Source organism: Vicugna pacos, chromosome 8 (genome assembly GCF_048564905.1).
Source record: "Vicugna pacos chromosome 8, VicPac4, whole genome shotgun sequence".
Taxonomy (NCBI): Eukaryota; Metazoa; Chordata; class Mammalia; order Artiodactyla; family Camelidae; genus Vicugna; species Vicugna pacos.
The window spans coordinates 47,457,641-47,579,536 of NC_132994.1; the positions used below are offsets into that span (position 1 = coordinate 47,457,641).

The 121,896-nt window shown below is 37.0% G+C and overlaps 4 protein-coding genes and 1 long non-coding RNA gene across 15 annotated transcripts; 4 read left to right on the forward strand and 1 right to left on the reverse strand.

Moving 5' to 3' along the window:
• The first annotated feature begins 15,934 nt into the window (after positions 1-15,934).
• On the forward strand, positions 15,935-33,589 carry RNF146 (ring finger protein 146). Of its 7 annotated transcripts, XM_072965840.1 has the most exons (5): positions 15,949-16,049; positions 18,103-18,207; positions 24,417-24,521; positions 25,534-25,566; positions 31,823-33,589. In XM_072965840.1, the coding sequence occupies exon 5, from the start codon at positions 31,824-31,826 to the stop codon at positions 32,898-32,900; it is 1,077 nt and encodes a 358-aa protein (XP_072821941.1). In that variant the 5' UTR covers positions 15,949-16,049; positions 18,103-18,207; positions 24,417-24,521; positions 25,534-25,566; position 31,823; the 3' UTR covers positions 32,901-33,589. The 7 variants fall into 7 exon arrangements, with proteins under 7 accessions (XP_072821942.1, XP_072821936.1, XP_072821941.1 ...); XM_072965841.1 differs by lacking the exon at positions 18,103-18,207 and having other exon boundaries at positions 15,935-16,049; XM_072965836.1 differs by lacking the exon at positions 25,534-25,566.
• A 1,339-nt stretch (positions 33,590-34,928) lies between these two features.
• On the reverse strand, positions 34,929-88,385 carry ECHDC1 (ethylmalonyl-CoA decarboxylase 1). Of its 4 annotated transcripts, none has more exons than XM_015235774.3 (6): positions 88,234-88,385; positions 65,380-65,601; positions 62,461-62,603; positions 55,987-56,039; positions 53,548-53,628; positions 34,929-35,424 (listed from the first exon to the last, which is right to left on the reverse strand). In XM_015235774.3, exons 2-6 carry the CDS (start codon positions 65,597-65,599, stop codon positions 35,016-35,018), a joined length of 906 nt encoding a protein of 301 aa, XP_015091260.1. In that variant the 5' UTR covers positions 65,600-65,601; positions 88,234-88,385; the 3' UTR covers positions 34,929-35,015. The 4 variants fall into 4 exon arrangements, with proteins under 4 accessions (XP_015091260.1, XP_072821943.1, XP_006200094.1 ...); XM_072965842.1 differs by lacking the exon at positions 88,234-88,385 and adding an exon at positions 78,111-78,200; XM_006200032.4 differs by lacking the exon at positions 88,234-88,385 and adding an exon at positions 75,391-75,494.
• Positions 78,189-80,082, forward strand: LOC102532325 (sex comb on midleg-like protein 1). The gene is made up of 2 exons (XM_072965834.1): positions 78,189-78,318; positions 78,566-80,082. The coding sequence occupies exon 2, from the start codon at positions 78,700-78,702 to the stop codon at positions 79,510-79,512; it is 813 nt and encodes a 270-aa protein (XP_072821935.1). The 5' UTR covers positions 78,189-78,318; positions 78,566-78,699; the 3' UTR covers positions 79,513-80,082.
• On the forward strand, positions 83,992-86,172 carry LOC116281425 (endogenous retrovirus group PABLB member 1 Env polyprotein-like). The gene is given in 2 exon segments (XM_072965833.1): positions 83,992-85,522; positions 85,524-86,172. Coding segments are annotated over 2 exon segments (1,287 nt in total). The 5' UTR covers positions 83,992-84,344; the 3' UTR covers positions 85,633-86,172.
• LOC116281411 (uncharacterized) lies at positions 87,143-118,784 on the forward strand. 2 transcript variants are annotated; one of them, XR_012074987.1, is made up of 6 exons: positions 87,143-87,246; positions 107,654-107,698; positions 108,194-108,233; positions 111,231-111,332; positions 118,370-118,465; positions 118,593-118,784. It is a non-coding gene; the product is annotated as an uncharacterized lncRNA (long non-coding RNA). The 2 variants fall into 2 exon arrangements; XR_004190834.2 differs by lacking the exons at positions 107,654-107,698; positions 108,194-108,233.
• The last annotated feature ends 3,112 nt before the right edge of the window (positions 118,785-121,896 follow it).

The window sequence follows — 121,896 nt, forward strand, 5'->3', positions numbered from 1 at the left end:
TAAAATAATGACAAGAAAATAAAGGGTCAAATCCAAGAGGTTAGAAAAAAGACTATAGTAGACAAAAATAACAAAGACATAGATAAAAGAAATTAATAAACCTGAAAGTTGGAGTTTTTATCTTAGTTAAAAGAAATTAATGGCAGAATTGGAAAATGGCAGAAGAGCATGAGAAACATGGCAAACTGAGCTGGTATACATGGCTCCCCTCTGACTGTAAAGAAGATTCTGAATGAAATATTTTTCAAATGGCTTAGTACAACTATCAGCTTGAGAGGAAGGCAGGAAAACTCCAGCATAAACATAGAGATAAAGAAATAATAGAGAGGGAAGGTGAAACTGCATCTTGGCCCACACTTTTCAACCAGCTGTATCAGCAGGGGCTGGGATTCAAAGGCAAAGAGGAAGACTGAAGTGTGACAAAGTAGCTACACAGTGGAAAATTTTAATCCACTTCTCTCAGAAACTGACAGTTAATGCATACTTACTGATAGTTAACGTTAAAAAAAATTTTTTTTAATGGGAACAACAAAATTAGTAATTTAGAGAACAGTTAGGGAAAGCACATTCTTTTCAAGCTCAAATGAGACAGTTTCAAAAGTTGATTAGATTCTGGACAACAAAGTGTTCTCAACAAATGCCCAAAAATGAATAACAGGTACCACATTCTGTAACTTCGCTGCTACAAAATGAAAAACCAATAATGTATAGCCTAAAAAATAAACAAATAAATCAAAATCATAGTAACAAATATCTGGACACTTAAAGAGCACAGTTCTGGATAAGTCATAAGTGAAAGATGATATCACAATGGGTAGTGTTTATTATTATATATTAAGTTATAAATTACAAGCAGACTCCCAGATAGCAAAACTTGTGGATTGCAATCAACAAAGTTTTCAGAGGAAAAAGTATAGGCTTAAAATGCATATATTACAAAACAAGAAAAACTAAGAATTAATGAGTCAGTCATCCATCCAAGAACTTAGAAAAATAGTAACAGGGTAAATCCTAGAAATAGACAAGGAGAATCATAATACTAAGATCAAATATCTGTTAATATAAGAAACAAAGATACAAGCCAGAGAATCAAATAAACCAAAAAAGTCTTTTTTTGAAAAAAACTAATAAAGTAGGAAAACATATAACAAGATAGATGGAAGGGAGAGAAGATGAGAGGGAAAAAGGGAGAGAAGTGGGAAGGGATGAGAGAGAGAGAGGGAGTTAGGCTGGCAAATAGCTCTCTCTAGGGTGGAGGTAAGTCCCAGTTTGTAAGATTTCTGATTTCCGTAGTGTAAACATTCCCACTATTGCTGATTTTAATCTACCAACATGATGCTCTGCACACATATTGGGAAGAGATGCAGAGTTGGCTCTGGGCAGCTGGAACAAGCCAGCTCCAGCATATCACTAGAGAGAAGTCACAAACAATAATGTTAGAATTGAAAAACAGAGCACAATCACTAAAGATTTAAAACATTATAAGAGAATATCCTGAATAATTTGTCAACACAAGTGAAAACGTGGACTATTTCTTAGAGAGCTTTAACTTACCAAATCTACCCAACAGGAAGGTAGACTAGAACTAGGTCATTAAGGTAGTGAATTAATAGTTTCAAATTCACCCATTAAACAAACAACTCGGCCCATCAGATCTTACAAAGGAATTTTACAAAATGTTTAAAATAGTAGTTCTTAAGGTTGAGCCCTTCAAACAAAAGCATCAGCATCACCTGGAAACTTGTTGGAACTGCACATTCTCAAGTTCCACTTCATATTTACTAAATTAGAAATTCGGGGTGTGGGGCCAATGAATCTGTATATGATGCATGCTGGAGTTTGAGAATTTCCTTTCAAGGAAAAGATCAACCTAAAATTATACAAACTATTTTAGAGGATAGTGAAAACAGAAATTCCTCTCGAGTGATTTCATTTTATAAAGCCAATAAAGCCTTCACTCCAAAATCAGACATAAATACTACAGGAAAGAAAAATTATGAGCTAATGTCACATGAGACGAAAACCTTCTAAACAAAACATGAACAAATGGAATTCACCAAGGCTTGTGTGTGTTTGTCTCTGGGTGTGCCATGACGTAAGCTGGGACTACCAGGAAATCTGTTACTGTATTTACCACATTAACAAATTAAAAGGGAAAAGCCATATGATGATCTCTATAGGTACAAAAAGTATTTTTGAAAAGTGTAAATACCCATTCATGAAAATAATAATTAACCCTCAGTGAACTAGAAATAGAAAAATTTTAACTTGATCAGAATTATCTATTGAAAACCTTCAATAAACATAACAGTTTGATAAAATTATTGTTTTTTTACTTAGGAAAAGACTAAGATACCCGTTATTACCACTTCTATTCAACGTTGTATTGGAGATCCTATCTGTGCAGTAAAATAAGAAAAGAAATAAAAGGATATGCATTAGAAGGAGAGAACACTCATTCTTTTTAGTGATGTTATTCTAAATACAAAAATTCAAGCTGCTTTGTAGACAAAGTATTTAATCAAATTTAACAAGGCTGCTAAATATGAGGTCACTATACAAAAATTGATAGGATTCCTCTGCAATAACAGGTTTTCTCATTTACTTAAAAATTTTTAAGTCACTTAGGAATAAATCTAACAAAATCAGCAAGATATGCAACCTAATGATTTTATGATATAAACACTAAATGGATGGAGAGGATAGAGAGTTTGTGAATAGAATGACAATATTTTAAACATGTCATTTCTTCCAAATTAGATTGCCAGAATTATTGAATAAAAACAGAAAATACTCAGTTAAACTTCAATTTTAAATAAATAATAAAACAACTTTTTTGTGTAACTATGTCCCAAATATTGTATGAGATACATTTATACTAAAAAATTATTGCATATATATATATATATATATATATGTTGTTTATTTGAAATTCAAATTTAAGTTGGATTTTATTGGGTAACCCTATGCTAAATTTATCTATTGATCCAGCAGAATCCAAAATAATCCCAACAGGAATTATGGAATTTAGAAATAATCCTAAAAATCATGTGTAAGAGTAAAACATGCAATATCTAAATATGAAAATGGCTTTTCCAAAAATGGGCAGTGTAAGGAAAACCTATACTAGTCCTATGTTTTTCCTTTCCTCTCTCACTACTGCCTCTCAATACTTCTGACACCAGATATGTGGGGGTTTTCCACACACCAAGCAATTCTGTGACACCAGCTGGATGTACTACAATTTTAACTCAATTCGGACACTATTGACTAGGAGATAGCATCATATCCCATGGATTAAGGGCTGAGTCTCACAAGACTGCCCCTCATCCTCGAATGCCAGTAGCAAATCCAGGGTCCAGGTTGTTAACTATCAGCTACAAATCAGAGTTCCTATAACCTCCTCCTGGTTTCAGTTAATTTTCTAGAACAGCTCATGGAACTTAGGAAAACAATTTACTTACTGTTTACCAGTTTATTATAAAAGAATATGACAAAGAATACAGATGAACAACCAGATGGAGGAGATGCATAAGGAGAGGTATGTGGGCAGGAGAGTGGAGCCTCCAAGCTCTCTCCAGGCACACGACTTTCCCAGTACCTCCACTTTGTCCAGCAACCCAGAAGCTCCCTGAAACTGGTACAGTTAGGATTTTACAGAAGCTTCCGTGTAGGCATGATCATCACTGACTCGATTCCAGCACCTCTCCCCTTCCTGGAAGATAGGGGACGGGACTGAAAGTTCCAAGCTGCTGGTCATGTCTTAATCTTTCCAGTGACCAGCCCCTTTCCAGGAGCCCACCAAGAGTCACCGCATTAGAATAAAAGACACTGCTATCACTTAGGAAATTCCAAAGGATTTAGGAACTCTGTGTCAGGAACAGGGGTCAAACACCAAATATCAGAACAAAAGATGCTCCCAGTGCTCTTATCACTTAGGACATTTCAAGGATTTTAGGAGCTTTGTGCCAGGAACCCACGGCAGAGACAAGTTTTTTTTTTTTTTCTTTTTTCTATTATCTGATTTTTGCTTTAGACCTGTGTTTAAAGAGATTTTTAAAATACTTAAAGATACACTTTTTAAGAAGTCTGACACAAAACAAGAGAGTGTCTTTCCCAAAGATAAACTCAGTTTTTCATCCAGAACTCATAAAGCTTAGCCCTGATTATACCTGCATTAGCCTATTCATTTCTGCCAGGTAGCAATGACAACGAAAAGGAGATCCTCCACATCACTGGTTATTACTTTTATTCATTTTCTTCCCTTTCCATCAGAGACTCAAAGAGTTATTTTGATTTGAGGCAATAAAAAGCAAAAATCAAAGTTCTGAGACAAGACGGAAGGGGGCAGGGCACAGCCACTCAAGGAATGAAAGCAATTTAACACCAAAATGGTAGAAGATTCAACTCCCATGTGGCCTTGAGGATTAAGTTGGTGGGAGGTTTGACTTCTAGTAGACCTTGAGCTTCATTATATGCTCATTGTAACAGCGTGATAAATAACATGCCCGCAGGCACCATGACAGCCCCAAGGCTAACAGCGAAAGGCCAAAGAATGGGCGGTGGGGAATCCCAGCCGCTTCCCCAGGGCAGTTGGAATGGTCCCACTTGTAGGCGTGGGAAGCTACTGAGCCCACAAAAACTGGCAACACCACACCTAGCAGCCTTTTTTGCTCCCTCCTCTTTGGAGACGGCCAGCACTGTCTATGCAGTGTGTACCTACTTTTACTTTAACCTGAGCAAGCAATTCCCATACCTCTTTCCTTGTCTTTCTCTTGCCTTACCCTCTATGCAGTGTGTATCTCTCTAAATTAAACTACCTTTACTCAATTGTGGCTTGAACTTGAATTTTTTTCCTGCACAAAGCCAAGGACCCACACTTGGCGGGGCGCATCCCAGGGGCTCAGCAGAGACCTGGAACACAGCCCTCCTCATGCCCCACATCTGTTCTCCTGCATCAGTACTATAATTCGACAATGAGTCATGATAGTCGTTTTACCTTAATAACCACATTCCAGTAGTGATCTGATCTTAGCCTCAGCCTGTGGAAACATTCAGCATCTCAACAGAAAAGTAGACCAGATGGGCAAAGGATATTGATAAGATCAATGTAGAATTCTATCCTGGTAGATAAATGCAACTAAGTAACAGGAAACTTAAAGGGAAAAAAAAAAAAGCTACTTACATAAAAACACAACCATGAGTAGAATTTGTATCACTTACAATTCTTTGGGTACAAGAAACAAAAATCAACCCAGCCTAACAAACAAAGAGGAGCATATTGGAGGATTGAAGAATATGGGACATCTTTATACAATCTCAGAATCAGTCTTGGAAAAGTCAAAAGCCAGAGTTTCTATGGGGAAAATAAAAAGGAATGGATAGTCACAGCCAGGTGGAAATGATCCACTCCAACTGCTTTTTCCACCTTTTACCACATTCCACATGAGTTTCAAATTCCAAGGAGAGGAAAGGATCAGATCGGTATAGCTTGGGTCACATGTCCATCTCTTGGCCAGGGGAAATGAGGACATCTTCACTGATAGTTCCATGGTTGCATCCAATAGTGAAGGAGTAGTTTTCCCAATATAAATTCAGGGCACCATTTCAGAGGAAGGGGAAATGGATTTTTGGCAGCCTTATATAACAGATGTCCAGTGCATTACTGAATAGCCCAGGTTTTGGGAATTGTACCAACGTAAAACAACATTGTGATTGCAAGTTGAACCTTGGTGCAAAACCATGATTTTTTTTTTTAATAACAGAAAGGATATTCTCAAGATCAGACATTCTGGGAAGTGGTTAATACTAGAGTAGGAAATGAGATAAGCCTCCCTAGGAGAGGAAGGGTCTTTCTTCTCTGCTTGGAGTTGGAGGCATTATGCTTACACCAAGATGTCATCCTAGAACGATTCCTGCTTATGGTGGGGTGGCTGCTAGAAATTTCTGTTTGCTGTGTGACGTGCAACAGCAACAACAATGAGAAAAGATAAGCTCCTTTCTGGAGCTTCTTGTGTCCATGACAGAGGTTGTGGAATCCTTCCGTGCCACGGAAAGTACCTCTGAGTGAGTAGTGGGAAATCTGGTGCATGGCGAAAAAAATAAACCAAACCAAACCAAACACAAGACAACCCCCGCCCCTAACAGCCCCCTCCAACAACAAAACAAAATAAATCAAAACATACCAGTCATTTGAACTGTAGGAGTTTTTTATTTGCTTAAGATCAGGATGAGGTTTCCTCAGTGGTGACCAAGTAGACGGTCTGTGGCCAGCATAGTAACACTCGAGAGGATCAGCAGCAGTGAAATAGCATAGAAGCCAGATGAGAATGCTGGAGTGAAAGAAATTGCTTAGTCCAAAGCAAGTATTTAGTGGAAAATCCATGTAACCATTCTTGTAAATGAGATACATTCAAAAAGACAAAGGGAAAAATAGAAACACACACACATATATAGGTACAATCCATAAATGTGTACACTTATGTATATGTATATATAATAAACAGAACACATATTTCACTTAGGAAGTAATTGCTACTAATATTTTTAACAGTTTTCCAATCCCTTTTTAATTTAAGGTATTTTTGATATACAAAAGTTTGCCATTTTTATGCCACCAGACATTGTCCTTCTCTTCTTCTTCTTCTTTTTTTTTCTGTCCTTCTCTTCTGTAATTTCTTCCATTTCTTTTATGCTTGGAAAGTGCTTCCCTGCAAAAGACCAGGGTTGTGGTGTCTATAACTCACTGTAAAGAACCTGAGTATAGACGGTGTACTATTATGTATGTGTTACTTGGCTAGAGCTACTAGTTATGTGTACCTATTTGCCCTAGTTAGAATTTCCCATCCAAATACTGACCAGATAGCACTCAGAAAGGCCACGCTCCAAAGACTCAAAGTGCTTCAGCTAGCTTGTCTCTGATCACCACCAGAACTTTTGCTGATTACTGTATAAATGGTAGAAAAGGGTTCTGTTGGTAAGATGGGTTCTTACTGGTGAAATTAATGGCATTTGAGATATGCACATTGTATAAAAAGTTTCAGAGACATTCCTTCCCTTGCTTAAACAGTATATAGGAATTTAGGGAGCCCTATATCCTGTCCACTTAGGGATGACACCAAGACTTAATCCCTAATGAGATGTTTGCCTGCTTTCTGATAGAAAACAGATAAATGGTTGCTTATAGGGAAGAATTTGGTCTGAGAACTGCTTTCTCTATAATCTGATAGAGAGTTTGTGAGGAAGTAGTTAATCTTCAACCACCTCTAACCCTTGGAGGCTACAATTCATTAACAAAAATAACCTAAGAGCTGGATCAATTCACAAGAACCAGTTAAATATCCACCTGTATTTTCTTCTAATTTATTTCATGGTTTTATCTTTCATGTCAAACTCTTGGTCCATCTGGATTTTTCAATCTTAAATGGCTACAGGACTGGAGCCCCACTCATAAATGCGTGAAGCAAGCTGGCATAAAACAGGAGGCAGGCAGAACTGTGCCAAACTACAGAGCACCAGGGGGCCGCCACTCCTCTGTTCATGCCAATTGCCACCATCTGGGAACGTGGGTCCAGTATTGCTGTATCTTCCGATTTGCTTTTTCTTTCCAAGCTTTTTTTTTTTTTGAACATTTCTATTTTGATGAGAAATTTTCTGATTTTTAAAAATACAATGCAACAAACAGTATATACATGTGGCCCATTTATGGCACAAATGTGGTCAGTTTGCTTTACAGAATAAGAGGTGGATATAAGATTTTTTTTCTCCTGGTAGGGAATTTTCCCTGAAACTGTTGGAAATACAGCCTTTCTTGTTAAAATCTTATTCTTTGTTAATCAAACATTACCCTCATTCACTAGTAGCTACCTATTATTTCCTGCAGCTTTGGGTCAATTTAAAAATAACTTGTCCATCTCCAACAACATCTTTTCAGATTTTAATTTGAAATATTAATTTCAAAGTAAATCCTTATTAATTTAAAAATTTAAAACTCACTAAAGTATTTAATAAACAATACTTACTTTACTATTTTAATAAAAATATTAAGGTTTTAAAATATTTCTTTTGTATCTAAATATTTGACTTGAGTTTTTTCAAGTTCTAAGAAATTTACAACTTATTCTTTTGGGTTTTCTAAACGTATACCTGAATGAGTGATCATCATTTTCTGGGCTGGCAGACATTTTATATAACGTGGAGAGGTTCTATTTGTTGAAAGCCTTAAAGGGCTCAACAGTAAAACTGTCATTCCTTGGAAATATTTTTTGAACTAATTCCATAATTATGGGGTATATGTTTGTGATTTTAGTCATTTTTATTTTCCTAAAAAATTATGTTATTTATTTAAGACTTTTATTGATACCAACTATATGCCTTTGGTCTGTAAGCTTTGAACAGTAAAGACATACATGGCTTCAAGTAACTTACATTCTCAGAAGCAAAATTAGATAATAAACCAAGAAATATATATATTTTTAAATATCAAATAATGCAAAATGCTTTGGTGTGATTAAGGATGTGATATGACAGGGATGACAGGCTGAGGGATGCTGGAGAATTATGAGTAGTCAGAAAAAAACTTCCCTGAGGAAGTGACATTTCAGGCTGAAACATCACTGACAAGAAGGAACCACCAAAGATCCAGGGAAAGAAATTTGTCTTAGTGTATTTGGGCTGCTGTACCAAAATGCCACAAACTGCGCAGCTTACAAACAATGGAAACTTATTACTCACAGTTCTAGAGGCTGTTAAGTCCAAGGTCAAGGCCAACATGGTTGGGTGAGAGCCCTCTTCCAGGTTGTAGCCTTGTGATATGGAAGGGCTAGGGAGCTCTGAGGATATCTTTTATAAGAGCACTAATCCCATTCATAAGGGCTTCACCCTCATCACCTAATCTCCTCCCAAAAGCCCCACCTACTAATATTATCACCTTTGTGAATTTAGGATTTCAACAAGAATTTTGGGGGGATATAAACATTCAGAGCACAGCAAGATTTTATGCAACAGGCAAAGTTAACACAAGAAGAAGGGAAAATTTCTGTGTGTACAAATAAGATAGATACATTCCAAGTTACTTATGTCACTAGAATTTTCAAATTTATTAGTATAGTGTTATCTAGTAATGTTAACTTCCTCCATTATATATAGCCTTTTTTCTTTCTTATTCTTAGTAACAATGCTTATTAGTATTTTACATCTTAGTAAAATTTGCCCAAGATTTATCTATTATATTGTGCATTTATTTTTAAATCAAACAAAACTTTTAGATTACTGATTCTACTTTGATTTTTATATTTAGGGTTTTGTTCCTGTATTCTTATGTCCTTTTAAAAATTATTGCCTTTGTTCTCTGTTTTTAGTAATAAAAAATTATATGACTCTAGAATTTTCTGAGGCTAGTTTTGCCTGTGTCCAAAAAAACGCTAATACATGTGTTCTTGTTATTCTTGTTTTAAAACTGTCTCAAATTATAATATTTATTTTATTGTTGGTCCAAGATTTAGAGGCTTCACCTCAAACTTTGAAATGATACAGAATTTTTTCCCATTTAATACTTTATTATTAATAGCCAGGTCAATTACCTTGTCATCAGAAAAATATGACATGATGAATTTTTGATTTGAGAAATTCATTGAAATATTCTTTGTAGTCTAAGGATGTGAGTTTCCTTTTTCTCCTCTCCTCTTTCCCTGTTTGGTAATTATTACATGGACATTTAAATGTAAGTTATATATTCTCTTGTAGCTACAAAGTGTATTGTGCATCCATAGATTCAGCCTTAAAATGTCATTCAATTTCTCCTTGTCGTTATCTTTTTTTAATCTATGTACTCTATGGAAGGTTGAGCAATGTATCAGTTGCACAGAACAGTTGTTTTTTTTTCACATTTGCCTTATACTTCTTACAGTTTAGAAGGACTGTGAAAGTGTGAAAGCAAAAAAGAAGAAAGTTTGTAGCTAGAGTATGAGACTCATATAATGTATCAGGTTGTTTCTTGCTTCAAATACTACAGGAAAAGCAAACTCAAACTGACAAACAACATAAGGGCTATATATGAGCTCATACAGTTGTGAAGTTCAGAGAAAAGACAGCCTTTCAACGTGCTTCAATGAGGTGAGGCCTCTGCCATCCTCTCAGTCGGGCTGTCCTTCATCTATCAGTGTCATCTTCAGGCTGGATTTCCTCATGGTAATGATATGGAGGAGGCAGTTCGAGGGGTGACATCTGCAGCTGATGCCATCCAAAGGGGGAGAGGATCTGTCTGGATCCCAAACTTTCTGTAAAAATCCCAGAATTTCACATGATAGCACTGTCTGGCGTCAAGTGATCACATCTTACAGTCATTAGGTTGGGGTTGGTATGTACTCATTAACTTCATCCAGTTTCCATGCTCTTCTTACAGGCTAGAGTAGCATCTCCCCGAACCTCATGGAGCCCCTCTGGGTATCAGGGACTGTGGGGAGGGACAAAAGGGGAAACTCATCTCTAGTCAGCAGCAAATTCCTTGTCTGCTGATGCTCGGCCTCACACTGGCACTTCTATACTCTGCTTTATATCTAAGGGAGCTGGAAAGGCCATTTTCCAGAACCCACTGACTACCAGTTTCCTGTGTTGTTCTACCAACAGAAGGCACTTGTATGCAAATAGAAAGAGGGAGGGAGAACGTGATTCTTTTCCCGTTCCTGCCTTTGGCAGCTGTGGAGTATGTGACTGCTGGTGGCCATGAGTTTTCTTGGTTCCTGCAGGCTCAGGGAGCATATGGGGTCCTGCCTTCCTACTGCAGTCCATACAGAAGTGCTCCAGCAGCCTTGCAGAGCAGGTGAATATGCTCCTGAGAACATCAATAAACCCTCTGCTCCTCCATCCTTAGGAGAGTTAGGGAGTTTCTGTAGTTACTGATTTCAGGGTATCCTGATCTTTTTTGGGTCCTCCAGTTTTATAATACCTTTGCAGCCAATTCACTGCATTAAATTCCCTTTGTTTGAAATGCCTAAGCTGGTTTTTATTTTCCAAAATCGACCCTAACTGATATACCACTGTGAAAAATATCTCAAGTTTTTAGGTTATAATTGTATTAAACTGATCACTGATATGCACATAAATCCGTAAATAAATAAATAAAGATTGAAATATGCATGATTATAAAACCATTTAATGTTGATTTCCTGAATCCTAACCATTTTGAGGAAAATGTGGCATTGCAAAACATATTTGCTGCCCGTATGACTGTAAGCTATTTCCTTTCCATAATAGGGCACACTGCGTGTCAGTTTTACTAAAACAATAATCTAGCTTTAAAATAATAAACGATTCTGTCAATAAATAAAATAGAACATTTCTTCTTATCTTTCAATACTATGCTCAATGAGGTCATGTCTAATGAAACAAGCATGGTCTTTGGCCATACTATAATAGCTAATATTGTCAATTGAAGACATCTAAAAATCAATACTCACATCATATACACGCACAATCAGGGCTAGGAAAGGCATGCTTGCCTTTATAGTCCAACTATAAAATCCTACTCAGTGACTATTTTGTATTAGGCCATTTCCCAGGCATATAACTTTCATAATTCAGTTGCAACTTCTGGGGCTGCAGGAGAAATACTAAGAACCAGTCACAGAGAACATTATCACATTAGGTAAAGGAAAAACTTAAACAAAACTGTCTACTCTACTATTATTTACAACGGAATCCTGCTAGAAAAGTATATATTATTTGATTACTGTAAGTAGAACAACAGCAAATGGTAGGACAAAGACCAAGCTATGTATCAGCAACTGCAGCGAAATCTTCAACTGAAATGGAAAAGTTGAAGTTCTAAAACTTTCCCTTGGCTTTGTTTCTATTCATCTGCTAGCTATAATGTCGGGTGCATTTCTGAATCTGGTTTGTTCTGCTTCCAGACACATGAGAAAGTTGTGTGCACAGTTATCAGATGATTGCTGGCATGTGGGAAGAAATCTAGCTTAGGGCTGGTGCACGAAACACTCCCAGACTATTCTAGACTAAGCTGGAAATAATGTTCTCAAACTTTTTGGCCTCGGGATCCCTTTATACTCTTAAAAACTATAGCAGGCTCAAAAGAACTGTTGTTTATATATGTTAATCTATCAATACTTACCAAACTAAAACTGAGAACTGTTTAAAATATTTATTAATTCATTAAATTCACTAAAACAAATTCATTAATTAAAATTAATTTATTAAAAACAATAAGCCCATTAATGTTAACCTAGGTACATAATTATTTTCTGAAAAATAACTATATACTCCAAAACAAAGTTAACTTAGTGCAAAGAGCAGTATTATTTTATGTTTCACAAGTCTAATGCTTGGCCTAATTAATACAGCCAAATGCTAATATCTGCTTCTACATTCAATCTGTTGGTACATTATACATCATATAGCCTCTGGAAAACTCCACTGTACAAAAGAGAAAAAGGGAGAAAAAAGTGCTAGAGAACGAGAAAGAGAGAGAAACAAGGCAGCTAGATTCTTTGTATGTATTATTGTCCAAATAACTTTCATCACTGGGATCCTCTGAAAGGATGTCAAGGACCCCCAGAGAACCCTAGAAAACACTTTGAAAACCACTGCCCTAGACTGGCTACATCCATGATTTTCAGCACATTTTTCACTATAACACGTGATTTTTCTCAAGCAGGTTTTCGTGGACATCTTCAGATATTAACTAAACAGAAAGAATATTCTGACCAGCAAATAACACCAAACATTTTTATGTGTTGGGAGGGCAGTATGGGGAGGAGGGGGTGCCTGGAGGAGATGTGGGGTATTCATGAACACATTTTATATACTGTGGGAAATAGAAGGATATGAAGAATGAGCAACCCCTAGCAGTCTTTTGCAACTCTCTTATCTTTGATTCAATGAAGCAAAATAGAATACCAATGATAATAACATTATTATAGAGATACCTTGAATCTGTTACGCTTTGGTTTATTTCTTTAAGTAAACCATTGGAAAGTTTAGGCATTTTAACAATGACTGGAAACCAATTATGTTTCAAACAATTCTGACAATATTGAGAGGTGCTGTCCTGTATTACTTAGAGATAGAAACTCATATTATCTTTTAGGTGGCTGGTGGAGGTGACTGCATACTATTCCATACATTCAATTTTCTTCTCTATATACTATTGCTGACAAATAACAAGTTTTTATTCATTTCTATTTTATTTAGTACATAAATGTGTGCACACATATTCGCTCAATCATTCAACATATATTTACAGAGAGCCTCTCTGAATGTGTCAGGTACTATTCTTGGAAGTTGGAATACAAAATAGAACACCAATTCTTGACCTTGAGAGATGCATGTTCCAGTGTGGAGAAACACAATAAATATAAATAAGCAAACTAAGTCATCCCTTACATTGTGGGAAGTATCAGAGAGAAACGGGGAGAGGAATAATAAATATTGGGAGTGGGAGAATGTCACAATTTAAAATGGGGTGGCAAGTAGAGGCCTGACTGAAAAGACGACATCTGAGCCCAGACAGAGGGAGGAAGCCACTTGGGGGAAGAGCATTCCAAGGAGAGGAGACAGCAACTGCAGAGACTGAGGATGAGAGATCGCATAGAGGTTTTTTGGACCACAAAGCTAAGCAAGCAGTTTGTGAGGTCAGGGAGTTAATGAGGGGAGAGTCTTAGTGCCATTGTTAAGGACTTTGGTTTTTACTTTGTTTTGGGAAGCCATGGGAGACTCTGAACGGAGATGTGGTATGATCTGACTTCCTTTTTAATAAGTTAACTTTTGTTTCTGTGTTGAAAATAGACTCAAAGGAAAGCAAGGACAGAAGCAAGAAAATCAGTTCCTGGGCTACTGCAATAATCCAAACTGGAGACAGTAGGAGCAGTGAGTAGTTGGATTCTGAATGTGCTTCCTAGGAAGAGCCAACAGATTATTTGCAAATGGATATGGGACATAAGAGAAAGAGAGAAATCAAAGTTAGGTTTGACCAAGGAAAGATGGAACTATTCACTGAATGACTAACATTATGGGTGTGGGTGAGAGACAGAGTCTGAGGCCTGGAAGGGCATTTAAGTGGGATTCCTGTTAACTGATTCTTGTTTTGCAGACAGATGGATAGATAGACAGATGTAAATTCTAATATTCATTCTAAGTATATGCCTAGAACAACCGAAGAGCTGTAAATTACTTTTCCTAAATTAAAAACATTGATGGATCAGGAAACACCTGTGTTCCGATTCCCGGCTTTATCTGGAACAAGAAAGTCCCTTAGCAAGTCATTTAACCTTGTTACGTCTATTTCTTAATTGATAAAATGAAGAACTGTACTAGGTGAACTCTTACAGTTCCTGCCTGTTTCTGTAAAATGGGAATAACAATAGTACCTACCTCATAGTTTATTATAAGCTAATAAACGCACAGCACTTAGAACAATGTCTTGCACAATGTAGTTAATGTTAGTATATCTTCAAGTTGGAATGAAGTATATACACATTTTTGCTATTATCTGTTCTTAGACTATATAGGATTGAGGGGTAAAACTGGAAGGCTATGAGAGCATAAAGATAGGGGATTAAATTTAAATCTGTAGACCATACATCTCAGTATCACTACTTTTACAAAAGTTAGAAACAATTATATTGTTTTTGCTTATAGGAGTAAGCATCGTTGAGCTAGATGGCACTGTTCAGGATTGGTTACATATCCATATCTATGAATAAGGACATTAAAATAAATTGGCTACAGAGGAATAAAAGAAAATGCACATATTTCTATACATATAAAAACACTTAAAAATTTCCAACCTTGAATAAACAGTTTATGCCAGTTCAAAATGCCAGAGCATCGCAAGTAAGATAATACTGGCAAGACAGAAACAGACTCAGACATAGGATACAAACTTGTGGTGGCCAAGGCGAGGGGGGTTGGGGGGGGTGGGAAGGGACAGACTGGGAGTTCAAAATTTGTAGATATTGACAGGCATATGTAGAATAGATAAACAAGATTATACGGTATAGCAAAGGGAAATATATACAAAATCCTGTGGTAACTCACAGAGGAAAAAAAGTGTGACAATGAATATATGTATGTTCATGTATAACTGAAAAATTGTGCTCTACACTGGAATTTGACACAACATTGTAAAATGACTATAACTGAATAAAAAATGTTTAAAAAAAAGAAAATACCGGCAAGGAATGTTAAAATATATACTCTTTTAAAGACAAAAAGCATGCTCTTCCACTTCTTTGTTTTACTACAAAATATGAAAATATAATCAGTTCCAAAAAGTACAACGCAAGCACTAAAATGAAATGGAGGATATTGCCAGAATTTTGATGTTTAAAACCACACGCATTTAACCAAATCAAGCCATATCTTTAGTTTCAGATTGTTATGCTGATTAATCTCTTCCTCTAGCTTCCTACGCCCTGGTTAAAGTCTAAGAAAAATGGGCCCAAAAGGGAAGTAAGCAGCATTTTTTCCCGATTAAATTGCTCAATCATTCAGAAAGTGAATAAACTGGAACTGCCTAGTGGACTTTCTTTTCTATTCTCTTCTTTTTGAAAAAGAACAAGCAGTTTTGCCAAGGGCTCTTCTCTCCAAAATCCAGCTAGGCACCCAAGGGCTTCCCCTGGGTCTCGAAGCTGGGTTTCTGAGCAGCACCACCTACTGGTCTTACATGCGTCTTACTTCTTCGGCCCCAAAACTCTCTCTGATGGACCTGCATTCTTTCAGAATTCTTCGGCACATAATTATAAGTAAGGCAAAATGTAAAGCAGTTAGAAGGACCCAAACAGCGAAACTGCACGTCCGCAAAGGTAGGAGAAGGAGGGTATCCAGCGGCCGGCTTCAGGGGCGGGGCCTGAGGAAGGAGGGCGGGCCAGCGCCGGACCAAGCTCCTGAGTGCGCGGCGCTGCTTCCGCCCCGCGCGGCCCCGCCCCCCGCGACGCGACCGGCGGTCACGTGACGGCCGCGCGCGTCCTCGGCCGCTGCGGGCTCCGAGGCCGAAGAGAAAAGACTGCGAGGCGGCCGAGACTGTGGCCGGAGAGGTGGGAGTCGGGGCGAAGCCCTGGCGGGGGGGCAGGGTGAAAGGCAGCCACTCTGGGGCTCCAAGTCGGGGAGACGAGTGATGGCCCGCGGTGTCACCTCCAGCCGCGACGCGCTCCGGGTCGGCCCTGGGCTCCGGGCCTGAGAGGGGCGGCGGCAGCGGCGGCGGCGGCGGGGTCAGGGGCCGGTACGTAGGTGGACGCCCTTGGGCCGGCGCGGCCGCGGCTTTGCGCCCGGGCGGAATGGGATGGCTCAGCCCTTCCCGCCACCCCCAGCTTGGCTGCTGTCACGGGCAAGGAGACTGTGACGGGCTCTGCGTTGCCCGCGGCCGCCGCAGCCCCTGCCCTGGGCGACGGCCTGGAGCTGGTCACGGTCGGGGTGCGAGAGGCGGAGCAGCGGCCATTACTGCGCAGCCTCTTCCGCCGGGGTCCTCATCGCTGCTTTTGGTGGCAATCAGGTCCCTCTTTTCTCCTCTCAGCAGTGGTGCCAGGTCTCTACCCGGGGACTCTATGGCCCCAAGATTTAGGGGCGGCGATGGCTTGAGAGGTATCCCGCCCCGCATTTCCCGTGTGGAGGCCTCTAGGCGGACCTTGGGTCAGGGCGTACAGCTGCTGCATTTTCTTTTTCCGGAGTGTCTTTGGTTTCTTTCTCTTCCCTCTTTCCCTCTTCCTACTCCTGCTTAGTGTCTGGGTCTTGCCTGATAACGACGAGGAGCCCCTCGCCTTGTCCTCGTTAAGCCCAGCACTGTTATTAAAGCATCAGAACAATTAAGAGGTCTCTCCATACCCATTGAGCCTCCAAAACCTCAGTGCATCTTAGAAGCCGAGGCTGTTGCTTTGTTCTTCTGGGTGCGGAGTTCTCTCCCTAGCCCTCCATCCCGTCTGAAAGAGTACAGGTCTTCCATTGTCGCTGTTTTATTTACCGTGGTCGTCTAGAAGAAGACTGAAAAATTGTTTCAAGTTTACATACACATTTGTCAACTGGATCTCTTTTTCCTTGACATCTCTTTTAGTATATTTTTATTTCTTTTCCCTAAGTGCCATTTTAGTGAGCACTTATTTCTCAAGTTCTGAAGTATGTACATTTTGTTTGTTAAGTAGTATTTTTGTAATTTTTAAACTGTGGGGCTAAAGAGAGAAGAAAGCTAAGAAATGATAAAAAAAAAAAAAGAAACTCTTTATCTTTGTATGATTGACATTTCAGGTTCTGGGGCGCACTCCTCCCCCCCAAAGTGTGTATTTTAAAAATAAGATGTGAAAGTATGACCTTAGCATCGAAAGCAATGTATAGCCACAGAAACTGGAAGACTTACAGTTTTTTTAGTAACTGAATCTATATTTAGAGTTTTAGAAGACTGTTATATAGGATATAGGAAGAAAATGACCGGCACAAATAACAGGATTTATGATACTGACTTTGCTGTTTTTGTGACCAGCAAATACTGTTTGCGTTGAGTGTCTGGGTGCTCTAAAGACACATGAAAATAGGTCAAGTAAATCTAATTTTAAAGAGAAAACTGGAAGAGTGAAATCCACTTTAGAAATAGATTTTGGATGTGTTTGCTTTCTCTTGTGCATCTCAAATTGGAGCATTTTGTTAAGCCTGATATTTGATTTGGAACTTAAGTTTCAAATGGGCTAGTGGAAGTTGTGGGCAAAATGAAAATAATGGTTAACATTTGTAGGATTTTGTTATTTATTGATTCTTAAAAACCTGGTAGAATTATAGTCATCAGGAAAACTATTTTTCCAAATAGCTGGTCATTAGACAAGAGGAAGAAAAAAATGATGTTTTTTCTTTTAGAAGACATGTGTCAACTGGTAAAGTATTTTGTTTCATTTTCCATCAACTTTAAATGTCAGAAGGATGGGGCAGATTTTTTTTAAGAATCTAAAAATGATTTGCTGATTTAGTAGAAGAAAAATATAGTATATTAAATCTTCTTTTCACAATATTGATATGGTGAGAGAATATTATTTTATATATTAGCAGTTTACTAGTATGAAACGCCTGGCACACTGTTAATTGGGTGTTTGAATCCTTTTTTCCCCGCAGTGTTAGTAATAGAAGCTGCTGAAACTTTTCCATTCTCTTACCTGGTGCCTGTGCCTAAGGAACCTGAATTTGTGCAACTAGCTGGATTAGGAACAATCTTTGTGGGTATGGAATACATCTTATTTACATTCTCCTACAACCACCTTTACTTATTTATGGACTGCTTAGTGTTCATGGCTTATTACCTTTTGGGTTAATTAAAGCAAAACCTGTTGTTAAATGCCTGTTAAAAACTATTTGGAATTATGAAAGTGTAAGGGTGAAATAACTAAGACATGGGAGTTATGACTTGACCAAGGTCACACAGATAATTAGCAGTAGAGCCTTATTTACAAAATGGTTGCAGGATATGCAGTTCTTCTGTTTGATACAATTAAAAGACAGTATTTGTTCACATTCACATTTAATGTTTTGTTAAAATAAAATGCAAAGCCCTCATTTTAAGGAGGAAAATATAAAGGTTTAATGCTTGAGTATGAAGATTATGAAGCCCAGAGATTACCATACAGTAAAGTGTTTTATGGAAAGTATTAGGCAGTGGTGGAAATAAGCCTTTAAAATAGAGTAGTGTCAAGTATTGGACCCCATTTAGTTGAAATGAGTTCTGACTAAAGATTTTTATTTCCCAGTATGACCTGTGCTTTTTGTAAGCTGAGTTTTAACAGGAGATGAGAGGGAAAGCTAAAAATGGAAACATTAGGGCATTCAGTTAATCTCTCAGTTTAGGACTCTTTCTTAAGAAATATTAAGATCTAGCTGCTAAATTACACCCGATCTCTCTTTTCCTTCTTTTACTGGTCCTTTTTTTTTTTTCTCCCCTTTTTTGACTTTGTATACCAAAGTTGTAAAGTTTGTAGTATTTTTCCTTTCTGTCACTGGTATCTTTCATATAGAACATTTCCTGTTTTGTGTATCTTGAATAAAGGGTAAGAACTATTTTATTAAACATTTGATACCGGTAATTGGAAAAATACAAGAAATCTTTGAATCTTTATAATTTGATACTTTAACTGTTACATGCTTTATCTTTTTATTTAATTAGTTCTTATAAAATGGTAATCATTTATTTGAATCTATTATCTGAGAAAAAGAACTTTTTTTGACCCTGTGACTGACTTGAAAAGTGGAATTATAGTTAATCCTAGATATTTTCAGAGAAAATAACAGTAAAAGCAAATAATAGGGGTGTGAATTTGTTGAGTGGTCACAAGTTATAAATAGTACAATATTCATTTTCAGTTATACTTGCTGGTTGAATGGGTAAATGATTTAAATTCACTGATAATCTCTAAATTCTTTTATATATTTTTAAATTTATTCTGCCACTTTTTTTTGTTTGTTTAGAATTGTTAAGGGACAGAAATATCTAATTTAGTTTCAAATCTTTTCTCCTTTTATGTTACTTTCTTAATAGTTCATTTCTGTATAAATTCGTACCCTAAGAAGGAAGCTTATTTAACCCATTAACTAATTGCTATTTCCATGTCAAAATACTGTAAATTTTACTGTAATAATTCATAAATTGTATTGAATTCGGTGTATAATTTACAAATTTGTATAATTTGCAAATCATTCATTACAGCAAGAATTATGTATGTTTTAATTATTTATGTTTGCCAAATTAATTCTGGCCTGTAGTTTGAATTACACTAGTGTGTCTTTTATCTTTGGTTGAAAGTAAAAGCCTCCCCGTCCCTCCATTAAAAAAAAAAAATCTTTGGTTTCAAGTATAGACGTTTTCTGAGGGCTACTTCACATGACTCTTCTGCCCAATTGTTGTTACAATTCTCAGAGGCTATGGTTGATGGATCTGTTTGGTAGAATTAGGACTACCTAAACCAGTCAGTTTTGATCACAGTAGAATATGCAATTTTCTTGTTCACCTGTGCCAGCAAAGGTGTGAGTAAAGTAACATGGAGTTCATTGTCTTTATTTGATGATTCTTATAGTAAATTGCTGGGTTTGTGTTGAAAAAAAAAAACTGTTGGTATGCTAGACATTCTAAACCTGCATTGCCCAATATAGTCGCCACTAGCCACGTGGAGCTATTGAGCAAGCTTATGTGGCTAGTCTGAATTGAGTTGTACTATAAATAAAATACACCAAATTTCAAGAAGTGTACACACGAGTGTAAAATATCACATTAGTTACATTAAATATGTGTGGAAGTAGTAATGTTTTGAATATACTGGGTTAAGTAAAATATATTCTTTAAATTTACCTATTTCTTTTTATTGTCATTAATTTGGCTAATAGAAAATTTGACATTACATATGTGGCTTGCATCATATTTCTCTTAGATAATGCTATTCTAGACTTTTTTTTTGAGATACAGCATATTGAGGAAAATACTATTTTAAAGATATACTTGAGTTTGAATTTCATCTCCCAATATTGTTAGCTTTGTTAAATTCTTGAATTTCTTCACTTATAAAATGGGTATAGATGTATGTTGTAGGGTTCGTTTGAGGAGTCAGGGATATAATGGGTCTACTAGTGCTGTCTGAACTTTAATATGCATACCTGGAGAAATACGTGGAGATCTGATTCTGTTGGTAGGGAGTGGGACTTCAGATATTTTGTTTCTAAGGAACTCCCAGGTAATGGTGATACAGCTCCTATGTAACTCCCATATAACAGTGGTTTGGTACCACAGTTATCATAGATAGGATCTGGATTACTACATAGATTTTAGTTCATTTTCCTTTCCCCAACCATTATTATCCATTTAGAGTCAGCTTTGACATTTTCCATGGGATATAGGAATTGGAAAAGTTACCATAGCTTGCAAGGTTTACTGAAATTGGTTTTATTCTTGGATTTTTATCTGCATTGTGGAAACTCATTGCCAGTGACTAATAGCTGGCTAAATGATGTGCTTGTCAAAAGATACAAAGATGGCATGAGTCTTATGTTTGTGAATGTAGTAACTCCCTCTGTTAGATTTTAAGTTATATAAAAGAAAGGATTATAACTTAGATATCTTTATATCTTTTGTGGCTGGGTGCCTCTTCATAATTAGAAGTCAAATGTTTTGTTATGTGAGTAAATAAATTTAGTATTTCAGTATTTTATTTCTCTCTACAGTTATTTTAGGTTAGTTTTTCATTCATCCAAGAAATATCAGTTCAAGTCAGCAACAACAGAATGGCAGTTTACTAGCCACCTGAAGATACAAAGAGTCCTTATCTTCAGAGGTCTCATGGTTTACCAGAAGAGTCAGAAGCAAATAGATAATTGCAGTGCATATGATATATTCAGTATTAGAAGAATTACAAAATATAGCGAAGGGAACAATGTTTTGGAGGTAATCAGAGAAAGGTAGTAGCATTCATATGCTTTAAAAGAGAGAGACTGTACCAGGCAGGAGGAAATACAGAACTACAAAGGGAAGTTTGGAAAACTGAGTAATTTGATGTAACTAGAGTATTAATCTGTGAGAGTGGTTGTGGGAGATAAGCAAAGCTAGAGAATTACTTAGGTTTCAGGTCGTTAAGGCTTTTGAGTGTTGTCCTAAGGAGCTTTGCCTATATTGTATAGGCTGGAGAGCTTTGTTTATGGAAGGTTCATTTTGCTTTTTAAGTATATCACTCAGAGACTTAGTGAATAAATTTAAGGGGTGATACTGAAGCAAGATAATCAGACTGTGAACAGTAATCCAGGAGAGAGGATATAAATCTAAACTAGGGCACTAGCAATGGCGGGAGAGTGGAGGATAGATTTCTTAGGTGTTAGGGATAAAAGTTGGCAGAATTTGGTATTGTGGGTTGGGAGGGGAGTAAGAAAAATAATTTTGCTTTTCTCTGTAAGCACTCATTGTTTAAGGCATGGAAGCTGAGATGTCGCATTGTGAGATACATGCCGAGGTGAGGGTGTGTAGAGTGTATGTCGATGAGAGACAGAGATATGAAAGAGCCAGGCATTCTTTTAAGAACTTAAAATGGTTGGGCTCCAGATTGGGCAGGAAAGGAAATGAGATCAGTAATGGGATAAAGGAAAGGAGACGATCAGGAGACTGAAGCGCCCTATGAAATTAAAAGAGCGGGTATGGGAATGAATGAGGAAGTGAGCTGGAAGGACCAGAGCTTGTGATCTGAGACTGAGATTAAGATTTTAGAGGGCAGCAGTTTTAGGTGGCATCTAGTTCCAAATGTGACCATCATATTTTGTTGGGGGAGTGGTGATGTTCATTGAATTTAGGATTTTAGGAATTGAAAAATGAGGACAGTGTTTCTCAGATTGTATTTGATGGACTACCTGCATCAGCATCACTTGAGGTGAGATTCCTGGGCTAAAACCTGTGTCTACTGCCGTACAGTATCTCATGTTACGGCCTGAGAATGTGAATTTTTAACAAGCAACCTCTGTGGAGCAAGTTTGAGAACCTCTGAGTTAGGTATTGGATGGTTCATTCTCAAGGATTTTTAAATAGATTTATAGTGATGTGTTGAGAGTTAAGATGAATAGGATGACCAGTAGTGAGTAGATTAAGTCAATATCTTAAGGGTTAAGAGAACAGCTATAGGGGATTATAGCCAATGGTAGAGACTTAAAAGAGTAAGGGGGACAGTTTGTTTGTTCTTAAGAGTAATGATGTTAGAATAGTAGAGTATTTCCTACTGTCACGTGTGTGGAAAGGGACAGTCTCTGTTTTGAATAGGCTGCAGGAGGGAAGTGAATGATGGAGTCTTCTTTCGTGTTACTGAAGTTGTAGGCACTTAGACGGTAAAGTGAAACAGTTGTGGCGGAAAGTCAGGACAGTGGAGTCCTTACCATGCAAAGACTAAGTTCTAAAGTCAGAGTAAAGCAGTCAAGCTATATAGAAACCCTTTCTAGTCAGTTATTTTCGAAAATTCTCCAGTTTTGAAACAGATTTTTATTGTTTGGTCTATTAAACATTTGGTAGGATAGGCTGGTTTATATTTAAAGGCCATATATCATCTTAAAAAACCTTTAAACACTAAAATTCCAATTTTTTTAGGGAGATAGACTCCCACACTATGAGAGGCACATTGAACTGAAAAAATATTCAAGTCTGTTATCTTGTGGTTACTGTGAAGCCTGTCATCTCTTTAGTTTTCAAGTATGCTTTATTCTAAGTTCTGTATAGTAGTATGTGCCTTGTGCAGTGGGCCTCGTGAAGTGGAAGGAGGAAATACTAGATGAGAAGAGAGGATTAATGGTTGAGATGATGTTTTGGTTGGTGGCTCTGGATTTCCTGGACAGTGGGCATCTTGAGAGAAAGTTGGCTTAACGGTTATAAAATTAGACATAACGTATAAAACAGCAGTAGGTCCTAGTTAATGTGATGACATTGCCTTCCGACACACTACCTCCTTATGTGAATGCTGTGTTCCGTATGGGCTATTTTATCCATTTAGAACTTGTTTTACTTAAAAAAATTATTTTATTGTGGTAAAATATAATTAATTGGCCATAGATGTATGAGTTTATTTCTAGACTCACTTCTGTTGATCTATTTGTCTATCCTTATGCCAGTACCACATTGTCTTGATTACTGTAACTTTGTAGTAAGTTTTGAAATTGAGAATTTTGAGTTCACCAACTTTGTTCTTCTTTTTCAGGATTATTTGGGGCCTCTCACAATTCCTTATGAATTTAAGGATTGATTTCATTATTTCTGCAAAAAAGGCTGTTTGAGATTTTGATAAGAATTATGTTGAATCTGTAGATTAGTTTAGAGAGTACTGTCATCTTCATAGTCTTCCAGTCCATGAACACCAGTTGTCTTTCCATTATTTAGTTCTTCTTTAATTTTTTTCAGCAGTTTTTTATAATTTTCAGTGTACAAATTTTTCACCTCCTTGGTTAAATAGATTTTCAGGTATTTTATTTTTGTAGATGCTATTATTATAAATGGTATTGCTTCCTTGGTTTCCTGTTTGGGTTGTTGACTGCTAGATATAGAAAGAAAACTGACTTTTTTTTTTGGTGTATTGAACTTGTAACCTCCAACTTTGCTGAATTTATTAGCTTTAGTAGCTTTCTTGGGGATTCTTTGGTATTTTCTATATAAAGAATAGAGATATTTTTACTATCTCTGCAAATAGATCTGTTTTTACTTTACCAATTTGAATGCCTTTCATATCTTTTTCTAGACGAATTGCTTTGGCTGGAACTTTCAGTAAAGTGTTGAATAGCAGTGATGAAAGCAGGCATTTTGTCTTGAAAACTTTTTCCCATTTAAAATAAAACTTGCTACTGAGTTTTGTTAAATGAAAGAATCATACATAGTTTCCTAATTCTGTTAGTTAGTCTGTAGAGAAGTTAATGTTGAATTTTTTCTTTTGCAGCACAAGATGATCCAGCAATGGAAAAGAAAATACTGCAAACTGGCTGATTGCTGGTGAAGATGTTTTACTTTTGTGACAGACATCTGTAGGATCTGTAACAGAAATGTAAGTATGGCATCATGGTTTTTCCAAAGCATTAGTAAATTAAGTGGACTGATATAGATGTAATAAATCAAGTATCTGTCATATTTAGTTCTAATTGTATTGACTTTTAGCTCTAATTGAGTTAGCAGTTTTATTCACATTAAATTATTGTTAATGTAGATTTCCAAAAATCTCTTAATGGGGAGAGTCTCTATTAAAAGTGAAACTGAAGATAGAGGAAATTTGCTCATAGAAGTCTGGAAAACTGGAAGAGTCTCCTGGTCTAGGCTCTACTTTGTCTTTACATAGTAACTTACTTAAATAATTAAGCTAAGCAGACAGTATCAGCTTTTATAAATAAGAGAGACTTATGGGTTATAAAACACTAGTTATTAAAAAGTTGTTTTACTAAATTAAATTGATTTTTTTAATTACTTGATTTAAAATTTAGTACATTATTGAATTTTAATTCATACTGAATTCACTCTAGTCCCTACGTTTACTAGTACTGTTTTCCTGTCAGTTAGTCTTTGTGAAATAGGCTTTAAAATGTTAACAGTTCCTTGACTTGCCCATATTGAATTTCCTTCTGTGACTGATGAAACTTTTTTGCATTATAGACATCATATTTCCATCTTCCGAATTGATATGAACACTGCCCAGTTTGACATCATTCATGAAAAATGCAGTGAACATTTATTTTACGTTTACAGTCTTGGTGATACAGTGTTTAAAATACTTGACCAAAGATGACCCTTGTAGATGCTATTTCACATATTCTCCCATTTTGACACATGACTATTTGTTATCTACTGTTGCAATATGATGCTTTGATTATATACTCCCATTGAAAGTATGACTGTATCATTCTTAGTCAATGTTGAGAATTTGATAGAAGAGTGAAACTGGTAAGCACTTTTCTTTCAAATCAGGGCAAATATGTATTTAACTTAATCCTATTCATATGTTACCAGTCTGTCTATATTTATATTTTATCTATCTATACACATATATTTATTTTTTAATCCCAAAGGTGTTGGCCATCAAGGAACTAGACTATGATCTAGTAAGTAAGACACATATGTAATTAATAATTATATAGTGGAAGAAATACTATATGGAGGTAACAATAAAATGCTTTTGGAACTGAGAAGATTTATTCTATCTGAAGGGTTCAGAGTGAACAGGAGAACTTTTGGTTTAGTCTTAAAGAATGAATAGAATTTTAACCATCTGAGAAAATTAGTAATTATTTTTCAAGCCAAGAGAATGGGGAGGGGCACAGCTTCCTCAATATCAAAGCGTCTTAGAGAAATCAGGGAGCAGTCCTTCGTGGGAAAGCAGGTGGGATAAGGAGACTTCCAAGTTAGTAAAGAGAAAGAGTGTTTGTTTAGTGCCTGCTATGTTGCCATGTGCTTACTGGGTATTTCACTTGGATTAGTGAATTTAATCACTATAAAATTTATTCACAAGATAATAGTAGCCTTATTCACTGATGAAGAAACAAAATTAAAGAAATGAAGTCACTTCTCCTGGGTCAGTGTTAACCAAATTTCTTTGAGAATAATCTACTAGGGCACTTGTTAAAAACAGATTTTTAGACTCTAACTCAGATGTGTCCAGATTTCCAGGGGAAAGCACACCAGCTAATTCTTGTCTTTAGAGAAGTCTGGGAAACACTGTTCTAGGTCAACATAGAATAAATGTTGGAGCCAAGAGTTTAACTAAGTTAACTATGTCAGTGTACTTGAAAGCCAATGCTTAGGAATTTGGATGAGATTGTGTAGACAATAGAAAGCTTTTGAGTGGAGAGAAGACTAAATTAGACATGATTGAACTGAGAGAAGATGAGAAGAAGAAACTGCTCAAGTCAGAAGGGCCACTTGGGAGGTCAGTATTTTGTGTAAGAATGTGTCTAAGAGACCAGAATTAAGGTCCCAGGCTTTTGGAACCAAGGGTGCACATTCTAAAGAAGTTTCTGTTGCAGAAAAGCAAAGTGACCAAGAAATAGGGGAGCACTGAGGAAGTCTCCAAATTTTAGCCAAGATAGAGACCAGAGGAAGAGGTTGCAGGTTTAGGGGAGGAGATAATTTTGGTTTTAGTCATGTTTGATGTCAGGTGACTGGAGAATATTGAGGTAGACTTTTTGAATACAGAATTGGAAATACAGGTCTTACATATCCAGAACGGTCCTGGATATTAGATTTAGGAGTCATGGAGGGGTGTGTGTTTGTGTATTTGTTTGGAATATTCAGTAGGTTTTCTAGACATAGAATATAGTATGAAAATAGCCCTTATGAGGGATTCTGGTATTTAAGGGAAGCTAGAGAAGATAGAAAAAAGTGAAACAGAAAGGAGAATTGGGAGAGAGTACTCATGGAAATGAAGAACATAAAGGTGTAGAAAAAGAGTCAGTGGTTAATAATATCATTCAGTGCAATGGGATTGAATAATTAGACTGAAAGAGGTCATTAGGCTTCGCATGTTAGTTGATCTTGAAATGTAGGGATAGAGAATGTTGATCAAAATCTTGGAGGAATTGGGATGGTACTGGCACCAGAAATTGAGGGGTTAGCTTTGAAAAAACTAGCAGTACCCCATCCTGAGCCAAGAGGAATGATGAAAGGGTACAGATAAATTTTGAGTCATCATATGTTAATTTTTAATGATAAAGGAGTCTAGGATATCTCTTAACTAAGAGGTTGGAGAAGTTCTGTAATAGTCTTTGGGGGAATAGGGAAAGAAAGATGTTTTGGCTGAGTAAAAAGTAGTTGATAGTGGGCTTGATGGGTTGTGGGAAATCAAAACAACTAATCAGCGTATGGTGCTCACAACTTTTGCACCTTGTATTTCACTACAGATGTGGAAATTTTCATGAGTTGAAAAGTAACTATTACAAGTTTTCTCCTTACTGGATTCTTCTTTTTTGCAAGTATCTCTCCTTGTGGCTTTTTGAGAGGGTAGTCTAACTTTACTTCCCATTCCTCTCTGACCATTCCTCCCATCTTTGCAGGCTGTTTTGCCTCACTTAGAAATGTTGGAGTAATCCAGGGTTCTGTGGTTGGCCGTTTTGTATGCTCTCGCCCCAGGTTTAATTTGTAACCCACCAGTTACAAGACACTGTACAATATGAAAAGTTAAGAATTTTGTCTTAAAGACTTAGGAATTGTGTTAAAATTTAAATTTTAAAGTTATATTTTTAACTTATATTAAACTTCAAACTTTATATATTCCAACAGAACTAAAGTTTTGAAGAATTTTTTTCTTTTAAAATACAGTTTTGAGAAGGAAGATGACATTCTTTTTTGATAGGTCTGCACTTATCAAAAGATGATATGGTACCTTATTCTTTGTTCCCTTTTCTATGTTTGTAATTATATTCCAGACTCTTAAAAATCTGATTTTTAATATTTTAATTTTTGTTGCTGGCAAAAAAGTTCTTCACTACTGTGTAAGCAAAAGATCCTTTTCATTTTGGTAATTTCACCTTTCTTTTGACTAGATGTCTTTAAGAAGATTAAGCAAAACCTGAATACTTGGAAATTTCTGTTAAATCTGCCCATATCCTTCTATACTTTGTTTCTTGAAGAGAAGGCTTACTAGCATTAATAGGCATTTATTTGTCTTCCAGAAGTATTTTACATAGTTTATCTATGGGTAGAAGAATGGGATTTATGCTTAAAAGTTATAATATCACATTAAGAATTCAGTTAGTGAAAAAGTCTTTGAAAATGAGTGATATATTTATTACTTTCTTTTTATACAGTATTTTATAAAAAAAATTTGGGGGTATAATTAGGTTTATTTAATTACTTTTAGAGGAGGTACTGGGAATTGAACCTAGGACCTTGTGTATGCTAAGCATGTACTCTACCACATGAGCTATACCCTCCCCCCATTATGTTCTTCAGCAGAGTTGGACTAACTTCACTTCAAATTTCTACATACTAAATTATTCTTGATTTAGCAACCAGGGAATAAATTCTCCGTTTCATAACGATCTCTGGAGTTTCCTAAGACATTTATTAGGGAATACTTCTCCTTGATTAGCGTTGTCTTTATCCAATCTTTGCTCTACAAAAAGGGAAGAAAAAAAAAACATTTCTGATTTACATACTGACATGATCCTCTGCACACATTTAAGTCTCCAGCCTGGTTGAAGATCACTGAAACTATGGAAAAAGAACCTATTTTGTAGGGTAGATTAAAATGGTAATAAAAATAACTTTGAAGTGTGTCTTATAGGCAGACTAGTGGTTTGGGTTGCTTTGTCTTTATCTTGTTATATATCTTGGTGGTATCTATTCACTGTATATGCCTCATCCAGAATTATGTAAGAAGTATTTACTAAATTTTTCTCCCCGTATCTTAGTTGGTGATAGACTAAGAGTGTACATGGTGGATTAAACAGAATCAGAATTTGAAATTTGCTATGGCAAGTTGATTGTTGAAAGTGCTTCAGGTAAAATAACCAAGCTTTAACTATCTAGTGTCTTTTTTTGATGAAGTTTATTCAACTTTACTTCATTCTAATGAGTGATTAAATTCTAAATATTCTACATTTAAAATGGTAGAGTCAGCTAGTACAGAGAGGCTGCTACTCATTTTAAGCAGCAGTTAATTAATGGTTTCCAATCTCTGAGATCTTCACCTACATTTTTTAGTCTTTACTTATCACTGGTCTGCTTCCTCTATCATTTTCTCCTCCTTTAAAATATCTGTGGTTTCATATTACTATGGGGTAAAACCAAATCAGAATTTTCTTTAGCAGGGCACAATAAGGCTTTCATGATTTGGCATTTGGTTACCGTTTTCAGCTTTATCTCCTGCTGTTCCATTACTTATATGATTCAGCACTTTGCACATATCTCTACCTTGAATTTCCTCTACTCCCCAGCCTCCTCTGCACTGCAGATTTTCTAACTTATATCCAGATTCTCATCTCTTTTGTCATTGTTACTTTTAATAAGTATCCTAACACATTTCAATTATTGCAGGAATCAGGTCACATTGTGCTTATCTGCTTGCTTGTGTGTATGTTTCCTTATTTAACCAAGTAGGTACATATCTTACTCATCCTTACATCCATAAATACTCAGCATTGTATATGTAGTAGTAAGTTTAATGTTTATCTGAATCATAAGGCAGAAGATCCAAATTTATGCCAGGGTTTAAGCTCCATACGTCCAGTTTGACAAGTCTTGTCTTTTTTCCCTTTCTCCTTCCTCTTCAGGGCATCTTCAGCCAGTATTCATGTCATTTTCTCCCTTCTTCTTATATGATTGTAACATTTTTTGAGCTTTAGTGATTACAAAACTTTTTTGAGGAGGTGAGGGGAGAGGTTGGCTATTCCCACCTAAGTTTTATTAACTCTGATTTGCAGGTAAGGTAATTTAGACTAAAGGTTTAACTGAGTGCCTAAGACTGCATAAGTAAAAAGTGAGACTAAGACTCAGGTTTTTGGATCTCTTGTCTAGGACTGATTTCATTGTTAACAACTGTCTTAGTTCAGTTTGCTCTCCCTTGGCCATCTGCAGTTTGTCGTCAAGTAGTCTTCAGTATATGCTTCAGGGCTGATCGTTAGGTACACTGACAGAATTCTTAGGTACTCCCAAGGTATGTACAAGTAATTGCTCAAAAAAGTATTTATCAGGCTAGTTTAACTTGATATTACTTAAAATAAAGCCCAAAAAGTCTATTTTATAATGTGATGTATTCATATTCTTCTTTGAAAAATCATATTCATTTTCTTAGCAAACATGTGAGTGTTCTCTATTTGCCAGGTCCTGTATAGGAATATAGAGATGAGCCAAAAGTAACTTGTTCCTGCCCTTATAAAGCCTGTTTATGAGGAAGACTGATACTAACAAAATAATCACACAAATAAGTATAACTACGATTCTGATAAGTGCTTGGAATGAGAAGTGCATGGTAGTAAGACGATGGGGAGAAGAAAATGATGATTTAACCTAGTAATGGAGGCTTTCTCAAGAGATTTGAGATGGGTAGGAGTTTGCCCATGGGGTGCGTGGGAAGCAGCAAGTGAAGAAATGTTCCGTGTAGAGAAAGCCTGTTACTGGAGGGAGTAGTCAGTGTGGCTGGAAGCCTGATCAATGGGAAGTTTGGTGTGAGATGAGGCTGGCATGGGAGGTGAGGTCCAGACTATGCAGGGCATATAGATCCTGGTCTTTAACCTAAAATCAACTTTTTAAGCAAGGGTTAAGACTGGACCAATTAAAAGGTATGTACAGTAATTTAATAAACAGTGTTCAGTTGGTAACTAGGGAAGGGTAGAGATGGAGAGTAGATGGATTCAAGGGATATTTAGAAGATAAATTTTTAAGACTTACTTATGATTTGGTTGGGGAGGGTTTAGGAGAAGAAGTTTCAGTAATGGATTTCTGGCTTGAAAAAGATGAATGGTGGTGTCTCCAGGGGGGGCATTTAAGGAGTAAATAAGGAGGAAACAGATCGTGAATTCAGTTTTGTGCCTGCAAGACATTCAAGAAGAGATCTAAAATATGCAGTTAGATGTATAGGTTTAGGGCTGAGAGGAGAGACCTGGGCTAGTCTGTAGGTAACCACTGAAGCCGTAAGTATAGATGAAGTCATCTTGAAGAGTACAGCAAGAAGAGCATACATGTGGCTTAGGAAAAGGCAGCAGTAGCAACAAAAGAGGCTATTAGAAGAGAGTGTTTCAAAGAGGGGGAATGAAATGAGTAGTTTAACGAGTGTTTTTGGATTATACAGAAGGGAAAGGGAACTTCTAGGATTTCAACTTGAGTCTTGATTTTGTATGGTCTACTTGTCAAGTAATGTATCAAAAGAACATTCATACATGGCAGTATTTACAGAATTGCTCTTAGTAATATCCTAAAAGGCTACAAAATCTGTCACTTTCTGCAGTTGTAATCTGAATTACTTTTAGCCAGTTTCTGTTTCTCTACTTTCCAAACTGATTGTAAAAGTCAGTCTAGATAGACTGTACGTTTAAAAATTTTTGCATTTAGTTCAGTAAGTTCTGTGAATGAATAGAAATGGTATATTTATTTCAAATCAACACTTTGGTTGTATCTTTTTATTTTTGGATTAACATTTGTGTGCCTCACTGCCCCCCCCGAGTAAAAATTAATACAAATCAAAAATATTTTTCTACACAGGTTAGAGTTTTTTCTCTACTTTCAGTTTTGTATCCCCATTGTCTTGGATGTGGCTTGCATAGAATAGGTGCTTAGTAGGTGTTTTTTGAATTGTTGAATTAAAATAAGGAAAGAGTTAAAGCCAGATTTTAATATTATGTGTATTTTCTCTCATTTTCTCAGGATGGCTGGCTGTGGTGAAATTGATCACTCAATAAACATGCTTCCTACGAACAGGAAAGCAAATGAGTCCTGTTCTAATACTGCACCTTCTCTAACTGTCCCTGAATGTGCCATTTGTCTGCAAACGTGTGTTCACCCAGTCAGTCTGCCTTGTAAGCATGTTTTCTGCTATCTGTGTGTGAAGGGAGCGTCGTGGCTTGGAAAGCGATGTGCCCTCTGTCGACAAGAAATTCCCGAGGATTTCCTTGATAAGCCAACCTTATTGTCACCAGAAGAACTCAAGGCAGCAAGTAGAGGAAATGGTGAATATGCGTGGTATTATGAAGGAAGAAATGGGTGGTGGCAGTATGATGAGCGCACTAGTAGAGAGCTGGAAGATGCTTTTTCCAAAGGTAAAAAGAGCACTGAAATGTTAATTGCTGGGTTTCTGTATGTTGCCGATCTTGAAAATATGGTTCAATATAGGAGAAATGAACATGGACGTCGCAGGAAGATTAAGCGGGATATAATAGATATACCAAAGAAGGGAGTGGCCGGACTTAGGCTGGACTGTGATGCTAATACCGTAAACCTAGCAAGAGAGAGCTCTGCTGACGGAGCGGACAGTGTATCAGCACAGAGTGGAGCTTCTGTTCAGCCTCTAGTGTCTTCTGTAAGGCCCCTGACGTCAGTAGATGGTCAGTTAACAAGCCCTGCAACACCATCCCCTGATGCAAGCACTTCTCTGGAAGACTCTTTTGCTCATTTACAACTCAGTGGAGACAGCATAGCTGAAAGGAGTCATAGGGGGGAAGGAGAAGAAGATCATGAATCACCATCTTCAGGCAGGGTACCAGCACCAGACACTTCCATTGAGGAAACCGAGTCAGATGCGAGTAGTGATAGTGAGGATGTATCTGCGCTTGTTGCACAACACTCCTTGACTCAGCAGAGACTTTTGGTTCCTAATGCAAACCAGACAGTATCTGATCGATCTGATCGATCAGCTCCTGATCGATCAGTGGCAGGGGGTGGGACAATGAGTGTCAGTGTCAGATCTAGAAGGCCTGATGGACAGTGCACAGTAACTGAAGTTTAAATAAAACAGTCTTCAGATCCATGCTCAAGGTTAAAATGGTTATCTGTAAATTTCTGCCCACGTAACATTATACTCATCCCTAGTAGTGCATTTTGGGAGTTGGGGTGGGAAGGGGTTTGGGAAGAATAGACCTGTAATTAAAATGTCTAACATGTCTCTGTTGAGAAATTTATTTAATATAAGGAACTTGGGTGTTAATAGTTGAGAGCTGTTCAGTAATAACCCAGTTTTCTTGAGATCTGTTTATTTTATAGTTTTTTAAAACATCTTCAGTTCTTTTGGCCAGCCTGTGTGTATTATCTGTGCATTAACAGTCCTCATCCAACTCTTCTTTCATTGTGTCATATTTTTCTGCATGGATTGACATAAAACCATTACTAAAAATTGGCACCAAGGAGATGTCCAGTATCAGTATGAACAGGAAGCTTAATTAATGTGAGAATAGATGTGAATTTGGGATTTTTAAATAGATGAATAACAACTATTTAATAGTAAAGTTACTGAAATGGAAATGTAAAAAAAGAAAAACAGCTTATAACTTATGTTTGAGAATCTTGTCTGTAACACACTTCATGGCATTCCCATAGGCTTTGCTGTCTAGTCCTTGTAGTTTGAGATTTCTCTTGATCCACATTTTTCTTTTTGATTACAGACTTTATAATTTAATAAATACTAGAGTTTATCAAAAATAGTCTGTCTCTTGTTTGAGTCTGGAAGGGGATGGAAACATTTTGACGTCTGTGGCCAAAGGTCACTAAATAGGTGATTGTTTGAATTGGTGGTATATTCAGCTTAAGTAGTTACCTGCTTAGAAAACTTTGATTTCTTCATAGAGAATATTTAAACAAGAGTCTGCAGGCAATGTGCATGGAATAAATATGTATAGAAATAAGCCTAAAGCCAGTGAGACTTAAATTTCTTAAATAACTGATGGTAGAGACCATATATATTTTAGATTTTCCTTGCTAGTCTTCATTAATGGCCTAACACTAATCTGAATTAAATGTTAGGCTTATTTCTAAACAGCATTAGTAGGCACAAATTGACTTTACACAAAATGATGTAGAATCTATGACAAGGTAGGAAGTGTTGGGTTAACTTGGTAATACAGAATTAGGTTCTGAAGAAAAGTAATATGAGTCTGTCTTACTATATTTTCCCAAGTCAGGACAGGATCATGTTGATGAAGCATATGCAAATTATTTTTAATATGATTTTCAAATCTGAATTGTTACAATAGCAAAAACTTTCTACTTTAAAAATTATCTTTTACTTCTTGTGATACATTAGAAGTAGGACTTAATTCTTTGACTTACTTTTATAAAGCCTGTATTACTGAGGTGATCATAAAAGTTTCAGTTGTGTATTTTTATTAAATTTACTTTTAAAAGATAGCTAGTTACAAAAGAAGAAAAGGGTTAGCTAGTTTTCCAGAAACAAAAGTAGAAATTTGGTATAAAATGCAAAAGTATATTAGTTTGGGAATTCTGGAATACACAAAGGGACTGGCCAATTTTGTAGAGTTAGTAGACTTTCCATATGGTGGCTATCATTGTTTAGTAGATAATTTAAAGTAAGGTTGAAATTTGTAGGGGAGTGAGGTCAAGAGCATCTTTATTTAAAAGAAGAGCCAATTCCCCATGACTTCTTTACTCCAGGTGTTTGGAGCAGAAGAAAAGGATTGCTGATACCTTTGCATATCTTCCTGTCCCCTGACCTCTCCACTTTTGTTCTATAAGTTTCATTAAGTTATTTTTGTAAATTATCTCCTAAGACAAAAACAGAGACTTTATGATAAATACCACCAGAAGTAGTAGTTTTTCCTTTCAAAAATCGGTCTTTGGTTAGAGCCTAAGAGCTATTTTGGGAACCTGGGAATTGATTATAATTTTCAACCCAAAAGTGGTGTATATTTTAGCCACGTGTTCCAGATTACTTGATAAATACCCAGATATACTGAAAACTAGACCAGTGAGTGCAGGTACTCACTTATTAAAAAACAAACCCAAATACAAACAGCCTTCAAAGTACTTCTGACATTGATATTTAATATCATTTAACTTTTGTACATATTAATCTGAGAGTTTTACTTGTAGTACATCATTTTTTAAAAAACTATTTATTAAATTTTCCTTTCCTAGCAATAGCCTCTAAATTTGCAGGTCCACCCCAGACTGTTCCTAAGAGATCTCTTTCAGTCTGTAATGCCTCCTCGAAACAAAGCTCTTTGACTGAAGAAACAGATTTTTTCAAAGCTCTGATTACTTCTGGTGGCCCTTTGGTAAACTGCTGTAGCCATTCTCGTGCCTCTTTGAGACATTCAGTTTCATCTGAAGACTGCAAGATCTCTTCAACCATTCCTATGTGTAAAGCTTTTTTTGAATCCAGTTTAAGGGCCCCACTTAACACTTTGAGAGCCTGTCTACTGCCGATTATTTCAACCAGCCGGGTTGCACCGCCCCAGCTTGGTATTATACCCATCTCCTTGTGGACAAATCTGATCTCACTGTCCGCAGTCATTAACCTGCAAAAGAGAAAAGAAACTTCTGAAACAACATATGCTTTAGTCATAAAGTACTACCTATTCATAATCTGATCTGACATCTCTATTATAGATAGGTATATGTTCTATTAAAAACTGAACGTTCAAAAAATCTAAGTGTAGAATTCAGTTTACCACACAGTACTTAGCACCTCCCTTTGAAAACAAGGTTAACATTTTTGTTGTGCTTGCTTATCTTTTACTTTGCATATAAGAGTCTAGTCTGTATTTTATGTTTTTGTTTACTTCTAAAAGCCCAAAGTATATCTTTCTAAAATGAGTTGTAGCCTAATGAGAAAATCTGGATTAAAGTGAAATGTGAGAGCAGGAAATGTTAGGTGCATACCATGAAAAAAAAAATGCATAGTAAGTTAAGGTCAGTAGTCCTTAGCCGGGGGGGAGTGGCAGTTTTTTTTAACTCAGGATAGATTGGTCCAGTCTTCCAACAGACAGTTATTAAGCACTACCAATGCCAGGTGGTCTAGGTGTGGGACTACAGGAATGACCAAAATAAAATCCCTCTCTCAGTTTACATGCCGGTTAGGACAGAAAGACACTAAACACTATAATGTCAGTGGTGATAAATGCTATAAAGAAAATGGGGCAAGGGACTAGAGAATGAGGATATGTGTGTTGGGGGTGTGCTATTTTAGATGCAGAAGGCTTCTGTGTATTTGAGCAGCTACCCAAGTGAATGATGCAAAAAACTGAAGGAATTCCGGGAAGAGGGAATTACAAGTGCAAAAGCCTTGAAGTAGAACTGCGTAGTATGTCTGGGGAACAGGCTAATGTAGCTGGAATAGAGTCAGCAGAGAGTGATGGGAGATGAAATCAGAGAGGTCGGCTAACAGGTCCTTAGGAGGAGGATTTCATTTTTCAAGTGTGAAGCTTTTCAGGAGGAGTTTGATCAAAGCCCATGTTGCTGTGTTAAGACTTTAGCATTTAATAGCACACCAACTGTTCAACTGTGAACTTTACGTTAAATAATCATCAGAACAACTATATGAGGTGCAGTAACACGCTCATTTCACAGAGGGGGAATCCGAGGCAAAAGAGATTAAATAGCTCACCCAAAGGCCGTGCAGCTATAGCAGGGCCAGAATTTTAAACCCAGGTAAGTTAGCTTCATTATGTGTGCTCTTCACCTTACGGTAAACGTCAGCAGTCAGCTAGACACAGGGATACCATTAAGAAAGTTGATAATGGCTTGGGTTGGACTTGAAAGGATTAATTTCCTATAGCAGGGATTCATTTCCCCAAATCTTGGGACTTTTATGAGTAGGGTGATTAATAAGCAAAGGGGAACAATAAAAGGGAATAAACACAGATTAGTGGGCACAGCAATCACATCTGCCAATTAAATACGTGTATACTATTAACACACTGCATAAAGCTATACTGTTTAGGAAACACAACCTGAATTGTGTTTTGACTGCATGCTTCAAATGAAAAGCATTCACTATGTTAAAACCTCTCATTTAGACCAAAGTTCGTATCTGAATTTTAATTTTTAAGAGATGTTACTGCTTTGAAACTTATTACAAAAATGAAGACATTAAGTTCAGTATTCCAAAGTGTTCAATGCTCAGCTGCAGGTGGTTTGGTTGCTTTAGAACCAAGAACAACAGACTCTCAGTCTTTGACCCTTAAATCAAGAGAAGTATTCCAATAGAGAATTCTCACAAAAGCCTATTTATTAACCCACTGGGAAAGAGAACTTTCTCTTCACAGCTGTGAATTTTTGTAAGGGAAAAATCTGCCTCAATTATGGACAATTGCTTTTAAAAGCAAATAGCCATGAAAATAGTAGTTTTCAATAAATAATTTTTAAATGGTAGGGAAGAAAGAAGTGTTTTAAGAATCTGAATCTAGCCTCAAATTGGAGGAGTATTGCCTTGTTATAATAAACAGGGTCAGAAATTAGGAACGTAACAGAGATTACAGTAAACTCTAATAGATTAGAAACAGGAATATTTATATTGAACACAATCCTTTTCACAGAATAAATTAAATGTGCCACCGTTCCTACTTATATCCTGGAATTGACACTGATGTTGGCTATGCCTACAATACAGAAAAGAATTATGTCAGGAAAAAACTCATTTAAAATAAGCTGAACATGAAAACTGGTTAAAGTCCTAGATGCTGGGATAATGTAGATGAGCTTATGACACAAAAGTCATCTATGTAATAAGCACATTTTATTTGGAATTACTTTCTTCTAAAGAAGAATGTTTAATACCATCTTTATACCGTGTGTTTTTTTCCCCTTTGCCATATTTTATAAGGTGAGGTATGACTTCTTGAATCATATTTTACAACTTTTAAAAAATCCTGAGGTAATCTTTGTAAAAATATCTGTTGTGATCAAACTCTAACATCCAATCTTTATATGTCATATGCCCCGAGTGTCTTGTGTACTCATATACATATTACATCAGCAAATATGACCCCAAAAGTTAATAGTGACAAAAGAACACCAGGTAGTTCAAATGAGAGAAATATGAAACATTCAGATGGTACCCTTTCACAGGACTCTTTGTTAATCTAAAAGCTAAAGTTTAAATATAAAATTTTCAGTAGTGATAGCCAGAATTATGAAGAAAATAACGTATCAATAAGATATATCCAAAAATAGAAACTGCTTCCTGATAAGCCTTACAGGATTACACACTAATTACTGAGAGTTTAGATACAGTTAACTGTGATATAATTTATTGCAAGGTATAATCTATTAATCTATGTAGAAAACAAGATTCTTAATCCTTATATGCAGACTCATTTATAAAATCATATTAAATTCTCTTATTTTAACAAGTAAAAGAATTATAAGTATCTTCTGACTGTTAATTAGTGTAATTATTATTGGCAAGGTTTAAAATTTCCTGTGACACCTTGGGAGAGGGGAGATGAGGAAATTAATCAGATGTGGATACACTTATCATCATAGTACACATGCATCAATGTTACAGGAAAAACTACCCATACCTTGGGGAAGAGGATCACCTTTGACAGGTGATGCAAAGTCAATGTTGATACCTGAGAGGATTGTTCACTGTGCTACTGCTCTTTGGTGAGTTAGCTATAAGTTGCAGGACTTTGAACAAATGTACTCAAAAAAAATAATTTTAAGACAATTACCAAATTTCACTAAAATAGGAAGTTTAGTAAAAGGTATGAAAGAAAAAGTTTTTTTAAACATTTATTATTAGAAGTACTTTTAATGGACTCTGGTAAAGATAGAAACAAATAATTGCATAGGGAAGAGTGCAGCTTTGATGTCCAGTACACAGTCATATACCAGACTGCCTAGCTTGGCCATCAGACTGGTTGCATGTAGCACCTTGTAAAATATAGCAAAGAAAAAAGACACATGGTATAAAGAGGATGAAGAAGAGTAAATTATTTAACATCTCTGGGCCTCAGCATGCTTGTTTATAAAATAGATACAACAGTAGTACTTATGCCATAGAGTTACCACGAGTATTGAATGAGTTAATATATGAAACTCACTTAGAACATATATATATATATATATATATATATATATATATATGCACAATAATTCTTTTAAACAGAATCTTAGAGGAATTGTGTTTATGGAAAAAAATCAGTGTGAAATCTGCCTCAGCCACATCTACAGAGCACAGTATTATTTATACTTCTCTTTGGCATATAAAAGTTCTATGTATTTTGTAGCCTCACACTGCCTGGCATGTATTAAACTCTGTGTGTACTGGCTTCTATTATTACCAAGTTGGCTGCATTAGCAGGTAAGTCACTACAAATAACAGTAGTGTTTCTCCTAGAAAGGCATTATAAAGTTGTTCCCTGGGCTAAAGTCACTCAGTCCCTAAAACTGAATGTAAAAGAGCTACACTCACACTGAAAACCCAGCAAATAATAGTATACCATCCTTCCTCAATATCTCTTAATGGTGACTACAAAATATATACAATTTTAGGTTTCCACATAAAGGTAGAAATAATACTGTGTTCTGTTATTGACATGGCTGAAGAAGATTCCAAATTGATTGAAAAAAAAAAGACCACATATATCTAAGACTAACTTAAGGAATATTGTGCAATATAAGTAAAAGCATAAATATTTAAAAAAATTTTAAAGCAAGCATTCCTGTTACAAAATTAAATAACATGATGTGGTATATTTTAAGTCTGTAGCCATTGGTTAAGTAAACTTTAGGGCCAGAAATTGCTGGTCCTTTTGCATGGCATATTAAGAGCAAACCAAACACAATAAAGCAAACTATGGTGACATAGGGAAGCACATTATATAAAATTATATAATAGCAACAGCCATCTCTGACCACAAACAGTACTTTAAAATCATGCCTTGAACATAAGCACTTACTTGTTTGCACATGAGCCTTCCTGCTGCTCTCTATCTGCCGCCATCACAAGATGATTATGGAAAATGGAAGGAAAGAACCCAAAGATTCTCCCCATATTTCACCTTTCTCATTTCCTACTCTAAGATGATAACCCTCATGAGACTCCATGTATTTTATGCAAAGAGACTGCCTGAGTAAGAGAGTATGTGGCTGAATGAGTGTGTGTGTGTAGTAGTGGTGGTACAGTGAGGGAGAAACAGACAGGAAAACGTTTGGGGAATATCAAGTCTGATTATAACATTCAGTTAGTAATCCTAGCATGCTCAGAGGTGGATTTTCTTGATATCAAAGTAAGAATTTCCAGATAAAACAGTGATTACTACAAAACAGAGCAACATGGGCAATGTGACTGCTTCCTGAGGTGGACATATACTCAGAGTACAGGCACTGACACAGCAAAAATGGAATTTGTTTTTTAATGACTCTGGGATGTGTTGGTTGGGGGGGTGTGTGTGTGTGTGCACATGCGCACATGAGCACATATGTCTATTATGTCTATATATTTTGTGTTTTATTCATTAAGTTAGTATTTTAGAAAAGGGCTCCCCTCCGTGCTCCCTTGGAACAGCATGTCTCCAGCTCCCTTTCTTTGTAATATACTTTGCACTAACGGGTAGCAGCTGGAAATGCTAATACCTTTGGCTGGGGTTATTTATATTCATGAAAACAATGTCAGAAATTGGAGACAAATTAGATGGGCAGGCTCTAAATTGCATAGTTGAGAATTGTATTTCTCTAGAGAGAGAGGAATAAAATGTGTTTTTCATTCAGTGTATAAACAGCTAAAATCTTGATACTCCAAAGAAAAACAAAAACAAAATGTAGACAGTTCACACACACACATCAATGAATGTACGAAAATTTATGCCTCACTAAAAACCTTTAAAAATGCAAATTAAAATTTAATTTTTGATTATCAGAATTAGAAAAGATCTTTTTAAGAGTATAATCATTGTAAGAAAGGATGCTCTCAAACAGACACTCAGATGCTGCTAGTGGTAGTATAAATTGGCAGAATCTTTCCTGGAGGATAACTTGGCACTATATATCAAAAACCTTGAAAATTTTCATATCCTTTGATTAAGTACTGAATTATATAATTAGTACTAGGATTTATTCTAAGCTAATAATCCAAAAGGACAAAGCCTATGTATAAGGTAGTTATCACAGCATTAATCATAATAGAGAAAAATTAGAAAAAAAGGATATTTTAGTACATCCATACTGATAGAATATTTTAAGCTTACTAAATTCATGTTTTCCAAGTACACTTAATGATATGGAAACACTGTCATTATAAACTATATGATATATAATCCTAATTTTTTTTAAATAAAAAGTTATATATATGTCTTTTTATAAAGACATGAAGAAAGCACACCACAATGCTAATGCTAGCTATCTTTTGATGGTAGCAACTTTTTTACTCTATACCTAACTGTATTTTTTTTATTCTTTTTTTAATTGAAGTATAGTCAGTTTACAATGTTGTGTCAATTTCTGGTGTACAGTGTTACGTCTGAGTCACACATATACATACATATATTCCTTTTTATACTCTTTTCCATTATAGGTTACTACAAGATATTGAATATAGTTCTCTGTGCTATACAGTAGAAACTTGTTGTTTATCTATTTTATATACAGTCTAACTGTATATTTTAAAATTTTTGTTAATAAAAACAGATACCTAGACATAATTTATTATTCTTGGATCACCCAATAAGGGATTTAAAAATTTTTTTTAATATGCAGTAAGGTATATTGTACTTCCAAAATACTTAAAATATTTTTAAAATCAGTATTTTCAAAATAATCATTACTCAGTGTGTGGTCTGAGGACTAGCAACCTTGGCATTACCTCAGTCCTCACCCCACATCTATGAAATTAGAACTGTATTTTAATAAAATCCCCAGGTGATTCATATTCACCAGAATGAGCACATAGCCTTTTATAATCAGAAAGCATAATAAACATTTAAAAAATATTACGACCTGTATTATTTGCTATTGATTCTATAACCCAAATTTACTGGCTTAGAAAACATTCTCTCTCTCTGAACGTCAGAAGTCTGGGTACACCCTGGCTCAGCCAGGCCCTCTGCTTAGTCTCCCCAGGCTGAATCAGGGTGGCGGCAGTACTTCCTCTCTGGAGTCCCTGGAATGAATGCACTTCCACTCATTCTGGTTGTCAGCAGACCTGAGTTTCACGCAACTTGAGGACTGAGGTCCCTGTCTGTTTGCTGGCTTTCGGCTAGGGATTGTTTTTCTCTAGAGGCCAACTGCGGTCCTGGCTCGTGGTCCCCTTCTCCATCTTCAAGCCTTCCCATGCTTCTCATCTCTCAGACGTCCCATTCTGCCTCATGTCTTTATTTTTAAAGGTTCATGTGAATTGGGTCCATCTGGATAATCCAGGATAATCTCCCTGTTTTAAAATCCAGAACCTTAATTACACTGGCAATGTCCCGTCTACCAAATGTTAATAACAAGTTCTGGGGAGTAACAGTGTGGGCAGGCATCTTTGGGCGCCACTACTCTGTCTATGTGGTGGAAGCACTTAAGCCTGATTTCCCTTCCATTCTGTTGTGCTGTTAACTTTCCTGCCCTCACACATTCCTACCACAGCACCACCACAACTAGCGCCCACCACCACCATCACCCCTTCTCATCTGTCCCCTTCTGGAAAACTGTTAACTATTCAAGGATTCTTTTTGTTCCATTCCTTTAGTTGTTAGTGTAAAGACTCAGTGGGGAAAACAATCTCCATTAAAAAGAAAAAAAAAAAAAACAAGGATTTGCTGGACCTATAACATGTTACTTTTAGGTGAATGTTAAAAGCGCTGTAACACTCGTTGAGGAATGCAGATTTCCTAAGTGCGGACACCAGACCTGCGCAATTTCAGAAGCCCAAACAAGATTCTTTTTTTCCTCCAATATTAACTTAGTAAAATCAGAATATAAAAGCGTGATTGGTCCCCTGCTGGCACTTTAAAGAACACTGAGGGCTAGAAATCTAATTAAGGTCTGACTGAAGGTGGAAAAACGGGTATGTATCATACATAGTAGAATTAATGTATGCTATTAAGAACTTTTTCTAATTACAAAATATTTCAAAAATACAAAAATAATAACATACTCATGTACTCATCACTCAGATGTTACAGATACGAACTTTTTGCCACATTTATTTCTGAGCTCTGTTCTCATCTCTTTCCCTTCTTTTTCCGACTTCCTTCTCTCTCCACTGGCAACGAATATCCTGAAGTTGGTGAGAGTCATTTCCATGCATGTTTTAACTTTTACCAAATATTCTACTTACTAACCAAATGGTAAACGTCTGCATGAATTCTAGAAAAGAGATCGATAAGTAATAGTATTTCAGTGTTATGCCCAGCATCTCAAAAGACAGTGTACCCTGACCAGCCATCATTGGTCCTAAGTTGGTCAATATTAAATTAGCAGGTTATTTCTACATTGGAAGTGAATGCATCAGACTATCATCGTTTGATGACATGAGCCATTAAAATCATTCAACTAACTTTGTCTACTCTGATTTATCCCTCCCACTGTTGATGGACATTTAGGGTTGTTTCCAGTCTTTAGCTAATATGAATGGTGCTGCTATGAATATTGTAGGACGTATCTTTAGGTGACCATTTGTATGCATTTCTCCTGGATTTATACTGTCTTACTTTTCTACTGTCGCTGTAACAAATTACTGTAACTTTGGTGGCTTGAAACAACACAACTTTATTATCTTATAGATCTATAGGTTAAAAGTCCAACATGAGTCTCACTGGTTTAAAAATCAAGATTTTTGGTAGGGCTGCATTCTTTTCTACAGGTTCCAAGGGAGAGTCCATTTATTTTTGCCTTTTCTAGCTTCTAGAGGCTGTCCACATTTCTAACCGCATTCCTCCATCTTCAAAGCCTGCAGAGGTGGGTTGAGTTCTCACACTGCATTCCTCTTAGGAAATTACTTCCTCTTCTGACCCTAAACTCTTCAGCCTCCCTCCTCCACTTTAACAACACTTGTTATCACTCTAGGCCCACCCACCAGGAGAATCTCTCTACTTTAAATTCAGCAGATAAGCAACCTTCTTTCCAACTGCAACCTAATTGACCTTTGCTATATATCGTAACATAGTCATAGGCTCCAGGGTTAAGCTAAAGACATTTTTGGAAGACCATTATTCTACCCACTACATATACCAAGGAGTGAAATGACTGTGTCACGGGGCATATGGCATTATTCAACTTTAGTAGATACTGGCCTTTTCCAAAATTTTGTACCAGTTTACACTCCCATCAGTAGTTTGTGAGAGTTGCACTTGCTCCACACCCTGCTAACACTCGACCTATTCCATCTCTTTCATCTCAGTTAGTTCTTCTGGTGGGTACAGAGTAGAAAGGAACTGCACTTTAATTTGCATTTCCTCAATAACTAATGAGTACTTTTTAACCTACCTTTTGGCCATTCAGATATCCTCTGTGGAAAGTCACTTCAAGTTGTTTGCCCACTTGTTTTAATTGGGTTGCCTATCTTATAGCTTTGAAGGAGATCTTTATATATTCTAGGTATGTCTTTTGTGGATTCAAAATACTGAGATAACCGTCTCTTACTCTGTGGGTTGCATTTTTATCCTTCTAGTTTTGTTTCTGATAGAGAGAAATGATTAATCTTAACAGTCTAATTTATCAATGTTTTTCTTCATGGTTAGTGATTATTGTGTCCTATTTAAGAAATCTTTGACCACTTCAAGATCACGGAGATATTGTCCTGCTTTCTTTCAAAAAGTTTACTGTTTTACCTTTCACTTTTAGATTTGCAATTCATCTGGAATTGATTTTTACACATACACATGCACTTACTAAAGACACCATCCTTTCCCCACTGCACTACAGTGTCATGTCTGTCTTAAATGACCATACCATTTGGATCTGTTTCTGGATCTCTACTGGCCAGATTTTCTATCTTTGTGCAAAGAGCACACTGTTCTAAATTACTACAGTTTTACAATAGGCTTCCTATATGTAATACAGACCTTCCAATTCTGTTCTTCATAATTACCTTATTTTTTCTTGGTACCCTGCATTTCCATATGAATTTTAGAGACTCAGTTCACACACACACACACACACACACAGAAACTTGCTGGATTGTTACTGCGATTACATGAAATCTGGAGATTATTTTGGAGAAGTGAATTTTTGTAATATTGAGTCTTTTATTCCTCAGATGTGGTATATTTCATTATTAATTTGGGTCTTCCTTAATTTCTTTTAGTAATGTTTTCTAGTTTTCAGTGTAGAAGTCAGATGCTTCTTGTTAGATTTGTTTCTAGTTTTTTCTTTTTTAATGCTACTGTAAATGTTACTGTTTTTAAAATTTTTGTTGTCTGCTGCTGGCATACAGAATGCTACTGATTTTTATTGGCCTCACAGTCAACAAACTTATAAAATTAACTTATTCTAGTAGATTAGTTATATATTCTCTTGGGTATATATTCTTTTGGGTAATATATAGTTATATATTCTTTCTATATACACAATCATATCATCTGTGAATAATAAGGTTTTATTTTTTATAATCCAATCCTTATAACTTCTTTAATCTTGCCTCACTGAACTGTTTGGGATTTCTAGTACAATGATGACCAGAAGTGGTGACAGTACCCACTTTGTTCCTGATGCCAGAGGGAAAGCTTTCAATATTTTTATCATTATGAGATGTCTACTGTAAGATTTTTATAAATGTTCTTTATTAGACTAAGAAAGTTCTTTCCTAGTTTGCTAAGAGTTTTTATCATGAACAGATGTTGAACTTTGTCAAATGCTTTTTCTGCATCTATCAAGATTGTAATATGATTTTTCTCCGTTTTTTTGTTAATGTGGTATATTATACGAATTCATTTTGTAATGTTAAACCAACCTTGCATTTCTGGAATAAGACCCTCTTGGTCATGATGTATTATCCTTTTTATCATTAGATTAAATTTATTAATAGCTTGTTAAGGATCTTTACATTTATGTTCATGAGAGTGATTGGTCTATAGTTTTCTTTCTTATAATGTCATTTTTAGGTTTGGGAATAAATATTATACTCATTAAAAGAGCTGGGAAGTATGACTTCTTTTTCTATTCAATGAAAGGGTGTTACTGTAAGATTGCAGTGAATGTAAGGATGTAATGTAAGATTGGTGTTACTTTTTCTTAAATGTTTGGAAAATTTCACTGATAAATCTACTGTATTTGTAAAAAGTAAAATTTCAGGGGTTGGTCTCAAAATAATGACTCCTGATTAATTCCTAACATCCCCACACAACCTCCCCAAAGTTAAAAAATTAGCAAGGAGCAAAAGAAAGCCAGACATGATCCATACCCACAGGACTATGCAGAGGCAGAGAATACTACATCCTTAAAATGATCTGTAAGTAAAGAAATGAACACCAAATTAAAAAAAAAAGATTTCACTTTTGAAAATGAGTAAGGCTGAAAGTTACAGTTTTAAGTAAGCACCATTTCTGAAGCAGACCCAGGTAAGTAGAAAAGGGGTGGTTTTCTTGGAGAAATACAAGTAAAAAAAAGTAAGAGGGGGGAAAAATAAGGATTCTGTGGAAACAAAAGAGATACAAAAGTCATGCCAACTCCTCTCCCATTTCCACTGTTATCACCATCACCAGTGTCATCCATCCAAAAACTAAACTGTTAGATGATGGCATTCTCAACCAAGGAATCCTAGCCACAAAATACTTAGGAATAGAAAACATCAAGCCAGTTCTATTAAAAAAAAAAAAAACTACTGTAAGAATAAAGCAAAACATGTAAAATTCAAACATTTCATTTGATGAAAAGCGCCTCCCTTCCCAAGCAGAAAAACGTGAAATTAAAGAAAAAAACTGTAATGATCACTCCAAACTGAAAAATATCTTCAAATAGCATAGTTATATGGAAAAAGAAAATTCCTGAATTAGAATTTTTTAAATCAGGGATAGAAATGTACAAAAAAAAAAAAGTGTAGTGGGTGGAGACATAAAATGAGTAAGAGCTGACTGACTCAAGAAATAGAAGAAAAAAGACAAGAACAGGTTTGAATAAAACTTCAGGAAGGGTCACTGAAGACAAAGAGGGAAACAACCAAGAGAGTAAGAACTGGCTAAAAAAAGAAAACAGAGAAATAGACAAAGGACATGTAATATATGTTAATATATGTACAACTAAAACAACTGAAACAACAGTGGCAAGCTGGGCAAACACATAAAAATATACCATTGAGAATAACAAATGTCCCTAATATTTAAAGAATTTATAAAAACTAAGGGAAATAAGCCAAATATCCTATAGAGAAATAACCAAAACATGAATAGATAATTCACAAAAAAGATACAAAAATGGTTCTTAATCATATGAAAATGTGATCAATTTCACTTACTTAAAGAAAAATGCACATTAAAACTATGCTGAAATACTATTTCTCACTTATCAGATTGGCAAAAAAAAAAAAGTTTAAGTTAAGTAGCCTTTTTTGGCAAAGGAAAGTGAAACAGACTAGAGAAAATGGAAGAACGGTCTATTCCCTAGAGAATTTAGCAAAATCTAATAAAACTAAATATCCATTTAACCTGTGATTCAGCAATCTTATTTGTAGAATTTAACCTTAAGAGATAACATTAATACTATCAAAAAAGTCCACACACACACTGTTACTCACTGGAACAGTGTACATATTCAAAACATAAAATTCAATTAACAAGAATGGGAGGAAAGAAAAATTAAAACTGAATACAAAAACTAAGTGAACCAAAATATTTCAAATAAATAACTACACTGAAGACAGAAAAATTACCTTTGACTATTTACCCTTGGTCTGGGAGAAAAAAAACCTGCAAAACTTAAACTCTTTTTAATAGTTTCACTTTTCATAATGATATAGGGGCAATAATTTTAAAATTACCTTAAATGCTTTGTAAGATTAAGTAAATGAATAAATATGCTGGGGTCATGGCTGTTGCAGGAGATACAATAGGAAATGGGAAAAGACAAGAACAAACTTTGTAGGAACAGACTGGGCTTGGAGATATCAATATAAACTCATGACCTCTAATTAATTAATGCATGGTCTAGCTTTGTTTGCTCAGAGTCTAGAAACAAAGATGCCAGAAGCAATGAGAACACCCAGCATCTAGATCTTGGTTTTTAAATATTACCCACCTCCCCTCTGCCTTAAAGGAACTAGTGCTCCCATGAGAAATGCCAGAGACCAGGGCCAAGAAGAGGAAGACATAAGATGAGTCTGGACTATCTTATTATACTCAGAAAGTAAGTAAGTGCTCAAATGAATGAATGGATGAATGAATGGTGGAGCATTTCAAAAAAGACACAGGAGCCAGATTGAAAGGCTTCCCATTGGCCAAATCTGGGACAATTTATGCATCAAAATAATCAAGGACAGTAATGAACCATAAACCACTAAAAAATAAGAATCCATTAGTTCACACTGATGATAAATACACAGGTACATGCACACATACACACAGACACATACACACACAAGAAACAGGTAAAGGAGGGCTTGTCGTCAGAGCAGAATGATAACTGAAATACACACAGGAAGTGGTGAAGTTAGAGAAATAAAAATTTGCGAGCGTCTTAGCAAAGATGGTTTGGGCAATAATAATCAGGAATGCTCAACACAGTGGAGAAAGTTTGGCAAAAAGAAGAGTATTACTTACTAGTTGCAAGAAGGAAAAAAGCAATCACAGTGGAGAAACCAAACACTTTGACAGGGTGATCAAAGTTAGCATCACCAATGACAGGCAGAAAGACATTGTGTGTGTTCAGATGTGATACTCTGACAATACAATATCCCTTTTGTAGGGGTATTATCCAGAGATACATAACCTGAATCAAATCATCAGAAGACACCAAAGCAATGAACAATCTATTGAAAAACAAAAAACAAAACATGGCCTGTTTTCTTTAAAAATGTCAAGTCATGAAAGACAAGGGTTGGCCGAAGAATCCTTCCAGACTAAAAGAGAGAAAAGGGCTCTGACAACTAAGTGCAGTACACAGTCCTGCAGTGGAGGGAAACACTGCTATACTGGGGGTTAGTGCTGAGCTGACACACCTGGAATATGGACAGTATATTAGATAAAAGCACTGCATCAATGTAAAACTTCCTACATTCAACAATTGTGCTGGGACTATGTAAGAGAATATTCTAGTTCTTAAAAAAGAATATACATATTTGTGTGTGTGTGTGTGTGTGTGTGTGTGTGTGTATTTAAAGCAGTAAAAGAGCAAGATGTTTGCAACCTACTCCTAAATTTCTCAGGAAAAATTATTATATGTATTATACATAAAAAACAGACACACACACACACACACACACACGAAGTGAAAAACAAAACCAAAATAGCAAAATGTTAAAAACTAGTGAGTCTAAGTGAGTAGGGAAACTCTTTGTCCATTCCAAGATTGGTTCCAGACCCTCTGCAGATACCAAATTCTTGGATGCTCAATTCCCTTATGTAAAATGGTGCTGTATTTGTATATAACCCACGCACATCCTCCCATATACTTTAAATCATCTCTGGATCACTTGTAATACCTAATACAATATAGATGCTATGTACATAGTTGCCAGCACCTAGCAAATTCAAGTTCTGAATATTTAAATATTTTGAAACTTTCTGGAAAATTTTTTCCCAACTATTTTCCATCCTTGGTTGGTTGAATCCTCAGATGTGGAATCCACAGATACAGAGGGCCTATATTTCCAAACAAAAAATACAATTCCAATTTCTCTCTTATACCAAATTCAGTGGCAAAGAAAATTTAGACATGTAATTAAACTGTTTTTGTGCTTTTGATTGCCAAAAATTGATGCTGAAAAGTCAAGCAGGCTGAGTTTGTCATTTTCTATTTTCATGGGTAGTTTTGAGATATTTTTATCAGTGAACCTTTATAAATTTGGTGTATACAGGAACTTTGACTAATGTTTTCTAAAAGGTATCTAAACAAAAATTTAAAAAGATACAGTTTATGAGGGTAACAGAATAACAAAGTCACCAGTTTTCACTGGCGATCAGAAAGGAATATAAAAGTTAGCAAAAAATCTGGCAACTGTATTCTCTATGCCAAGCCCATATGTTGTAGGTAGAACGGCCGCACAAAGATGTCCATGCCCTAATTCCTGGAGCTGTGCGTATGTTACTTCACACAGCAAAAGGGACTGTACAGATGTAATTAAGGTTACATATAGCAAAATAGGGGGATTACCCTGGATTATCTGAGTGGGCCCACATGAGCTCTTAAAAGCAGGAAACTTTCTCCAGCTAGAGTCAGAGCTGCAGCAGAAGGGTAAATGAGAAAGGTTCAATATGTGAAAGGAACTTAACTGACCACTGCTGAAGGAGGCCCACATGGAAAACAGGAGCAGGAATGCAGGCATCCTCTAGGGGCAAAACTGGCCTCTGGCGGATAGTCAGCAAGAAAAATAGGGACCTCAGTCCTACTTGTGCAAGGGGCTCAATTCTGCCAGCTGTAACCTGGATGAGCCTGGAAGCAGATGCTCCCTCAGAGTCCTCAGAACCCAATCCAGCCAACATGCAGATGTGCCCTTATATGACCAAGTCTGCAGAAACCAGCTGGGCCCCATCAGACTTCAGTACCTACCTATCTGTGAGATAATTAAACTGATACTGTTTTAAGTCACCAAATTTGTGGTAATCTGTTATGGCTGCAGCAAGAAACTAATACTCAAATAAATATTTTCTTAATTTATATTTCATTCTAGATATTTTTAATTAATCAAGACAAATTTTAAAAATTAGAGGCAAATTATTTTATCACAGTTCTAGCTTTTTATTTCCTCATCCATTTTGTCACTAAAGGGAAACATAATGTTGGAGTGACTAGATTCTGAGCACTATGGAATGTCACTTTTCAATTCATAGGTTAATGTTTCGTTTTAGAAAATGTTTTTAAAAAGCCATTTTCTATAAGAATGTTTCACATGAAGTTTATGACTCAGTTGAAAGCAGTTTAGTATGAAGGTCTGTATATGCCAAGTAGTCCTGAGTGTTTCTAACATATTCATTCATTACATGTATAATCAGCTGGTGCTTAAAGGGTTTGGGAACAGGGAGAGGGGCAATGCCAGAATGTTGTATGAATTCACTTCTTTGGAATATTTGTGTTAAGAATATCTCTCATCTTCTGAAATAGTTTCCAGTAATAAAAGAACAGCAGGAATGAAAGTGTCGGTTGAGTGGATTCCAGGCATTCTCTAAGTTAGAAAGTCAAACAAGCTAAAAAGAACCAAAATATATGCCTAAGGAAAGAACTTACCTTTTTAGCAGAATGCTATGAAATCTTTTGGTGTTTTTTTTTTTGGAACAAGCAGATCTTTTTAGAATATAGCTAAAGCAGTTTGTCACAGAAGACAACTGACACGGTGTTGATAAAGTTGGGAGGGGGTGGAATCAGCTAGAGAACTTGTATTAATTTATTGCTTCCTTGCAGCTGTGACTAGGAATATAGTTTGGTATATAATCTTCTCTGTTAGCCTTTAAGTTTTAAGAACTTTTGCATTTAGTGTGTCAATTTAAAAGGGCCAAACAAGTCTAGGACTGCGCTTTTCACACTTTTGTTATGAAGGATCAGTTTCTATTTTTTTAGTTTCATGTCAGTGGACCAATAATTTTATAAGATGTAATAAAACTATATTACAAGAATAATTAAACAAAAACCAAGACATAAAAGTTTCTTGAATGGCAGTTCCTAGTATAAATGGGTGCTAAATACATGTTTAATGAATCTACTGAGCTCAATTTAATATGAGTGTCCTGTATATGCCAAATAGTTGGCCCACAAATGAATATGTCTTCATTGGAAAAATGAATGTATCTGGTATGTTACTGAATATGCCTGATGAGGGCAGTACCCTCAGACACCTCCTGACCAAAAAAAATAAATATTTCATGAGGTTCTAGGACACATGATACTTCCTTCATTTAGAGAACACAGCAAGGTAAATTAGCAGTGGCAAAGGAGTAAACAATCTCTGATTATTTTTCCCTGTGATTTTGCCTTTTGCCTTAAACCCTAACTACACCCAAACATAGATCAGGAATAAATATAAAGGTTGATGCAAAAGTCTAATAAATACTTAAAGATGAACACCAGACTCTATATTAGAGGGTACACTTTCTCCAAAGTACACCTGTAAAGTTTTAATTTGAACTTACTTTTATGTAGATGATTTTTAAGTGTAGTAATGTACTTTCACACATGGCTTAGAATTCTTTAAATATATTAAATTATGTATTTAACTATATACTTTATTATACTTTATATATTATATGTTATATAATTATACATTTATATTACATATTCTATAAGTATCTGTATTTCAGGGTGAAGTGACAAAAGTATTTAATCCTTTTTCACACAGAGCATTTTATATTTAGCCCCACATTGTCTCACAGAACGAAATGTAGCATCCTGATGCACTCTACGTTGATGACAGCAGAGGGCACTGTCATGAAATGGCCATTTTCATCATGTACAAGAATCCTTTCCAATTAGGAAGTATTAGTTTTCAAAGAAGCTGAAATCTTTGTAAATTGTCTTACATACCAAAACTATTTTAAAGTCTCTATTTATGTGAATACAAAGTGATATATTTCAACTTATAAATTGAAAACCGAGTCATAGATTTAAAAAAGAAGACAAATTAATATAAAATGTTACTACTCTGCACGAATTAGCTTACTGAATCTTTCCTCATAGTATTTCTATTAGTATATGTTGCCATTTATATAACGTTAGAAAAGAAAAAATAGACTCTATTGGTTACAGAATAGTTAGCATACAAACTATAAAAGAAAGTAAGAAAGTAACTATCATGAAACTCAAGGTAATAGTTTCCTGTAGATAGAAATGAGGGGGCTAAGACAGGAGGGGCATGTGGGGGTGGGGGGGTTGGAGTGCTGGTAATGTTCCAATTCTTGACCTACAACATGGTTACATAGGTTCCCACTTCGTAGCAAGTCATTAAAGTCTACATTTATGTTTTATACACACAAAACCAAAACAAAAAAGACCTTACCAAAATTGCATCATTCCTATAAAGTACTGCAATTTAATACTGAAAAGAATTCTAGAAATTGAAGGTTTGTTGGTCCCAAATAACTTTCTCTAAGTTTATTCCCTAATCAGCCCAAAATCACAAAGTTACTACAAATCACAGTAAAGATAGCAAATGGATCTCAGAAAACTTTTTATTAATAAGGAGACAACTACAGCAGACTTTTTCTCCATTCTTTTTTCCTTTAGATTTTTTTGGGGGGGTGGGGGAAGGGTTCTTTTCTTTGTATAATTCTTTTAAATCTTAAAGTTTCATATATTTCCTTGGTTTCCTTCTCCAGGGACTTTGCTAATACGGATTTGATTAATTCAGAATCATTTTGTTTTGTTAACTGCTTGAAATGCACAGTAACAAAGTAATGATGGAGTTATATTAGACTGACTAAAATTATCTACTCTAATGATTGGCAAAAAGGAAATATCTGCTAATTGATTATCCTGTGTAAGAATATATACACTATTTATATTCAGGCAAAAAAATAAATTTGAGCATGTGTTAGTTACGTTTATGCCAAGAGTAATACAATTTTTAATCCTACCTGAAATCACATGCTGTAGTAATTTCTGCTCCTCCGCCCAATGCCCGACCTTGAACAAGTGCAACACTTATTAAAGGAAGTCTGTATATTGGAGGAAAAAGGAAAAATGGATGTTACTATTTTAAATTTCAATATTAATTTATAAATGTTATTAAAAATTTTAAGATGCAGTAGAAACAAAATTACTGAACTACATTTATAATAACAAACACACCTCAAAGGACAGTAGAACCGCATGCTTGTATATCATAAGCAGCAAATCCAGTGTAATACTGAAGATACAACAATTCATACTACAGTGGTGCCTGCCAATGTAACTGACTGGCTACAATCTCATTATAAAACTTCAACAGATGAGGAGCTGTTTCTTATGGATGAACAAAGAAAATGGTTTCTTGAAATGGAATTTACTCCTGGTAACGATGCTGTGAATATTGTTAAAATAACAACAAAGGATTTAAAATATTCCATAAAGCTTATTCGATAAATCAGGCAAGGTGTGAGAGGATTGACTCCAATTTTGAATGACCTTCTACCGTGGGTAAAATGCTACTGCAGACAAATTGTTCGTGAAAGAAAGAGTCAGTCAATGCAGCAAACTTCATAGTCTTATTTTAAGAAATAGCCACAGCCACCCCAATGTTCAGCAACGACCACCCTGATCAGTCAGCAGCCTTCAACTTTGAGGTAAGATTCTCCACCAGCAAAAGATTACAATTTGCTGACGGCTCTGATGATGGTTAGCATTTTTAAGCAACAAAGTAGTATTTTACTAAGGTATATACATTGCTTTTTTTAGATATAATGTTATTGCATACTTAATAGACTACAGTATAGTGTAAACATAACTTTTATATGCACCGGGAAGCCAAAAAATTTGTGTGACTTGCTCTATTTTGATACTGCTTTATGGGGGCAATCTGGAATCCAACCCACAATATCTGCCCTGTATACAGCTCCTGGAACCTCTCTGCAACTGCAAATCAGAATAATTCAATGTAATATTGTCTTAGTCCATTTTACTGATATCAGGTTATAAATGGGAAAATTGAGGCTGTATCCAAAGGGAAGAAATGTGATATAGAAGACTGAGCTCCAAAACTGTGTTATTATGAAGGTTCCTATCAAAATTTGTTCATTACTCAACTGAAGTGATCCAGAGACTGATCCTGTATAAATCTGGTTCTGTAGTCATGGTTCTGAAGTAAAAACATACCTTCACCTTTCGTGTTTGTAAAGACCCACTTTGCAGAGGAGGTGTGTGAATATTAAAAGATAAATCTGAAATGTTTCGAAGTATAGAATTTTTTGTAGGTTCTCACCAAAATGAAAAGGTGCAGGTCTAAAGTAATTAAAAATTTCTTAACACACACTGCTTCCAAATAAAAGGGATTTTTTAAATCAAAAACTTAAGATTTATTTAGGAAAAAGTCAAATGTAATAGGGAGAGGTAGGTGAACAGGAGCTAAGACAATGAAAAAGTATTTTAGAAGAGTAATGTTGATTCCATTTTTCTTTCTAGACTCTTACATACAGAGAATACCAAAAAAAAAAAAAAAAGAAAGAAAAGAAAAAAAACAGTGATGTATAATTAACAAGTATATTAAATAAATATGAATTTCCTTATTTTTCACAACGTTTAAATTGTTTACATTCAGAATATGGAAGTAGAAAGCTAATCGGCCCTGTAACCTCAAATGCATCATGACAGGCCAAGAAGAATATCTTCCTTTTTTCCCTCATCTAGGTGCAAAGTGAATTCATCTTCCTCGGAAATCTGTAAAAGGCTTTCCAATTGGTAATTCTTTTTCTCTCTCCTTGAGATAGAGACCACTTCACTACATATTCCACTAAATTTGAATGTAGGTCATCTTTAGATGTCATCTCTTGACCAGTGTCTATTCTGCTCTAATATCAGTATTTAATTTTCCCATGTCTATAAATATAGCTGGTAATATAAAGCTCTTTAGAGGAAAGTGCTATGTCTTAAATTCTTTTTATCTCTCATGTCTCTTATTTTCTAAATACTTGTGTGTACTTCACTAACATTTAATTAAATGACTTTTCTTGATGGCACAAATAGATATTTTACCACTAGAATAAATATAATTAGAAAATCAGTGACTATTTTTTAACTATTGCAAAACACAGAATAATAAACAGCTATTTCTGGATTTTTAGAAATTGTTTTTATTTTTATTTGTGTGTGTGTTTTTCTTTCTTCTTTTTTTTAACTTTTTTATTGAAGTATAGCTGACTTACAACGTTGTATAAGTTTCAGATATACAGTGAAGTGATTCAGTTATACATATATATACATTATTTTTCAGGTTCTTTTCCATTATAGGTTATTACAAGATGTTGAGTATAGTTTCCTGTGCTATACGGTAGGTCCTTGTTGGTTAGAAATTGTATTTAAAAAAAGAAAAGATACATTACCTCACAAATCTTGTTAAGGTGTTTTGCATGAACATGCATAAGGCCATTCCATCCTTTAAATAAGAATAAACACAAAGGTATAACACAAACGTATTATAGAAGAAAATTTTTAAAAACATTTTCACACTTTCAGTATTTAGAAAGTAATAAAAACAAAAATATACCAAACTTTTTAAAATGAGATTTTCATTTAAAACTCTTTGATGCTATCTAACATGCAAATGATGCAGTGTTCGACTGTGTTGATCTTCTGGGGTTCCTTGGTCTCAGCCTTGCATGCTACTGTGAAGACTTAGCAAAGACTTAGCTGTGATGGTCAGATCACACACTCCAGAAAAGTGTGGAGATCTACTCAGGGAAATTAGGGGGGAAGAGGCACAAGACATACCCACCTATTATCCCAAACTCTGATCCCTTAAGAATATAAATACGTAAAAAACAAATTTTCTTAACTGTAGTGTAACTTCACTGCCTTTTCTTTTTTTCCTCATATACTTTCTTCAACCTGGTATAATCTGGTCTTCAGCCTTCTCTCAAAAGACTCTCCTCAAAGGTTTCTAATAATCTCCTATTTGTTAAATTAGGCTTTAAATTAAATAAAGACTTTTCCTTATCATCATCTTCCTCGGTCTCTCCAGAGACCAAACATATATATCTTGCCTTGACCAGTTTCTTCACTTTGATATTCTGAGTTTCTAGCCACATTTTCCACTCCTGATCCTCTTCCTATGTCTTTGATTGCTCTTTTCTAGTTTTCCTCTTTGTCTCTCCTTATTCGGCTAACTGCTGTATTACCAAAAATCCAATCCATGATTCTCTTTCTCTCCTTTACCTACAATCTCCTCCTTGGAAGTCTCAGCCATTCCCATTGCTTCAACTGTTGTTTTCATGTAGAATCCCCAAACCTGCTAGAAATTTCACATTCTGCCAATACTTAAAGTTCAGCATGGCAAAACCAATTGAGAGAGTGAAAAAGCTGTTTTAATCCTAATGTTACCTCTTAATAAGAACATAAACTTGAGCAAGTCACAACTATAAACTTCAGTTTCCTCATCCACAAGGAAGGAGTGAAGAATAAAAAATACCTGTTATATCTGACTTAAAGCATAGCTGAGAAGATGAAAATGTACCTAAACATTCTGTAAAAGACCACAGAGAGAGTTTTGAGTTGGCAGGAAAAAGTTTTGTGGTCAAACAAGGCTCAGAATTTTGGTATTATCTCTGACTCTTCCATTTCACAGTTTTCCCACACTCAGTTGGTTACCCAGCACATCCCCTCAGTTCTTCCTTTGAATATTTCCAGTGTAAATCCCTTTTCTATTCTCACTGTCTCTACACCAGTTCAGACTTGTGTTACCCATCCTTAGATTATTACAACAGCCTTGATTCCGAACAGGTCTCTCTGCATTTACTTTCTTATTCCTTTGTAATGTATCTTGAATCCAGCCATCGGATAAACCTTCCTAAAGGATGATAACTTCGTATCACCAATAGGAGAAAGTCTAAATTCCTTGGGAAAGACTGATCCCAAACCATTTTACCAACTGTATTGACCCCCCCATCCAAGAACCCTAACTTCTGCCACATCAAACTGTGTGCCATTCCTTTCACGCGCACACTTACTGTTGTTCCTGTGTCTCTGCTCGTATCATTCCCACTATTTGGAACAGCCTGTCCTTTTCTCTACCTGTTTCAAGGAATGCTCAGATGAAATATGTTTTATCAAGATTTACTAAATCCCACACTAACAGCTTTCTCCTTTGCGTTTCTGCAGTATTTTTATGTTTGTAATTTAACTACAGAATTTATAGATTGTCTTGTATGCATTGTGTTTGGATTTATTATCAGACACATCACCTACACAAGATAAGGTAAGGGCACCGAATCAGTAGAATGTGGTCCCAGCTCCCAGTCCTCAAAAATCTTATGAGGCATAGAGAAATGCAACATGCGTCAAGGCATAGGATGATAAGTAACTTAAGAAACGCCTTAACAAGCCGATAACAGTAGCAAGCAAGAAATTCATTTCAACTGGGTTGCAGTAGTTGAAAAGGCTTTACAGAGGAGAAAGGCAGAAGGCATTTGCTAGGCCTAGACAATAAGGTCTTTGAGGCTGACAAAATGCCTTCTTTACCCTCAAAAGCTAGTATAATGTTTTGCATACAGTACGTGCTTGTTGAAGTTAACTGAATCAGATGAATTTTAGATGGAGAATTATGTTGAATAATAAAACAAAGGCAGTTAAAGTTGTAAAGACCAAAATAATACAAATTTCCTAATTGAAAGCCTTTATCAGGAAGGTCAGTCTATACTATAAACTGATGAGAAAATTAATACAAGAACAAAAAGTGAGGTTTAAAACTAGACCGATTTATATTATTTTAAAAACTTTTCTTGTAAAGTCTGTTAAATTATCTCAGTAAATCATTTCAATAGGCCTATTTTCTATTACTAGATTTTAGAGTACTTAAAATACTGATGGAAATATCTAGAATTGGCAAAAATGAAAGTGAAGCGTGTATTAAGCTATATACTATTATAATTTGCAGTCAAAAGATAAAAAGCCACATTAAAATGTATGAAAGCAGTATGGAATGATGATTAACAACACAGACTCAAGCTAAACTGCCTAGGTTTGACTCTGGGTTCTACCACCTACTAGCTGGTTTGAATTTGTGCAAGATACTTAACCTCTCCATGCCTCAGTCCCCTTACCTGTAAAATGGTGCTAGTAACAGTACCTGTATCTCATTAGGGGAGTTAGTAATAAATAAGTTATAGCACGGAAGAGGTTAGAACAGTGCCTGACGTATAGTAATAGAACAATGTTATCTATCATTGCTATCACTAATATCAGTAATTGCACTGGCAATCAGATAATAAGTATGTTTTGGCTTTAAATGTATCATAAAGCAGAGATTACTTTGTACCAACCAACATGATCTAGGAAGAAGAAAGATTTAATTTATTAAATTTGTTTTCCAAAGCCACTTAGCCAACAATGGTTAACTGCTCAGGTCTCTTCCTGGGCTACAGGGTGAAAATGAGTCAGTGACAGAGAAACCTTGACTTGTGATAGAATGACCTGAGGGAAGGGAACCAGTGAAAAGCTAGACCTGCTCTGATGAATGAAAACTGGGAGCTGGGAAGTCCTTTAAAAGGATTTGCGAGTCGCTGCAGATGGGGATACTTCCACCCTATCTGGTGCTACCCTGACACCCATGCTGCCTCCTCCAGCTCCCCCAGTGCAGCAGAGATGAGATGCCCAGTGCCCAGCCCCAGCACCAAAGGGAGCTATCAATATCATATTTACTCTAAGCCACATTTATCCTGAGTGGGAAAACGCCCAGCCTGTGACAGTATCTTATCCTAGAATCACAAATGGGCCTCTTTTTTTTTTTTTTAGCTAAGTGCTTGTTGTATAGATTTATTAATTTCCCCAAAATACATAGAAAGGTTTAGAGAAAATTATAATCACTTGTCTATAAATTCATACGGTTAAAATGGAACTATACAATAGTAGTAGCAAAGGCAAAGAAGTTACACAAGAACTTTGAGGTTACCGTGGAAATTCAGGCGACAGACAAACAGGGGGCAAGAGATTCACAGAAAAGTTACAGGGGAGGCCATGGGACAAAGGAGGAGGTTATCTTCAAGCTAGATTAAGAGTATAAGGGTTTCTAAAATGCCAGACTTTTCCTTGAGGCATTAAACGCATTCAACACAGAGCAGGCAGGTTTTTATTTCCCCGTATCTTGAAGCTTATAAGCGGATTTTTATCATTTCTGCCCTCTGAGAAAAGACTTCTTGTCTACAGAACATCTGCAGCATCCAGCCTGAATCTTACAAATCTTACCAAAAAAAAAAAAAAAACAACTAGATTTTTTTCCCCTATTTTATTCTTTCTTCTGTCCTATAACTTCTCAGGGCTAATGCTTGTGTTATGCTAATTCATCTTCTCAACCAAAGATTAACTGCCTAATAGGAACAGTTGGAGCTCTTTTCTTGCTCATTAAACAAAGGACACCAAAATCAAACCAACCTCTTACAAGACCAGACGCAGAAAGAAAAAAAAAAGTGGAACGATGGATAACCAAATACGATGTTGATGTTTGTTGATACTACGAGTACCTGAAGTTTACCGTATTAGTCTCTCTACTTTTGATTATATTTGGTCATTTTCATTAGTAAAATATTTTTTAAAACTTTGAAAAAATAGTGGCAAAAACATCAACATAATTATCTTTTTTTTTAAAAAAAAGCACCATTTGATAGTCACTTTCAAGTATCTTATTATTATCAGAAAGGAATGTAATCCGATTAGTAAAAACACCGACTATTCTAGTTATCTCATCATCCTCAGAAAAGCAAATTCACCAAATAAGCAGGTGCTATGAGGTATCTGCAACAACGAACAGTAAGTATACTAGATAAAGAAGAGCCTCATTGAGAGAAAGGCTGTTTAAAACTTAAAGTCATGATAAGTGTCTCCAAATAGCTCAGCTGTGAGGGACAGATGTGCTTTTACATGCAGCTATGACTCATACACATGTATGAGCCTCCCAAGTCCCGAGGCCATTTTAAATTTCAGTTTTAGGCGTACGTATAGCTATTTCTCAGGCATACAGGAATATGCTCTATATGCGAAATGGAAACAGTTTTCAGGAGCTTTCTGTTAACTATTTCTAGTTCTTGTTAATTTTAAAATCATCATATGGCAAATACACCCCATACTTTATACATATTACTGTGTTTCTTAATAGTATCCATGAAGAGAATTTACTCTAATTGTTCATTGCTATGCTATATGTTTCCTATACTATGTCTAGGGAGGTTTCTTAAAAGTACAATAAAGAATTCATCTACCCAGAAAAGCATTTTAAATAAAATAAGGTATTTTAAGTACCAGTCTGGGTTCTAAGCACACACTCCGTAAGCAGAATCACAACTTCTGATTTTTTTTTAATGAGACTGGCAGATGTGCATAACTACAAGTGATGGACGCCTGCAGTGCTGTTTAAGCATTGGGATCACACCATCTGAGTTATCAGGTGGTGATCAAAAGTCAGTCTTACTCTCCTGCAGTCATTCAGCACAGCAGATTACTTGGTGAATGTCCATTCTGGAAAGAATAAACTTAATTAAGTGACCCCTTATCTGAAGTCTGAATAAAAATGACATGTATTTTCCTACGTGATTTGCATCAGACCCACAATATACATATGAAACAATGAACATGTTTCCACTTCTAGCTTCTACATATATAGGGGGAAAAGTCATGGGCACATAATCTAAAGAGACAGAAACAACCTTCTAACTAGAAGAAAGTAAAATAACCTTTCACATTTTTAGGGATGGTTTCCTACCTGACTTCTGGCAGATCCACAATAATCTATTATCTCATACTATCTTTACAGTGTCTTTTGTGAACAAAGTAAGATACCTAGTAATACATCATTTTAGAGATCAAAAAAAATTATCATCAAATGACTTGCAGGTCATGCAATTAATAGTAAAGCTTGGGCAAGAATTCGTATGTTCTAATCTCCGACTTACTACTCTAACCATTCAGATTCATTACAAACTCAAGTCCAGTGGTGCCACAAATTATGATCATCATAGACAATGTTTATTAATATCAAGATCTTTGAGAGAAAAATAGCAGCTACCTTTTTCAGACACCATGCTAGTATGAACTTTACGTTATCTTGAATCCTCACAACAGCTCTGTGAAATGTACAATTCTTATTTATAAATTAGGAAAATAAGACTTAAAAAGAATAAGTGATTCGTCCAATCCCTTAGCCAGAAGGTGTTGAAACTAGAATTCAAATATAAATCTATCAAAATTACCAAAAAAGAGATCTTTCCTCAAATATTCTACAAATAGAGATCAAATTATTTTATAGAGTGGTATAACATTAAAACATGACTCCCTGCCTACAGCCCACATCTATAATTAAATGGCAACAAATACATTTTTTTTTTCATTTTTCTTCTTTCTCTTCCCCCTTCCCAGAGGCTGTTGGTGGAGGGCTGAGTTCAAGAAAAACAGGCTCCTTGGAGGAATGATAATAATGGAAGATGATTAGGATTCCTTTTCTATCATCAAAATCCAGAGGCAAATTTTTTGACTGTTACCATTTATTGAAGCCTGCTATGTGCCTAAGCTATGCCGGGCACTTTACACATGTACCGCATATTTTCCTTATCATGAGATTCTTAGGGACTTCCACTTAAAAATTCAAATTCTGGCTCACTTTGGTCATTGCTACTCTTCTCCCTGTCCTTCATTTTTCTCCCAATTACTTCACGCTATTGCAAACTAATCTTAGCAAAACAAAAACTCTGGTCCTTGTAAAGCTATTAAAGAATAGCTGTCCTCATAATAACCATGTAAGCAGAATGTAAGTATCTCAGTCACAGATGTCTGATAAACACGTAGAGTCTATTGATTATTCATGCAGTACTTGCCTCTGGAGTTCCCAGTGCTTTCACAGCATTTAGATCAGATCCTGAGGAGAAAGTATTTTTTGCCCCGCGGACAATGAGACCTTTCCCCTCTGTCCAATTTTCCAATTCAAGCACTTTTTCCAAAAGTTGTAGCATCATAACGCCTGCCAGAGACAGGAGGGGAAAATTACAGACACAGAAAATACCAGAAAAGTAGAAATAATTTAGAAACCATAAGGTATCAAACAGGACTCTTAAATCATAAATTTTACAAATATGTTCTGAATGTCTATCAAATGCCTATCATGTTCGTACTGAGGAGTACATATAACAGAGGTACCCACGACAACCTCTGCTTTAAAAACTTACAATTTGTTAGTGATCTCTCTCTCTCTTTCTCTCTCTTAATTAAGAAATCACATAAATAGATGGCTAGGTAGAAAAAATGAGAATATATCATGAGTATCCTAGGACTAGGAAAATTGGAATGAATAATACAGGATATGATGGTAAGAAAAAATTATCCCCTGGGGTAAAAATGAAATGTAGACCTGACCTCATAGCCATACACTTTAAGTGTCTTAGTCAACAAGCTCAGAATAAGAGTTATGCCTGTATTCCTAACTCAAATACAGCACTGTCACCCAGAATACTATGAGATCTTATGATACATTGGGCACATGGCATACAAAACAAAGGTGAAATTCCTACCCTACTCACTTCAGACCTATTGTAACAGGATGTTAGTTCAAGAAAGTACCAGTAAATATCATTTTGTTCCATGGTTAATAAACTGTGTTCTAGGAAGCCCAAGGCATACTACGGGACAGCTTCACAGGCTGCCACTTAGATGTCTACCAACCACCAATTCTGTAATTTATAGATTAGACTGTTACCTTAATATCATAACAAAATTCTACTGGGGCTTCTCTATAATGGGCTAATTTAACATGGAAACAGCAAAGACTGTCATTCTTTCAGATGTATTTATCTGAGTGACCTTCCAAGTTCATAATGCTCTCAGTATGATTAACTGTACTCTTTCTTCTGCTTAAGAAAATGCTTTAGAAGCCAACATAAAGATCATAACAGAAGATTAAAACTGGCAAAGAATCTGTACCATGAGGTTCCAAAATGTACTATTTAGGCCCTATGAAACTATGTACACTTATTTGGAATATAAACTCCATGATGCCAAGAACTATTCTTTTCTTTGCCATTGTCTGAGCTAATTAGTAGTGAAGTGGTTCCACAATAAAAGTTAAAATTAATGTTATTAATTCACAAGTGACTAATGCAGCTATTCTTTCTAATTGCTAATTATGACTTTGTTAAAACAGCAGCCCTTCCCAAGGACATCCTAGATGCTTTAGAAATCTGGTTCTTGCTCTCAAAAGATTCACAGTCTAGTAGTTTTTGAGCAAAAACCCCACTCATTTAGGGTAAGCATACATCTATGTAGATAAATATGAACCTTCAATCATTCCTAATATTTAAGCTACTAAAAAAATAATGCTGGCCTTGAGTATGAGAAATCTATACTAATAGTTAATCTTAAACTAATCTTTTTGTAAAATAAATGCAAGAGTTGAAATGGACCTTAAAGAGTATCTGGTGGGGCCTTGGGGGCTGTGTGGTGTGGGTCTCACTCATCTCCTCTGAACCCAACCGAACACCATTACCCAAATCAAGCAGCTCTGCTTGTATTAGCTTCAAAAATTAGGCATCAGAATTAATATTTGTTCCCACTTGAATAAAAAGTTTTACTAATAGATTATAAATTATACCTCTTCAGTAGCAAGTTAAAACCAGTTATTAACCTAGTCAAAGCCTCTAGAGCAGTCTTACCTTTCTAATTTTATTTTTCCTAGGCTAACATAAAAACTGGCTTTTATTCTCTGAACCAACTGCAAGTATGGGGCTGCACTGTCCAACAGAGCAGCCACCACCCACGTGTTGCTACTGAGCACTTGAGACACGGCCAGTCCAAATCGAGACTTGTGTTAGTGCAAAATACACACCCCGTTTCAAAGACGTGGCCAATACCTCAGTAATTCTGTATGTGCCACACGTTGAAATATTTTGAATATACTGGGTTAAATAAAAATTTATTATTAAAATTTATTTTACGTTTCTTTTTAAAAAAAATATGACTACTAGAAAATTTTTAAGGATATGTATGGCTGACACACTTGTGTCTTGCTTTTTTTTTTTTACTGACAAACAGAATGCCAAAATCACCTCAAAACACAAGTGCTGGGTAGTCAGCAAGGTTACTCATTAACTCTTGTCTAAAATCATGGTAGCATAATTCAAATTTGAGCTTTGGTAAAAAATTACAAATTATCACATGTCCTAGACCTTGAGATCTCTTAAATATACAATTCTTATATGCCAATGTGCTGTCTAGCAAATAGAAGGTATTTACCTGTATCTAAGAATTAGAAAAGGAGCAACAAATAGGCAAATGCATGTCTTCACTGATTATTGGAACTGCATGATTAAAATGACAGTCTTAGCTCAGTTCATAAAAAAAACATTTAAGCTGAATAAATTATTTTTTCATTTTAGGCTTTTGTCTTTAGTTTTTAAAATCTCTGAAACATCCTTCCAATTGTCTCCCAATGACATTAGCTGAACACAAAGTTATTAAGCAGTTAAAATTTCAGTAGAAAAAATAATCAAGATTAATCTGATGGTTTCCTTTTTATCAACATCTAAATTCATGGATTTTAAAAAAAACATTAAAATATTCATAATTAGGAAAGAAAAATGTTCCTGGTGCACATGATAGTTGGTTGTTTTGTTTTGTTTTTTTCATGTTCTACAGAGAGTACCATGACTTTCAAGAATTCTGTCAACAGACTAAGGATAAAAATCAAGTGAAAGCTGGTTAGATTCAGTGCCATTCTTCAACTAGCAAAAGGAGGATCTCTATACCTGAGAAGGCATTCATTTTACTTGGGTTGTTCAGAGTAAGAATGCCAATGCCATTGTCTTCCTTCTGAAGGTCAACGGATCCACCACTAAACTGCTGAAGTTTTTTTTTCACCTCTTCCTCATTGAAGCCATGAGAGGTATTATAAAGTGACAATCCTATGTGATGTAGCAATTTTGTCCTTACAGGCATAGGTGGTGTCTTCAAGAGACTTTGTGCCATTTCTGGAAAAGAGAGACAAGTATTCAGTAGCCCAGATGAACAGACATTTTTCTAATATTATACATGAATACACTGTAGTGGGACCTTTCTGTTTAACTGCGAGTACCTCCCTCCCCACTTTCAGACGCACTCTTGAGAAGATGGTCGGTATGGAATTCCTTTCCTTTCCCCTCTTCTCAAACCACATAATTCACAAATTGTATCATTTCAGTATATCATTGTGAGATGATGACGTGGTTACAGTGCACTTACTGAGATCCAACACACTAGGAGGGTTTAGAAAAATGTTGCTGTTCTGCAGTTAGCACCATCTCCTGCCTTCAGGTAGTCTCCTCATGACAGTAGTTCTTCCTCCAGCTCTAAATCTAAGAATAAACTCAGTCCAAAGGTCCCCTTGGAAATAGTCTCTAAGCAGAAATGCTACAGAGCGGTCCTACTCTCTAAAAGAAAGTTCTTAGCATTATCCTTACCTTATGCAATGCTTTCATAGAAAAAGCAGAAAGGGGTCCTGAAGAAAATGGTGAAAGAAATAGGAACAAAGTCTGTGTTCCCCAAAGTTCTGTCACTCTTCTCTTTTCACTTTATTTTTTTTTTAAATTTTTTTGGAGGGGAGAGATAATTCAGTTTGTATATTTGTTTGTTTTTAATGGAAGTACTAGGGATTGAACCCAAGACCTTGTGCATGCTAAGCATTCACTCTACCACTGAGCTACACCCTCCCCCATCTTCTCACTTTATATATCTCATCTCTGGGTAATCTCCTGTCTGCCCATATGCTTTTTTGCCCTATGTAAATATTTTTGTTGACATAAAAACCTACATTCATAAAAATATACAAATCATAAGTTACAGTTTATATAAATCATAAGTTACAGTTCAATGAATTTTCAAAAGGTAAATCATTTAAAATAGTACCTAGATCAAGAAACACTACATGAACCCTAGAAGGCCCACCTTTCACTGTGTTACTTTTCGGTCATGATCCCAAATAAGGATAACAACTATCTTGACTTCTAATACACAAGATTAGTTTGCCTGCAATTGAACTTTGTATAAATTGAAAAATATACATTCTTTTTTGTCTGGTTTCAACTATGTTTGTAGCACCCATTACTATTAATGTGTAATTAGATTCTAAATAGTCCATTTCTTATTGTTGTATTTTATTATCTGACTATATTACAATTCATATTCTAATATAAATAGATATTTGGGTTGTTTCTGGTTTCTACCATCCATTACAAGTAGAGTTGCTGTGAACATTTTAGTATGTGTCTTATGCACTGACACATATGCATTTCTGTTGGCTATGTCTAGAAATGGAATTACTAGGTTGGGCAACAGCTGTCTAGTTACTGACAAACATTGAAGGATTTTGCAAGTTGGTTTTTTAAACCATTTGTAGCTTGAAATTAACCATGGTGAAAGGATTAGCAAACTACATATCAATCTCCCTCCTTCTTTCCTCTCTCTTCTCTCTCTCTCTCTCTCTCTCACACACACACACACACACACACACATAGCTATTTTCCAAGTATACTGCTGGTGATAATGATCCCATCTGTTCATTTGTTCAACTTTAAAAGATACTGTCAAAGAGTTTTCTAGAATGGTTGTACCAATATAAACTAGTACTTCGACAGCTAGTGAATGTTCCAGTTGCCACCACACCCTTATTATCACTTGTTAATGTCTTTTTTCCTTTCTTTCCATTTTAGGCATTCTAGAAAGTCCTATCACTTTGCATTTCTGTCAGGTCTAATGAAGTCAAGCTCCATTTTCATATGCTTAGTTGTCATTTGCATACCATCTTTTATAAAGATCCTATTCAAGTTTTTTGCCCATTTTTTCCTATTTATTTGCTTTTTTAGTTGGAGTTCTTTTATTCATTTGTGTGTAGTTTTAATTAAAATCTGTAAGACAACAAATCCTACATTTCCATCTCCAGTTGAGACCTTATGTCTGTGTACTTGTAACTCAAAACAAAAATCTACTTCCTTATTCTTCACTTCTAGACATACCATAGGTTTCTCAAAATCACTGTCTAAATCTGAACTCTGACTTCTAAAACCTGTAACACCTTTATCCCATGCCTTAATGATCTGTAGTATCATCAAACCAGTAAGCCACAGCAGAAAACCTGCTCACCTCCCCCTCCTTCACCTCTCATATGACACTTACCTCTAAAACAATTTCTTCTTTTTCATTTTTCCCATCCTTTATTTTTTCTACTACTAACATAGTGCAAACCTCATTACATAATATCTGGATGAATACGATGGTCACCAATTAGTTCCACATTACTCCTTAAAATCAGAGCTACCTTGTAATCCAATCAGGTTGTTCCAAATTTCAGGTTTTTCAACAGCTTTCTAACAAAAGGATCAAGTCCAAAGCTCACTTTGATTTGGCCTCTGCCTACATCTTGAATCTTCTCTCTCATAACATCTCTACACACAGTCTACATTGGACACCAAACAACCAGAGTTCCGAAAATTTATCCTGCAGTTTTAAATTCTTAGCTTCTCCTATGTCTTTCCTTCCTTGTTGAACTGGTAAATACCCAATCATCTTTAAAAACTAAATTCCTAAGTTTCCTCTTAAAAGTGATTTCTTAAGCAGAGATAATCATTCTCTTTATCCTAACTTAGTATATTACTCCATTTTAACACATTTCACACATAATTTTAATTTTATTTTTCATCTTCTAAAATTATCTTTTTCACTAGACAGGAAGCTTCTTGAGAACAGTTCTCTGAGGTATATACTGTCTGCCGTGAGGGCCTAATACAGTGCTCAACACATCAAAGATGCTTAATAAATGCTTAATTAAGAAGATATTAGAAAGTAAAAAAATAAGTCATCAGGTTGTCAAATAGAATGCCACAAACTGGTTTTATAGTTTTAGAAATATCTCTAATATCTGAGTTATAACATGGTATTAGAAACAGATGGACAATAGGGCATCATAAAGGAGGTTTCAGTACAATCTCCCTTTTTTTCGACTTTAAATTGCTTTACCTTCAAGTGACATCTTTGTTAAAGTGTCTCAGCAGAACACTTGGAGAAGTACCTAAAAATACTATAAAGTAGGATGCAATCCTCTAAACAGATACACTTAAAGTCCTTGGGGGTAGTATTTCAAACTTTTACCAATAAGGTGATCTTTAAATGCAATATTGAGGAGACCAAGATGTTTCTTAAATCTTATCAAGGAGACTAAATAAAATGTAACTCATAAAACATAAATTGTGACTTAATATGCTGTAATATATGGGAAAGGGTTTGACAGAAAAGAAAGATAGTGAGTGAGGTGAACGTTGTCTTAGAGAACAATATCCAAGAATAAGACCTTGATGCTATTTTTCCAAGAAAACAAGGTGTCCTAACTTGCTATGTAAGTGCCGTGATGGGACCTGCTTTCAACTGCCATAACTTTATTCTGTCCCTTAGTATCAGACTCCATCTGGCCTTACTCTGTGCTCCATAATTAACCCCCCTTTCTTTCCTACTGGAAAGGGCACTGGTTAGTACAAATCAAGCCTGACAAATTGACATTTCTTCTACAACTTACGAGCTTAGTTTGGTTACCAGAAAATAGTCCTTAGTATTTAGTCACTCATGGATGAAGGGATAAATTTTTTAAGTTTTAATCCTAAAATGTTCCAAAATCATTTTTTTAACAGAGAAAATAATATAACAGATACCCATCCCTCATTTATAATGGATGTTAACATTTTTCTCATATTTCTTTCAGCTCATTCTTTTTAAAAAAACTTTTCATTTCTGAAATAGTCCCATGTTCACAAAAGTACAAAAAATAGCATAGAGAACTTTCATCACTTGGTTGTGAAAATCATCAACATTTTTACAACCACATTTCATCTAATCACTATCTCACGACACATACAACTTACTTCTGCTTCCCCCTGAATATTTGGATAAAAAATTACAGGATAACTTTTAAGCGTCTGAACACACAAAGCTGAGATACTGGACCAGTGGCAACCTCAGTAAGAAGCCCTCTGAAGCCCTGCCCAAAGGACATCAGCAGCACCTTGACTGTAACAAGTTCTCTGAACACAAATGCTATTCAGCCCAGAGGTGGAGCCCAGCACTTTGGAACTCAGCCAGTGAGATTTGTTCTTAGAACCCTCAATATTCACCTTGGACAAACATCAGTCAGTGTAACATTTTCCGTAGTTATTTCTAACAACCACTGGGGTTATTCCTAACAGGTTTAAGATTTCAAGGATCCTATCCAGAAGCAAATTCTTTTAGGCGCTTATTAATTCATTCCTAAAACTTATGAGAAAAGAGGACTAGGGAAAGAGGCTCTTTTTATTGTAGTTTAAGTTGCAGTAGACCTATGCAATGTCTCCCCATTCTGGAATAAAAATGACTAAAAATTAAGAAGAAAACATATGGGCAAAATGGAAAGGATGCCAAGTTCTCCCAGATGCACAGTGCAAGTGGACAAGTGTTTGTTTGTAACAGAATATGTCCATCCTTCTCTCTCCTTTCCTCCCCATAAAAGAGTCACCAGTGGCCTATAGCAATGGTCACTGAGCTTATCCATCAGTAAAGAATACAAGCACCAGGGACCAACCTATGGGCTGTAATTAATACTGGCTGGGTCAGAGTGATAAACAGAACTAATGAGCAACCAAGGAAATTAGTCAAATGTTAAATAAAATAAAATATCTTTGTAATTTGTTACCTTTAATATCTTCATCCAATGCCAATTCCATACCCCTTTTCTAAAACTCATGGAGTGTCCTTACTTGTATACCATAATCCAATTAGAAGATAGAGATGTATAATGACACAGTAAAGACAGAACAAATTTACATTACAGGTGTTCCCATCCCTTAAATTAGTGCAATGAAAGGTACCTTATAAAATTATTAGGCAGATGGGAGAATTATAAGATACTGTGAAACTGAACAATAAGAGGGAATCTCTAAATGTCAATCATTATTACCACATACATGAGTAATAAATTATTTAATTTAAAACAAATGAATCATTTGAAGTAAATAGTTTTCCTGCAAATACTACTGCATATTATTTCCCATATTTATCTTATTTCTTTCCCTTGCATAGCCCCAGTTCTCAAAATATTACCCTGGTTCAAAGATGTAGTTCCCTGCTTTCCCAGAGGATAGTCAAAGGTTTGTCTATGGGAAGGAAGCATTTCTGAGATTATGATCATATGATATCTAGCATCACTAGAAAATGAGCTATTCTCATCAAATAAACTACCTCTAACTGAAACCAAATTGTCCTGGACAAGGACAAATCCTTTGGTTGAAAGTTTTCTTGCTCTCAAGCACATAGAACTATAAAGTTAAATATTTCAATTAAATTTAAGTTATTTCAATTAATTTTTAGATATGCCACATTCCTAACCATTACATCTCAAATATATGCCCCTAGAAGTACAAATCTGCGTACACATTTTCAAAGAAGTTGAAAAGATTTAAAATAAGGTGGCTTCTCAGGACTTAAGCATGAACCTAAAAAATGGACCTGAAGAAGAAATAAAGTGATAAAGGTAGAAAATTTAGGTCTATGGGAAATGGAAGGGGGAGAAATCTCCAATATAAAACGTTTTTACTATTTAAGAAGTATGAAATGGTTATAGAAAAAAACACAAGGATTTTGGAGGTTTCCTCAATTATCAATCAAATGTAAACATCAAGTTGCCTCAAGATTCTCTTAGCTAGCAGGGGAAACCTACACTAATTTCAGCAGTTACTGAGAAGTGGTAAGCAATGGGGCTAGAAACAAATTAAATCAGCAAACAAAACCTATAGTCTCATGACAAGATGTATATATGTTCATAAGCTCCAGCCATGTGCATAAGAAACCCTCTAATCCTCAGCCACTGTTCTTCCAGTTCCACCTCCCCTTTCACTATCCCTAGACCCAGGTTCAGTGATCAAAGTCTGTGGGGAAAATAAAGAAATATATCAAAATATGTCATTGAAAATGAGTGCAGAGCCTTCTTTTCTTTTTTAAAGACAAGTTTTGAGAAATAGAATGACTAGATTAGCAATTAAGATAAACATTTTAAAACAGGACAGTATTCTTCATTGGATTATTTAAAGTAAATGAGAGCTGCACTCTCAAAATAAAAAATGGTTGAATAGTTCCCTTGCATAAGGGTCATTAAGGAAATTACACTGCATGTAGGTTCTTATGGCTAAGAAATTCATACATTGGGATCTTAGCATATAAACACATATGTATATGATAAGAGCCTTAGGTAAGATGTGATGGGTAACAATTCAATGGGTATTTATTGAGTTCCTGTCAGTGATTTCCCCTTTGCTAACTAGCTTTTTCAGAGAGAACAAAAGCATTTTTGCCTTCAGTAAATTTTCTGTTTTATCAAGGAAACACGTACAAGTTAAGCAAAAATAATTCAACTCTCTAATTGAAAATAGAACAAAGTCCCTCTTTATTTAAGCTCTATTAGATATTTGCATCAAATTTAAAATATAGTCTTAACTTCATAAAGGGCTTTTTTTTCCTTCACCAGTAAACTTCTATCATTAAGTCTAAAGATTTTCTATAGGCAGAAATGGACCCAAAGACATTAAATCAGTGCATAGGATTATGATACTTTATTTCCCTTCATTCTTTCCAAGTTTTAAAATTCTAAGCAGAAGTAGAACAAAAATCAAGCAATAGCCTAGTTCTGTGGGAGAGTAACAAAAGGAAGACGTAAACTCAGATCAGCTTTTCTTTAGTTTCTTGTGGCCAGAATATTGGCTGAGAGGTCTACCCTTAAAATACTCTCATTTTACATATTTTCACTGTATCAGTTCTTCATATGATTCTGTTAGCACTAGGCTATGAGCATGAAAATTATACACTTCCACTCCCCTCCCAAAACAAAAACAGAATTTAAAAAAGCAGAAAATAGAGTCCACACTTCCATTTCACAAGTAATGAGAGCTAACCTTTGTGTGAAACTTTCCTCTAGAGAGTGACCTACTTATCGCCAAATTTTGAAACAGGAAATCTCTCAAAGTTCTCAGTCTGCTTTTTCTCCAAATAAATACATACATTTTGTAAAACAAATTGTCAATTTATTAAAATATTTAAAACTTGAGACACTATTTCAGGTAACTGAATAGCTGCCTAGAATCACAAGCCTTTTGAACAGAAAAGAACATACTCCATATAGACTATCTGATTTAATCAAAATATATTTATGAGATGGTTACAAAATTGAGCAATACTATTATTCAAATATTACTTCTATAAAAGATTTTTTTTTACTTATTTTGAAATTAGGTTATATTACAGTTGGCCAGAATGAAAATAAATGCAGACTGGAAGAATGAAGAAAGCTAACCTAACACATACTTTTGAAAAAGTTAGACCAAGATAATGGATACACAGGTATTTACTTTTATTGCTGTTGTTCTTTAAACTCTTCTTATGCTTTTTTCACTAAATGCATGTATAGTACATCTCTCATTAAACTTTTTTTTAATTGCAGGATATCACCATGAATTTCAGTCAGGTGGGGAGGGGGAGGGTTCTCTGCCTTTACCAGTAATCCCTCCCAACCTTCTAAATTGCCAATTTCAAAACTAGTTTCCCAAGGAGTACTCTATTTCTTTATATAGAAGATATTTAATAAAGAACATAATTATTGCCATTGGTGACCACAATGGTCTGACAGCTAAGCAAGTGTCCTTACTAAAGGTAATGATACTTCTTAAAAATTGGTCTGCCATAAAGAATTAGAGAGGAATTCTCTCCTCTCCCTCAGCTTATGTGGAACCTGGGGCAGCCTTGGCCTTGGGAAGTGTCCCATTTGAAGAAGGTCAAAGAGAGCAGGGCTCAGGGTTCCTAAGGCCTGCGTCTAGTCTAGGGAAAACAAGCTGCACTTACCAGATCAGCTCACAAAACTGGGAGGTCTACAAACAGTCAGAGCCAAAAGCAACGTGTCCAAGCTTGCTTTTGCCTACAGTATGCTCTGGGTGTATTCTGTCCCCAGGGATAAGTCATATATAGAAGAGAGAGCACAATGGAAAACTCCGTTGTGGCAGAGTTCTTTCCCACATCAACTGTGACTTCAGTATAAAAGAAAAGTGCCAGAGAAACTTGATAATGACTTAGACGGCTATTTAAAAAAATTAAATTTACCTGTGTTTTCTGCTTAGGGAAAAGAACAAAGAGTTAAACTAGAAAAGAAGAAGGAGTAAGGCTTATAAAATCATTGGCATTTCAAATTATTACTGAGGGAGATCAGAATCAATAAACAACGTATCTGCTTTCATTGTAAGGAGTCTGTCGGTTCTGTCTTCACACATTTCCCCTCCTTTCAATATCCAAAACAAGGAAATTAGTAGAGATATCATCAGATCTATATCTCCTCATACTTAAATCATTATAAATTTATCTATTTTTGTAATTAATATTTTGCCTTATCAGACATCCTTGATATGCTGATTTTTCCACGGAAACCTTATAATAATCACTTCATATTTCCTTTTCTATATCGATTTCATTTTTTTTCGTTTCCCCCTCACTCCTGGCCCCCCTTCACTGACTCTCTTTTCTCCTCATATTCCTTTGTTTGTGCCACAAAATTGTCCCAGAGAAACTCGAGGGCACAGCTTAAGCCTACTAAGTTTGCTGACTTCAAGTTTAGGAATCTAATTCTTGAAATCTGATAATAGCCTATTATGTATACTTTCACCCCAATTCTAAATTCAGAGATTAAATTAGACAGTAGTTCAGTGCTTAGCAATGACAAGATTTAAGTCACTCTGAAACTACAATATTATCTGAAAGTACAAGTGAACGAACAAGGCTGGAGATTCAGGGCTTTTTTAGCTTGTAGTTAAGCAATCGGCATTTTGGATTTGTTCCTGAATCCCAGACAATAAAAAAGTTCCTGCGCATTTACAATTTTATAAATTTTCTCCAGAGCAAAACAATACGGGTAAAACCTGCCCTGCAGGATGCCTTGCTGTCCAGCCACAAGCAGCTCCAGCCCAGCTGCACAAGTTCACGGCGACGGCAGGGGAAAATGAGTAGAGGTGTCAAGGTTTCACTTTCTCCATTTTTTTTAAGTTCTTCAAAGGTGATCAAATGGTTCCCTTCCCTGCACGAGGACTAAGCTAGCTGTTCTCTTAGAAGCCATAAGCTGTTTTACCGGATGCTGGAAATAAATGCTAAATCCAGAAAATTAACACAAACACATACTTAGGAAGACAATAATTAGCTTAATGCCGATAGCAAACAACCAAAAATCAGAACTATTCTCTTTTAGACTGTCAGTATATGACCTGTTTTTCATATTTTAATTTGGTATTAGGTTGTCATTAACTGACCTACTGTTCAAGTTTCATTTCGTGCCACACAGAAATGAACCCCCTCTTCCTGCCAGCAGAAATGAACTTCTTTCAGGTTTTCAAATCCTTCAGGTTTTTTCTTCATTCCAGGACTTTACACACAAGATCACCCACCCACGATGCTTTTCTCTTCCTCGGAGAAGCTCCAAGACATTGCCCTTTATACTCTAGACTTTACAAAATGCTCACTGTCTGTTCTCACATTTCTATCCTTTATTAACCCTTACTCACTTTCCTGTAATTACTTCTTTAATCAATCTTCCCACTAGATTTAGCTGCAAGAGGGCATTTGCAGCACCCAGTACATTACTTGACAAATAACATTTGCCAATAATAATTAAGGCCATACAAGGCTTAAGAATCTATCCACAAACTCAACCTACTCTGTTAATTATGCCCACTACTCACCCTGTTTCGATTCAATTCCTGTTTGCAAGCTGGTCTCTTACTGGAATGGTGACCACTGCCTGTGCCCTGACCAATTTATATCTGCTCACCCTGCAGGTCAGGCCAATAAAATACCAGAAAGGATCAGCCGTTTTATTACCATGCTCCATCCCAACCCACCCACCAGGAGATTTCACAATTATATCTTCCTAGAATCTTGTTTATCTCAAGAGAGTACTGGGTCTTCACAGAAGGAATCTTCTCTTATTCCTGCCCACATCCTGTTTATCTCTAGACCTCCAGCACCTACAGCAAGAGGTGGTAAACAGCAGACTCTCAGATGTGGAAGTGAAGAAAGAAGTGGGGAATTGACATAGATTTTTTCTTGTTAGGGAAGGAAAAAGCTTTCCTCTGCCTTTGTGTGTTCTCCTGGCAGGTCTAAGAATTAAACTGGTCTAAGTCAGATTAACAGTTGGAAATAAGTTTAAGTACGTATATATGGAGGCCTCATAAGGAAAACGAGACCCAAGGACAACTTAGGCAATTGTTTGTTAAGCAAACGCTTCCCTTGCCATGCAGACAATAGGTCACAGAGGAGACTTTGATCTCTGGGTCATGCTGAGAACGCCTCACCACCCTTAGCCCAGATTCTTGTAGGTATCTCCATTGATAGTGCTCTCCCAGACCAGGCCCTTTATCTAAATTTTCTCAGGCAGGTAATGGGAAGAGGGTAAAAAGAAAGTCCTCCTGAAGTTGGGAGGGTCTAGCTCAGTGGTAGAGTGCAGCATGCAGGAGGTCCTGGGTTCAATCACCAGTCCCTCCGTTTAAAAAAAAATTAAAAATAAATAAATAAGATTGCTTACTATGTCTATGAGTCTTTCTGTTTTGTAGATGCATTCATCAGTGTTCTCTTTTTTCTTTTCTTTTTTTTTTAGATTCCACATATGAGTGATATCATACGATATTTTTCTTTCTCTTTCTGGCTTACTTCACTTAGAATGACGATCTCTAGGTCCATCCATGTTGCTACAAATGGCATTATTTTATTCTTTTTCATCACTGAGTAGTATTCCACTATATATATACACATATATATATGTATATATACACATATATATATATATATACACACACACACACACCACAACTTCTGAGTAGTATTTTATATATATATATATATATATATATATATATATATATATATATATACCACAACTTCTTTATCCAGTCATCTGTCAATGAACATTTAGGTTGCAATTTTATGGTTACCAGGGGAAAGGAAGTGAGAAGGGATAAATTTGGGAGTTTGAGATATGCAAATATTAACCACTATATATAAAAATAGATAAGAAACAAATTTCTTCTGTATAGCACAGTGAACTATATTCAATATCTTGTAACAACCTTTAATGAAAAAGAATAAGAAAACAAGTATATGCATATATATGCATGACTGGGACATTATGCTGTATACCAGAAATTGACACATTGTAATTGACTATACTTCAATAACAAACAAATAAATAAACAAACATAATTACCTACCCCCCCAAAGAAAAACAAAGGGGGGGAAAAAAGGAAGCTTTTCTGAATCTTCTGTTTCTTATAAATAATCAGACTAAAATAATCCTCATGCCAAAGAGACACATTTTGGGGTAGCAAATGTTGCTCCCCCACTCTCAAGACCCTTAAAGTCTTTTTTCAACATGAATGTAATTTAAGTAATCTGTGATTTTAATCCCCTACATCTGTAACCCTTATATGTATGTGTAGCATAAAAAGAATTATTGAGGCTCATAAAAATTCTAGAATGAAAGAACACATACCAAAAATGAATTGGTCATTTTTGTTGTTGTTCAAAACTTGCCCATGTGAAACAAATGATGTAAATTTTATTCAAGCAAGATAATTTAATACAGGTAGTGAGAAGAACAATTATAGAGTTCCCAGGGAACATTACCTACTGCTGAAAAAAATTTCTAGACGCAAAATGGAGTTGCTCCTGCCAGGGGTGCCACATCAGCAAACCAAAACTTAAATAACCTCCATTAGATAACTTTCTGTATAAAGTCTTTGTCCCTTCTGTGAGTACTCGGGGTTTGGCCAAACTCCATTGGTTTCGGTTTTGGTTTTGTTTTGGGGGAGGAGGTAATTAGGTTTATTCATTTATTTATTATTTAATGGAGGTACTGGGGATTGAACCCAGGACCTCGTGCATGCTAAGCACTCACTCTACCGCTGAGCTATACCCTCCCACCTCCTTCACTCCCCCCAGCTCCTCCCAGCTCCTTTGGAATCCAGCTGTTCCTATTGGAACTGCACTAGCACTTGTCCCAACTCCATGAAATCGAGCTATTCTTCTTGCAAGTGTGCTATTTGACTTGTAGACTGTTCAGAAATGTTTTTCCTCTGCTCAAAGAAAAAAGACCTCACAGAAACAAGATCCCACTAATCTAAATGTTGGAGCCCCACCTCCCCCTTCAGGGATCCTGGACAGTGTTAAACTTAAAAACTGCATCCCTCCTCAAGCTCATTTCAAGCAAACAGTTAAAGAACGACAGAATGTCTCCTGAGGTCTCTCTTCCCAGCCCCCGTTTTCTCGGTCTCAGGCCCTGCGTCCAGTGCCACCTTCCTCCTTCCCTTCTCCAAGACAGGTACTAACATGTTTCTCATAGAGCGAGCCTCTGCCATGGGTTCTGCCTCTGAACCTATTCTTTTTCAGGCCCTTGGGAGATACCTACCCTTGTCTCTTTAGTTTCCTCTGCCTCTATTCATTTATCAAGCCAAGACCTCTTAGAAGTGCTGGAATTTCTCTCTTCCGGTGCGAGGACTCGAGTAGCCCTAACGGTTTTACCGGTCGCCGCTCCGGGAGGCAGGCCACCGCTAGCCGGTTCCCGCGCCCTCTGGAGGCCGGTGTGGCAGGCTCCGGCGCCGGAAAAGGAATAAAAGGTATACTAGTCCTAGGTGACCAAGCGCTTTCGCAGATAAACCCTCCAGCAAGTTTATAACTAATTAGGCCCAACTCAGAGGAAGTGGAGCTGCTCCTGTTGCATAAAAAAGATGTCAAGCGGCTCCAGTGAAATTAATGTGATAAGAACACAAATCTCTGCTTATGATGATGATAACACTGTTCTTTACGCATACGAACCAAATACGGCATTTTTCAATAATCAGGAAAATATTGTGTCTGACACAGCCTACAACGAAGAGCACCAAAAAACAGTTCTGGATGTCCTTACTCACTGCCAGGTCATCTATGATGCTATTCAAAACCTGGATAAGAAGTTCGATGTTCTTCATGGAAAGGTTACAAAAATCCACCGTCTTCGTATGAAGTCATTGTGGCAAACTCGTAAGCCACTTGGATATGCATATAAAAATTATAATTACCTGCTTTCTAAAAAGGTCAAATCCCAGAAACTGCGCAAAAAGGAACCTCGCGCTACATTCTCCTACCCTGAAAGTTACAGCCCAACTACACCAGTAGGAAGGCGGGACATTGATTCCTATAGCAACCTCGGAGGCGGGTCTTTTCACTCCGACGAGTCCCTGGATCAGGAGCCAGAGTCCCACGACCAGGAGCAGGAGCTGGGCCTCTGCCAGAGCCCGCCACTTTCCCCAGATGCCGACCAGCCGTGCTACACGCCCGATGAGCCCACGCAGGGCTCCTCTGGGCCCGGCAGCCCGGGGGCCCGCAGCACCAGCAGTCTCTACTCCTTGGCCCGACCCACCTCGGCCATGGCCCGGCGCGAGCCCAGTTCGGGGCACAACCTGGAGATGACGGCCTACCCACCTCTCATGGAAAACAGGAGCCTTGGTCAGACCACCTCATCTCTTGGCATGCCGGGAGGCTTCGCTCCCTCTTCACCAGTTGGAAATGACCCGGGTATCCTAAAACAGACCTTCTCTGATGACCCTTCAACCTGGTCCGTGGATGAAGTGGTCCTGTTTTTGAAACATGTAGATCCTCAGACACTCACCCCGCTCACTGACCTCTTTAGGCAACATGACATTGATGGGAAGGCTCTGCTGCTTCTCAAGAGCGATATGATGATGAAGTGCATGGGGCTTAAGCTGGGGGCAACCGTGAAACTGTGCCACTACATTGAAAGGCTTAAAGAAAAAAAGAAATTTGTCAATTGAAAAAATGCTTGTAGGTTAGATTGAACTTAATTCTGGGGAGACCAATGCTATCTTTTTTTCTGCCCTTAGAAGTTTTGTTCTGGAGAAGGTTCCTCTAAAATATGTTTTATACCCAGAAGTGCAGAACCACATTACAGTCCTGTCTGCTTCCTGAGAAGCCATTTAACATGTTAGGATGAGCAGTGTCACATTGGTGGTCTTTCTATCTTTGCATTATTTTCATTGCACAGTTGACAGATATATTTCATGCAGGAAACAGAGAAATACTTTGTTTTTGGCTAACGTTTATATGTAAAACCAAAACTGCTCAATCCCAGGGGAAAGTATCAGGGACTGACAGGTTCTCTAATGAAACCCATGAGAAGTTTTCTTTAGAAGAGAATTTAAAGATGTAGATAGCTCTTTCTCACATATTTTATGTCTGTTACTGCAATGTTCTGTTCACGTTCTAACAGTTTTTGGAATGGGAATAGCCATATAAAGTATCTTCCTTTCTGTTATTATTTCTCCCTATGTTGTATCTGTTCCTATTCAAAGAAAAATAAAAGCAATCCTACAAGCTTTCAAGAAGTGTTATTATCAGTTTTTCTAATTATAAGGTAGATAAAATAGTCACTTTATGCAGAAGATATTAAACTACTAGGGTGGTTTGGCTAGAGTCTGATTATATTCTTTTTAATCAAATACCTATTATTTTAAAGCTTCCATATTTTGCCTAAGTTTGGACATTTAACTAGGCATTCATTGCTCACATCTCTCCATGAAGATGCCTATGTCCAAATTTTTAAAAGAAAGAATTTTTAACAGACTTTATTGTCTGTTTATTCCTCATGGATACATTAAGTAGGCCATTTCTTATCCAGCCTGGATATGTGACATTCCTCACAGCTTGTTTATCAGTTCAGCCCATGGCTTATTCTCTAGAGCCTTCAGACAGGGGCCTACACGGGAGCCTAAAGTAAATATTTAATAATTCTAGAATTTGACAGTAAATAAGCCTCCAAAGCAATAAACCCATTCTCTGTAATATCCTATTTTACCTGTGAGAAAACCCAGGAATGGAAGTGTGTCCAGAAACTCTGAGCAACAATGAACAGTTATCCCTCCACACCCCACTGATCCTGACCCCTACACACTTCTGACATCCTCTCCTACCCAGAGCAAATCCTTCTGTAAAGTTTTCTGTTTTCTACTTTGTTAAAATATGCAGATAATCTGTTTCTCTGCTCCCCTTCTCAAACCTCTTCACAGGAAGACGGCACCCATCCACCTATTAAAATGCTTGGTCCTAAGGGGATATAAAGTCTCCAAAGAAAAAGTGTAATTTGCTCAAACTCAGGTTCACTATTTAGGGCACCTGATCTCAAAGACAACGGAATGCATCCTTCGGTACGCAGAAATTTCTAAAAAAGGCAAAATGACCCTGAAAAGACAGCTCTAAAAGGATCCTTACAGCATGCAACTAAACAGGTAACCTTAACTTAGTCCATCTGCCAGAAATACAATTTGGATCCAATTATTTTTGAGTTTTGTACCAGGCTATCAGCATCTCTGTGTCTGTCTGTATGTTATATGCACATATGTACGTTCTACATATGAGTTATTTTTCTCCCTCCAAGTGGTATTGTCAAAATTAACTTATAAAAAGAACTCTATTGAATTGGCCTAAAGAAAATTAAGCAACTTATATAAATTAAATTACAGGAAATATAAAGGAAACTCATCCAAAGGCTTTCAAGATCACGTGATCTGGGAAAACATTTGGAATTAAAGCTAATCTAAATTTGTTAGTTTAATTGAAACAGGCATGTCTTTAGAGTTACTAGCATAAATATAATACTTTTATTTTACTTGGGTTTTATTAGTCAAATAAGTTCATGTTACCTCTTCTGCAAATTTGTCAGAAAGAAAAATTTGCTTGAGATTGATGGCTGACTTTGTCTAATGTTTCATGAAGTTTCTGTGAATAATCTAAACATAAATGTTGGAAACAAAAAATTTAGACAGATGAAAATGGGATAAGAGTTTTCAGGTGAACAATTATGTCTTATGATATATGTGCTTAAAAAAAATAGCATACCCAAGTCTTTTGGGGTAATTTAAAACTTTAGAGTTTTTGCTAAGATAAATTAAATGACAGAATTCCACTGAATATTTGGATCATTTTCCAAACATGATAAACTACTAAGACATTAATTACCAAATATAGGTCTATCTACTTTTGGCTTTATATTGTTGAGAGACCGAAGACAAACCTTGGTCTTCTAGTAACCATGTCTTGTGTCATACTGAAAGACTGTACTATTTAAAAGGGCATATTTCTTTTGGAAACTAGACAATATATTTATAAATTTGCTAGTCTAAAATTGCTTACCTCTTAGTTTACACTAGAAATCAAGGATTCTAAGGGCCATACCCAATGGAACATATAAAATTATTATTGATTTAAAAGACTGTTTTTATACTATTCCCTTATATCCTGATGATTGTAAAAGATTTGCATTCAGTGTTCCTTCCACAAATTTTAAAGAGCCTATGCAACGATATCATTGGCTGGTTTTACCTCAAGGTATGGCTAATAGCCCCACCTTATGTCAAAAATTTGTTGCTAAAGCCTTACAACCTATTCGTTTGAAGTATCCAGATGTTTATCTAATCCACTATATGGATGATATTTTGATTGCACATTCTCAAGAAGGCTACTTGTTAACTGTATTTGATCAAATGTTAATAGCCTTAAATTCTTCCGGCCTTCAAATTGCAAAAGAAAAGGTTCAGAGATTTTGTCCATATGCTTATTTGGGTTTTCGACTACATAATTTTACCTTTCAAACCCAAAAGATTCAATTACGAACTGATTCTTTATTAACTTTAAATGATTTTCAGAAATTTCTGGGCGATATTAATTGGATTCGTCCTTATTTAAAACTTTCCACCGGAACTTTAAAACCCTTGTTTGACATTCTTAAAGGAGACACCAATCCTCGTTCTCCTAGAAAATTGACTGCTGAAGCTTCTTTGGCTTTACGTGAAGTAGAACAGGCCATTGAAAACCAGCAATGTACTTACTGTGATTATACTCAAGAATGGGGTTTACTTATTTTACCCACTCCTCATATGCCAACCGGAGTGCTTTATCAGCATAGTCCTATGTATTGGATACATATGCATGTTTCCCCTTCAAAAGCTTTAGCTGCTTATCCTAATTTAGTCTGTTCTTTAATTGCAGAGGGACGTACTGCCTCCACTTTATATTTAGGCAGAGACCCACATTATATTACAATTCCATATACTAGAGAGCAACAAGATCAGTTACAACAATTTAATGATTCTTGGGCTCCTGCTCTGGCTCACTTTACAGGACGCATTACTACCCATTACCCTGCTGATAAGTTAATTCAATTTGCGAAGTTACATCCATTTCTTTTCCCAAAAAATACTGTTCTTTCCCCTCTTTCCTCAGCCACTACAGTGTTCACCGATGGGTCATCAAATGGTATTGCTGCTTACATTATAAATGATGAGACTATATCTTGGCAAACTTCTCAAACTTCTGCTCAAGTTGTAGAATTATTAGCAGTTCAAGCTGCTTTAATAGCAGTTCAACATGTGCCCTGTAATCTTTTTCCTGACAGTCAATATACCGTTCGAGCCTTGCAAATTTTGGAAACTGTTCCCTTTATTGGCACTGTTAATTCCTATGTCAACCGCTTATTTTTTGACGTGCAACTTACTATTCGCAGTCGCCGTCATCCTTGCTATTTTGGTCATCTCCGAGCACACACTAATTTATCTGGCCCTCTTTCTGAAGGTAATGCTAATGTTGATCGCGCCACTCAGTTTTATCCTGCCCTTGAAGAAGCTAAACAGTCTCATGCACTTCATCATCAAAATGGTCATAGCTTGCGGCTACAATTTAAAATCCCTCGTGAAGCTGCTCGTCAAATTGTAAAAACCTGCCCTAGGGAATTTTCTGTGCCACATTATGGGGTAAATCCCCGTGGGCTTCTACCCAATCACCTTTGGCAAATGGATGTTACTCATATCAAAGAATTTCGTAACACTCCTTTTGTCCATGTTAGCATTGACACTTGCTCAGGGTTTATTCATGCTACTTTACAAACTGGAGAAGCTAGCAAACACTGTATTAATCATCTTTTAAAGTGTTTTGCTGTCATGGGTCAACCTCGTGTACTTAAAACTGATAATGGCCGCTATACTAGCTGGATGTTTCAACGCTTTTGCCAGACACTTAAAATTGAACATAAAACTGGAGTTGCCTATAATCCTCAAGGGCAAGGAATTGTGGAACGTTGTCATCAAACTCTTAAACATCAAATTCATAAATTAAAGAGGGGGGAATTATATCCCCTTACTCCACAAAACTATTTACATCATGCCCTTTTTATTTTAAATTTTTTGACTTATGATATTAAAGGCAATTCAGCTGCTCAACGCTTTTGGAACCAAAAACCCTCTCACCACCCTTTGGTGAGATGGAAGGATCCACTTACTAATCAATGGGCCAGCCCCGATTCAGTTTTAATGTGGGGGAGAGGCCATGTTTGTGTTTTTCCACAGGATGCCGACACGCCGCGCTGGCTTCCGGAAAGGCTGGTACGCCAGACGGAGGAAAGCAGTAATAAAACATCTTCAGCAGCTCCAACTTCAAAAGAAGATGCCTCTTCCAACAACTCTGCAAACGCAACAACTGATTCAACAAGCGAATCAGATAGCGAGAACAACTGAAAATCCACAAATGTCATTAATGTTTCTGGTCATTAGTTTGGCATGTACCGTTGCTCTTAAGCCTTTTCCTGGTGCCCAAGCAAATGTATTTTTGTCATGGGCTCAATCTTATGCTGAATTCCATAATACATCTGATTGTTGGGTTTGCAGTGCTATGCCGTTGTCTGTTGGCAGCTTGCCTTGGTGGGTTATGCCTGTTACTAAACATGAATTTCATGCTATATGTGAATTGTTGTTACAACAAAAACAAAAATATGTCATGTCGCAAAATGTTATCTGCACTTGCTTGGTGTTCTATAAAAGTTATGCACTCTGAATTCTTTTTTGATCTTAATGCTACAGAAAAGGAAGCTAATGATCTTTATCGTAGAACCCCAGAACAAGCAAAGCAACAAGAAGCTGACATATCCGGACGTCTTACAGGACAAGTTTACCAAATATGGGACGAATATATGTGGATTACACCAGAGACTGGAAAATTGACTAATCCCGCAGATATTTGCTGGGAACAAAAGGAGCAACCTTGCGGGTATAATGAAAGAACTTTAACAAAAAAAGACTGGAAGTATTTGGGATATACATCTCAAAGACTTTGTAAATGGACTATAGATGTTACATTTATACGTAAAAAACCTTTTAAATGGCCTGGATCAGATTGGACAAATCCTGGCTATCGTTGGGTTGCACCCAACGGAACAAAATGGATCTGTGGGACTAATGTATGGCCATGGCTGCCATGGCTGCCTTGTGGATGGGTAGGGCGGTGTACTTTAGGTTTTGTTATAGCACCAGGAAGAATTGTAAAATCTGTACAGGGCATTCCTGCTAACATGCCCAATTTGCACGCTCGTTGGACTAGAGCGGCTTTTAAATGGTATGATTATCTTGCTGCTATTTTTCTTCCTTCATTAGGAAATGTTGATGTTATGACTAAAGTAAATGCATTGACAAATTTTACACAAAAGGCATTGACCGATGTAAAACATGCGGTGGAAGAGTTAAATGCCGAACAAAAGCTTATGAGGAAAGCAGTTTTACAAAATAGAATGGCTCTGGATATAATTACTGCAGCACAAGTTGGAACCTGTGCTATTATTAAGGTAGAATGTTGTGAGTTTATACCAGATGTATCTGGCAATGTGTCCCAAGCAGTAGAAGATATGCAAGAACAGATAAGAAATATGGATTCCCCTACTCCATTCTTTCCAGCACAATGGTTTGATTGGTTTAAAAGTGATTGGTGGAAACATGCTTTAGTGATTGATAATTATTTTGATCCTGATTTGTATGGCTCCTTGTATACTCTCTTGTTTATCAGAATTTCTGACGCAACGTATGCTTGCTTTTAGCCACATTCATCAGCAAAATTAGTAGGATGTCCTGAGCTTAGACAAGCCTGGCAATTTTAAAATAAAAAAGGGGGAGTTGCGGGGAGCCACTCATGACCTGAGGACTGCCGAGCACAGAACGGGACGGAAAATCCCAAAGTGCTGGCGTCAGGCTCTGAGATTGATCTAGCAAAGACAATCTCTGTCCCGCCACCCCTTTGAAGAAGAATGCACCAGGTGTTCTAAAGCTCTAGGAACATACAGAGCTATTAAGTCACTGATGACCTTAGAACAGAGAGATACAATCAGCATACAAGTTAGTGACCTCAGTTTACTTGAATAATTATCTTAGTTAGTGATCTTGATATGCGGGAACATTGACTTTAGTGTATGAGTACTATAAACAATGTTAATCTATAGAACAATATACGAGATAATGAGCCCTAAAACAATACCTATGCCTACGTGCAGGAATGCACAAGATAGCTAGTTGAAATTGTATAAATTAACTGCTGAAAATAAACTCAATGTCCATTCTTGGCTTAGCGTCTTGCGGGCTTAGAGTGAGACCCTCTCAACCCCATCTTTTAGTCTTGTCTTTCTTTTCTCAGTCCTGCAGCACAGGTTTCTGGACCTGATCGATTGTCGGCTGGCTCCGACAGCTGACATCTGAGAGAGACAGCTTTCCCAAGATGGCGTGATCAGGCCTGCTTACCCTTTTTTCTCATTGTTGCTTTCTGTCTCTCTCTTTCATAGAAAGATAATGCCCATGTCTGCATTTCCCAAACCCCTGCAAAAGGGGGAAAACTCTTCTTCTGATTATGGCCTTTCAGAAACAGGCTCATCATGATCCCATGACAAATTAATCCTTTCACTTGCTTTTTTTTTTTTTTCCAAGAGTTAGGAGGTTCAGAATTCACTGAAGTCTTTCATTTGGACTATAAACTGTCTCTGGAATCTTATCTAAATTCATGGTCTTTGAATGTGCAGCCTTACAGGCTACATGTACTATTGGATAACACATTTGGATTTCATTCTGAACAGTTCTTTTGGGATGACAATACTATTTTACTGTGTCTTTGAAGTTTTGCTGTTTAGCTCAAGGGCTATTTTTACACTGTCTTCCCAACATGCTCAGTTAGTTCTTTCAGTTTGAGAGTGCTGTTTCTGTATTCACTGTTGTTTTCTCTTCAACACAAAATGGAAGCCTCCCGTTAATCCACTTTACTAAACCTGCTTGGCCACCCTGAGTGGGAACTTCCGGGAGGCAAAATGAATCCACGTTTGTCTCCATAGGGAGAGCCTTTTTCCCTTGGCTTCGAGTAAGTGCCAATGAAAATATGATTAGAAAACCAGAAACTCAACTGCATAGAATCTAGGGGCAGGAGCACTGATTGCAACAAGTCTCAGCTGACTCTCCAGGATTTGTTCAGTTGGCTAACCTCAGGCTTAAGGTCCTAATTTAGAACCATCATACAATTTAGAATTATTACATTACCTTTAATTCTGTTTTGTATAAGTATTCTAAGTTCTGCATTTTGTTGAGTGTGAAGCCTTTGTAAAAATGATGTATCTAACAAGATGATGCTGGCTTAACACTTCAAAATGATCAAAGTCGTCTCCAATGCATGTGACCTTAAGATACAGACTTTAAATGGTAAGTGCCTGAGATTTCTCCCTCCTCCTTGTTACTTGAGTGTGACCCCAATAGGTTTCCAATCTGTGCACTTTCCCTCCAAAATGGGACATAACACCCAGGAAAGGTCATTCCCAGCACGACGAGACAAAGGCCACTGAAACTGTAAAACCTGACTTTCAGAGAAAGATCCTGATCAAAAGCAGAAAATGTGAAGCCAAATAAAGGAAACCTCATTTAAAATAGAATTGGGAGGTCAGGAGGAGGGACCCTCACACACTACCACAGGAAACATCAGTTACTCCATGTCAATTACAGGCCCCAGCAGGAACGATTTCTTGTTTGCCCAGCAATTTAACCAATGAGAAACCATCACCACCTCAACTACCACTTTCCACCAATGGCCTTTCTTCAAAACCACCCCTACTAACTTCTTCTTCCTTTTTCCTCTATTATATAATGGTCCTCTCCCTTGTTGGACTTACCTATGGCTTTTGCTATGCTCGCCCATCTAGAATTGCAAATTCCTCTGCTTTTCCCACATAAGCCCACTTTGCTGGTAAAATGACTGGCCGTTTTGAATTTAAGGTGGACAATTCTTTACCCTAAAAGCTTCCTGCCTCCCACCCCATTTCACAGTTTTCCAAAAGGAGACTTCCCACTTCATGACAGCCTGAAAATAAATGTTTGTATCATCTAAATTTTTTTCCTTAGTCATTTTTAACACTACGGGCACAAGGCCTGGAAAGTACGCAGAACTTAAATTCGTGCATTGAAATCATGCCTCTCTGTTCTTTTGAAATTGTTACTGTCAGCTACTTGTCTGCTTTCACAGGAAAGCTGGACGCCTCTTTTCCTACCACCCTTCCTCGCTGGCGAAGGCCTCCGCGCCCGCCCTGCACCGCGTCCCCACGCCCAGCAGAGGGCAGTGGGCCTGCGCGCGGCGCGGGGCCTCCGCGGGTCGCCGTTTGGAATACGTGTGGCGAAGCATTAAGATGCGTTACTTACCGACACGCTCGGGTTCTCTCCCAGATTATACTCTAAGAGCGGCTCCTACGGTCAAGCTGCCCGGGAGGCCGCAGTGGCGCCGACTTCCCCTTCCGCTCCCCCGGATCCTCTTCCGCTCCCCGCCCTGGCCGCCCCAGCTGCCCTCTGCTGTCGGTTGTCCCCCTTTCCCCCTTCCGCGTCCACTTTCTCTCCTCGGCGCCCTTATTTCGCCGCCAGGCGGGCACCCCCGGCCCAGAAACACCGCCCCGCCGTCTAGCATCCTCCCTCTCCAGACGGCGGCCCTCCAGTCCTGAGCGAGCCCGGAGGGCCGGCCCCTATTGCAGGATTCTCCCGGTTTCTGTTCTGCCACGCAGGGACAGGGCTGGTACCCAGAAGCCCTGAAATCCTGCTTATTTTCGTCTCCCATGGAAACGTGGAAATAGTGGAGGAGAATGAAGCCGGTTTAGGAAAATTTCAAAAGGGGAAAGGACAGAAAGTTACTTGCTTGGCAGCAGGCAGCCTGTTTCCGTGCTGAGTTCCCTCAGGGCTTACCTTCGGGGACTGCTGCAACGTGATGGCTTGATGGTTGCAACATCTTTGGTTTACTGATATGGCAGGCAATATTTTTCATCCACTTATTTAATTACTATTTAATATGAAGCGAGTGACTTAAGCCATTACGCTCTGTCGAGTAAGATATTCATTCACTTGATTAGTGATTTAGGAGAGTGAGCGAGAGTAACTGGCTGTTTAAATTGGGCCATAAACTTGTGTATGAACACGTGGTACTGCACAAGCTCTGGTTACGGAGTGGGATATGATACTACAGCCTTCCGAAGCTGGCAGCTGCGGCAGCTTGTGTGGGTCCCTGAGAATATCTTTCTTAAAGTATGTCATTCAGGGATGAGTCTATCGGGCCTTTTCTCCGAGTATTTGGTTACTTGCCAGTTCTCAGAGACTTAGAAACAGATTTGGGAAATAAAATGTGTTAAGCTATATATACATATATACATGTATTATAAAATTATATACATAATGAAATGAGGTCCAAAGCACTCAGGAGTTTGGAGGAAGGGGGAAAAGTTTGGCAACTAGTGAAGATTCATGAAAGGTAGCACAAAAGATGACAGTCATGCATTTCAGTACTGTGACTGTAAGATGCCAATAGATAAAACAGCGTTTCTCTTCTCCCACAGGAGTGCCTCTTCATCCACAGCTGTGGGCATTCAGTTGGAGCTGGAAATCTGCACCTCTAACACACACACACACACACACACATATACACACGTGTACATTTGTCATTAGCCCTGATCAATTGGAATCTACTCTGAGGCTAAACCGTGAAAAAAATTTATTCAGTGTCCTGAGAGGACAGGAAGGCGGGAGCGGGGAGGGCTGAGACCAAGATATCTCGTACTTGCTTCCCATATCCTGCAAAAGGAGGAAAACTTTTCTATCCCAAGATGTAAACTTTCTCCCTTTTTTCTTTCCAGTAGTGTTCTGGTTGCTCATCTGTATGGATAGCATGTCACTGTGCATTCACATACAACTTAGGGTAAAAATAGCTTTTACTATTAAAAAGTTAATGCACTGTAATATTAGCATGTCAGGGCCTAGTCCACCTTTAATTGCTGACTCAATCTATGAATATTGGACTGTCGGAGCCAGCCGACAATCGATCAGGTCCAGAAATCTGTGCTGCAGGACTGAGAAAAGGAAAGACGTAACAAAGAGACAGCAAGACAAGACAAGTTGGGGTTGAGAGGGTCTCACTCTAGCCCGCAAGACGCTAGGTCAAGAGTGGACGACGAGTTTATTTCTTGCAGTCAATTTATATGATTTTAACCCATTAGCTCATACATTCCTGCCTGTAGGCAAAGGTATTGTTTTAAGGCGTGTACTAAAACCATTAACTTGTATATTGTTACAGACATCATTATTGTTTACAGTTCTTGTAAAACTAAGATTAAGAGTTCCTGGAACCAAGATGATAAGCTAAGACATTGTTCCTCTAGGCTAACATCGTGACTCGTGTATATTTAGCTCAGGTGATTGTTCTCTAAAAAGATTACTGATTTGTGTGCCGATTGTATCTCTCCCTCTGAAGGTCCTTTGTGACTTAGTAGCTCAAGGATATTTCCTCAGGCATAGGCGCACCTGGTGCATTCTTTAGTAAAAGGGGTGGCGGGACAGAGATTGTTCTGACTCAATTGACCTTTGAGCCGGGCGCCCCGCACTGTGGGAGTTTAGGCCCAACCTTTGTGCTCGGCAGCCTCAATCTCAGAGCCTGGCGCCCTGCACTTTGGGGTTTTACGCCCAAGTTTTGTGCTCGGCAGCCCTCCGTCACGAGCGGCTCCCCGCATTGGACAACCATTTCTTTAATCATTTGAGTTTTCATAAAATATATATTCAGTTATTCTTCCCCTCCTTCACTCATTGTCAAACTGCTTTTCCTTCTTTTACTCCATATCATGTTCTGCAGTCAACATTTCTGTAAGTACTCTTCGAGAGAGATTGACTCAAAATACCTTTCAATCTTGAGGAACATAAAATTTTCTTTTCTATATCACACTTAATGATTTTTTTCGCATTTTTCTAACAATTCCAAAAGACTTTTTGAACATTAAAGAGTATTTTGACCCAGCTTTATATCTGGTTAGGTCACTATTCATCCCTTCCTAAAGAGCTGAATGTCCAAGGAAAACCCAATTATAAAAATGGATATTTTTATTAAATACCAAAGGCAACACGTGACTGTACTTCTGTCCCTTTGCGATTTTCTGCACTCCTCTGTCTCTTCTGTGCCTTTCCCTACTCCCTCTCTCTCTTTCTGACACTTTCTCACTTTCTCGCTAGTAAGAGATTTTCCCCCGTAGCCTCCCATCTATTTCTAAAAGAAGGTGTAATTCTCTGTTGGCATTAGAAAAAAATAATAATTTTTTTCTGTTTAGGAATATAACGTTCCTGTGCAAATAAGAAAATTTTAAAAAAAACAACAAACCTTCCCTATTCCTATCCTACAGAGATAACTTCTAATATTTGAGTATATTTTAAAAATATAAACTGACGTATTCTATCTATAGCAACATCTATATCTGATGGCCTGATAGATATCATTCATCCCTAAGAAAGAAGCTCTGCCATTTGCTAACATGTGGATGGACCTTGGGGGCATTATCCTAAGTACATAAGTCAGACAGAGAAAGATAAATGCTGTATGATATCACTTATTTGTGGAATCTAAAAAAGCCAAACTCACAGAAATCAAGAGTAGAAAGGTGGTTACTAGGGGATGGGGGATGGAAAAAATAGGTAGATGTTGGTCAAAAGGTACAAAATTTCAGTTACATAGGATGAATAAATCCTGAAGACCTAATGTACAGCGTGATGACTGTAGTTAATAATTCTGTAGTATATACTTGAGTAGATTGTAAGTGTTCTCACCACACACACAAAAGGTAACTGTGAGGTGATGGATATGTTAATTAGCTCCATTGTGGAGTCATTTCACAACATATATGTATACCAAAGCATCACATTGTATACCTTAAATGTATGCAATTTTATTTGTCAGTGATATCTCCATGATGCTGGGGTTAAAAAAGAGGGTGGGATAATAACATCTTCAACTTTTACAGTTGAATTTGTGTTTCTCTAAATCTATTTCTCCCTTCAATTTTGTTAAATTTTTCTTCCTGTGTTTTGTTGCTCTAATTTTAGGTGAATATGTGATACAAATGTTTTATCTTCCTAAAGATAACACCATTTTTAAAAGTTCTTCTTTGTCTCTTGTAACATTTTTTAAAAGTCCCATTTGCCTTATATTAGCATAGGCGTTCCAGCTTTCTTATTGTTACTGTTTACATGATATATCTTTTCCATCTTTTTACCTTCAACCTATTTCTATCTATAAATCTAAAGTTTGTCCACTCTAGACAGCATATAGTTGGTTCTTGTTTTTTTAATCCAATGTGACCATCTCTGCCTTTTTATTGGATTGTTTAATTCATTCAGATTTAATGTTATTATTGATATAGTTGATTTACGTCTGCCATTTTACCTTTTATTTTCTGTCTCATGTCTTTTTTTCCTTTATTTTCCCTTCACTTATTAGTTTTGCATTAGTGAATGTTTTCTCCTGTTATGTTTTTATTCCTTTTACATTTTTTCATTATTTGGGGATTATTTTCTTAGTGTTTGTCCTGGGGTTTGCCATATACATCTTACCTGATCAGAGTCTACTTCAGATTTATACTAATTTAATTCCAGTAACATAAAGAAATGTTACTCCTAAATAGTTCTTTTTTGTGCCTTCTGGGGCCAATATCAGTATACATATTGCTTCTATAAATGTTACAAACCCAATACATTGTTATAAGTGTTAATTTATATAATGTATATCTTTTAAAGAAGCTGAGAGAAGAAAAGAGAGCAAATATGTATATATATAGCATTTATTATATTAACCTTCTTACTTATCATTATGGTTCTCTTCATTTCTGTAGATTTGAGTTACCATCTAGTGTCATATCCTTACTCCAATACAGCTTTGCTCCCACCAGTCTCCTCTCCCAGCATATGTATTACATTTCACCTGTTATAGGCCTACCAATGCACTTATGTACACATTGCTTTGTGTAATTGCTTTTTAAATCAACTGAGAGAAGACAGAAGTAATACACATTCAATGTTTTGTAATTACATAATTATCTTTATTCATATCTTTTCTTTTTTTCATTTTGTTTCCAATTACTATCTGAGGTCACTTGCTTTCAGCCTGATGAAGTTCTCTTGGTATTTCTTGTTAGTTGGGTTCACTTACTATGAATTTTTTTCAGTTTTTGTTTATCTGATACTGTCTTTATTTTAGCTTCATTGTGCTGTTTTCACGCTTTTTCTCTTTAGATAAAGATGTCTCTAGACAAAAATATCTTTGGACATTTGACTGTCATGTTTCTGGGTGGCTCTCTTCATGTTTTTCCTACATGTAGTTTGTTGAGCCTCTTGGATGTGTAGATTAATGTTTTTCACCAAGTATGGTAAATTTTCATTATTTCTTTGAATAAGTTTTTGCTGTTTTTATTTTTGGTTTTGGTTTTAGTTTTGGTTTTGGTTTTGCTTCTTTCTCTCCTTTCTCTGCTCTGGTAATCCTGTTACATGAATTTTGGTGAACCTGATGATATTATGCATTTCTCTGAGGCTTTGTTCATTTTTTCTTCATTCTTTTTCTCCTCTCTGTTTTTTGGATTGTATAATCTCTATCTACCTTTTGTTTATATTTGCTGATTCATTTTTCTGTCAGTTCTAATTCTATGGTTGAACTCTGTAGTGATTTTTTGTTGTTGTTGTTATTGTATTTTCAACTTTAGAATTTCCATTTGTTTCTTTTTTATAATTTCTTTCTCCTTTTTGATATTCTCTCTTTGATGAGACATTATCAATCATTATACTTTCCTTTAATTTTTAAAGCATACTTCCTTTGGATTCATTGAAGATATCTGTGATTGCTGCTTTGAAGTCTTTACTATGGTCAACACCTGGGGTCCCTCAAATAAAGTTTCTATTGCCTGTTTTGTTTTGTTTTTTTTTTAAACTTTTTTTTATTGAGTTATAGTCATTTTACAATGTTGTGTCAAATTCCAGTGTAGAGCACAGTTTTTCAGTTATATGAACATACATATATTCATTGTCACATCTTTTTTCACTGTGAGCTACCGTAAGATTTCATATATATTTCCCTGTGCTATACAGTATAATCTTGTTTATCTATTCTACGATTTTGAAATCCCAGTCTATCCCTTCCCACCCCTGGCCCTCTTAACAACCACAAGTTTGTATTCCATGTCTATGAGCCTGTTTCTGTTTTGTATTTATGTTTTGTTCGTTTGTTTTTTGTTTTTGTTTTTGTTTTTGTTTTTAGATTTCACATATGAGCGATCTCATATGGTATTTTTCTTTCTCTTTCTGGCTTACTTCACTTAGAATGACATTCTCCAGGGACATCCATGTTGCTGCAAATGGCGTTATGTTGTCGGTTTTTATGGCTGAATAGTATTCCATTGTATAAATATACTACTTCTTCTTTATCAAGTCAGCTGTTGATGGACATTTAGTCTGTTTCTATGTCTTGGCTATTGTAAATAGTGCTGCTATGAACATTGGGGTGCAGATGTCATTTTGAAGTAGGGTTCCTTCTGGATATATGTCCAGGAGCAGGATTCCTGGATCATATAGTAAGTCTATTCCTAGTCTTTTGAGGAATCTCCATATTGTTTTCCACAGTGGCTGCATGCTTTTTTTTTTTTGAACTGTTTATGCCTCACACTTTCCAATTCTTTGCATATCTCATTTTTTTTAAACTGTGCATTATAGATAAGATTTTGTAGCAAATCTGGATGTGATGCTCCAGCACCATTTGTTGCTTATCATTGTTTGCCTGTTTATTTGTTTAGCTACCAGTGGTGCTATTTTAGTTTGAAGCCTCTGGTGTCACACCTGAGAGGATACTTTCTTCTGAAAACAGTCACCTGGAATTGATGCAGGAAAAACTGATGTGGGGCATGAGGAAGGCTGAGTCCCCAGGATGGGACCTGCCAAGTGTGGGTCCTTGGCTTCACACAGGAAAGAATTCAAGAGCAAGCCACAGTTGAGTAAAGGTAGATTTGTTCAGAGATACATTGAAAGGCAAGAGAAAGGCCACGAGGTGTGGGGGTTGGATGCTCAGATTAAAAGTAGGTACACATTCGATAGACAGAGTGTGGGCCATCTCCAAAGAGGGAGAGAGAGAGGGCAGTGGCCATGAGGCGCCGTGTTGTGTTTTTATGGGCTCAGTGGCTTCAATCGCTAATAAGTGGAAGGGCCAGTCTAACTAGCTCAGGGAAGGGGCTAGAATTCCCAGGAAGTTGGCCATTTCCCCCTCTGATCTTTTGTGGCTAGCCTTGGGACTGTCATGGCATCTGTGGGCATGTTATTTACCATGTTAATATATTACAATGGGCATATAATGAAGCTCAAGATCTGCTAGAAGTCAAATCTCCCACCATTTTGAACCTCAAGGCCTATTGGGGGTTGAATCTTTCACCATTTTGATGTTAATTGATGTCATTCCTTGAATGACTGTGCCCTGCCCCATTTCTGTCTCAGAATGATGCTGGTTTTAGCAAGGTTCTCTTTGACTGTCTCTTTCCTTGATTATACCCAGATGTTAGACTCCTTTCATTGCTGGCTGATCTGCTCTATTGTTTTACAGTGCCCTTGGGCATAAACTCCTCCACAATTTAACCCAATTAAATTTGGGTCTCATTTTAGGGGTAGTTTCTGAAGTCAGCATATGAAGATTTCTCTGACCCCAGGAGTGATTTTCTTAGGTATCCTTTCCCCTGTTTCTCTCTGACAAACTTGCTGGCCAACTTTTTCCTTGTTACTCTCACCCACAACTAACACTTCCACTGTTGCTAAGATCGCCTTAGGATTGGCCTTTCCCACACTCTGTTTCAGAAAGTCCATTCATTTGGCAGAGCTTCAGAACTCTGTGCTAAAAACTTACCTTTCCCCCTGAGAAGAAATCTCTGAGCCATGGAACTGGGAGTGGGGTTGTCTCTATGCATGGTACCCTTCCTTTAGAAGGAGGGTCCTGGGTGTAGGCAGTAGCCTCTGTTCCTCTCAGTTTGCCCCTCCCATAGTGAAAACTTCCTCTCCAAATGAGCTAGGGTGAGAGAAGGCACGACCCCAGTCTTCTCAGCCTACCACCCTTGTGGTATAAGGGAAGTCTCGGTGAAAACAGGGAGACTTTGACCTCTCACATCACCTGGAATTTGGCCTCTGTAAAACGTAGCTCAGGTATTTAATAAGAACTGGCATCCTGTCTTTTGCATAGCACTTAAGAGGAAGGAAGTCATGGTTGTACCTGCCTGGAATGAAGTTTCTTTCATGCTAGGCTGGAACAAGGTAGGACAGGAACAGGGTGTGATTCAGATGGCTCAGATTCTCACTGTTTTTCCTGAAATTTGGTAGATTTCATTGAACAAATGTTACTTTATTTATCATATGCACTTATGCCAATTTCCATATACATAAATGCTTGTGTTTTTTTTTTAATAATTTTTACCAGTTATGCTTATTTGGCTGGGGAACGGGTCCATGGAACTGCCCATGCTATGGTTCCAGAAGTGACTCCCAAAATGGGTTACTTTTGAGAGAGCAGCTTTAATTAAGGTGAGAATAAACAATACAAATAATTAAAAACTCAAAGGATGGTAATGAAGTGGAAACAAAGACTATCCACTATTCTTGTAGATGTTTTGATGCAAAGTAGGGTAGTTATAAAATCATGGACAAGATATACAAGGATGGAGAGATTGTTTTTTAAATAAAGGCAATCTCTAAATAGTCAATGGAGTTTAGTGTTGAAAGTAGATAAGAAAGTAACAAGGCTTGACAAGGAGAAGAGACAGCTTTCCTCCCAAGTAAACAAGTATAGAAGAATTAATTGGGGAGAACACTGAATGTTTTTTGATTAGGAGGAAGGTATGGCAATGTGTCTTGAGATGAAAAACAGGAAGAATAAAATAAATTATGAGAGCTGGCTTTGATTTTCCTGCTAAAACATTGATTCTCAAAAATGTATACACATTAGAAATTCCCAGTGCCTTTTTTTGCCTCCTCCAGAAGCAGACCTTAACCCAAGGGTTCATGTACAAGCAGTTTGTTGAAAGTAGCTAGGAACACAAGTGAGGTGATAACAGAGACTTAAAGGAGGTATACTTAAGCTTGATACCACAGTAGGGAAATGGAGTCTAATTCCTCAAGAAGCTCTGGAAGACAGTGTAAAACACATGAGCAAGAATCGTCCCCTCCAGGGAATGATGAGAGCTGGAGTATATATACTTCTGCACCAGTGAGTCAGTTTCATGGCATTTCTGGCCTGCTCTCATCTCCAGGAAAGTGAGTTCAGGCAGCCTGATGGTAGCTCTCTGACAAAGAAGAGAAAACTAGGTATTGGAAGCCATCGTGGTATGCATGGAAATTATGGATATTGACAGGGCCTCCTACACTGAAGAGCTGTTCAAAGCCAGCCAGCCTGTGCCCTTCTTTTCCCTTCACTCACTACCTTGAATTCTGGTTACTTTTGTATATGGCACAATTGGAATAGGTGCATATAGACATGTATCCATAAAGATGCTCCAGTGATTAATAGCCTCAATGTATTGGTTAAATACCACAGACGTTAAATCAGAAAAAGTTTCCATTTGGACTGAACAAGGCCATGGTGAGGCTGAGAGACTAGGGAGGGAAAGAAAAATACTCTTTAAGATCTTCTTGGGAAATATGATTCTGAGTCCACAAGAAATGAATGAAAAGATGCTTGGAAATAAGGTGAAATATTCCAGAATTTAAATGCAAATCAAAACTACAATGAGGTATCACCTCACACCAGTCAGAATGGCCATCATTCAAAAATCCACAAATGACAAATGCTGGAGAGGCTGTGGAGAAAGGGGAACCCTCCTTCCCTGCTGGTGGGAATGCAGTTTGGTGCAGCCACTGTGGAAAACAGTGTGGAGATTCCTCAAAAGACTAGCAATAGTACCATATGATCAGGCAATCCCACTCCTGGGCATATATCCAGAAGGAACCCTACTTCAAAATGACACCTGCACCCCAATGTTCATAGCAGCACTATTTACAATAGCCAAGACATGGAAACAGCCTAAATGTCCATCAACAGGTGACTGGATAAAGAAGAAGTGGTATATTTATACAATGGAATACTATTCAGCCATAAAAACCAACAACATAACCCCATTTGCAGCAACATGGATGTCCCTAGAGAATGTCATTCCAAGTGAAGTAAGCCAGAAAGAGAAAGGAAAGTACCATATGAGATCGCTCATATGTGGAATCTAAAAAAAATGAACAAGAAGAAGAACATCAATACAAAACAGAAACAGACTCATAGACATAGAATACAAACTCGTTGCCAAGGGGGCGGGCAGTGGGAAGGGAAACAGAATGGGATTTCAAAATCTGTAGATACTGACAGGCATATGTAGAATAGATCAACAAGATTATACTGTATAGCACAGGGAAATATATACAAGATCTTGTGGTAGCTGACAGTGAAAAAAATATGACAATGTATGTTCACGTATAACTGAAAAATTGTGCTCTACACTGGGATTTGACACAACATTGTAAAATGACTATAACTCAATAAAAATATTAAATAAAATAAAATAAAAAGCTTTTGTTAAAAAAATACAGATTCAGAAAATGATGCATCATGTATCAAAATTATTTTGATATTTGACACAAAGATGCAATCTGTCTTATTTAGTATTACCCACAATTTTAGTCTGTCTGCTTCACACAGAAGAAATTCAACCAAGAATAAATTCTTCTTTAGTACCAACTATTATTTTACAATTTGCTAAAGGAAATAATAACTTTTTGAATTTTAGAGTAGTCTCCCACAAAGCATTTGCTCCAATGTGGAAATAGTAGGTTTAATCTTTCAACTCTGAAGGTACATTGGGAAGCAATCTTTAAATTCCAAACTATGGCTGTCAACAGCTTAATAATTTCAGAATTACCAGTTAAGCAATCAGTCACTAAAGTGGAACCTGCATATCATCATGATTTCAAGAGCTTTTATGTCCTAAAAGGCCCTGTTCTGGGCACTGATGATCAAAGACAGATGTGGTTGCAGATGTATAGGAGGAGGAGGCGATGACAAACATTGTACAAATAGTCAAAAATGTGATTTCTGTTGAGAAAGAAGAAACAGAGAGGATTTGTTCCTATGTAAACTTTTTAGTTTATTCAAAATGGCTGTAAACAGATGAATGTAAAGATTGGGATGACCAAACACAAGTTTTCCTTTCAACACCTGCCAGAATTCCAAATAAGTAAACTACATACAAAGTTTTAACTTAACAATTTGTAAACATAATGAAAGTAATTTTTTATTGAGCACCTACTGTGTATTCAAGTGGTTAACATGCATTAACTCCAATTGGCGGCAGTGCCAAAGTGGGTGATTGCTGTTTTCTGTCCAAATGTGAGTTTAAGTCCTCACTTTCCCACCCCAATCAGCTTGCCACGCCTAAGTCTCTGATAAGTAGACATCCTTGTAGCATCAAGATAGGTATGATTAACCTCATTCTGTAAGTGGATAAACTGAGGTCAGTTTGATTAAATAAACTGCCAACAGTCTCATAGCTCATAATTGCACAATATATAATTTGAACCCAAATCTTGTGGGCGTTTTTCTTTAGTGTGCTTCAACGATGACTACGTTTCTCCTTTGCATATCCACTGAGCTATATAAAAGAAGTCCACCCTCCATTTGGTTTCTTACACCATTTTTAGAGCTTCCTCCACCCCATTTTTCTTCTTTACTCAGATACATGTCTGACTATAAAGAATGAAGAGTATTTTAACACTGGCAGCTAACATTTCCGACTCTGTGGCTACATAGCTGGGCTGATGTAGAGGTAGGAAGCGGGTAGAAGGTTCAAAGCTGTTGTTCTGTACTGGCTGGCACTTCCTAATGTCATTCAAGCACCAAGAAAAGTCAACTCACACACAAAAATCAAGTCATATCTACCCAAATAATTAAAATAAGGGTGGAATATTTAAGGAAAAGGAAAAAGAAAAACTTTATAAAACTCACTTGAGTTGCTGATAGGAAACTTAACGTGATTGTAGGACCAGAGGATAACCAAGTGAACACTGAACTAATTACATTTTAACATGAAACTTGTTCTTTCCTGTCATTCTTATCTGTTAAATGATTTGAATTTGAATGAGTCATGCCAGTAACTTAAACAGTTTGTAATGGGGTTACAATTTACCAAATTCAGTAGATAAGAGGGGAGAATTTATTTTGAAACTTCAGAAGTTCTAAAAGATGTATTACTTAGTCAGAGTGCGTAGACATGTGTACTCTCTCCAGAAGTCACAATTTGGGCAGTGTTTGGAGATTTTTCCAGACTGGTTTTCATCACGGCAGAGCTCACTGTGTATCCCCCTGTTGTCTTTGGAGGACTTTCTACCTTTCTTCTTTCCCTTCTTTATAGGGGCAGAAGGAGGGCATTATAGTGGCGGAAGGAACGGAGTTGCCAGTCTTCTGCTTGCCATGATTTTGAGAAAGTAACCCAGTAACTGCAAAAATTAAGTGGAAGAAAGTGAAGCAATACTCAAAGCAGACAAGAATCCTTTAGTCAGCATCAAAAAGCAATGAGCTGAAAACGATCTGTTTGTGTAAAGAAATTGCACAACGTTAAGTATTCCTAGGGGATCCAAATTCTCTTATGTCAGTAATATATCTGAAATGCTAATCTTGGGGGTTCTTATGCACAGTTTGTATAAGGGAAAAAGAACTTCCAGTTGTTGTCTAAATGTTAAGTACAGGCATACCTCTGAAATGTAAAACTGTTGTCTGCCACATCAGTAAACACAGGATGCTACTGCCATCTGGCCACTACAGCTGCCTCCGAAGATGAGCCCTGAGGGAACTCAGGATGGAGACAAACAAGCTGCCCACTGCCAAGCCCTCAGCCACTGCACCACCCACAATGGTGCACCCACAAGGGACTCAGGATGGGAAAGAACAGGATACCGGCCCTAGGCAGCTAAGGTGTATTTCGAAGGAATGATTTCAGTGAGCCCAGACCCTTGCATCTTCCCCTGTGCTAAACTCCTTAACTTGAGATATCTGGTTTTCTTTAATTAACAGTAATCTTTTGATGTTCTGGATACCTGGTCTTTGTTACAAAAACTCTTATATTTCAGGGCCCCTTCTTTACCTCTTAAGAGCTGTCCCTCAGAGCTATTCTGAGAGGCTGCCTCCTGGACTTGAAGTCCTTAAACAGTCTGCCAAATAAAACACAATTCTCAACTTTTAGGTCATGCATTCTTATTCAGTCAACACCTTGTTTTATTGATCTTCATTTTGTTGCACTTCAAAAATACTATCTTTTTTACAAATTGAAAGTTTGTGGCATCCCTGTGTCAAGCAAGTTTATTGGTGACATTTTTCCAACAGCATTTGCTCACTTGGTGTCTCTGTCACATTTTAGTAATTCTCACATCTCAAACTTTCTCATTATTATTCTATTTTTATGGTGATCTGTGATAAGGGATCTTATCTAGTGTACAGCTACACTGGATCCACTTAGAAAAGGGGAGAGGAGGCAATTGAAGGGCTGTCAAAAATGTATTATTTAATATTATATTTTATCATTTAAGTTGCAATTTTTAAACAGTGTCCACTACGTATCTATTGTAATATAACTCAGGCAGACAAACATGCACAGATTTAAAGAACGTTTCAAAGTCAAGTAATAACTGCTGGCTCTGTAAGCAGCTCCTTGCAGGAAACCACTCTCAGTAGAAAACCCCTTTTGCCTTGTCGCTTTAGCAAAGCTACATAGTAGCTAAGTTTTAAATCAGGCTCCCCTATGCTCTACCCATCTCTGGCCCTAGACACATTTCAAGTCTTCTGATTACACAGTAACTTGCTAACCTGTTTCCATAAATCCAAGAAGTAGAAGCAGAGAATAAGTAATTAACAGCTGACTAGATCTCTTCCCTAGCTTCTCCTTCAGTAACCTTGGGAGCAAATTGTGTGAACAAGATAGCATCTAAAGAAAAAGCACAAAGAGTCAGCGAGCCTGCACAACAAGCCTGCATGCAGTGGGGGATGGCGACAACTCTGAGCCCCTATCTCAATGATAAACTGAGATTACATCTCTTTTTCCCTTTAAAACTTTCATGGCTGAGTAGAATCTTCCGAGATGGTTTTGGGGGGACACTGGATCCACTATCTCCCCAGATTGCTGGTATTCTGATTAAAAACAACTTTTTTCCTACCAACATTGGCTTCTCTCTTAGGTGTTGTTTTTCAAGCAGTGAGCAGTTGTGACACAAGAAAATGGAGCCCGAATGAATGGCCATGTCCCAGGTCCCAGGCAAGTCTCTGGGGCCTGCCCCATCAAGTGAGGGTCCTTGGCTTCCAGCAGGAAAGAATTCAGGAGCAAGTCACAGTGGAGTAAAAGTAGACTTATTCAGAGAGATACATATGCCATAGACCCTGAGTATAGGCCATCTCAGAAGTCAGAGGCCACGGGATGTGGGGTTGGGTATTTAGTTTAAAGTAAAAGTAGATACGCGCTCTGTAGACAGAATGCAGTCCATCTTACTCAGAAGGGAGAGCAGCCACGAGGTGTGGGGGTGGTTGAAGCAAAAGTAGATTTACACACTCCACAGACAGAGTATGGGCTGTCTCCAACGGCGAGGGAGAGTAGCCGCAAGGTGTCAGGATGCTAGTTTTTAGGGGCACAGTAACTTCATGTGCTAACAGGCGGGATGATTATTACTACGTCGGGGGAAGGGGTGGGGATTCCCAGGAACTGGGCCACTACTTAATTTTTGGAAGCACCATGGTGCCTGTGGGAGTGCCACTTACCATGCTAATATATTACAGTGAGCGTATAATGAAGCTGGACGTCTACTAGAAGGCAAATCTCCCACCATCTTGGGCCTCACGGTCTACTGGGAGCTGCATCTTTCACTAACTTGGTGTTAATTACTATGTCATTCCTTTAATGACTGTGCCCTGCCCCCTGCCCACCTATCTAGTCCAAAGTAATCAAATGACTTTCGAACACCTAGAGTATAGTAGGTGATAGCAATTTAGGTTTTTAGCATATGTATACACATATCACAGGGGGAAGGTTTAAAAGATGAGTATCTTATAGATGAGGGCAAGTAGTTAAGTTACAGGATAAATTCAAATGACAGAACAATCAAAGATGTTGAGGTCTTTGTCATCCTTTTCACCTTCAAGACTTTCCCACTAAGTGGTTGTGGGGATCAAATAAAATCATGTCTGTTAAAAATGCCTTGTGAACTGGAGTTTCTTTCCAGGTGTTACAAGGCCTGAGAGATAAAGGGAGGCCAGGCCCCACACTGTCCTTCAGAATGGGTGTCCTTTGTGCTCTAGGATTTGGACTTGTTTGAATAGTTTAACCTCTATGTTCCTGAATCCAAGTGGGTGCAGTATATTTCTGCTCCTTGGACCATGAATAGCTCTGGAAAGAGAGGAGGAAGGATATGATGTGTGTGGGTGAGTGATAGTAGTGGTAGAGTAGAAAAGAGGGAGGAGGAATAAGATTTTACTTTTAAATGGTGACTTAACATTTCTCCTCAACCCATGATGCAGTGGGATGGTCCCTTCTCTGAGTTCATGCAGCATTTTGTCCATGCCTTTCTTCAAGTCCACATAGTATCCTAATGTATGTTTCTCCCATCAGATCTCGGTATCTTGAGGGTTCAATAAATATTTGTCACATAAATTAAGAGGCTGTTTCAAATTCAATAGTTTTAGGACTAAACTTTGATACCCAGGGCCAAAATGAATAGCAGAATATAATGCACAGTTAATTACTTCAAAAACTCTGATTAAACATTTTATTCTCTTTAGAAACGGCACTATGTTAGATACAAGCCACAACATGATTTATTTGTATAGTCCTTGGGCTTGAGGAACTACAAAGGTAGAAAAGGAAATTGATTTATAATGACAAATTATACCAAGATAGAAAATTATGGAAAACTTAAAATTGGGGGTGTTGTGTGAACTGAGTCTTGAAAGATTAGTAGTATTTTACTGGGCTAAAGTGTGGAGGAAAAGGCTTTTTTGATAGGGAACAGCATGTACAAAGATACGGAAGTATGCAACAGTATAGTTCATGCAGAGAACTGGAAACAAAGCTCTATAGCTAAAGTGGAGATATTAACAGACACTTCAGTGCCTACTAAGCTGCCTCCATTTCTCTATTTCTCTTGAGTACAATTGTTGAGGTTTTAGACTGTGGTAGGTTGAATTATTGACTGTATTTTCCATCTCTCCTTGGACCCAACCCTTTGTCATTTCCTCTTTCTAAAGCAGAGTATCTTTCCCAGCGGCTTTACTTTGGCTGATGGGATGTGAGTAAATATAAGGCCGGCAGGAATTTGAAATGCACTTGAGGAGGAGAGTTTGATCTCTTGCATTTCTGCTCTTCTGCTTTTATTATTCAGAGAGCCTCCCTTGGAAAGCTGCTGCCTTTTTTGCCTGCACCCCAGAATGAACACACACGGAACAGAACCACACAATCTGACCAGTGGCTCTAAGAGCAAAATAAATGTTTACTGCAATATGTCACTGAGATTTGTTTCTTTTTTATGCAGTATTGTTACAATGGTTACCCAACACATAGGAGCTCAACCTATAACAGTGCTTTTTGCAGCCTAATTTCAGAATCAATTGAGAGAGAGAGAGACAGAGAAGGGAGGAAATCAGGCAAATAGAACTTCTTTAGAAGATGAGGCTTGGGTGTATTTGAACCCTGTCTCCATATAACTGACTCCTAAAACACACAGTGCTCCTGAGTGACCTATAGCAGGTTTGGCACGCAGAGGCTGAGCCTGTTCCCTTGAAAGTGCTGGGAGGAGGAGCCCAGAATGGCTACATTTGGAGGCAGATCCCAAAGACAGAGGGCTGGGATGGAGTGAGATATGCATCTCTAGATCCCACTCTCAGGTTTACCCGGAAGATAATTTCCATCTTTAAAAGAGACCAATTAATGTCTAGTTTTCAGAATTCTATAAGGATTAAAATGAAATATAAATAAAGCATCAGTACAGTGCTTGGTATAGACTGTACTCAACAAACATCCTTGCCCTGTTTCTTTCCCTCCCCAACCCTGCCTCTGTTTTGTGTCTTTGTCTGTTATTCACTCCTTCTCTCCTCGTCCTTTGGATTTTCTTCCTGTCCCTCCAACTTCCTAATTCAACTCCAAATTAATGATAATAAATACTGCATTGTATTTTACCAACTTTATGCTCCTTTTCTTAATTTACAAAGCCAATGTATGGGACATTGACTCCCTTCTATAAACATAAATCAAAATAAATTAAATTCCTTTCAAAAAATTGATTGGCTATTCAATTGACTTTTCACCTTTTGGGTCATTGGCTCTTACCTGTAAAACCTTCCATCCCCTTAGAATGTTACTGTCAAATTTTTCATAGGTTTTCTATTTCCACTTTTGATTTTCTATGAGGACATAACCCATCCTAATTTAATATGTTTTTGAGCTTATCATAATTTTGGTTTCAAATCATTTTAGATATTTATATATCAGAGCAATATGTAGCTCACTAAACAATACAGTTGTGTCTCCATTTTCAATGTTTATCTTTTTTGGTGGAATTTAAAAATCAGTGTTAAGGAGGGGGAGGGTATAGCTCAATGGTAGAGGGCGTGATTAGCATGCTTGAGGTCTGGGTTCAATCCCCAGTATCTCCATTAAATAGATAAATAAACTTAAATTCCTGCCTCCCCCCACCCCCTCTTACACCAAAACAAACACAAAAAAATAAATGCCAAGGGACTAAGAAAAGAGAGAAAAATATACAAAAGTTCCTTACAGGGCTTAGGTGAAGTAGTTAATGGATGGAAGGAAGGAAGGGAGGGAGGGAGGGAAGGAAGAGAGAAGGGGAGAAAGGGAGGGAGGAAGGAAGGTGAGGAGCGGGAGAGGAACAGAGAAAGAAAGAAAAGGAATAAATTCAAGAGCTGTTACTTGTCGGGGTGATATAAACATGAAAGGAGTGAATAAAGACTATCTGTAATGAGACAACAAAGGGGCCATCAGTGCCATTTGGCTCTGAACACTGTGAAACTTGCACAGAGACAAGGGCTGCCTGCAACGTGACGGGGGGTCAGCGCCCAAATTGCATTTGGGTCTACCGACTAGACAGAGAATTGGTGAATAGGATAAATATAAAACTTCTGAATCCATCTGCCCTCGCATTTACAGCTTATGTATGGCTTTTGAACATGAAAGGCAATGATGCAAAGAAAAACCTAAATAACTTAAATTTTAAATACCAAAATGGTTTAGGAAGACAAAATAATTTTCATAGTTGAACAGTATGAAAATTTCAGCCCACCATCAACACATACTCTGAAAGCCCTTTACTGGGGTAAAATGTTTTCTAAGACTTTGGGAAAGTATATTTTTGTTCTATAGATCATTTTTTGAGCGTTCAATTGACCGCTCTCTCTCTCTCTTTAATTTTTTTCTCCGGAGTCTTCTATGGGAAGCCTGCTGTGCATTAGAAAAGGGAAAGGCAGAACTGTTCATCCCTCAACAGCAGTAACATTTGCTTCTTTTAAGGACTGCTTCTCTGCTCTTCCCATATTTAGTAAAGCAAAGAATAACAGAGTGAGATACATTAATAACACTGGCAGGTTTATGAAGCAACGCCTGAAGGTGTAAAGGAAGAAAAACTTGGATACAGTGTGCATTTTAAAGGAAACTTTTGAAACTGTTTATCTGAAATATTGTGACAGTTTTAGGGAAACATACTCCTGGAAGAAGCAAATATTAATTTCCATTGTATGGAGCTTGTGACTTGATCTCCGGTCTTTGTGGCAGGTTTGGGTTTAATCTGGTATCCTCAACTGGCCTAGGATTATGGAGTAAACATCTTCCTTGCCCCTCCTTTGAGCACAGTAGATGGAGGGAGCTCTGCTTTATTTCAGTGAAGTACAAGCCTTGCATTTCCTCTTGTCTGAGTAAGAAACTGTGTGACCATCATGCAGAGCATCCACGCGGGTGGCATAGAGAAGCAAACACAAATGAGTTTACCCTACAGCCCGGAGCCAACTCACTCAGCAATATCATAGTGCACATCTGAGCATTTTATATTTTTATCCAGCTTTTCTAGTCACTCTTGATAAGACAGCTAGTCTACAATAAATTACCTTGTTAATACCAGAAGTGAGAACACCATATAAACATTAACGTGTGGAGAAAATATCTTTTTTTATTCTTTCAGAAGATGTTTTGAATTTTACTGAATTTTGTTGTGGCTTCTAATGAGATAATGATACAAATTTGGCTTTGATTTATTGATTGAATTAATTACATGTATAAACTCTAATATTAAACCATTCTAGTATTTCTTGATTAGAGTGTATTACTTTAAGCGTATGACAATTCATTTTGCTTAATTTTTATTTAGAGGTTTAAGAATGTATGTTTATAAGGAAATTGCTGCTATAATTTTTAGGTAAAATTACAGTTTAAATAAAATACAGGTTTAATTTTTTCTTGGAGTGATGAAACCTTTGAGTTTTAAATTTTTAAGTGATTAGTTTTTTTTGTTTATGCAGTCGAACTGTAATAATTCTACCTAATAAAACTGAAAAAAAAAAAAAAAAGAGCAAAGCAGCTTCAGCCAGTCACACACACACAAAAATACTTCCTTTGTGGCCCAACAAATACTCAATTTTTAGAAATTTTCCATGGTTATTAAGAAATAAGTTGTATTGTTTGTAGGGTATAAGTTTGAAAAAAATAATAAATCTTATTAATTATATTACCAGATTACCTTCATTATAATTTCTGCACACTTTATCAAGTACTGAGAGGTATGTTTATATTTTCTATTATGATTACATTTTGGGTCATTTTTTCCTTTTAATTAAAATAGTTTTGATATTATATATTTTGATGTAACGTTTTTAGTACATATAAATTTCTCCATAAACACACAGAGTTTATTGTGAATTTTATTAATATAAAATGAGTGTCTTAATCTCATTAAATGCAACTTCCTTAAATTCCTTTCTCCTTGCTAATTGTTATATCACTTCTGTTTTAAAAATAATATTCATCTATTATATTGTTTATGAAAAACACATCTGTTGGGGGTGTTTATAAGTTTAAATTCATAGCACATTTTCTGCTGGGGAAAAGCTTAATGTATTGACATTTATGATTATTCCTGGGGTTTGATTTTATTTATTTTGTTTTATACTTTCTTATCAGTTTTATGTTCTTCACTTTCTTTCTTTTACTTTGTGCTCATTCCTTTATATTTTTTCCCTAGAATATATTTTCTAAAAATATTCATTCTTTCATAGGATTTCATTAATATTGCTACTGAAAGAATCAGAACTCCGTGTAAGTGAATAACTCTTTTGCCATAATTATCCACACATTATGAAGGATTCAGAATCTGAAAATCACATCATTCACAAATGATCAGATGAATCTTTAAATCACTAAATCACTGTAATCACTATTACCTGGCACTTTAAGCTGAATATTTTACCACTATCTCATTTCTATAATACTGAGGCAAATGGGAGCTGATAAGAATAATCCCAGTTTTACTATTTCCAAATATCATGCCTCTATTTCATCAACCAAAATTTATGATAATTAGGGAACATGTAAATATATTTAAGTAGTATTGAAATATGGCATATTTTTATTTAAACATTACTTTAACATTCTATATATGCCTAAGTATAAAAATAGTATTAGGACTCTTAATTTCTCAGAGAGATATACTGAAATTTTTATGTATGAAATCATACATATGGAATTTATTTTGCAATAGGAGGGAAAGTTAAGTGGCTGAGAGTATGCAGTATTATGAAATAGCAGTGGAAAAACTAAACTTTGCTGTTTATTTGGTTGTCTTAAATTCTTAAGCAATCTCTATTTCAAAAGAGTAGATGAGCGTATAATGAAGCTCTGGGTCTACTGGGAGTCAAATCTTCTACTGCTGTGTCATTCTTTTAAAGGTTGTGCCCTGCCCCCTTCCCTCCTGTCTCAGTAGGAAAACATTTTATATTTTAAGTATTAACCATTTTCTATTATGTAGTGTCAGGAGCTCAGCAGAGCTGGGAGAGAGGGTGAGCTGAGCTGTCACGGGTCTGAGTAGCCCATTAGAGCAACAAACCAAAAATGGAAGTCAGGCCATGGTGTAAGGGAAAGGCTAAAACTGGGGAAAGCACCACCTCCCCGCCTCCCTTCCATTTTTCCTAGTGCAGGTGCACTGGGGGAGGGTCAGGTAGATCGTCCTGGACGTGGGGGTTGTCTTACTGTAGAAGAAGCCTCCAGCAAAAGGCTCTGGCAGATGAGGAGCAGGCAAGGGGGAAGGACTACAAGTGCAAAAGTACAAGGACTGAGGCAGGCTGGGGAAAAGTGTTCAAGGGTACCCCTTCCTCTCCCTGATAAGGAGGTCCCAGCAGAAGTGCCAAAGACCTCCCAAAGCTTTAGAGAAAGAGATGTAGGAATGAAGGCAAATATGCAGAGAGCACAACTCACCAGGGGAGCCTGAGTCCTGGACTGCAGCTCCCTTCAGAAGCTGCAAAGGGAGGACTGGGCACCGAATCTGGTGTGCAGACGGCAGTTACTGTTCTCCATGAGGCCTGTCAGGTAGAGCCTTTGTAATTACAGGCCTAAACAAGCACACCTAGGGTTTTAACCAGGAGCCGGACTCCTCTCATGCTGCAAGTCTTCCTCTTGTATTAGATTTATGTTTTAACTGCTTAAATAAGTTACACTGCTGAATTATTCTCGTCTGTCTGTTCCAAAGGCATAAAGTACTCTCTTATCATTCCTAAAAGTCTTATGCTTTGGCTTTTCAGATTTAGAACTTTGATATAGATTTTTGTGCATGGTGTGATGCATAGATATAATTTTTACCCATGTTTATAACCAATTATTAAGCACCAATTATTGAATTGTCTATATTTTCACTACTGATTAGTGATGCCATTTGTCATCTATGAAGTTTGGTCTTTTATTTACTTCTGAGCCAGCATAATATTGTCCCAGTTATCACTGCTTTGTAGTAAGCATTGGTGTGTAACTGGGCAAATCCTTCTATCTTGTTCTTCTTCTTCAAAATTGTCTTGGCTGTTCTTGACAATTAGCTCATATATATGCATTAAGTTTGTCAAATTGTATAAAAAACTTGGGCGGGATCTTGAAAGGCATTCACATAAGTTTACAGGTTAGAATAGAATAATAAACATCTTTAGTATACAGGGGTCTTTCCTGCATGTATTTGATTTACCTCTTTAATATCTTCCAGTAAAATCTTCATATTTTCTCTGCTAAGGTTATACATTCATTTTATGAGGTTTATTCTTCCTTGCTATTTTTCATTTTTTGCTGCTATTATGAGTACTACCTTTAAAAGTATCTTTTCTAATTGTCTTTTTTTTTTGAAAAAATATATCTTTACATTCTTATATCCAGTTACTGGCTTTTTTTTATCTTATTAAATCAAATAATTTTCTATACTTTTTTCATACAAACACATTTTAAAATAATGACTCTTTGGTTAGTTTGTCTTTATCTTTTTTTACTTGTCTCACTGCATTGCTACAGCTTTCTTTATCATATTCAATATGCTGATGATAGTAAGCATTGTTGTATCCATTTTTATGTGCGTTAACCTGACATTTCACCATCAGGTGTGGTAAGTTTCTGTGAGTGTATGATAGGTTTTGTTTATCAGTAAAAAAGTTTTGTTCTATTCCTAATTTGCTATGAATTGCTGTGATAGAAATTCTGAATTTTATTAATGCTTTTTCTCCATTTAATGAGATAATCAGATCATTTTTTTGCTTCCATATATTAATGTAGTGAACTCTAAACTTTCTGATGTTAAAATATCCTTGCACTCTTGCTTGGGATTAATTCAAATTGATCATAATATATTATTTTTAAAAATACTGTTAGTTGCTTGACTTTTGAGCTTCTGAGAATCCAAAGTTTAATGCATAAATTTGCATTAAATGTATGCCCTCTGAGGAGAATGTTCTGCCAGACTCCCAGGGCTCCGCCAACGAGAACAGTGCAGGTATATTTCTCAGCTTGGCACTTAACCACCAAAGTGGTTTAAGGTAAATCCCCAAGACTGCCTGAAACATGCCTGTGATTACAGATTCTCAAGGGAGTTTTTCCCTCTCACTCATAGCTCAAATTAAGACAGACACATTCTCTGGCTGTAAAGATTTTACCCCATTTATCACTTTTCAGAAGGCTTAGACCTTCAAAGATAACAACTTTGCACAGAGGTAGGAGGGTAGGGCTCAGTTTAACTCTCCACCTTGAATGGTCTCAAGGTCTTATTTCTTTTTTCTCTTTTGTCCTTAGAACACAAGCCTCTAGAAAACCCAGATCAGCAAACATTCTGAATGCTACTTCAGCTCACCATTGTAAAGCACCTGGAACAGTATCCAGCAGATAGAAAGCACTGTATGTAAATTCAATTAAATGAATAAACAGAAAAATGTCACATAGAAAGTGATTGATGGATTCAGGAATGTTTACCTTGGAGAAGTTGTGACATTTTGTTAGGACTGGGAATGAGTAGACAGATCATCTGATAGCTTTTTCTACCCAGTTTGAAATATGTGAAAGGTGAAGAAATTGATAGAGATTTGCCTGATGTAACCTAAATGAGCAAGATTAAGATTAATCTAACAATAAGTTTTGCAGCTGTTGTTGTCTGCTGGTGGAAACTATAAAGAATTGAAATAGCATCGTTTGGTTTATTTTCTTTTTTAAAAACTTTGATGATCACATATGTAAAATTTTACTCACATTGCAAAAGTTTAACATTAAATCGTAAACTCTTAAAAAGAATACTACATTTTCGAAACATGGTTATAGCGTCCACAGTATTTCCTAATGTGGAAATGGCAGGATTTATTTAACCCTTCCTTTGTCATAGAGTTAATTTTTGCTCTTGAGAAGAGTACTGTGAAAAACATCCACATTTGTCTTAAAATATCTCTGATTAAATTCCTTAGGTAGATTGCTAGAAGTGTTAAAAAATCATGAATACGTTTGAAACACATTTGATATTTGTTTCCATTTTTTTTTTCCCTTGGAAGTTTAGACCAAATTTACACTTTCATCAGCAGGACATAATCACGTTTGTCTCATTTTCGTAATTTCCTTTCTGGGTATATTTAGTTTTGAAAACAGAAACTCACGTTTGCAGTCTGTAATACTTAAAGTACAGGTGTTGCTCACAAAATATACACCAGATATGTCTTGTAACATTGATACTTAGATAGTTACCAAATTGATGAAGTGTGACTGTTATAAAAATTTGTTATGTCCTCCTTCTGCTGCTTCTGTTTGCTTGTCCCTGTATTTGTTTTGGCTAGAGGAGACTACTCACAGTTTCGTCTGGAATCTGTTCGAAAGCTGGTTTTAGATGCTGACTGCAACTGCCTTTTGCATCCATAGACATAGAATCTAAAAGCAAATCCATTTTAGACTCCTTCTTATATAACAGTTTCTCCTCCTACAATAGCATGAAGTATTTGATATCTAAGAAATGGTGCTTATTCAAGATTAGAGACTATACTCTTTGGAACTTGGAATTCTTTTAAATTTGAAGGCATTGGGGTTACAATTTAAATTTTCCTAGATGCATAAATTATGTTGTTATGGATGATGGGAAAAGCTGAAGTTGCATTTGCTACTATATTTCAAGAGGTTATTTAAGTAAGAAGTCAGTGAACCAAAGTATTTATTGACTTTCCACACTGAGATATATTACGCAAACTTACCCTGGGCAAGGAGACTTGTGATAAAGGATCAAGTTATCTCATTAGATCAAGAGTATTCTACTGGCATGAATGAATCAAACTTTTTCATTTGTATCTTGAAGTAAATTTAAACCAACTCCTTATGTCCCGCAGAGTATCTTCACTTAAAAGTTCTCTTTTTAGAGAAAATGTAAAAACATCAGAAGCAAATCTTCAGGGGAGTTATTTTGTGTGACAGACACCCTTCCTGTTATCCCTACAGGAACATAGGCAGCCACTGATTCTTCAGATAAGTAAGGCTGGCTTTGACCTCATGGCCTCTTGACCATATTTGGACACACAAGCCATAACTAGCTAGAGCTCATTTGCTCTTACAGTTGAGCTCAGTCATCAATATGCTGTTTTTTTTCTCTGCTGCAGTCATCATTTATATTTCAGAGATAATTCCTTTGAGGTCTTTAAAAATTGAATACCAGGAAAGAAGATATCATAACTGGAAAAAAAGCCATGTGTAGGGGAAAATATGCCTGTGCTGTCTGTCTTTAAATTAATCATCAACTGTTTTTGTCCAGGTGAATGTAGCAACTTATATTTTAAAAGACAGTGGGACACAGCAGAAGATATAACCATCAGCTACTTTGAAAATCAAGTGAAACATCATCCATTATGAACCTTCAGAAGTGTCAGCGTTACGTTTAAAGTCCTCTGTTCATCCGGCTTTGGGACTTTGTCTCAAGTTACATGGTTATAGAGCTGGGGCTCCTGACCACCGCGCGGTGTTGCTGTCCACTCTCCCTCCTGCCTGCCTGGGTTACAGTGGCTCATGATTCCTCGTTCCCTGATCTACTTCTCAGAGACCACGCTCCTTCTTCTCTCTCCACTGCACATTCTCTGTTCACCCTGTTCCCCCACCCAGAGAAGTCGGCCGTCTTTTCACTGTCAATTGAAATGCTACACTGACTAATGTCAAGTTACATATCAATATTTTGCTTACCATGTGTATGGAAATGTACCTCTCTATCTTGCCTGTAGCACATAGCTTCACCTTTAGAACTATATTCAGGTTATTTATCTTTGTATATTTCTTATCTTTGTAGTTTTAAACCTGTTTATTAATTGCTTTATTAAATTTCATAATCTCTAGTACTAATTTGGACATAATAGACCTTTAACATACTTTTGTTTTAGAAACTAATAATTTTAGTTCATTCTAAACTATGTACATTTTGCAATGATGAAAGAGTTGAAATGTTATCAAGATAAAAGATTACAAATGGGATACTGATAACAATAACAAAAAACATAATTTTCTCTCTTGGTTGTTGGCAACCTTTGATAATATATTTTCAAGAAAGACTGAATAAAAGATGGTAATGCACACCCTTTGGGCTAATTTTCCAAGGGTGGATACATGTGGAAATACAAGTGGGGGTGGTAGGCAGTGAAAAGAAAGTCTCTTGCTACCTATAGTGTTTTAATAGATGAACCTAAGAAAAACAAAACAAACCACACCTCTATTGGAAAGTAAGTTGACCATATAAGGTGTCTGCAAATTCCTCAGAGACTGAAACAATAAAATAATTAATTTTAATTGAACTGAACTGAACTCACCATTAGTGTTGAGGCAACGACTATTTTTCATATCTAGCACATTAATTTGAGTTTTTAAGACATAACTTGTCAACTTTATAAAAATGTTTGAAACTCTTTAAATATAAAATATAAAAGTAAAAGAATTAAAGCAGTGCAGAAACACTTGACAAAAGCAAATCAATATTTATTACCAGGCATCTGATTATAGTTAATTATTGCCGATGGATATTCTATTTTACTTTAAGTTTTCTGACAAACGAGGTACAGAGGAAATCACATGAGGTGTTATATACTCCTCATGATCTTACCACGGAAAGCGTGTAATTTGGGTTACGGTGGCAATCTTTTTCTGACACTGCATTTAAGGAGGAATTTTTCACCTCAGTTCTTATGTAAGGGAAATTAGGTACTATGGTGGTAAATAATTTCATGCATTGTTCAAGCACTTTTGGAACTGGAGTTGAACAGTCCTGAATTTGAATCCTGGGTCTTGCTAGTTGTATAATTGTTACACACATTGTTTGAGTTTTCTCACATGTAAAATGAGGATAATACAATGCCTAGGTTGTAAAATTGTTTTGAATCAACAATGGGATGTAGAAGTGGTCTATAAATGACAGTTGACAGTGTCAAGCCCATTAACCCTTTCACTCGGTAATACTGGCACAACTATGAAATGTCAGGCCCTGTGTTAAGTTCATGGGAGTCACTGGTGTACAGATCACTAATATTCCCCTCCTCCATGAAGTTTAGAGTCTAGTGGGGGATCTGACAATGAAACAGACAATCAAAATATAGTGTGTAGTTAGGTGCTCCAATTTTAAGAGCGTTCATTAAATTCTTTTGACTGGGAGCAGTAGGAACCAATTCAGACTAGCATAAGCAAAACCAGAAAATCTGTTGGAAGACTATGGACGTAGCTCACAAAATCATTAACAAAAAAATGAGGATGCAAGAAAGAAAGGAAGAAGGCCAATTCAGAAACCCAGTAACAGGGAGACTGAACTCAGCTCAATGTACTCCCAGGACCCCTATTCTTTGTTCTGATTGGCCAGTTGTTTTGTGCCAGTCCCAGCCTATCAATAACCAAAGTTGTGGCTGGACCAGCCCTGTGGTTCTTGCTATGATTGCAAGATTCAAGCACAGGGCACACCTGGGGCATGCAGTGAGGTCATGGTGGGGGTTGGAGGGAAACAGGCCTGGAGCTTTGATTTTCATGGGGTCAAGGATAGGGGCTTAGGGTTTCAGGGGTGCACTCTTTATTCATGAATTTAAACACAGGAGCAGGGATTTAAAGTTTGGAAAGAGAAAAAGTAAATGGTCCAATTGGTCAGTTATTGAACTCAACCCAGATCTCTAAAACAAGGGGGCCTCAGTGGGAGGAGGTGGCCTGGCTTCTTCCCAGTCCTGAGGCTGGCAATGTGTTGACTCTAGATAGCCAGCTTTGAAGTAGATGTCTCTTTGAAGTGGGTGTCTCAGCAATCAGAGCTCAAGTCAAGCACTTCCACTAAAAACGAAAAAATAAAAGCTGTCAGGGTTTACAGTATATTAGTTTGGCCCTAGGATTCACCCTTGGGTCAAATAGCTATGGCTATGTTGATAGTGACATTTTCTACAGATATGGCCTTTAGGAACCCTTTCTTCCTGGTGTTAGAGTAGAAGGGTGGGTCTGGTAATAACCACAGAAGGTGCCCAAAGTACCAAAGCTATCAAATATGCAGGTACCGAAGAGGCAGATGAGCGGATGAGCTAGTAAGGGCTGAAGCAGTCCATGTAAAAGCAAAGGACTCCATGATTACCACTCTCATTCCTGATCCACCCAGAAGGGTCTTTGAATTAGCCACACGCAAGGACTTTGCCATTAGGGCCTTACTTATCTTGTGTAAAACACAGAGTATTAGACTGAATGGACCCTGGGTTGTGAATGTTTTGAATCTGCTGAGAAGGTCTTTTCAAGTGCTGTCGCAGTGCAGTGGGCCAGCTGGTGACCACTCAGCTAATCGTGATGCCTTTCCTCTGCATTGTGTGTAGGGTCAGTAATTTCACAGACGATCAGGGGTAAATCTTTATCAGGTAAATCTTTATCAGGTAAAACTTTATCTCTCCTTCCTTTCAGACCTCCTTACCTCCAAATATTCTCTACATTCTTCCAGTGGAAGTTGGGTTCCATTCTCTCCATTGTGAAACTGTCCTTGCTCAATTTCTTTTGGGTGCAACTCTGCTGCAAGGCTCCATTATCAGTTTCCATCACCACCCCCTCCACACACCTTCACCCTGCTCCCTTTTTTTTAAATACTAACCATTTCTAGGATGTTTTGTCTGTAACAACTTATTTTCAACATTTATGGATTATTTATAAATATTTTCACATCTATACCTGTAGTTTAGACATCTCACCTTGAGACAGGAAGGAAGCGGGCAGGCACAACCATTTAAAAAGAATGACACAGCAAATGAGGATAGGTTAACTGGTTGAAACCCAACGAGGCCCAAGATGGCAGGAGAGTCAATCCCCAGTAGACCTTGAACTTGAACTTCACTGTAATATATTAACTTGCAAAATGGCACCACCACAGGTGCCATGACAGTTCCAAAGCTGGCCATAAAAGAGCAAAAAATAGTGTTGGCCCAATTCCTCCCTGCTCCTTACCCAAAGTAGTTGGAACAATCCTCCCACTTGTTAGCACATGGAGTTACCAAGCCCATAAAAACTAATTACCCCCACACCTCATGGCTACCTCACTTTTCTAGACAACCCCATGCTCTGAGGCCCCCACTCACCTGCTGTCTCTATCTCTTGCCTTTTGAGATGGTTGGCACTCTGTCTATGGAGTGTGTATCTCCCTGAATAAACCTGCCTTCCCTTTACTATGGCTTAATCTTAAATTCTTTCCGGCATGAAGCCAAAGACCCCCACTTGATGGGGCTTGTCCCAGGGACTCGCCCAAGACCTGGGACATGGCCATCCTCTCATGTCCCATTTTCCTGCAACAATCTTAGCTCCAAAGAGCCTATTCAATATGTCTTCCTGTGTATTTTCCCTAACATTTACATTCAATATTTCCAGATCAAATTTAATCTTCCCTTAAAAACCCACTTCACCTATTTTCTTCTCCAAATCTGCTATTGAGTGGACGTTCATCATCTGTGGTTGTCCAACTCCTTTAAATACCTCTCTTTATATTTGTAATTGCTCGCACTATGAGTCCTGCCTCCTGAAGGTAGAAGTCAGAAAATTCACACCCACAAACTTCTTTGCATCTACAGTATAAGCATAAGAAGTAGGTTTGGCCAATCAGATTTTATGTGCTATTTATAATAATAACAGAAACTTTAGGGATGTCTACAACACTGATTGTTCTTTGTTGAAATAGTCAGACATCAGATCTGAAGGTGGTGTCAGATCTACACTGTGACATTTAGTTGGGTCTCCAAAGGCTCCCTGTTTCCCTCAGGATACTGTAGTGTCACTAACATGGTCCTACTAGCTTATATACTGGTCCCTACTAGCCTATATAACTCAGTTCCCTTACCTAAAAGCAAGGAACTATTACCCTGCATATAATGCTCACATTTTAAACAACATCTCAAGATACATCACTCAAAGGCAAGAAACCTTTCCAACCTTTTACCTTCATTAAATTAAAAATAAATAATTACCTTGATTTGTTAGCATGTCCTATCCCTTGAGTACAGGTTAGTCATGATTTGACAGAAAACTGGAACTACTTATTTCTATATATGTTTTATATCACATATGCATATTTTGATTTACAGGATTTTACTTTCTATGCTCATTCAATGGATATAGATATAGTCTAAAGAGAATTTAGTTAAGAGTCAAGTTAGAGCTCCCCATGTTGTTCAGGAGACAATCAGAATGTTTGGGAGTTTCATTGTTGTGACATCCAGTGAGAGCTCTTGCCTCCTGGACTGACTTGAATTACCACGTAAGCTGGGCCTGCCTTGCTCTCTGCTTGCATTAAGAATACTGGTAACCTCAGAAGAAGTAGTAATAGTCTCTGCCTACTGCTTCCTACACACAGTGGTCGAATGGTCACTAACTAGTCTTTCCTTGTAGAGCTGAGTGTATCTGTTTGGACAAATAATATACCCTTCATATCCTATCTTCCCTAGGTTAAAACTGGATGGAGGGCAAACTTGTAGAAAGAACACATTGCATGGAAGGCTGAATGAACAGCTTCTGAAACAGATTCTCGCTTAATAAGATAAGTAAGTAATAAGAAACTGGGTTCACAGAGCTCTTGGCCAGAAACCATAACAACAATTTTTTAGGGAAGCCTCTGAGAACTTTCCAGTAGAGAGATTCTAACTCATTCTCATTCCTCTTATTGTACAGCTGCACCTCAGGACTGTGCCAGCGTAAGAACCGCCAGCTTCATTTCCATTTGTGAACTGGTACAGGGCAAGTCCTCCACAGGTTGGCGACCCAGTGTTCTCCGGGCTCGACTGCTTGGCAACTGCTCCAAACCAGTTTCTTTTGTGAAGCACTTTGGATCTGAATAAAATAATGGCTAAAGCCTGGAAACAAGTATTATTCTACTAGATGTGGAAATTAAAAGGGACAGAGAGATTTTTTTCAACAAAATCTAAGGTTCCTAAGAATGGAGGAGGAGTAGATGGGGAATGAGTCTTTACTGATGCCTAGTGTGGGGCTCACTGCACTAGGCCTAGGACAGTTTATCACCTTAAATTTTTAAAAATAAATTTCCCCTACATAGTATTTTCCTATTTCAAAGATGATGAAACAAAGATTCACAGAAGTCGAGTCATTCTTCTCATCGCACAGAGCTAGTAAGGAGCAAACTTAGAATTCAAAGCCAGAGATGTCTGGTTGTAAAACTCATGCTCTTTTGTGGGGAGGGTATAGCTCAGTGGTAGCGTGTGTACCTAGCATGCATGAGGTCCTGGGGTCAATCCCCAGTACCTCCATCAAATGAATAAATAGATAAGCCTAATCACCACCCCCACCTCCAAAAATCATACTTTCTACCATGTGCTTTTCTTACAAGATTTCTGTCTTAGTTTGGGTTTTAATTTCTTTCAAAAGCTGAAAAACACTTAAAATGAATCCCCAGCGTTCATTTACTGATCACTAGTAATTCCCTATATGAGTCAAATGCAAATTAATAAAACAATATTTTTAAGAGCTGCATTCAGATGTCCTCAGTGGCATAAATTATTAAAATGAAGAGAAAAACTTAAACATGCTAGTTTTTTTTAATGGTGAAGAAAGAAATATATGGCAGAACATCTTCCTGACTTATTTCCAATGTATAAAAATGGACTAGTAACCCTTCCCTTAGAATTCAATTCAGCATATCAGACAGACCTTGATATCCTATTCTCTGTTAGAACTAATGAAATAAATGAACTCATAATGCCATTTGTGAAAAGAGGACAGAGGCAAGCCAGAAATTGTCTTTGAATGAGAACACACACTTTATAGGGCCAAGAAATCTCCAGACACTTCACCGTGACTGAATAAGGTGCAGAAGGCACTAACTATAATGTGGGGTAGAGAGCAGCATGCATCTTTGCAATGCTGTCGCTATTTCCATGGCTAAGAATATAATGTCTTGGAGTCATCGTGCAGCCAGGAGCTCCTCACGTACAGACACACTGGCAGGACAAGTGTGTGCTGCGTTGCAGTGACTGCCTGCCAGTACGCTAAGTGGAAACTTCACAGCAGTAGAGTATACATGGACATTGCAACCCAGCTTCCAGCCAACCCATTCACCACCCTGTCTCCAAAGCTCATAATTTTGTATGAGAGGTTCACCTCTGACAAAGCGTCAGGTCACATCTGTGTAATGTCAGGAGTGATCTATGTGGGTGTGTAACATTCCATCAGATTACAAGCTATTTTGCCTGCATAACATCAAGTCGGTCAGGCATTCATTCATGTTCCCATTCATTTATTACATAAAGATTTCTTTTCTCATTTGGATGCTTGATATTGTTTAAATATGATCCAGGACTTACTCAGAAATTAAAAACACTCCTTACTTATACAGCTCAAATTACCGGTGTGATATCACCGCCTGGCTATAAATAACAGGCGTATCAATTACCTTGCTGCCTCCCTCGCACAAGACGGATGACAAACTCCTACTCCTTCTCCCCGGGGGAAGCTTGTGTTTTGGTATTTCCAGTTTAAAGTTTATAAAAGACCTAATCCACAATGTTCTTCTATTTTTACATCTGCCAAAACAGAGCCTAGGAGACCTAGGAGCTATTTAAGATGTTTTAGCTCTGTTGGCCACATGGGCTCAAGGACATCTGAGAGGTCAGTCTGCTGCAGTAATGCTCAACACGCTGTTTGTTTGTGCCACGGCTGCTTACCTAGGCCAGGTGGATCCCTAGAAGGGTGGCTTCTTGCAGCTCAACCACCACTTGATAATAACTCAGTCACCTTGAGTTATGATGTCACAAGACTTTCACCCATGGTATGGACTAATGATTTTTAGCTGACAACCCACCAGCTAACAGGATAACCTATTACCATTATTAGCATTAGAATCACAGAATGTCAGAGCTGGAAGGAAGCTTCTGGATTATTTAGAATTCCTCTCCCTTACTTTGGAGAGGAGGAAGCTAAGGCCAGCCTAGGTGTTGGTGAGCTACAAGACTCTTCTGTGTACCCAAGTGAAGTAGGATTTTATACAGAACAAAGCTACATAATACTTAGGTACACGACTCAGAGTAGTAGACAAGGAATGATATAGACAGAGAGATGGTCTGCATCGTAAAAGTGCCCGAAGACTAAGAATTGTCACTGGCCAAAGGGCAGCTCACAGTGAGTTGCTGTGCAAGAGGAGTGGCATCTTTGAGAGGAAGCCCTTTCCTGCCAGGACCTGTTTACCAGGATTTCGCCTGGTAAACCAAGACTCTCAGGACTTCTTTCTGCCGTTGATTTGAGTCATTCCCAGGTTTGATCTAAGAATTCTTCCTCTTGACCTCAGAGAACTTCCATTTAAAAAGACTGATGGTATACATATGTATACTGATTTTCTGTAAATCCCAAATGGCTAAAAATTCCTAGCTCTTATTTCTGAAAAAGTCTTACCTCCTTTCATCTTCCCCCCCTAAATGTTAGTTAGCTCCTTAATTTTATCCCGTTTTGATTCATCTATTTGTTTTTCCTTCATTCTTACATTCATTCGTTACACATTTATTGAACACTTGCTTTATATGATGCACATTCAACATCCTGGATGAGATATAAAGCTGTGTAAGAGATGTCCCCTATTCTGGAGGGTTTCCCAGTCTCCTGTGTTAGTCAGGCATGCAAATACATCGATCAAATACCAGAAATACCACAACAATGATAGAATTGCTCTTGGAGCACAGGAGAGGGTGTGCAATTAACGACAGGTACAAAAGCACAAAGTTGTAGCAGGAACCTGTGATGTTTGGGAAGCGATGGGCAATTTCACGTGGGCAGAATAACGACAGACTTTTGATGGAGCCTCACTAAGATGTCTGACTGGATGGGTGTTGGAAAAAGAAGCTCCAAGCTTTCTAGCTCAAAAAACAGAATAAATACTGCATATAGTAGAAATGTCTTTCGGGAAGTCTAAGAATAGAGCATAGAGTCCAGCTTGGGACATCTGAGCATGTATAAAACCCTGAGGTCATTT

Excerpts from the sequence above, each read along its gene's own strand:
- ECHDC1 (XM_015235774.3), bottom strand. The coding sequence starts at position 65,599 with ATGGCACAAAGTCTCTTGAAGACACCACCTATGCCTGTAAGGACAAAA. Across the intron at positions 62,604-65,379 it reads TAAAATGAATGCCTTCTCAG|GCGTTATGATGCTACAACTT; the intron begins GTATAGAGATCC and ends TGTCTCTGGCAG. Across the intron at positions 56,040-62,460 it reads AAGCACTGGGAACTCCAGAG|GATGGAATGGCCTTATGCAT; the intron begins GCAAGTACTGCA and ends TCTTATTTAAAG.
- LOC102532325 (XM_072965834.1), top strand. The coding sequence starts at position 78,700 with ATGAAGTCATTGTGGCAAACTCGTAAGCCACTTGGATATGCATATAAA.